General features: G+C 32.5%; 1 protein-coding gene and 3 long non-coding RNA genes across 5 annotated transcripts; all 4 read right to left on the bottom strand.

Annotated features, from left to right (window-relative positions):
- Positions 1–25,822: 25,822 nt before the first annotated feature.
- On the bottom strand, positions 25,823–32,108 carry LOC135843546 (uncharacterized). The gene is made up of 2 exons (XR_010558339.1): positions 29,528–32,108; positions 25,823–29,239 (listed from the first exon to the last, which is right to left on the bottom strand). It is a non-coding gene; the product is annotated as an uncharacterized LOC135843546 (long non-coding RNA).
- A 29,439-nt stretch (positions 32,109–61,547) lies between these two features.
- Positions 61,548–62,898, bottom strand: LOC135844867 (uncharacterized). The gene is made up of 3 exons (XR_010558655.1): positions 62,717–62,898; positions 62,548–62,632; positions 61,548–61,942 (listed from the first exon to the last, which is right to left on the bottom strand). It is a non-coding gene; the product is annotated as an uncharacterized LOC135844867 (long non-coding RNA).
- A 1,827-nt stretch (positions 62,899–64,725) lies between these two features.
- Scr (Sex combs reduced) lies at positions 64,726–131,557 on the bottom strand. Of its 2 annotated transcripts, XM_065364916.1 has the most exons (3): positions 130,039–131,557; positions 95,959–96,003; positions 69,733–69,869 (listed from the first exon to the last, which is right to left on the bottom strand). In XM_065364916.1, exons 1-2 carry the CDS (start codon positions 130,763–130,765, stop codon positions 95,981–95,983), a joined length of 750 nt encoding a protein of 249 aa, XP_065220988.1. In that variant the 5' UTR covers positions 130,766–131,557; the 3' UTR covers positions 69,733–69,869; positions 95,959–95,980. The 2 variants fall into 2 exon arrangements, with proteins under 2 accessions (XP_065220985.1, XP_065220988.1); XM_065364913.1 differs by lacking the exon at positions 95,959–96,003 and having other exon boundaries at positions 64,726–69,869; positions 130,039–131,546.
- On the bottom strand, positions 75,026–77,434 carry LOC135845999 (uncharacterized). Its single transcript, XR_010558868.1, has 3 exons — positions 76,833–77,434; positions 76,625–76,751; positions 75,026–75,938 (listed from the first exon to the last, which is right to left on the bottom strand). It is a non-coding gene; the product is annotated as an uncharacterized LOC135845999 (long non-coding RNA).
- Positions 131,558–144,179: the final 12,622 nt, after the last annotated feature.

Raw genomic sequence — 144,179 nt, 5'->3', positions numbered from 1 at the left:
TTATAAGAAAAGAATTCCAGCTTTTCTATTCTTTTTTCTCTCGCGCTGTGGATGAGTTTCTATACATAAAAGTCATTAGTAGATACTTTGCTTTGACTGCGCGTTAGAAATTTCGTACTGTTGGATGTTTTTACGAAATCTATTAGCGAGCTGTATCGTCGATCATTCGTTTCAATGGGTTTACTCTATATACTTACCTCTTTATTTATATTCGAGCAGATAGAAGCTGATTTACGTATTTTAGATATACCTAACACAGGTACTTACCTATATAAATATCTCCCATACCTGTACCAATACTTTCTCTGATTCATATTGAGAAAAAAATCTTCAAATTGGATCCTGCAAATAAGACATCTTCGAATTTATTTTTTGTACCATGTTAGAGATAAATGAACCGATGGAAAAGTTATATTGTTTTATAGAACGGCTTCGGTGCGTGAATGAAAGGGGTATCTTAATTAGAAAGTTGAAAGAAGTCGGAGAAATAACGTTTAAGGGCGGCGGAAATAGTTATCCTATTTTCTTGTTCACTGAATGATCGTAATGATGTAATTTCGTTGGATGTTCACCCTCCAGTAATGGTAAGTTTTTCTTTTCGTAAACGGCCTCGCTTCGCCTCGCGGCCGATCCCTTCGTCTTAAAGAAAAGTTAAGATAACGCCATTTTATCGTGATTAATGCCAATCTACCGAGAACTTGTTACAGGATGAATGATGTTTGCAAAACTTTTATGTAACTCGAAATTGGGTAATTGTATTATTCAATTATACACGTTACGCTGACCTAAATTTTGTGCGAAAGTTTTCGAATGATTTTAAAATCATTTTTTTGGGCTTTTTTAAATGTTTTTATGGTATCGAATTCCTTGAAGAATGGGTTTCTGTGCATTTATCAGAAGTTGAGTATTTTTATTCAAAAATAAAGAGTAAGTATAGGTAATGATTTTTCCTGTCCTTTTCAATAAACTTGAAAAAAAGATGACTGATTTATATGACTTAATCAACCCAGAGAAAAATGATGGAATATGATCAAATTTGAATGGATCAAGGTTAATCCGATAAAAACTCTATTTTCATTATATCTGGTCAGATTTAATTAGATTAGGTGTATATACGGATTTGATCTGATCAGATTTATTTCAATCTCGTCAGATCCAATCAGGTCTCCCCTATTGTATCTGATCTGATCAACCATTTTTTACTAGGAAATTACATCATTTGTCAGTTCAATAAATGTTAATGTTTTTACTGAGAGAATCCAGATTTCCTCTTCTTCCCCCGCACCAAGTTGAATTGATGGGCACCTAATCTAAAATAGGTAAGTGTACATAAGAAAGGAAAAATAGAGGAAATTTGGTTTTCTCAAAATGAATAAAAACTATCCATAAGTTGAAAATTTGACTTCTGGTTAAAATATTTTTCAAAATTATGTGTTGATATTCCGAAGAACGGCTTTGAAATTACTACAAAAATCGTAAAAAATTTATGGGCGAATATTTTAGTTTTCAACATTTTATCAATTTTCGTGATTTTTTGAACGAATTTTTAGTTCAAATTTAATGAATTTTTCGCTTCAAAATAAACTTAGGTATACCAATATCTTCCAACATGTCAATTTTTACAACAATTCAGTAAGTATGTAAATGAATTTCACAATCGAGTATTTTTAGCAATATTTTTCAGCATTTTTGTAAAGCGATTTGTACATTTTGAATTGATTTATATACTTAGTAATTTTTCTTCCATTTTTCATCGTATTTCAAATTTTTTGGTAATTTTCTGATGCTTCAAAAGGTTTTACGTTAATTTTGTAGGATAGATACCCACATTTTTTTCTAACCCCATTTTAAAAGATGTTTTATGAATTTTCATACCTTGAGAGTGATTTTTATTTTATTTTTTTATCATTTGTTTTCTTTCATTTCAAATTGGTTTAATGCAGTATTATAGGTATTTTTTGGGAATTATTTCATAGCATCTCAATTTTTTCCCATTTTGATTCGGTATTTTTCATTATTTAAATAATGCTTCATTGATTTTTATGAAAGTTGAATTATTTTATTTTACATTTTGAATGATTTTTGTCGTATTTTAAGGACTTTAAATTGCGTGTATTTTTCTCAAAATTATAATTTTTTTCAGAACCTAAACTTGAAAAAAATTGTTCAATTTCTCATGTTTTTAAAATAATTTTTACAGAAATTTGACTCATGATGCATCGAACAATTTTTATTATGCAAGTTTGATACATTTTTCTTATAAATTCCACCACTGACTTTTTTTTTTGATGTTTAATAGAACTTTTAAAACATTTCACTCAATTTTATTCATATTCTGTATTTTATTTACTTACTTTTTTTGGTATTCACTGTACGGATATTCTGAAACCCCGGGGGGGGGGGTATTTCGAAATCCAGTGGTGTCAATTTTTGATTTTTAGATATTAATAATTTTAAAAACTAAAAAAAATTCAATAAGTAGGTGTCATTTTTGGTTATTTTTCTCAGAGATGAAGGACTAGATGAAATACCAAAAGTTTCATTTTTTGGGGGGATTTTTCAAAGGCTTTTTTGCAAAACAGAATTCTCTAAATTCAGAAGGAACAAAAAATGAAAAAATTTTCATTCAATTTTATTTTAATGCGATTTAATGAAATGAAAAAAATAATACATAATAATCCTGGCAATGAATGTTCTCCACTATCACTAATTATGAAATCAATGTATCTACCTGATCTAATTTTTAATTCCTTTTTTTTTGTTGTAAATTGATAGTATATCAGCTAAAAGTTTAAAGTCAAAAGCTTGAAGCCAAAAGTTTAATAAAATATAGCTGAAAGCTATTAAATTGAAAATACATATAAGAGAAAGCCATTGGAAGCCGAAAGTTTGGCTAAAGCAAGCCGTAAAAATCGGAAGATAGTCGAAAGCTGAAGCCAAAAGTTTTAATTTTGAAATTTCAAGATGAAAGCCAAAAGCTGAAGTTTCATTTTAAAGCTTTTCATCTTGAATTTTTTGAAATTGGCAACAATGATCAAAAAATTGCCAACACTGACACCACTGAATTTCAAAACATTCCCTATAAGTTTTAAAAATTATACATATCTAATGATGTTTTTTTACGATGGTGATCTCCCCCTACAGAGGTACTTTGAGAACTCAAATTTGTTGATGGATGTCTTTCAACTTAAAATAATGATTTCTGCATATTAAGTATACTGAATCTGGTGAAAATCCTTCGATTTCTATTTCTTTTCGTAACGTGCCCTTCAAGTGCCTATCATAATTACATAATATTAAGAATAATTTATATCTAAACATTTTATTAACCTTCATTATGACAATGTTTGCAATTTTTTTAGCTTGATTTTCATTTTTCTAAACTATCAACAATTAACATACATATTTCAATTTCATTTTCATCTCATTATCAAAAACTGATTTTTTAAGGTGTTATTTTTTCGATTTTTATTTTAAAATTTTCAAACATGATTTATGATGCTATAAAATGTTGCTGAAATAATTGTATTCAATCATTCAAAAGCTTCATGATTTAAAATGGATTAAACTTGTCCAAATTTTTGCAGAATTGCGTCATCAAGATGGAAAAATCAGATTTTATTTCGCTGAAGAATTTTTTAAAACGACTTTATAATAATTGTGAGAATTTCCTATTAAGATGAGAACATTTCATTTCTGATCTCAGATAATTGAAATTTGTTCTACCTAGTCATTGAAAAATGGTCTCTAAAAAAAAGCAATAGAGATGAAAAAATCTTTATTTTTCTTCGCGTTTCATTTTTACTTGCGTATGAAAGTGTTCAGAGATGATCTTCATTAGACATCTGGGCAGGTTGAATTGAAATAATAAAACGACCTACACAATATTTATGAAGAAAGAGAGAAATTCACTTTGAAAATTTGGAAAACGAAAAATTGAAAATTTTCTATCAAATTGTTTCAACTTTTGTCAACGTTTTTTTTTGATTTCGTGCTGTTGAATGATGTTGTTACTTTTTGATATTTTTTATTTTTTTTTAAATCGTGGATTGTGAATTTATTCTGAATTTCTGAACTATTTGAACACTTCAATGTTTTCCCAATTTAAGCATCATTACACATACACAATCCTTGGCTCTTTTTTCGAGAGAGGGGCTGGAGGGAAATGGCATGACAAGTAATTAACACCAAAGATCAGTTTGAACAATGAAACGGTGATTAAAAATCTTATCTCGAGTCTCCAAGCAATTAGCAATTATCGCACCCGAGCAAAATAACTCAACACCGCGCCGTCTAAAAAACCATTACGAAATAAATTTTTATTCGCTTAGGGGCCCCTTCTACATACAGAACGAGCGGATACACCGATGGTAAATTTGTGCGCGCTGCGTAAGCGTATGAACAGTCGCGAACTTTTCTCCCTTTTTTGTGCGCGACAAAGCTTTCATCAAGTCCAGAATTTGAACGTTTTATACGTTCTCGCTCCTCCATTAAAATACACAGCTGATGCCAACTAGGGACTTTATCTAACCTCGCCTTTCGTCTGCGTCGTGCTCGCTCGCTCGTCGTCGTCGTCGTTTTCTTCCTTTTACTATACCATCCGAGTTCTCTTATTTATTTCGCAATATCCAAGCTACCCTGCCCGTGCCCCCGTTCGTCCCCCCTTTCGTATACTCAACATCCGCCGACTTCAACAACGCCGTAGTTCAGAATGTAATCAATCACTCTTTCGATGTGACACTTTTCTAACCCCCTCTCTGCATCCATTCGTTAGTTATCCCTTATTCTTTCTACACATCCCCGATGTCGTTGTCACTCTGCGCCCTCGTCTACACGCTATCACACTCTTCCCACTTTTACTTTTAACGTCAGCTTTCCAAAGGTACCCCCCTCACGAATGTCGACCGTTTTCCGGAGATCGATACTCCATTTTGATATTTCGAATTTACTTACTAGATATTTTCTCGCAATATAAATCTACCTACGTAATCGCGCCAATTTTTGATACCGTTCTGGCGGCCGGGCCGTAAAAAAGGTTATGCTTCGGCTATCGTAGCAAATACTTTGGGTCACTCTCTGGAGAGTACAAGACTTGTTGAAGAGTTTGCTAGTAGCTGAAAGCGGCTTTAAGCCAAAGCGAGCCTCTCATCGGATTTTATTCATGCGGTATAAAGCAATATTCTAGCTTATATATACGATAGAGTTTGACATTTTTCAAACTTGTATGTTTATCGCTTTGTCATCGTTTGGTTCTGGTTCTTCGTACAATGCGAGAACAAGTCGAAGAATATGTTTGGTTTCAATCGCACGCTTTTATAAGACCTACATATACCGCTCCAGTGTCTGGAGATATGGGAAATGGTTGTCGGATCTCGTACACGACAAAGTAAGATGTACAAATTTTTTGTCGACAGTTTAAACGGACATTGATATTTACCGACATAGCTTGATCTAGATACAAGTTACATGGAATACCAATATCAGACTGACTCAAACTATATACAGGTCTGCTGGGACAACTGCGGAAATCTGCACCTGATCATGAATAAACAGCCCGTCCTCATTCTCAAAATGTCTACTGGCGCGAAAGAGGCGAGAATTTGATCTAGGTAGCCCGAAAACACGAAAATACGTAGTAAAGAATTTTCTTCAGAGAGCACAAAAATTTCTATAAAAAAATTGGCGTCTTTATCAAAACTGTCGTTGTTTGCAATATTTATTCAATTTCCTCTATTTTATAAATTTTCAAAAGCTTTTGAGAGAACCAGGGGAAAAATTCGCAATTTTGGATGAATTGTGCATCTTTTTCACTATTTTAGAAACTAACTTTTGAAATTCAAAAATTGTTTGCGAATTCAACAGTTGGTAGCTAAAGTTGTAAAAAAGATGCGCAATTCGTCCAAAATTGAGAATTTTCTCCCTGGTTTCCTCAAATTTTTTACCATAACCATTCTAAAAAACACATAAAAAACTTTTTCATGTCACAAGTTTTTTCCCTCGTTTCGCTTAGGCCACTTGTTTTTTTTCTCAAATTTTCTGAAAAATGATTGTTCAAAAACAATGAGATAGTTTTACTAAATCATAAAAATAAGAAAAGAAATAAAAATTTTGCAGGTCATTGCATCGAATTATTTTTTTTTAATTCAAAGAAGTAGTCTGAAAATCACAAAAATGTCTTGACTCTGGATTTCAATGAACTGTACGAACTTTGTTAGAGGTTGCGTGAAATTTTTTAGTCAATTATCTCGTTCTTTTGAATAAAATAATGAAATGAGCAGAGAGGGCTGGGAGAAGAGGGTGAATCTTGAAATCTTATGTAGGTACCGTCATGGAGAAAAATATCAAAAAAATCTCCTATTAGAATATTTTAAAAATTTGAGGACACATGGAAGGCCTGATTTTTTCGGGGGGGGGGGAGGGGTCGACTATAGGTAGATTTAACTACATTTAACGCGGGACCCTCTTGCTCATATGGCGGAAAAACTTTTTTTTCGAGAAAAAAATCATACTTCAACATGTTTTCAACAAAAAATTTTGAATTCACTCAAAATCTAAGTATAGAGGAGACACGAGTTCAGCCACGTGAATTTTTTCAACATTTTTTGGCTCCCCAGGGTGAAGATATTGACAAAAAAAAATGTAAACCGTCATATTTCTAAACCTAATTCCAGTACACAAAATTTTTTTCTTTCAAGAATAGGTATACCTACCCGTATGAGTACAATTATTGGAATTTTTTCAAATTTTTCCTCCAGGTGAGTCATCTTTAAAAGCTCAAAAAACACTCAAAAATGCGATTTTTGTGTTGTGGTGCCATCAAGAAAAGCGATGATAGGCACAGTGATATAGTTTCAAAATTTTGCATGTGGGCCTCTAAAAACAGTAGAAAAATCAAAGAATTTCTTGAAAACTTCATTTTGAGCCTGCGGGCACCTCATTCCCCAAATTAGATTGAAAGAAAATTGACAATATAGGTATTGTTCTCATATGAATCAAACCCGCTGAACACGAATATGAAGTTAGATTTGACGTTGGACCCTCTTAAGGGCACATTGTAGGCGGGGGATTGCCCAAAAATTGAGTTTTTTGTGGAAAATGCATCATCATTAGAGCTGGGATTTTTATGCATTGTACATTTTTTTTCAAATTTTCGCGATCCCTGCCACATTGGGCATCCATCGGCGGCTTTGACTAAAATCGCCAAGTCAGGCTGAGAGCGCCCATAGACGATTCCACCGCCACTTGACTGTTCTGTTTCCTCAGATGATTCTCCTTGCTGGAAGGTTGGACAGCTTGAATCTCTTCAGCCTGCATGTATCGCTCGAATTGTTCAAAAGTTGGATGGTGCTGGGGTTGCAGTGCTTGTGAAGTCTGCTCTTGTGACGTTCGCCTTGCCCTCAGATCTCCTCCACGACATAACTCATTTTCAGGTCTTCGTGGAGATAGACATTTCGTTCAAACCAGTATGCCGCCGCCATCATTCTTATGATTATGTTCTGACATCGTTGGATTATCACCAAGTTTGTTCGATTTAACCATCAGATTCAAAAGAATCGTTTCTCCCCAAGAGCAGGTTCTAATGAATTCTTGGACAATTCTTTTTAGTGAAGTTTTTCTGTTTGTTTTTGACTAGTTTGTTGATGTGTTCATTTTTGTGCTAATTAAATTTTCATGATTTATTTTCAGCAGGACTTTTTAAAAAATCACATTGATGAACAAAACAAATTTTAAAACTCAAAACCCATTTGTATAAACACAATAATTTAGAAGCAAGAAGCGATCTGGAGAAGCGGCTATGAGGTGCTCCAAAACAGTCATAGATTTGCTCCATTTAGGACTGGTTTTTCATCGCTCAGATAGGGATTTAACCACCCGGTTAAGCGCTATCCGCCAATTGGAATCGTCGGTTAGTCGCTAACCGAGAGTTAAATCCTTATCTGAGCGATTGAAAAACCAGTCCTTAGTAGAGAATCGACCAAGAATCTGATAAAACGAACACCTGCATGTGACGTCACACGCTTCAAAACAAATGCAAAAATCACAGAATCAGATTCTTTACACAAATCTCCATAAGAAGCGAGTTAAAACGAACAAACCTACTATTATCAGTATATTTGATTTTGAGACACAACTCCAAAGAGCGATACCATAGAGCCAGATAGGTCGGATTATTGCCAGGTATAAAAGGTGTTTGTTCTCAAGACTTAGCCTCGATTTGTGCCCCATGAGCCAGTGTAATTCTCGCATTTTTTCTTTTATCTGGAGCTTTTTTGCACGAATGTGTTGACTCCAATTCAGCCTCGAATCTAAATGCATGCCAAGGTACTTTGTGCAGTTCGAGTAGGGCACACTGGCAAGTAGGAGTGAGTTTGGAGGGAGAAATCAACTTATATACAGATTTCCCACAGTTTGCAGCAGTCTTCCATGTCCGCATTCACTGAGCAATGCTGTCCACTGCTGCTTGAAGGGAAGTAATTGCCTCTTCATAGTCATCACTTACTGCAAGAACAGCCTTTTGTCATTTTTTATGGACTAAAAAAAGTGCATATTTTATAAGATGTCCACAAATCATGAAATTTCCTGACAAATGAGCCCAATTTTGCTTATTTTGCATATCAGACCAAATTGTGTATTATTTTATCATATTTTAGGGAGAAAAACTGCATATTTCTGCATATTTGAGCATTTTTTGGTAATTTTTTTTGCATATTTATGAAAATTACGCAAAAATTGGCATTTTCAAGATTTGTTTGTTCAAAAACTACGAAAAAATCACAACTCTGCTGAAATACATTATCTAGTGACTGGAGGCAGAGTTTTTTGGTGGAAAATCTCAGAATGCATTTAATATTGCATGCAATTTCTTTAGTTGAATACTTGCCAAGTTTTTTAAATGAATTTATTATTCACCTTTTTCAGCTTAAAAAAAATTTTTCAGGGTGACCTTACGTCACTCAAACTGAAATTTTTGTATTTATTTTCTTTCATTTTTTTCAGTTTTTAATTTTTTTGAAACTGAATTTTGGGATTATGGGAATGATATACTTACTTATCAGTCGAAGTCATGCATTTCAATGAAATTCGCTAAAATTTTATAGCCAGGCGTAGTTTGATGTTAGATTTGAGTGGTTATAGATAAATCACAATAAGCCTTCTTCATTTTAATTCCTGAAAAAAATCTCAGTTGTCCCTGGATTGTAAGTTTTGATTCTCACATCGCTCACATCGTTGTGAGGACCTCTTATGAAGATTCCAAACATACTCAACGAAAATCGTAAATTTTAAGAATTTTATTACGAGTCATGTAACCATTGATCATCTTTCATTTGATTTAAGAGTGACCATTCAGTATTAAGCATCTCAACAATTATGTAGTTCAAGGTTTGAAGTAGAAAAATCGTCAGTGATAAGCTGTAAATTCGCAAAACGCTGACCAGAATAGTAAAAACGAATCATTCTTGAAACAGTCGACAACATGTAAGGCACAGCATTAATTTTATCGGAAGTGCTTTTCTTTCATCCGCGTGGAGTAAATAATTTACGTGATGGGAATGTATCATTTGTTTGAACGGGCACCTGTTGTAAAATTATCGTTTTGATGTTGATTAATATTTTTGTGCGGGTATTTTCAGATTTTAGAATTTGATTTGTTTCGAAGTGATTTAGTTCCAAAATGGACAAAATATTTTTCGATGAATCACACAAGTGATATTTGACCCATTCTCTTTCGTATTTGCAAAATATAAGAAAATGTTTTCAAATCAACGTAATAATTACACATATAGGTAAATTAGGTAGGGATAGGTTAGATTAGAAAATATATTTGAGTTCTAAGTACGTATTCAACGGTAATTTCAGGTAGCCTATAGGCCTAGATATTTATTCTTTAAATTCATGCCTAATAATGTACATTGTACATAATCGTGTAGGTACATCAACAATATAGTATCATCAGCCATCAGGACGTACTTTTCGATTAAATTACAAAGACCTTGGGAGAGAATTTAAACGAAAATATACGACGACCGCGATGATTATATTGTGACATCGGATCACGCGCTTATTCATCGTTCACCATATAGCACAAACGTGGAGATTAATGTAAAATTATTTCGATCTCGAGGTAAAACCCGCGTACCTACCAAACCCAAATGCAAACGCGTTATGTATAAAAATTCACCAGCATCAGCATCACAATCGGATTATTTTCTAATATAAGAAATTTCTTGATTTGGTAAATGCTACAGGGCGAAACGCACGGTGCGCAGCGTCGTATTTTCCAAAAACCAACCCTCGACTTGTACGTAAAAAAGATTAATGAATCCAAGTGTCTCCATTTAATCGGTTTGTGAGCGATACGTCTTTGCCTTTACCTAGTAACACTTTTCGTTTGGTTCTACACTTTGAAGGGATACTCGGTGTATTTCAATACCCTTACAGATATCTTCAGCTCGTAACTAACAACGAAGAAACGATCCGCATTAACGAATTCAGGTCAAGATAAATGATTTTCAAATAACTATACCTAACTATTATACCTGTTTTGTTTCTCGACTAATACGAGTCGTGTAGGTACAAGTAGTTTTTTCCTCGTCGCGATTGGCCCATCTATAAGAGCCGAAAAAGCGTTTTTAATTTTAAAATGTAAGTAACATTTCTTTTTCTCGGACCGATGCGCTAGCCGGACTTTTAGTCGTGGAAACTTGCTAACAGGTTACTATACGATTCGATGAATTTACGTTATAAATCATTGTGTTTTCAATGAGAAACGCCCCTAGTCAACAATGTAATCTCTAATCGCCGTAAAAGTGATCTTTGTTGAGATGCTTCGACCCATATCATTGGGTTGATTTTTGACCACCATTATTTTTTTAAAGAACGGAAAGATATACATTTGGTGCAAAAAATTGAGAAAATTCGATCAACATTTCATGGAAATTATCACTATGAATGATGGGTGCATTTACTCAACAAAATCGTATTGATCCAAAAAAATTTACCTCTCTCCGTAGTTTTGGGGACATGAGAATCATCTGGGCGAAAACTAACTTGGAATTTTTCTATTTTGAATTAATGTTACTTATCACTTTATTACCCAAATCTTTTTCAAAACGAGCGATTAAAACATTTTTTCGATTCAAAAATTCAATCAAGTCTAGAAAAATACAAAAATAGACAACTTGAAATTTTTTAGCGAAATTTTTGAAAAAAATACATCCATTTTGGAAGACTATGAAATGAGGTAGTAAAGTAGGATTGTGATTGAAATGAAAGTTTCCAAAATTTATCCATTCTTTAAATTATTACTTTTTGTGGTGTTTCTTTGCTTATACATACTCGTGTCTTTCAGAAATTATTTTAAAATTTGTTTCTGTTATAGTGAGGCTATACAATTTTATTTTGTCAAGTTCTTCATTTTAATATTTTTGGAGCAATTTCCATCATTTTGAGGTATCATTCATAAAAAAACACTTCAGTCATCCAGTAATGGTGGATCGTTCTCATTTTTAAAATTTTAAAATTCATTTTTTTTTAAATTTAATGGGGCGTGACAAAAGATTATTGACAAATGGCCCCAACAAGGCGTAGAAAAAAATTTCAAATTTTCAAGACAAAGCCGATGTTTAATCTTTTTAGCGAGAGCTCAATTTTTCAAATGTTTCAATATTAGTTGTTTTTTATTTTTGGCTTCAAGTGGTCTCTTGATGACTTTAATACTTCCATATCATCATTGAAAAGAAGAAACGTTGGAATAGTTCTGAAAATTGAGGATACAAATATATCTACTAATGGCGAATTGATGATGAAAAAATCACCGAAATGTCCTCATGACCCTAGAAATTTTTTTTGAATGCCTGGTGACTCTTTGGTGAATTCTGGTGACTTCTGGTGACTGATTCACCAGAGATCACCGAGTGGGTTTATTGTATTTTTTAAGACGAATTTATGATGAAAAAATCACCGAAATGTCATCATGGCTGCAGAAATTGTTTTTGAATGCCTGGTGACTCCTTGGTGAATTCTGGTGAATTCTGGTGACTGATTCACCAGAAATCACCAAAAGGGTTTATTGTATTTTTTAAGACGAATTAATGATGAAAAAATCACCGAAATGTTCTCATGATCCTAGAATTTTTTTTTGAATGTCTGGTGAATTCTGGTGATTTCTGGTAACTGATTCACCAGAAATCAGCAAGTGGGTTTTTGCATTTTTTAGACATATTTATGATGAAAAAATCACCGAAATGTTCTGATTACCCCAGACATTTTTTTTGAATGCCTGGTGACTCCTTGTTGAATTCTGATGACTTCCGGTGACGGCGGTGACTGATTCACCAGAAATCACCAAGTGGGTTTATTGCATTTTTTTAGACGAATTTATGATGAAAAAATCACCGAAATGTTCTGATGACCCCAGACATTTTTTTTTGAATGCCTGGTGACTCCTTGGTGAATTCTGGTGAATTTTGGTGACTGATTCACCAGAAATCTCCAAGTGGGTTTATTGTATTTTTTAAGACGAATTTATGATGAAGAAATCACCGAAATGTCCTCCTGATCCTAGAATTTTTTTGAATATCATGGTGACTCCTTGGTGAAAATCACACAACAAATATTCTCCAACTGATTCAATGTAGGTAGGTACTATAATTCTCAGTGGAGGGTAATTTTTGCTAAGTACAAATATTCGAATTAGTATACATACAATAGTAAAATTCAACGCAATATATCGAAAAAGAAAAATGGATACCTTTTGAAATCAAAAACGTCAAGTTATAATATACCTACTTTTTTCAACTTGAATTTTAGAAAAACATGAACCATCATTTCATCAACTTATCCTGCTCTCGAAATAGTTTTAAAAATTGAACGTCTGCCTAACAATATGTTTTCAAAAACGATATGGCAACTTGTTGGAGATTTTGATGGTCATACATATAAATTACACCTATCATTTCGCACAATAGGCAAGCCTTCTTAAGCCCCGTCAGCATTTCTATCAAATTTCATAGGTACTTACCAGTATGAAAAAAATGGCAATTTGAGAAGATCCATTTTAGGATGGAAAATTTCGGAAAAAAAGGAAACAAACTGAAAAGTCAAATCGAATTCGTGGCTTTTATACATCTACCAGCTACCTACCTATCTTACTACATTTACTAGTACAAGAAATTATTTATACATATTTCAATATTCAAGCTCATTTTAGTCAAGTACATAGGTAATTAAGTAGGTAGGTATAGGTATAGATATGCTCAAAATGTAGGTATAGGTATAGATATGTGCTCGAAAAAGTACAAAGCTAAGCACGAGTAGATGAGAAAAAATAATATATTATATTTTCTAAAAATTGTCTGAGTATAAAGTAAAGGTGATGGTACTATAAGTATATTGTATACGAAGCACAGTTCGTTCTTCTGCTTTGCTATATAGCTGTACAAAGAGTTGGTAGAATATTGCATGGAGGCATCGCAAGCAGCACATAATACATAACACCCCCATAAATGAATTTATTCCTTGCAGCAGCAATAACCGACGTTTTTACAGAAAGAAGCAATGTTTCATTTTTTATCAAACTGTCTGTTTGTCAGTTTGAGTTTTCTCTTTATTTTCTTGGTTGCCGCGCGCGTCCGAAACAAAGCAACGACGTGGGAAAATTCCAGTTCGGCAACACATTTTGCTCGACGTATTTTTCTCTCTTTCTCTGCGTACCATACAGCGAACCATGGACGGGTCGGGTACACCGTTGCGAACTGCCTGGTGCCTTTTCCCTCATTGCTACGTCTCGTATATCCACGCCTTCGTTATGGTTCAACTCGTCATTTTACATCCTTTTTCGATAGATTTTTTTTCGCCGCATTGCTGCCGTCGAGTTTTTCATTTTGCACGTTTGGCCCAATTTTCACGATGGCGCACGAAAATAATACACGTTGAGAAAATTAAACGTCCGAACGGGTGCTAGTTTTTCTTACCGCCTCGCTTCGGCCTTTCTTCGCGTATGTGTAGCGTAATTTAGCCGAATGCTTGATGTGATGCTTGTTTCCTTGGCCATCGCATCGCGTCAGCTATCGATCATCTCGTAATTGCGATTTAATGAAAATACAACCAAAATATTTATAAATAGCCATTTCCAACGGTAGCTTATAGATTTCAACTTGTACGAAGATCGATCGAGTATAACCAAAATGTGTCCCACGAGAGCTGCACGAGACCGAGCAAAAGCCTCATCACGTTTTTATTATTGCAAGTCATTCGTCGCGCTGTGGCAAATATCTTTATAATGTAAAGATATACAATCATACATATAGAATACATACATCTTACATCAAGTTTTACGTATCGATATCTATCAGACATCTAAACAAGATAAGGTAGCGGAAAATCATCATTTTGGACACATTTTGTGGCAGTATCAACATAATTGTGCCTTACGTATTTAACCGTAGGCTGAGCAGATAGACGACTGACCAGTAGATACATTGGATCGGAGGAGTCCTCAACGTCGAAGGAGTTCAAAAATTCTGCATCAAATTTCTTGCCCAGAAATAATTGTTGGGAAAACGATTTTCTTCACAAAATGAAAAAAATTTCTAAATAGAACACAATGTAATTGTATCTACAATGATTTTCGAAGCTCAAAATTTGGTTTTCGCCAACTTTCGAAGTGCCCAATCCAAAAATTCATACATTTCAGCAAATTCTAGCAGGACATTTCGGAATGTTATTCCACGTCAATTCGACCAAGAAGTGGTAAGGAGGGTCGGGTCGGCGATTTTTTTGAAAGTTTTCCTGTGAAAAGACCTTCCGAAGGGATGATCACGAAGGGATGACCAATGGCACAAATCGCAGCCCTCTAGCCCTTTTTTAAAGACTGCTAGGGGGTCTCAAAGTTTTCAGTGAACTTAAAATATCATATCATCCATTTCAGCAGTGGAGTACTCGATAAATGCGGTACCTACCTACCAAAATGAAACTTTTTCCAATAAAAATCAGTGTTGCCACTTTTTTTAGTACGAAAAAAAGTTTTGATAGGTGAAGTTGACCCATTTGACCCTTATTTTTACGTATCCGTTATAAAAGTTGAAAACCCCCTTCCACTCGATGAAACTAACATCACAAAAAAAAAAAATCAAAATTCGAAAAAAAATCAATTTTTAATTCCAAACATCAAAAAATTTTTAAATCTCCTAAAGATTGAAAATTTAAAAATGCCAGTTGGCTGGTCGTCTATATGATGGGAGAAAAGGAGAGGGGGGAGAGAGTGCCTTGATATTGAACTTCCAATGAGATCAAAATTTAGTCACCTTCGAGACGACCAACTAATTTTACCCATCTGTTTTCGGTGCTCTGTTTTATATTTTTGGGAGAGGGATGTAAAAATGACGAATACGAGATAGCTAAAAATAATTTTCTGATTGAAAATTCAACTTTTCCTATTATATCGACCTAGAATGAAATTTTTAGATTTAAAAAAAAAATCAACGTACCTACGATATCTAATTTATCTTCAAAAAATAAGTATGAGATTAGCTGAAAATCCTATTTAATTTTTTTCGTCAAAATGGTAATTTAATTTTTGGATTTTTTGAATTTACACAATTTAAAATTGTCAAAATGAAATTTACTCCATTTTTTTCGAGGTAGAAGAGGTCAAAATCATAAAATTCATGTACAACTTCCAATTCCAATAAGAGAAAAGTTTTTCAAATTCAGGATTGAACACTCAATTGCTGAGAAAAAGTTTTAGTTGAATTGATGCTCAAACACCCAAAGATGAAAACCTACCTATTTCAAGTTTTCAAGTTCAACTATCTGCAATATGAACTTCTGTGGCATAAATTCCTAAACTGATTTTAAAAGCCCAAAAAAACACATTCTATGTACCTATTAAAATTTTGCGAGATTTATTTCAATGAGTTGGCTTTCAAAATCTATTTTTAGCAGAACTGGCATACTTTACCAAATTCATCGCAATTTGAAAAAAGTCACATTCCATCCAACATAAATTTTGAAGCATACTTTCATCATGAGTGAAAAATGTTCAAGTATTTTTAAGGGCTAAATTTCCCCCAAAAAAAAGATCTGTGAATCTCTAAAAGAGCAAATTATTGGACCGATGCAATTTCAGAAATATTCCATCTTGACCGTCAATCTTAGACAGACTACTTACTATTTTTCCATTTTATTGCTCTTCAAAAATGTATTTTTCCCCCAAAAATTTGGCCCTCCAAAACTACCTGATAGGCATACGTGAGTAACGAAGCCTGGTAGGGTGATTGTGTCCTTGGCAACCGCCTAGGGGGTATGGGTCGTGGTGGACAACCCGTCTTTTCCCCTCCCCCTCCCCCTCTTCCCACATCTTAGATCTAGGATTAGGGATAAATTGAGATAATACACTTTGTTTAGATTTAGTCTTAGATTTAAGATGTAAATAAATTTGTTTATTTGAAAAAACCCCCGGCACCTTGTGTGTCCGGGGAACCAAAAATAAAGAAAAAAAAAAAAAAAAAAAAAAAAAGTCTCATCACCGAAAAAGTTTTAAATCACGGATATGTTTTTTGGTCAAGTTGACTTAATGCTAGATTAGGCATGATCATCATCCGGCCCAGGTCTTCAGGTTGATCCATATCAAGCCTTAGCACTATGCTGAGATTTTCCGCTGCAGCCTGATGCCCGGCTCTGGTCAGATATGTCTGTATAGACGAAAGTCATCTAACCAAAATTTCATCTGATCAGGTAAATATGGTTCGATTTGGTCTGATTATTCAGATCATATTTTCAGCTTATTGACTTTTCTGTCTGTTTGCCAAGGTCGTCTGTTTGTCTATCTATCCTCTTAAGATCATTAAAACATCTGTTTGCCCTCTCAAGGTCGTCTGTCTATCTGTCGAATCTCTCAGCAATTTAGTAATTTTTTTCAAGTTTTTATAGGTCAGACTTAGTATTTAAAAGTCTACTTTAAAAGAAGTGATAATTTCGAAGATTAGTAATTTTTTCAAATTTTCAATAATTCAACATAATGTAAGGAACTTACGAATCAATTGCAATGTCTTTCAAGTCAATCTTCAAAGTCAATTAGTCAATGCTCTAAACATTATAATTAAATTGATCCATTTTTTTCAAAGTTTTCAAAGTCTGATATAAAATGGATGGCAACTAAGTCTCCTCTTCGAGGAAACTTTTTAATCATGGGTGTATTTTTGCTCAAGTTAACTTAATATTCATGAATCACAAATTACAAAAAATATCTGATAATATCAGAAAGTAATTTCTGAAAGTGCTGTTGCTGCTGGCGAATCATATCTTTCAATGAGAGAAAAAGAGGGGTAAAATTTATAATTTTTTGAAAACTATACATTTTTCCTCTACGAAAACGTTTCTTGATTTTTCCCTCAATTTTTGTTTAATTTTAAAATTCCTATCCAATTTGAAACTTGTAAGTTCTCAAAATTGATTTAGATAGGTGTAATTATGAAAACTTTTTTGATAATCACTATGAAGGATAACTTTTTAGAAATTTTAATGGATAATTTTACCGAAATTAGACCCTTCTTTATGATCCGACATCTTCTCTCAACTCGCGGTTCCATAAACATTATTTCGAACACCCTACGAAAGTACGTGTAAAATTTTATCATCGATGTTTTATCTAAAAGTTGAGTCGTTTAGGAGCGCCCGGTTACAAAGCATCGCAAATAGTAAATATCATTAATCATCTACAAGACATTCTGAATTAACTGTCAAATGCACATCGCATTTCGTGCTCATGGAATATACTCGTTTCTTCTATCCGGCGCGTATATTCACGCACATCCACGTATACACACATGCAGCATATTTCTTTTCACCCTTCCTCTGTGCTCCCTTTCATAAAAGTTATTGTTACCCAAGAAACGCTTCGGTAAATATATAAACATTGCGCAGTCGAAGTCATTTTTTCGATATACGCCGCAAACCGATGTATGGAAATGGTGTTGCATAAATTTCTACCTTTTCCGCATTCTCTTACGATACTCTGCACACTTCTCATCTCACCATCAGAGTCAGCGTCTCGAACTCTGCGGTTTTTAATTAATAACTCGACGATGCGATGAGACGATGACGGAACCAGTGATCGAGGTATTTACTTATAGGTACCTATCTAAATCCAAATAATATGCGTGTAAAGGTTGAGAAAAAAATTCAATATTGAAAAAAAAGCAGCCCGAATACTGTACGAATTCAATTATTATTTACTTTAAGGATCAGGTCGATTTTAAGTCATTAATCTTGCCTTTTCTCGCGCCGAACATACACCTTCGATATAGGTATCTTTTTTCCAATTATTTAACGGTTTATTCTCGATTGAGATACGTTTAACAAAAACAAAAGTCAATCAACTTCTATGTCGAGAGAGGTTCTAATGATGGATGAACTTTTTCCTTTAATGTATTTAGATTTGTTTTTAAATCGAAAAAATTATCCGCGAACATGGAGGATTTTTCGATGAAAAGCGTTTCGTCAAGTTGAATACAAAACAATCGTATACCTACCGACTTGGTACGGTATTGGTAGTAATAGGTAGTTTAAAAATTTGTGAAAATGTCTTGAAGATAATATGTAATTGAAATTGGATGAAAATTGAGCAAAATCGAAAATCACATAAAAAGTTATATAAAAAAGTAAAATTAACATAGAAGTGAATCACTTGAAAGTTACCTACCAAAAATTAATAGAATATCAGAGAAATTGTGCAAAATTCTGCAACAATTCCTCGAAACATGTTGGAATTAAATGGCATAAAAATACCTAAAAATCACCAAAACTTTGATAAAACATCTGGATATTTGTGTAAAATCTTGCAAAAGATGTCAAAAGAGTTGAAATCCAATGAAGTATTCTCAAAATTGCATAAAAATTTGAGAAAATTGTATGAAAAGTTGAAATTTGTTGAACTCACTTCTCAGTCTTTGAAAATTACTATAAATTGATGAAAAAATCAGCACAATTAAGCAAACATTGTGAAAATTTTTTGTTGAAATGTTAAAAACTGTTTGATGAATTATCTTACAATTTATTTGGGTAACACATTGGAAAAATGCCCAAACATTAGACAAACTGTAAAAACTGGCGAAAAATTAATCGAATGTTGTAATGAAAATTGAATGAAATTTGGAGAAAATCAGATGAAGTAGGTAGGAGGTACCTATTTATGTATAGTTAACATTTGACGTCAAAATTGCTGGCAAAAACTTTAGGCATGATAAATCATCACTTTTATAATGACTTAGTCCTTATTTTCAATTTTGGTTCTTTAAAATCCTTTTTCAGGAAGTCCTTATTTTTATGATTTCCCTAAAAAAAAAAGAAATCATTCCTGTATGTAAAAAATAGAGAAAATTGTAAAAAAAGTTGAGAAATTATGGCAATGTTTTTCATTTTTGATGGGGCTACCCTGAGTTCGTTGCATACTTCTCGAAATGTTCATAAGTATAGGTACAAATAGAAATCAGTCATTTAAAAGTCCTTTTTTTGTCCTTTTTTTTGGTGAAAAATGGTCCTTAGGTAATTTTTTTTTCCAAAATTTCATCGTTAAAATGGCATAAAAGCAATTAAAAATGGAGAAGAAATTAATATAATAAGTACAATAAAATTAATCAAATTCGTCAAAGTGCAATGAAATTTTGTAAAAATTACATAAATATCAAGAAAACTGAAAAATTGGCATAAAAATAATTGAAAATTAATGAAAGTTTGGGACAATTGAAGTGAACTGGGCATTGCTTGAATTACCATTTAAAATCGATGAAGTGTTTCAAAATTATGAGTAAAATGTTGCAAAAATCAAAAGTAAATGATCCATGGCTCATAATTTTTATGAATCAGGAATCACAAATCACTGCTAAAAAATGATTCTAATCATGGATCATGACTCATGAGTCACGTGTAGAAAAATGATTCGAATCATTAGCTTAATCACAACATTTTTGATCCAGATCATGATTCGAATCTTCCCCAATCCTCCTGAAGTTCTTTTAATTTTGTTCGCCGGCAAAATTTGTCGAGAAACACGTTTTTAGGAATTTTTTCCATTTACAGAATACCTATTGGTCAAAACAGTTAGATTTTGCCAGCCTGTTGTATTTTGAACCTAAATATTGCTGCCTCATCAAAATATGTGTGCATTTTTTAAATAAAAAAAAAAAAATTAAAACTTCCTCCTAAATACCTACATGATCCTAAATTACACCAGTTGATTGATGCTCCAGTTGACAATACTGATTGGTTCATCAAACTCCTGTCATTTTGCTGGTCATTATTGTCAATTTCAAGAAATTGTGAAAAATAGTAAAGAACTTCTGAAAGTTTTTATATTTTTTGAAGTCGGCAACAATGACCAAAAAATTGGCACCACTGCGTTTCAAAATATTTCCTCACTTGGCATTTAATTCGAAATATTTGCAAAGAAGAAATTTTCAAAACACGAATTTATCCAAATATAAGCGATTTGCACATTTATAAACGCTCAGTACATAGAACCCTAAAACGGTCTTGGATTTTGATTTGTGACTGGATCATTTTCCTCAAGCATTTTTCCGAAAACAGGGTGGGTTAGCGGCAGGAGCGAAAAAAAACCACGATTTTTTCGAAAATGTTCCCCCTTCAAGGCCTCATGTCTCCCCTCCAAAGGCTCCTTGGAAGCCGAAATGTTTTCTGGGTAACTTTCAGCTCAAAATTAAAGTTTCTGCTAAATTGGGTCATTTTTGGAGACGATATACCCCAAGCTACTAGGAACACTTTGATAAATGATCACAGTACTTAATCGTAGATATATACGTACTTGGATGAGTATTATTTATCTAATCCAAAATTAATAGGCCTGTTAAAATAAAAAAAAATGTTTCAGTTATCATTTTACTCATAAATATAATTTCTAGCTATGGTATTTATAAAACAATCAAAGTGGATCAGGTATTGAGTGTTGATAACATCCTTAAAAGGTTTTATGATTCAGACAATACACAGCATGCATATATAACTCAACGAAACCGAAAGTATAGTGAAAAAAAACGACTGAAAATGTGTAAAAAAAAAACTCAGCCAAGAACGAACGAGTTTCAATGCAAAGCGATCAAAGGGTCTGCGATGTACAGAATAAAGAATCCAGAGGCAGAAGAAATTGAGTCTCAGGGGTTTAAGCTTTCTATCGGCGACTCCTAAGGCTACTATAGCTCCCTAAAGACTTTTGCGATAGAACACGAGAGAGAAAAGGAGAAGGAGAAAAAAAGAGAAGAAGGAAACAAGCGAACGTCAAAGGAAAGAAGGCGAAGTTAGAAAAAGATAAGGCGACGATATTGTGAAGAAATCCATTAATCAAAGCGGTTGGAATACCGTTTCGCAACCCCCTGCTCAAGACACGACTACCCTTCTTGTCAGGAAATCTCTTTGCTTCGTCGTTACTTTCAGTATGTCAGAATTTTCAAAGAAAATACCAAGAACCTCCCTGCACCCTCTACGCGCTGACTTCGACCCAAGATACTGTACTATGCTGGTGCTGCTTGTCTCCTCCGTACCCTTCACCGTTGTGCCAGGGTGTACTCTTTTATACAAATTAAATCTTTCGCAAAATAACGTCTTCTTTAGATACATAGAACCCGGGCAACTGTATACAATTAGACTAATTGATTTTACTCGGTTTTACAAAAATTTTCACGCCGGATGCGTAGACGTGAGTATAACACTATTTACTAGGGTGTCATGTGATTTTTTTTTACGTAACCAGTTCCCCAAAAAGTGTGTTTCTCGAAAAACTGAGAAAGGAATTAATTAGGGTGGCATTGGTATAGTGTGAAAATACATGGAAATTAAATTTTTTGGTGCCGATGCCAATTAAAATTTGAAACGTGATGAATTCATTCGTAACAAGTGAATCGGTCAGTGCAGAAAGGGCACAAGTCCATTTTTGCGTTTTTCAGGAATAACAAAAAACTGATTCATTCAAAAATCAAAAAATTTCAGTAAACATGCTTAAGGTCATTGAAAGAGGACCCCAAGACACAACTTTTAGCGCAGTTTCCAAAAAAAAATATTCACGTGCGCCAGTGCTGTTGCTGCCTAAACAAATGGGACTTAGACCCTTTCTGCACTGAATTGACAAAATTTCTTTCGAAATTTCTCGGGCACGAATGGGGCTTGATTCTACATCTAAGTACATCATTTAGACTGCCATCCCGTTTAAATTGACCAAAAACCCCTTGAGTTCTAAGACTTTTTGTCGAAGTTGTTAATTTTTTCATCATTTTTCAGTTCAGAGATTAACTTAAATTTCAAAAAATGGTCTTCTCAAAAATGTTAGTTATTTTTCAAGGAATTTAAAAAATTTTACAAAAAAGTCATAAATGCGGATCCGCCCTTTTTCTGCGCCCAAATACCACTTTCCCGGCAGTTTTGCGGAAATCTGACATCACCAGTCGATCCGCCATACTTTGAAACCCCCATTTCCGCAAAAAAAAATTTTTTCAAAAATGTGACTTGTTACCTTTCTGCACTGACCGATTCAAGTGTATTGGTAAGAAACATATTCAGAATTACTTGCAGGTATTAGCATTCTAGACAGTATGCCTGCTGCGATTTCAAATCATATTGGCAATGACTTGGTAATTTACATGATCCTGAAATGTCTGGCTAATTCGAACAGGTGATGTTGATTGTTCATAGATATATGTACAAGTACGCGGATCCCTGTTGGCATTGTCTTGCTGCATATCGAAAACTCGAACGGTAAGAGTGGATACTTCACGCCAATCTGTGTGATATAATTAAGTGAACAGATGCATGGATGGTTTCTTTACTGATTAGTGATTAGTTCGACTTCTAGTTGTGGAGATTGCTGCGGATTTTTTCTAGATAACTCGTCAAATTGAAGATAACGCACATTCCAGTACCTATTGATAAGACATTGAATTTTCTTTTGCAGATGTCAGTTCGAGAGATATGCAATAATTTTGTGATATGAAAAGATGGCACGTGAATTTTTCGAGGATGAATTTTATAAATTCCTCTCGAGTTATCTTTTTTTTTTCTGCCGATGTATTAGGAAGTGTGACTGGTTATTTAAGCTTATGGGTTTTATAAAAAGGGTAGGTACTCCTACTCATCTTGAGGAAGGTGTGATTTTTTTAGCTCTGAGTATTTTTCCAGCAAAGTTAGAAGCCTCTTTATTTTAAATCGACTTTTATGAATGAAATTCCACACATTTTACAGTTGTTGGGGAACTTTTCGATTAATTTTTAATTACTTTTAAGGGTTTGGAATTATATTAAAAGTTGAGCTAAAGATTTGATTTTCTTTTTTCGAGGTGTTTTGTTTTATCAATTAAAAAATAAATTGGAACAGCTATTTCTATGCATTAAGCGTTCTGATGGTTTTAAACTTGCAACTGAGAGCTCAGCTTTTGTTGAAATTGGCGAACATTTGAAATTATTGTTTTATTCTTGAATAAGTAGGTATTGATGCTTTTGTGTTTCCAACTTTGATCACTTTCGTATTGTTATTTTCTTATTTTTTATGGGAATGGTATATGAAAGACATTTTGTGAGAAATACTAGAACCATTTTCATAAAAAGTTCAAAAAAAATTGTGTCCATTGGTAGGTAAATATTTAACAAGACATTTACAGAAAAAAAAAACAAAAACTTTTTCATTTCATTTTTTCTAGGGTAAGTTAAAATAATACATTCAGCCATTTATCAAAAAGTAAAAGAGTACTATTTTTCTAAGCCAGTAAATTTTTTCACTTTTGAAATTTGCCTAATGGGTAGAATATTTTGTAAAAAAGAAAGGATTTTGCCCGAGTGAAGCGAGGGCGAAAGCTTTCAAAAATGTATGATTCAAGGAGCGGAAAATACTTTAATGAGATGAAATTTGATAGGTATTGTATTTTCTCCTATGACTATACGACGCCTGTCAAATATAAGTGAGTAGGTAACTAAATTCTTTCAGATAAAACTATCAATTTTTTTCATTTTTCAGGGTGAAGTATGAAAATGTACGGGGACAAACGAGCTTCACTATATAGGTGGTCAAATCTTTGCCTCTGGATGGCTATTTTCCCACTTTTTCAGTACCTTAAAAATGGCCTGAGTGCTGATAAATGTAATGATGTTAAAAATTCAATCATTTTGAATTGTTTTGACAGTTTTTTTTGTTGTTTGCAAAAGATAAGAGTAGGTAATTAGGAATAAAGATGAATGTTTCAGAAGGCATGAAGATGCGCAAAGGTCGCTCCCACTCTCGTGCATGGTTTTGTTTCTTGTGTTCTACAGTTATATAGCCTTTGAAGCTCTCTATTGGTTCATTTTTGAACTAATCCAGATGTAGTATCTTTTTCGTCGGGTAGATGATGTATTGTGGATATTATTTTCAAATTTCTGTCAGCTTCAGTGCTGTTTATTTTATGTAGAGGTCGTTGGATTCAAATTTTGGAAGCTGGCATTTTTTAAATCCATAGGTAATAAATTTTTTCTTGAATTTTCAAATCCTTTTTAAAATGTTGACTACTTAATTTCGAAGCGATTAGTACTTAAATATGTTGATTATTGGCTTCTTCGTGATTATGTTTAGTTTTTGATGAAACTTATTTACTCGTACGTATTACGTATTACATACTTATAAGCCTACTAATGTTTACGCAACTATGTCATGCCTGCTGAATTCAGAATTTGAGAGAAAATGCGATGTTTCTCTTCGGAATTCGAGCAGCATTTTTTATCAAATCATTCGTCCTAGTTTCATTCAAGCATATTTTCATGCTCGAATTTGTTCCCATATCCTTATTTATAAAATACTTTCGGAAAAGTGAAATGAAAAAAAAAAAGTCATAATTTCACTTTGTCACTGTGACCTACCTATTCCCTCTCCGTCATGTTTCGTTGGATTTTTTTTATTGTTTTCCTTCGCGAATAAGGAAAAAAGTGCAGGTACCTACCTAATGAATTTCTTGTAATTTTCTTCTTGAAAATATTTTATATTGAAGAATTTGTTGATCGAAAATGTTTTGAAAAATGCCGGTACCAAACAATGCAACAAGCCAGGCGAGATAAGTAATTTTATAGAGAAATTTTACTCAATAACTTACCCACGTACTTTAGAAAATTAAAATTGAAAAAGTTTGAAATGAGCGTGCGTAGTGCAAAATTTGTAGCGGAAGATGATGTGATTGAAACTAAAAACTATAGAGTTGATTCTCAAAATTTGCAGTCATGGGCTTTTTCTTTGATGGCTTAAGTAGATGAGTGAACATTATAAGAATAAAAGGAAATGTAATCGTGCTTAATCTCATGTTGTGAGTACCTAACCTTTCCAGTTTCCCCAAATAAATAAAAAATAAAAATTTGAAATGACGTAGCATTGCTCTCGGTTTTCATTGGTCTGGTTCTTGTGTAATTGAAAACGAAATCTAGTGAAGCGCTAGTTACCGTTACCGATTTTTTCCAGCCTTTGCAAAGGCTAATATTTTCATTTTTTTAAAAATTCGATTCTTCTTGTTATTTCGATTGAATTGAGCCAATTTTTCACAAAAACAACTTGATTAGGTAGCGACGTGTTTAGGTACTTGAAGCAATGATACTATTGTAATGAAGTCGAATGTTTTACAGCAACGTACGTGTAAATTTTTCAAGGCGTTTTTTAATTTCTTTTCGGAATTTTTTAAAACTAGCCATAAAATTGCTCAAGTTTTGTATATCACTTGTATTCAAGTGTTCGATACTTACTTCTGAATATATTTTACTCCGTTTAAATGTGGGTTTATCAAACTCTAGAAGTCAACATAGTGTAGTAATAAGTTAAAATATGGTTTATTCAATCACAATTTGCATTAGTACAATGTTTACGAAGTCAAGTACAATGATACCTACTCTCTAAATTTGAAACAGTCAATTTCACTGCTTAGCAGTCACGACATTTTGCCTTTTTAAAGCAGTAGTTTTTTTTTTACTGCAAAACAGTGAAAAATTACTGAATTGGTCAGTCAAAATGATTTTTTACTGACCAATTCAGTATTTTTTCACTGTTTTGCAGTAAAAAAAAACTACTGCTTTAAAAAGGCAAAATGTCGTGACTGCTAAGCAGTGAAATTGACTGTTTCAAATTTAGAGAGTATGAAAATCCTCAACTGCATTACCTACATAATATGTATTTAAAAAAAAAAATTACTCAGAAAAAAATCAGTTAAAAATTCATAAAGGTGGTTAATCCAATTTTTAAACAACTGCCAACTAGTTAAATTTACTCGTACAAATTAAATTCAAAAAAAAAAAAAAAAGGAAAAAATAAACAAAGTAATAATTTTGATAATAATTTTGTTGAGAAGTAAAGTGAATAAGTGAATGATAAACTAGAAATTCTGGGATGAATTCCATGAATTTTAGTGTTGCAAGTAATTTTTGATTATCATTCCTCCACTGAAGGTGCGAAAGTTATACTTAATACAGCTAAATTAGCATTGCTCGATTTTTTTTCCTATTCAAAAAAGAATATTTTTTTAAGAGTTTTAAAGTTTGGTGCATACTTTGATAATTTCAAATGAAAATTGGCTTCAATTCCTCATTTAGCACTCACTTTTTTTTTGTGATCGTTTAATTTTCAAGTTTTTGTACTCAGTGATTTGTATTTTCTGTTTTGTTTACGTTATTAATCGTTCTTCTTTATTGAATTCTTTATCTACTGTAAACTACATACCTACATATTGCGGAATTACAAAATGTCCGCTTTTACATGTATAAATTAATATACGTCACCCAGGTTAATATTACTCGCTTTCAATCATGATTTTGGTTATGACTAGATGAAATCAATTTATCTTTAAACAATTTAAAAATTACTTAATCGCATTCAATCAATGCTTATGTGACAAATCAAATTACATAATCCTAGAATGTCGTTAAATTTATTTTCATATGGAATGCTTACATGAGAAGAGGACACCAAATTTCTTAAAATTATGATCAAGTTGATCTCAAGTGGGAAAACGATGAATTTTAATAGAAATTTTCCTAAAAAGAATCATTTTTTGTGTACAAAAATTGACCAAAATCTGCTTATGATAAGTATAAAAAATTAGTAAGCTAAATATTTAATTTTGAGTTGAAAATATTTGAAAATTCGCTTTATTTTATTTAAAAATAATTTAACTTAATTAGGTAGTACTTATGGATAATTTTCACGTAATTTTATTTCTTCATCTGGTTATTTTCTTTCCACTTATATCTGGATCCTTCATGTAATTAGGTAGGTACAGGGTGATTCGGATAAGACCTGAAAAATTAAAACCACGTATTCTACTCATAAATACGAGTAAAAAATGTTATATACACCATGGACCAAAACCTCTTCATTTCGGAGTTATTGACCTTTAAAGGGGGCCAGCTATTTTCTTAAAATTAGCCATTTTGGCGTCTTTATTGAAAATTTTTGGGGGGTAGGGGGTGGAACGAGTGAAGTGAGATCTCAAAAATGTAGAGTATCATTCTTTTCTGTTTTGGTCCATAAATTGATGTTTTGAAGTCAGAAATGTGTTTTCTTAGATGAAAAACAATCAAAACTCGAGGTTAAATTAAATTATTTCGAATTTTATTAATTAATGGGGTAGTACTTCTCATTTGACATTCATTAAACTTAAATTTCTCTTTTTTGGTCCATTGGATGCTGAATAATCAAATTTTTCAATATTGACAAACTCTCTAATTTTTTATAAACTAATGTTTTTGAAGGTTTCCTATACTCAATTTTCAATTTTCAATACCTACTTTTATGACAAAAAAAAAAAAAATGGTATTCCTCAATAAAACATGATTTATCTCAACCAATATGCTCACTTTGGCAACATCGCAAAATTTGTCACGGTAAATTACGATTTTGTTTCCTAAAAACAATAGAAATTGCTGGTTGGTGAATGATTGCACTTCAAATCCAAGTAGGAAATTGTAACTAAGGAACACTTTTTGATAACACTCTGATTTGAGCTGTGTAATAATGCAAACAATGCGTAACACATAAGCGAAATGTAAATGCGGTGTTGCCATATTTTACACAACTTTACGTAATTGCAAATATCTCATTAAGGGTGGGTTTTTCAAAATTTTTGCAAAGGAAATTTTTTCTTAATTCAACGAGTAGAATATGTGGTTTTAATTTTTCAGGTCTTATCCAAATCACCTGTATAAGTTGTTTTCGTTTCTTGCTTCTCATCAACTGAAATTCTTCAATAGTAAAGTCAGTTGAAATAATCGAAAAATTAAATACGTATTGTACCTATATAAAATACCATTATACTTCTAGGTAAAATTAATTAAAATACACGGAAGAATTTTACTTGATTAGGTAAACATCTCTTTTGTTTGCACATTTCATTACTTGACATGCATTCTTTTTTGCAATAATAATGATTTGAGATATTTTTGTAACGTTTTATCAGGATTGTTATTTTTGTAGATGTCTTTCTTGTGATTTCGGAGTAAAAATTGAATTAAATGTCCTTGTGCGAGGCTAAAATATAAAATTAGAAATTAATTCGTTTATCATTTTTGTGAAAAATTTTCATTGATTTTTACATAATTAATTTTTTTAGAAAAGAAAAATAATGATCACATTTAATGCCTCTTCAAACGATTATTTTGCAATAGATAGGAACTATATAGTTTCTTAATATTGTAAAAAAAAAAAAAAAAAAAAAAAAAAATGAACTAGGTACGTAAGTATGTATTTAGCTAGATGAAAACTGATGTTGTTTTTTTTTTACCAATTACAATATTTTTTTCATTAGTTTAAATTTAATGAATATGTTTTGGACAAATTGATTGTTATATTTAAGGTTTCTTTTTGGTATAAAAAAGTACCAAAGCCTTTTCCGGATTTGTTTGATCACCTTCTCAAAATTTTAACTACACAAGATTTAAATTAAAGTATATAACTGCGACAGCTTTTCATTTTAAAAAAAACAACAATAACAACAAAAACAAAAAACGTACAAAATCTAAAAATTATCTAAAGTTTTAGTCAACTTTGCTGTGTATTTTTCAGTAGGTTAGATGAAGAGACCGAGCTTCGACGCTATTTCCAAAACCACCAATAGTAACATATATTTCACACGAACCTCTCTAGAACCGAATTCGTAACCAATTACAAACAAATTCGGATCTACAGGGTAAATGTGAAAACATTTCTGCGCCATTTCTTGTGATCGTCGCCATCAAATCGTCTAAAAAAAATTAAAATGAAAAAAATCAATATTCACATCATCTATACAAAAAATCTAAAAACATTTCATTCGCGAATCACCGCTGCAAATACAAAGTAATACGATTTAATGCGCATAATAATCGCAGCCAATAAGACCAAGACGTGTATAAACATGCTCCATTAAGCAACGTGCTTTTAACCAAGTTGAAAAAAATCAACGAAAAAGATTCGATAACGTTAGCTTTTAATTGTCTAATCATTATTTGGATAATTGTCTCGTAATTAAACAAGTTGTGCAATTTCTTACCTGAAATAAAATATTCATTTCCGTATCAATAATTTTACTACATGTCGCACTTATCACAGAGCTCAAAATATTCCACGAATAATCTCAAAGTAGTAGCCCCGATTTCACTCCGTATTATCTCCAACACCACCATCACGAACCGTAAAAATACGACGACAAAAAAATAAATATAAATTCCAAACGTAACAAGTTTCCATCTCAATAATAAATATTTATAACGTTTTGTTGTTGCAGAAAAACGCGAAAAAATACATCGACGACGAAAGTTTGAAGGTTCGCAAAACACGCCTTTTCTGGTTAAAAGTTGCCGAGCCATAAAAAAGTTCTAGTTACATCTGCTGGTATCAGTGGACCTCGCTCTTGGAAATAGGTGACGTTCGCGACCGAATCATTTCAAGGTAGGAAAACGTGCAGTATATTTTTTTTAAATACCAAAATGTAAAAAGCACCTCTTTTTTCCTCTCCATATATGTATACTACGATATAGCTTGTAATTAGAACGTACTTCTCGTACTCCGTTCGTAGGATATTTTTTTTTGCATAGAATTTATGCGCCAGGAGTGCACAAAATTTGGTACCTACTCGTACATCGACTACCCTCCTCCGGTGCTAGCGACGCGCGATCTGTCTTATGCTGCTGCGGTGGTCGTGAGAGAAACTCTGGCAAGCGCTAATTACGTGATTTTTCCTCGCTTCGTATTGATCCTGGTGTGCTGAACACCCATAAGACGAGCGGTATACCCGAAAGTTGCAAACTTCCAGGCTGGAGTTGGAGTATCATCGTACGTGTGAAAACGCGTAAAAAATTCATTTAAAAAACCACCCCCAGTGTGTTGCTTTTGGTCTCTATAGCTCTACGTAACCGTTAGGCTCGTTTATATCGCCTTTTATGAAATTTTATACGTTTAGAGCACCTGTTCGTATAGGTATTTTTCCTTTCACCCTTTGGTCTCCATTCCGATACGGGATGCTGTGGAAACATCTTAACGATGAGTGTTTCAGTGTTTCGTTTCCTGCCTACACCTATACGTATATGTTGCGCTCAGAAGATCGCTCGCCATGTTTTGTTTTTATCGTTCGAAGCATTTAGACTCTGCGGCTGCGGATAAAACACACGTTTTGGACGATTCCTCGTCTTCCCTCCTTGGCAGATCGCAAAAACGTACAACTAACGTAATTTGCCAACGTGAAAGTAACCCTATATTAGAGAGTTTTTTTTTCTCTCGCTCACGAAACTTGAGTGGTGAAGCGGAGATGATGGTCTCGTGTTTTGACTCGTCGTCGTCTCTGTCTGTGTCTGTGCTGTCTGATGCCGCCGCCGGCGTCATGTAAAAGTAACGCCGAAAGGGTGAATTTTATTTTTCACACGTTCCCTTAATTGACTTTTGTCTCAGCCGACGAATTATTATCGAGGATTAATTTTAATTGGATTCTTATACCGGCGTTACATGGGCTGAAATTCGCCAAAATTTGAAAGAAAATATGAGATTGTAAGTTCGGAAAGGATTTTATTTTTGTTGCCTATTATTGTAAGTTATTTTTACTCAACTTTTATACGAGAATATAAAAAATAAAGTAGGTTATTTTTGAAATTTTCTAAAATTTTAATACAAAATAAAGTCCCTTGGGCCCTCAGAAGAGATTGTGAACCAATTTTCGAGATTACTTCGTTTATAGAAGAGTAAAAAAAATCTTCGCTGTATTTTCTTTCAAATTTTCAAAAGTGGATTCAACTTTTGTACTGATTTAGAAAAATTAAACTTCTACCTTGAAAGTTCAATTTTGAGCTTTTCAAATCTTATAGTTACTAATTTCAAATTCCCAATTTATTCTCTCCATTGCTTCTCAAACAGGTGTTATCCAGTTTTCAGCCATAAGTTTCCAAAGGATTCGTCCAAGTAGGTATGGGAAATTTGCAAGCCCTGGTCCCATTCTTCAGAGGTATGTAGAATGAAAACTGTGGGTTTTCAGCAATTCATCGTAAAGAACTCGAAAAAAATTAAACAGAATCTAGGAACTTGACTTCATTTTGATTCAAGTTGATGCGGAGTAGATCTCGTTGAGAACCTTGCTGTATTTACGGCAAACTGGTTATGCAAATTTATTAACATATATTTTTAACACGAATTGCGTAAAATCAGGAAATGTCATTCGAAGAGGTGCATATATTCGTGTTGGTGGATATTTTACCAATGTTGATAAAGTGAGGTGACCCCCCCCTCACCTGAGTTTCTTATAATTCCCCCTCACCCTAGAAGATTTCTTGACCAGTTGTTTGTCACAAAATATTATTAGTTAATACCTGATACGAGTATTAATAATTCATTTAAGGTATGTTTTGGTAGTGTTTGAAAAACCATGTGAGCTGGAAGGACTAGAGGATCATCATCTCTTGATGCTGTTCCATTGATATTTACGTACTCGCATCCATTTGAACTAGTTTTTAAGTAACGATGGCCATTACCTGCATGAAATTCATTGCTTTTGAGGCAGTTGATGCTTTTTTGTAATTTTTGGTAACTTACTGTCAAGATGATTTATATGCCAATTTACGTTTTTTCCAAGTTTTATATAATTTTTTCTGAATTTTATTCAATTTTGATAATATGTGAACGTTTTTTCGGGCAATTTTTTCAATTTTTTTTTCAATTTTTTACATATTTTGCAAGTTTTTTTCAACTTTTAGATATTTAACATTTTTTAAAGTCATTTCGACGAATTCTTCAGCAACTTTTTCTCGAGTTCTCTGAAAATTTATTAATTTTTGGTGATTTTTATTCTAATTCTGTAACTTGTTAGATAGTTTATTATGAAATGTAATTTCATTTTGGTTAAATTTGATATTTCAGCATAGATTTTTGCGTTCAGGAAATACATACTGATAATCTTTGGTAAATTAACAGTAAATTTTGGTAATAAATCGAAATATTTACGCAATTTTGGATAAATTTTCGGTGGACTTCGGTATATTGTTGGTAAACTTTGGTAAGTTATTATTACCAGTTCTTTTTGGTAAATTATGTATCAGTATTTTTTGGTACATTACCAGTAATTTTTGGCAGTAATTTTAATTACCAATAATTTTTGGTTGATAAATTACGAGTAATTTTTGCTAAATTACCACTAATTTTTAGTGAATCACCAGTAATTTTTGGTAAATTACCTGTAATTTTTGGTAAATTACCTGTAATTTTTGGTAAATTACCTGTAATTTTTGGTAAATTACCTGTTATTTTCAGTGAATTACCTGTAATTTTTGGTAAATTACCTGTAATTTTTGGTAAATTACCTGTTATTTTCAGTGAATTACCTACTAGTAATTTTTAGTAAATTACCAGCAATTTTTGGTAGTTACATTAGTGATAGTTCTAGTAAAATAGCTACTTACTAGTGAAACATTTGAGATATTATAAAGCTTTGCAAAAGAGTTCAACTGTTATTAAATTGCTTCATGCTTGTAATGTTTGGTTTACCTACTTTCTGGTGATATTTTGGTAAATCACCAGTAATGTCTGGTAATTTACCAGTAATTTTTAGTAAATTACTAGTAATATTATTGGTAATGTTATGTTTGATAAATTTCCTGTTTTCTTTGGTGAATTTCCGGTTCTATTTTGTAAATTACAGGTAATTTTAGGTAAAGTACAAGGTAAGAAATTTTTGATAGATTTTTCATGCATTCACTGGTAGCACTTTATGTGATTTCATCAGCATGGTAGTTTTACAAAATCTCGAAAATAACTTACTGTCACATTTTGTTCGGCTTTCGAAAACTTTGAAAAAATTATGTAGAGTTCCTATCGGTATGACTTCCATAATCAAGTTTTAAGCATAAGCAAAAAACATGATGCATGATTTAAAACTTTCTTAAAGAGGAGATACTTTATCACATTTTTAAAAAAAATAGTTTTCAACAATTCTTTTGTACCTATCATAGATATTTTTCAAAGTAGGTAGGTATAAATATTTTGCTCAAATGCGATGTCTCATTCAATTTTCACTTTTTCCCCATTTCTCTCGAATAACTATGCGGTCTGTTCTCTCATTATTAGAGGCATACTAATGTTACAATTTTGGGTGTTTTTTTTTTTTTATTAATTTCAGATTGTTTTTCAACTTTTTTTGAACATTATCAAGGTTGCCAAGTAAAATATAGGTACAAGTATCTACCTAACTCTTCTTTTGTTTTTTCTCCTTAGTTTTTTTGAATGGTTTGCAATTTGATCAAGAATTCTCTAAAACAAAAAAATCTTCTAAATTTTATTTTTGCTAATGCTCATGACATTTTCTTGAAAATTGTAAACTGCCCATTAGTTTGTTTGTTTGTTTGTTTTTTTTTCACACAACTACTAATTTGGAGTAAAATAGGTGCTTGTACGTATTAAAATCTTGTTTATTTCTGATTTCAAAAAAATTGTTATGTTCTTTCATCCCCCCAACCCTGAAAATGAGGCAAGTTCTCAGAAAAGTAAAGTTGGCGATGTTTCAGGTCTTTTACATAAACCGATTATTTTTGAACACATCATATTCGTTCATTTCTTATTCTCACCAAAACGGATAGGATTTTGAAAAATGTTTGTTCCTGCTAAAATTCAGTGTCAGTTCATTTTCTACTCATTTGATGATTGGATTATTTATTTCGAACAGTTTATTTTTATTCACTGAATAAGTAGGTCTGGGTACTGAAATATCAATGAAAAAATTAATGTGTTTGAAATATTGATCAGTTTAACATATTATTCTGGCGATAAAAATGCTGCAGTAAATATTCTTTATTTTATCCTCTTACAGAAAAAAAAAAAATGCAATGATCGGATCTCTAGTTTTGAATTTTTAAAACTTCTTTTAAACGTGTACATACAACAATTTTTTTTCTTATTTTATTTTAGAAGCCATGCACATCATGCCAACTTTTATAAGTCATCAGCCTTTCTTCCCTCCTTCCCTTCTACGAGTATCTCGACTCTACAAGATACTAAAGTTGAACATAAAAAAAAGTTGCAAAGGCGAATTAAGGGTAAAAAGCTCGTGGTTTTGTCAATCTTTGAAACCGCTAGATTTGTATAAAGGGTAAAAATAAATCCTTATCCAATACTCAATACCTTTTTTTTATCTTGAAAAAAGGATTATCACCCCCTTTTTTCAACCATTACGGTGGTTACAGTTTTTTTTATTTAAAGTCTAGAAACCAAAATTTATATAGAAAGCGGAAAGGATTATTAGTCGATATTTTCTGTTGTTTTTTTTCTTTTCTTTTTTCGATGTGGTTGGGTTGGAGGGAAGAGGGGGATTGTCACCCTTACAATTGAGTCACTTTTATGGTGAACAGAATCAAAGACATTCCTTTTTTTCTAGATTCAATTGTTCTGTTACTTGTTATTGATTTTTTGGAAAAGGATGCAGTCGTGATTTTTTTTTACGATTTGGAATTCGATTTGAATGGATTGTTTGGTATGAAAGTTTTCAATTTTTTAATTACGAGAAATCGACTTTGAAGAAAAACGATGGAGAGAGTTATTGTTTTTTTGTTTTTTAATTTTGAGAAGATATTTTTAAATTTTCAGTGTATCTTGGTTATTAAAAAAATCATGATCATCAATTCTTTGAGAAATTTACAATACATGGTCAAATTTTGGTATTTGGTCCTCGGGTTCTTTTCTCTGTAGGTATTTTTAATAAAACTGTGCTAAAAAAATTTCAAAACTCCCAAGTTTCTACGTATTATACTTTATTGTTTTATATTAAAAATATATTACTTACGTACAATATGACACAACACGAATTTTCAATTTTCTATCAAAATCACCACATGTTTTCGTGTCAATGTCACTTGAAAATATTCTATAAAAAAAAGAAAAAAAGAAAAAGAACCAAGTTAAGAAGAAACGCTAAAAAAAAGTCGAATAATTTAATTTAACCCAAGGTTGGAAAAAATTCCGTTCGCGTTTATCTTATTTTTTTCCCTCAAATTAAAAAGAAGAGTTCAACATCGTCGAGACAATAGCTCGGTAAATTTTTGGCTTCTATTCATGAACTTGTCGGGTAATTTTAAACATTAAATTTTTAATTTTTAAATTCAACTTACCACCGAGCAGCATAACTACGGGAATGAAAAGCACAGAATCCAATTGGAAAACTCGTAAAAAAAAAAGTCGACGAAGAAGCTACGTACGGTTGTAATATAAAGAAAAGCTATAGACTATACACAACGAAGAGGAGAGTAATAAAAGAGAAAAAAAAGAGAGAAAAGACCAAAAGTAAATTCATCTCGCTTTGTTGAAATATTTTAAAAGTTGGCCGTTATTTCATATCGTTTTAAAAAGTCCGCTCGCAGCAAATTACATTAAATAAAATCGCTTAATTTACGAGCCTTTATTTTCAAGTGCCGTCAATTTTCAAAGTGTTACGTCATGTTTCGGTGCGGAGCTCATAGCCAAAGGAAGTTGAACGCGAACGACGAGTTTTCTCGCGTAATTTTTCTCCATAAAAAAGAGAAGAGAGAGAAAAAACGTAAAGAAAGCAAAAAAAAAATAAAGAAAGGATTTGTCGTTGCATAATTCAAAGGTATTAAAAAAATTCAACTTTACAGTGGCGAACGATGAGAGCGAAACGCAGGAGGTTTTATAATGTAAAAATTTTCTCTAAACGTTGGCAAAACGTTAAATAATTAAGACGAGCGAGGAGAAGCTGCCTATGGAAACACGTTAACGAGAATTTATTCGTGTTAAAAAGGAGAGAAAAAAATGCGAGTCTTTTTTTTCAAAAAAGAAAAAGAGTAAAAAAAACGCGAACGCGGATTATTTAATTAAAACAAAAACATCTCTCGGATTTAAATACACGTATGTGCGGTGTAGCTAGGCTGGCATTTGGCGGGAAAATTTCTCTTCTCGTATTTTGTATCACTATCATATGTAATTTCAGCCAGGGACACGGGCAGCAGCAACCGCCGCGCCGCGCCGATTCGGTGAATTGTAAGAATCGGTTCGGAGAAAAGGAATCGCACTTGCTTTGGAAACAGCGGTCGGTTGATGATGACTGGGATTTAGGAAAGTAGTGGGGTAGCTGCTGTATCGATCGTTTTTCTGCAGCCCTTATTACGACCCTTAGCCGCGAATGTAAAGCTCCGTCATCCCTGAAAGCTTTGCAAAGCATGCAACGATTATCTTTTGAACTCCATATACTCGTACGCGAGATAGAGACAGACGCAAACGTATCGGGCCAGCCAAATTGAATACCTGCAAGGATTCACCCTCGTTCTCCCTTCCCCCTCCCTCATTCACCTTCTCTCTCCCCAGGTCTTTCACTAATTCACACCGCACCATTGACGCGAATTAGTGGCGTGAATTTTCACTCATTAGCGAAAATTTTCGCTTTGTAAATGATACCTACATATCTGTAGCGGAATAAATTGCGCGATCTTTTTCCTATAGGTGTCCATGCTATTATGTACCCTATCTGAACGAAAAGACTAGTGTAGGTACTTGTAGTACGTAGTTTTTCAAAGGTTATTCGACGTTGATATTTAAAATTGATGCCCGAGATCTAGACTTGAAAATGTCGCGACGTAACAGCTTCGATTTTACCCGTAAGCATTTTACGACTGTCAATATTTGCGCGCGTAAAAAGCTGGCCGTTATTGCAGACAGAGGTTTAACCAACCTAAAAGGGCTATTGACATTTCGATTTTTTTTCTCTATTTATACGTGTGTATAACTTTGAAGGAAGAAAAAAAATCAAATTCAAAAGTTTTGTGACATTTTAACTATTTTGACGAAAGTTGGATCACTTTTTTTTGCAATATGTACAGCGTGTGTTACTTGTTTTGCAAGTGTCTAATTATTCAAGTGTGAGATTAAATTTTCCTGGATTTTGTAGTTTTGTTTTTCAATTATTAAAATCAATATGAATGAAATGTCGAATTGTTGTGCTGAAAAAAATTGATAGAAGATCTGAAAATAAACTACCAAACAAAATTTTCAGGGTTGAATTTCAGAATTTTTCAAAATTCCAATTTGGCCAATTTTTCTTGAAAAATATTGACCAAGTTGTAGTGGAAAGCTAAAATTTGGTTAATATCCTATTTTCCACCTGTGAAATCGATTGGTGGTAGTTTTGATATATTCTGGAGCTTCCACCTGATTTTTCCGTTTTGAAGTTTTGAGAAAATTGCCATGAAAATGTCCAAAATGGAATTTAGAATCTACATATAAACCTGAAATTATAGTCTTTGTGATCATGTACAATTATTTCAATCAATGAACAAGGAAACAATTTTAAAAATTTGTTTGTGCCAGTTCAAATCCAGAATTTTTCTCTGGTTATAGGAAAAGATTACTCTAGAAAAAAAAAAAAAAAAAAAGGTAAAAAGTTCATTGTTCAATACAAATTACCAAGTAAATCGGAATTTTTTGGAGGCTAAATATTTCATTTTGGTACTTTTTATGAAAATGTTTCCAAAAGTGGAAAATCTTAGAATCTGTTGGAGGCTCCAGAATGTCTCGAAATCATCACCAATCGATTTTGGATGTCAAAAATAGGGTATGTACACCAAATCTCAACTTTTTATGTTGACTTGGCTATAAACGAGGATTTTTTTCCCCCTCAAAATGAATACTACCTATTGAAGAAAATTGTCAATTTGAATCTGTGGAACCTGATTTGAACATTTGTACGAGTATTCGAATTGATTCAAATAATGGAAAACAAGGTGAATCTGAGTCAATTTCCATTGAATTTCATTTTGGCCCTTTTTATGGCAATTTTTGAAAAACTCCTGGAAACCCCAAAAACTGGCTGAAGACTCCAGAACGACTTGAAATTACCACCAATCCATTTGAAAGGTTGAAAATAGGTTAAAAATGAAATTTTAGCTGATTACCTTAATTTGATCAATTAGCATTTTCTTCAATGGAAATGACTCAAGCTTGAATTTTTAAAAATTCTCCAAAATCAAAGTAATTAATTCAGTTTTTGAAATTTGTCTTGGTGCGATGTACAAGTATTTTTAGATGCCCATAGGGCTAAGTACATTTTTTTTTGTCCAAAGATTGTTTGCCTGGATTTGAGCACCTTAAAATGAGATGAAGACCAAAGGTTTAGTTTCTTTGATACATTCCTTGCCTCATTCTGGAAAAACTTGAAAATGAAGGGCCCAGTTCCAAGTCGGTCTAAGTCCATTTTTATCATTTTTGAGTTAGCAGCACCATCTGGTGGTACAGGTCGGTTAACACCTTTACCACCTTGTCCCAAACACCTGGCGTTACTTTTTTCGCTCAGGAGTGCTGTTTTGCCGGCTCGAAAAAAAAACGATTATTTTTTTCATTTTTTTCCTTCAGAATAGACGAAATTTGAAGGTGCTTTGAATGAAATTTTTTCAGAAATGTATTAAATTAATGATTCGTGAATTTTTTTTTTGAAAAAAACGCATTTTTCAGCTCTTTTTCGAGATTTTTAACGTCATGATAATTCCAAAGTGGCCTAAGTCCACTTTTTCTGACTCTTTGACGTGCTCTGGAGCTGAAAATACGCAAAATTAAAAAAATACCAATACGGTACTTTAAAGCAGAAAGATCAAGCTTCACAACCATATAATCACATCATTTATTATTGAAGCGGAAGGGCGAGAAAAACAGTTATTTGCGTTTTTCTCGAAATGGAAAAAATGGACTTAGGCCGACTTGGAACTGAGCCCTTCAAATGATGAATCTGCCTTGTCAAAATCTCTTTGGAAGCTCCCATTTCACGAAAAATGATGAAATTTGGTTTTGAAACGTCGATTTTGTGTAGAACAAAATATTTTCTGTCAAATTTTGGGACAAGCGGTCATTTTAACCATTTTTAAATAATTTAATTTGTAATCAGAATCAGAAATTCTGGGTGGACATTTCTGGCTGAAATTCACAGAATCCCTAATTTATTTTCACGTCTGTGAGAATGACTCATTAAATTATTATCGATTAAAATCGAATTCCCATCTAAGGCTCCAAATAGACTAGAAATTTTGAAATTTTTGAGGTGAGTAAAAAGAAACAAAAGCCAATTTATAGTAATTTTTTCACATTACCATAAAAAGCTCGGAAAAGAATTTCAACCTGTTGTAATTCTGAACCTAAAAAAGTTGTTTGTCTGCGAAATTTTTTTCACCAAAGTACATTTTCATCTTAAATTGTACTACGTAACTATTTTTCAGTATTTTTTTTTTTTGAATCTTAATCAACAGGGGGAACAATGGATAGACGTCCTTGAATGTTGAAAACTATTTAATTCAATTTTAAAAAAGTGAATTTGGGGAATTCAGCCAAAAAACGGGAATGTTTGAAGGATATTTCCGACACTCTTAGGTCGAATCTAGCCTTGGTTGTTTCAAAATAAGAGTAAAAAATTGAATAGCTAACATTGGGCACGTTTTAAACCAAAGTCATTTTTAAGGCTCTTTTTATTCAAACAGCCAAATCATAATAAATTTTTATATATCTACTAGTAGTTTGTTTGCAGTTTTTCACTATTAAAAATTCCATTTTGAAAAACCAATGGTATATGTGACCCGCTCTGACAAAACCGACCGTTTCGACAAAAAAAAGTGTCCAAAATAATGATGTTTAAAATGAGTTTTAAGGGTTGAAAGATCAGATTTTTGAGAAAAAAACATTTTTTGAAATATTGTCGAAATGGTCGGTTTTGTCAGAGCGGGTCACATATGTAGATTTGTGCTCAGGCTGTCAAAAATATATTACCCTCATTTTCAAAAATCCAATTTTCAAAAATCTTGAACCTATTTTTTAAAGAAAATAATAATAATAAGACATACCTTTTAATAATACCAACAAGTGAATTATTTTCAAGAATATAACATTTTTATTTTTTTTCATCTGATTACACTGCCTTTTTAGGGCAACGGATGCAAAGTCGTGCCTTTTGTTAAAATTTTCAAAACCTCATTTTATGCCAAAAAATAGCAAAAAGTCTTGCTCTTTGTCAAAATGCCCTCAAAATCTAGTTTCATGCCAAAAAGTTACTAAAAATTTTCACTTTTTATTTTTTTTCTAAAAATTGCTGTAGAGGTCTCACTTTTTTGCCAGAAATCGTGAAAAATTCATACTTTTTGCCAGAAAGACTCGATTTTTTGCTGAAAATTGCAAAAAGAAATTTTTTTTGGGAGGGGTGAACTAATAGGCGATTGTCAATTATAGTCCTGTCTTGGCTATAAAATTGTTGAAGTCTTGCTTTTTGCCAACAGTTCTCGTTTATTGCCAAAAAATTTTTTAAAAAGGCTTGTTTTTTATTTCGATTCAAAAAATTATCATTTTTCAAAATCAAATATCACATTTTACTAAAAATAGCGAAAACTCATAACCTTTTGTCAAAATTGTCAAAAAGTCTCATTTTTCGCCCAAAATTTTTAAAGTTTTCCACTTTTTTGTAAAAAAATTCCAAAAATACTCATTTTTTTGCCAGCTTAATAATTGTTGAAAAGTCCTGCTTTGTGGTAAAATTGTCGATGATTCAATCGAGTTTCATTTTTAGATTTTAATTGGAATGTTTTGTTTCATAATTTTCTTTTCGTGAGGTGAAAATTGAAAATGATCTGTTATTGTTGTTTTTATTAGTCATTTTTACTTTTTTGGTTACCCTTCGGTTACTTTTTGAGCTTTTTTAGTTAGCTACTAACGTTACTTTTTTATTCAAAAAATTGAGTAGGAGCCCAGTGATTATTTCGAAAACCAGCTCTAAGCTGCATCATGAGCCAAAATTTTCAATTTCAATTTGTTAGTTTAAAAATAATTGTAGTGAAGTTGTATACCTAAAATACAAAATGATGAAAATAACCTACTGAATTAAACTAAATTTTGATGATTTCATTTCACCCGAAGTCAATTCAATGTACTTACAAAGGTGTATGAAAAAGTTCCATTTTGGTTTCAGACGCCTGATGTGATACGATGAAAAAAAATACGACTTTTTATTTTCAATTTTGAACTATCATTATAGCATGACAAAGGATTCAATCGAGATAAAATTTTCACCTCATACGACAGACACGACAAAGAAAAAAATTCAGCCCGAAAATTGTGCACCTACGAAACTCGTACAAAGACTTTATAAATTCGGGTACACGAACACGAGCCAGCCAACGGGGTCGTATACGTAATACGTACTCGTATACAGTAGCAGTATTCATTATATAGCATACCGGCTGACTCTCCGGTCTACGACGTACTCCCCGGGCTGAATTGATTAGGAATGCAGAACTGGGCCTTGAATTTGGAAAAAGTTGGCTTCAGTTTCAGCCAGATACATGTTGCAGAATTCGCCGGAGCGTGAGTAATATTTACGCGGACGAAATACTTTTTGAAAATATTACCCGTTACGTGAACCTTTGCAGCACAATGGCTTCGGCCCAGCCGCGCGTTGTTTTGAAACAAAGCGAACCATTCGAATGGGAATTTTTTCCCCATTTAACACGCTTTTTAAGGCGGTTTATGCGTGAATTATGAGGTATTGGGGTATATGGTTGTAATGTTTTTAGACGTTTCGAGTGCTGTTCGCATATTCGCTGATTTTTTTTCCACCATCCTTTCGAGTAAGTACTTGAACCGAGAGCACAGCATTTTTTTCCACTACGAGAAATTTCGCTGCAACGTAGGTCTAGGTAGGTATCATTTTTCGAGCTGTGTTCTTAAAGTATAAATATATAAGCTGGAATTCGTCGCTCGAGAGAAAAATAATATCGTCGTGGTTTGTGCAAAATATTTCTCTCGTTCACTCGTCGTTCTCGGTTCAGTATTCTGTACGTATTCCATTAAAAAGAGAAAGTACCAGCGAGAAAAAGTTTATGAAATTAAAGCAACCGAACGAATCTTTATTTTCAGCTTCGTAGATACTAGGTATAGGTACCTAGATGTTTGATTTGCAATTTCTTTATTCTTTTCAAGGTTAAAGAAACGAGATTTCTTTTGCTGAGCTTTTTAAAACGCATTCCCTTTGAAATCCCATTTACTTTTTCCAATTCGCATAGAAATTAATTTCGCAAATTACTCGAACGTAGGTCGAGTTTTGTTTATGAAATTTTCATCGTCGTCTTTTTCGACGAGTATTTTTCACCTCAAAGTAAACTAATCCATTTCAGCAACCGCCTTTGTCGGAATTTCGTTAAATAAATTCTTAATTAATTTCTTTTTCTTGATTTATTTCTTAGGTTTTTAGTGTCGAATAAGTTACTCTTTTTTTCCCTGATGGAATCAAATTCGAATAATGTTTATTAGATACGAATATTTAAGGTGCTTTTGAAGAAACCTTTTTTTGTCAGTTGTGAAAAATTATTAAAAATTGGAATATGAGCGGACAAGCATTATTATTATTATTCATTGAATTGAAAAAACGTTGTTCCCAGAATGAACGTGTGGTGAGAAGAATTTTTAAATGGTAAAGTTTGTGACACTGAATCAAAAATTTGCATACTATAAAAACACTGGCTAATCAAAATGTCTCACATCAGAACTGAAGATAATAGGGAAGAATGAAAGGTAGAAATTAACAAAAAATGATTATTTTAGTGATTTACAGGTGGAGTATATTTTACAGGGTGTCCATGGAATGACTGATCAAACCGAAAATTTGTGTAACTAAATGCTATTTAAAAACACTTGAGATGAACATGTTGTCTACCTTGAAAATGGAGGAGCCAAGCAGATTGTCAGTAAAAAAATACGAATAAATTGCTATTAGTGGGGGGGGGGGGGTAGGAGATAGATTCGAGCGAAAATACGATTTTTGGGTAGAGCAGTGTCTGAAATCTTTCTAACCAAAATTTCAGCTCCTCATATTAATTTTTGGATTTTTGGCAAAAAATTTAAAAATGAAAATTGAACATTTTCAGGGATTTGTGATATGAAAAAATGTGTACCAAAAATAATTTCTCAATTTTCTGTCTTTCTGGAGCCTCCAGTGCAATTTTTGATTTCTCCAAAGTTTTAAAATTTCTCCAGAAAGCGTGTAAATTAATATGGGAAGCCAAAAATCAGTTTCTGGCTCATTCTCAACCTATTTAACGAGTTTATCTTAATTTGATTAGTCCCCAAGACACCCCCCCCCCCCCATCAAAACAGATTTTTAATTGAATCATCCAAATGAATGTGAGAAATGGTATGATTTCGAGGATGTAAAACATGAAACGGGTTTTAGTTTTTTGATCTGAGTTTATTTTGTTTGATTTGCTTTCTGTCATTTCTGATTGGATTGATTTTCTTTCTTCGAATTTTGATGCATCAAGAAAGAGATGTTTCTGAAAATGTACTATTGATCTATTCGTCACTCAATTAGGGCCTTTTATTCGAATTGTGACTCCATTTTGAAGGATATTGGTACTTCGTGGGGTACCCAATCAAGAAATGGATGGCATATGCATAATTTTATACCTACTATTTTTCATTTTAGCTTTGGGGTGTGGGGAGGGGGACGGGAGGTGTTGAAAAGTTCAACTTCCAACTTTTAAAAAATTCAATAAAAGTTCTTGAATCAAATTTTGACGCACTTTCAAACCACGAATTCATTTTTGAGTTAGGTTGCGCATTCCTGAAAAAGAGTTCTACAAGATAATTTCTAAAACATCGTTCTCTTCCCACTCTGTTCCTAAAGAGGTCGGCTGGAGACAAATTAATGGTATTTTATCAATTTTTTGGTGAATAAATAATGTGAGAAAATTTAGCAAAATCGAATGATACGAGGTCGAAACTCTGTGAAAATGGATATGAAATTACCCCTCCCCCTCCTTTCAGTTTTTAAAATATGTACAAATAGGTATACAAAATGTTCCATCTGAAGTCAGGGGTACGAGAAGTGATCAGAAATGATCTATTCATCAATTGATGTGACCTTTCCCCTTTTTTTTAGTTGATCTGAAATTTTTCAAGAGCAGAGTTAAACGGGCCACTTGATTAAAAATTTCCAAAAATTTGAAATTTACCACTAAAAGAAATAAATTTATTATTTTAATTCATATTTTTTTTTGAAAATTTGAGATTTTTTGAATTTTACTCATTTTATTTTGGAGGGTGGCCATTTTAGTGAGAAACTTTTCTTGGGTAGGTATTTAAAACCACCTTCATACTTGATGAAAAGGTAACTTCTTCGGTCTCTCACTAGTAAGTAATTGAAAAAAAAAGAGGCCCCCTAAACTACTTTTTGGATTGATATTATTTTCTGTTATTAATTGATTTTTTGCAAAGTAAAATAAATGTAAATTACCCCATTGTAAAAGCAATTCGTTCATTTTTAGATAAATCAGTTTTGTCACATAAATTCCGAAAAGTTTAACGCTGAGAGCATTTCTAAAATAATATCGTCGTATTTTTCACTCCATGAATTGAATAGGTATAAAGGCTGAATTTTAGAAAATCGATGAAAATTTTTATTCGATCTTTGATTCATTTTTCCTCTTAAAAAAATATGGAAAATATCTAGTTTTTCGATTCAAAATTTCAAAATACCATTCTAATTTATTATCAGTACCTAATCTGAAATGCCACTTGTATTGATAATACTAAAACAGACAGATAGATCAAAGAAGGAAACAAAATTCAAAAAATATATCTACAAGACACCCACAATGCACTTAAAATTTGAAACAAATACGTAATTTAAATCGTAATATTTATGTATACTTTCAACAAGAAGAACAAACAGAAAAAAAGAAAACTTACCTCTTAACGCGACGCGTGGCGAACGCAACATCAGGACTTTTGGCACAGCTGAGCTTGAATTTTGAACAGCGGGTATCATCATTGCGGGAGAATGTTATTGTTTGAAGTTGCGTGGATGAAAAGCACACAGATTAGAGCCACGGAGAGAAGAGGAATGTCGTGTAGTAAAAGGGTTCGAGTGACGTGAACTGCTGCTTGTGCTTGCAAAAGTGTGCAGGAACGTCCCGGTCCCAGACGTAAAATTATGACGACCCTGATTATTATTTAGGTTGTTTGATTGTAAATTTCGTCTTGTGTGTTTGGTAGGTCGGTCGTTTTAATATATCCTTCCAGTTTAGTATTTCTTATTGTCGAACGATTCGATCGAATAAGGCTAAATTTCCAGCCTCGTGGACCAGCCGAATATAAAGAACTAACCGAACCATCGTAATTTTTATATTTTGACGTTCGAAAGAAAAAAAGAAGGAATACCGCGATATCTTTTTTACGCTTTTGAATCCTTAAATGAATTCTTATACCTACTTCGGTTTATTTACGATTATTTGCACGTAAAAGCTCAAACAATCGACTCTTGGAATTTTTTCCACTCTAAATTTCACCGCAGATAATAAAATAGCGTAGTAAAATTTGTTACCCGGCTTAAAAACATCTCTTTAGTTTTGCAAATAAAACTAATACAGCTTTTCATCGCCGTATTTGTATTTCGGGTAATAAATCTGATATTTTAATCTAATAAAGTACCTATCTAGATTTCTTCTGAAGGGTGGCTCAAGGCTCAACCCTTTGTGAATTTTTTTTTTTACTTTACCGTCGGTGTTGAGTTTAATTAAACAACGTGTAACAGTGTTTTATACGAAACTGGTAGAAACGAGTAACAATGTTTGTTTTTCTGATTTTATAGGTTTAGGTATGTATTTTAGAGCCAAATGAAACAGTAGAAATTGGTCGACGGCCAAAAAATTTCCTAATATTTTCCTGCAGTTTTTTTCACAGTCTTGTAACTTCATTTGTAAACGAAATAAAGTGCCAAGGTTTAAACAAATGCTGCAAAATAATCGTCTGGTTGATATAATGTGCTAAGGCGTCACTAAATTTTATTATATTCTGTTATTTTTATTTATTTATTTTTTTTTGTAAGAAATTGTTATGAAAGTTTTATTGCTTCTGCGTAGGTAAAAAATATTGAGTAATTTTTATCACCCCCAAAAAATGACTTCAAAAAAAGAAAAATGAAAAAAAGAAAGACAAAAATCGAAACCTACTTGTTGGGGAATTACATATATGAGATTGATTGTAAGTATTTCTTTCCTTTTAATTTTGTAATCCTTCAAGTATTTATAAGCAGATGAATACATACTGAAATTCACATTGAAAAAAAAATTATCGCAGTCATGAGATAAAATTGATAAAATAATATATTGTAATGTGTAAACATTGTTCGTCAAGATTTTCAAAAAATGTTGTTCAGGTTCGTTGTTTAGAAACAACGCTATGTATGTGCGTTTACATATTGACTTAAGTATAGATACGTATTCTTTTGAAAAATGCACACGCATGTAGGTATATTTGTTCAAACAACAATGAAGTTGTTTCTACTCGTATGAATAAAAAAAAATTTGAAGTATAAAAAATATAATTGCTGCGAAAATTGTAGTATCTACAGACTCATGTAAAAATAATCAAATATTAGGTATTAAAATCTGATGAAAAAGAAAAAAAAATGAGTTAATAGAATTATGTTTCTGACTTTAGTCAGTTTGTAGTTTTTTTGTTCGTTTGAAGGCATCAAATTTTTATTTTTCTTTGAGAGGAAAATTGTCAAAATCTTGAATTTTTTATTTCAAAAGAATAAAACGGTTATTATTTCCTTTTGCTGATCGCTCGAGTGATCAAAATACCTACTTACAACATTTCTTCCCGCATTTAGATCCTTATTCAAGTGGTAAAATGATAAAATAAACGATTTCCAACAATCTCGAGCTATTCACTTTGTTGTTTCGCTCTGGAAATTAATTAATACAGTAGTCTGCGTCTTATTATGCAAATTTATTGTGGTTTTTTTGGGGAGGGGGGGGGTTGACGGAAAATTAAAAATATTGATGGTGATTACCTAATCTTGTGTTTCTTTCACTAATATTTTATTTAAAAAAAAAAATGCTGTGTCTTATGTCAGAGGTGATTTGTTATTTTTTTTTTCAATGATTTTTTGCTAAAATGAATGAAAATGGTTACTTTTTTTAAATTACAGCACAAAAAATGATCATAATAATAGATCAAATAGTTTTCTATTTTTGAGTTTTTAAAAAAAATGAGGTTTAGTTTGAAAGCTTATTAAATGGCACAATTGTTAATCTAATCCTCATGTTATGATGAAGCACCTATTTTTTTTTTAAAAATACGTATAGTTACACAAATAAATTCAAAGAATATTTTTTCAGCACGGTTTCCAGCCTTTTAAGCAAATTTTGTATAAAGTCATCTTGCTGGGTGGAGACTGATTTGATTTTTGCTTTTATGAAACGATATTAATTAAAAGAAAAATCAGCGCTTTTTAAGACAGTTTTGTATTTTTTTGCTGAAATTCTAAAACATATTTGTTTTTAGGTATTAACTTATAGGTATACTTACTCGTTTTAAATTATTTTTTTTCTCATTTGAACAACGTTTTAATGATGTTTTTGCAATTTTTGCTACTTTGATACAGTGCAATGAAAATTTTCATTTTTTTTTTTGTAATTTTCAAGTGATAGATTATGTTTTAAGTTATGCCCCTTTTATATCAAAAGGTCAATTTTAATGCTTTGGGTCTTTGTTTTTTGTTTTTATTTCATTAAATTGTGACAATCAGCATAAAAATAACCAAAAATTACTTTTTAAAAAAACAAAATTTAGCAGAAATATGGGTGAAAATTAGTTAAAATATCATGAAAACGATTAAAAATAAATGAAAGTTTCAGTAAACGTAATTTTGCAAACTTCGAACAAATTTCACAAAAAAAAAAAAATGCCCAAAATCTGCAAACAGTGTCGAAAGTTACGAAAAAGATGATGAATTTTAGTAGGTACGTATTAATTTGTATTACTGCTGAAATTTTCTGATTTTTAATTTTTATTATTGTTATGCTGATTTTACAAATTTTTAAGGATATTTTGTGCAATTTTTGTAAACATTTCATTCGATTTTATAGAATTTGATTAATTTTAGTAGAAAATGTCTTATAATTATGGGGCATTTTTATGTTCAATTTTTTCAGTCGTTTTTAATTGTTTAAATGCAGTTTTTACAAATTTTAACAATTTATTTTTAAGAAATTCTGACAAAGTTTTTAATCATTTCTTTCATTCTATTAAAATATCACCAATTTCTAGTAATTTTTAGTGATTTACGTAATTTTTTCAAAATTTTATTTCATTTTGACAGTAGGTACTGGCAATCAGGCATTTGGACAAATTTTAACAATGTTTTCTGCAATTTCTGCTGTATTGGCCCTATTTTGGCAACGTTTTTTCAACTTATTTAAAGTAAATAGTCTTTAGTGATCTTGGCAATTTTTTAACTCATATATGTAGTAGGTAAAGGAGTTTTCTTGTACCTGGATATTTATTTGAGATAGTTTGTGCCTTTGTAGAAAACAACGTTAGCTGAAAAGAGAGTCATATTCTTGAAAGCGGTTTTGTCGCATCGACAAGTTTTAGCAAAATAAAAGTCGAAACTTCGAGCTTCGATTCAACATCTTGCCATTTTTTGTTTTCTTCCAAAAGAAAAAAAGGTTCGATAATTTGATTCTACTTTTTTATTCCACTTCTACAGTACAGTCTACAACAGCATGACAACAGCGCACTCAAACATGTTTAAAAAGAGTTACAAACTCCAGGTTTGGTAATATTTTGTGCTGGAAATTCTCGTTTTTTTTTTTTTTTTTTTTTTTTTTTTAAGTTGAATTATATGTATGTACAATTTCAATTTTTTCCAAACAGTATTGGTACCCGCATCTCTTTTTGAAGACCAAACGTTCTATACGCAGACAGTTGCACTTTGCACTGCAATTGATATTTATTCGTATCAATTTGAGGCTTCATTTCTCAAATGTGTCTGTGATTTTTCGATTTTGTTTTTTGAAGTACATACGTACAATTTCCAAAACAGTTTATTATGTAAACTTCAACGTATAAGCTCGACATACAATAATAATGAGATGATGTGTAATTCGTGTAGGTACTTGAAAAAAAAAAACAAAGTAAAAAACATGAGCCTGCCAGTGATTATTTCATCTGACAGACCTTCATCGTGTGCATTACTGAAGAAAATTTTCTGCTTGAGAAATTCTTTAATTCAGATGAGAAAGTGTTATAAAAATGATTTAATTTGTTGGACCCGAATAGTGGAGTGGGCCTAAAGTTTGAGGTATCAATTATAGATATCAACATTTTTAAAATGAAATAAATTACACTTACGAAGCACATCAATTCGACATTCGACTCAATGCTTTGCTACAAAAAAAAAAAAAAAAAAAAAAAAAAAATGTATGCAGAAAGAAACAAAAACTGAATATTACACTTGATTATTGGAATGTTTATAAAGATTTTTTTTAATGGAACTTATTAAATTCTAATATTTGATAAAATATGAAGTGCTGGCAAAAATTTCGATTTAAATTGATTTATGATTGTATAATTCAAATTCGTTGTTATGTTGAGTTGTTTTTTCATGTTTTAAAAATTTATTAGCAAGGCAATAACTACATATTAAATCTTTCTATATATTAATACATATTATTAATTATGCTGTAGATATTTTGCATACAGTTTTAATAACAAATTCGAGTTACAGACTTTCTAAAAATGTTATTCAGTATAGGTGAATATCCAGTAGGCAATTGATTTTTTTGTTTCACTCTTATATTTATTCATTTTTATTTAATTGAAAAAAAAAACTCATTCGTATTTTGATTAACTAATCATAATCAGTTCATTATTTTTTCATAGACTTCCCATATAAAATTTGAAATTTTAGTCGAAGTATTCTACTCGCAATCAGAATCTCATGCACATACTCAGTACTTACCACGAATTTGAATAAAATGATAAAAAATGAAACATTATTTTTAGGTACAATCAATAAATTATTGAATTCATTCTAGAAAAAATTACATTTAGTTGCATTTAGTAAAAAAAAGTTTTTTCTATGTAATTATTTTCCCTTGAAAATAAGTACAGTAAAATAGCAAAATCATTAATAAAATGGTATAGTAGGTACATTTACTTCGTTCAAATACATATTATTGTGTCTTGTGTCACATCAACAATTTTTATTTTAGATACAGAATTGATTTTTTTTTTACGTTTAGTAATTCTAGAATATTGAGTATGGATCCCTACATAATCTTACGTTAGATAAGTAGATCATTTTTCAAATTCCAAATTTCGTATGCAATATTGTAGTTTTATCTGCATAATTCAAAATTGAATAGAATTTGCTAGGAGAGAAACGAGAAACTAATTCCAATGAGAATTCCAGTTGGTAACATTGAAGTAATTCGTTCGTGCTTTATTTTTCAAATAATTAATTTAGGTTGTAGAAATGTTTTTCTCAATACGTATTTCTATTTAGGTTTGTAATTATTGTATAATTAAATATTTAGTTCATTAGTCGTCACAAGTTATACATATGAGCTGATGCATAAAACGTTTTACAGTTTTACATAGGCCTATAATAATTTCCATATGTGGTGTATGAAAAGGACGTTCAAAAACTTAAAATGAAGATTAATTTCACAAATAATACATACAATACGTTTTTTTTTTTTTTTTTTTTTTTTTTTTTTTTAATGAAAATCCTTTTTGATATCCAACATGAATACAAATATTGTACGTAGCAAAAACTCCTACGCATATGAAAGTGTAACGAACTATGCATACCTATTACAAAAAAAAAACACGTTTCTATTCCATCGTTTCGAATACATACATACTTATTGCTCATCAAATCATATGCAAGTAGTGATGTTTTTGAAAAAAAAGGTTACCAATGTACATGCTTACAGTTGCATAAACATTAAGTACATAAGTACTTAAACGTATTATTTATGTATTTGAAATAAAAATCATACATAAATTCAAATGATATTTATAAAATAAAATTCCTAAAATATTTATCAGTCTATAGGTGACGATTCGAAAAAATGAATTTTATTTCTAAATAAATGCATACTGAATATAAAAATATCATTAATTAAGTAAGCAGGCGCATTAAAGCCTTTTTAGTTTTTATTTCTTCTAGGTAAATCATTTCATCAGTGTAATTGTTCTTAATGATGAATGTAATTACATATTTACATACCTACTTTAGTATTTCACTCTTAATTATTTCAATTGTGAATCATCCTGTATTAGGATTTATTCAGAGAGAATGTTTTAATTTCAAATATTTTATTTAATTTTATGCATTCATAAATTACTTGGAATTTGAATTATGAATAATGCGGTTGTAATGAATTTTCTAGCAAAAAATTTTGAGTCAGGAATTCTTAATAATACCAACTTGAATTCATTACCTAGGTACGTATAGTTTTATTCAAGTTAATGTCGTATTGTACCTAGTGATTGAAAAAAAGAAAAGAAAAACAAACACAATTTTACTTACTTAACATGTGTCTTGAAAAATAGTGATTCATATGCATTAAAGTTTTATTTTGTATTTTTTTTTTTTTTTTAAATCCTGAATTTTAACGAACTCTCTAAATTTGAAACAGGGAAATTTCACTGCTTAGCAGTCACGACATTTTGGCTTCTTAAAAGCAGTAGTTTTTTACTGCAAAACAGTGAAAAATCTACTGAATTGGTCAGTAAAAATGATTTTTAAAATCATTTTTACTGATCAATTCAGTAAATTTTTTACTGTTTTGCAGTAAAAAACTACTGCTTTTAAGAAGCCAAAATGTCGTGACTGCTAAGCAGTGAAATTTCCCTGTTTCAAATTTAAAGAGAAGGAAAAATAATTGGCATTTATATTAAATATTCTAATGTGAAATTTTACTTTCAATACATGATGCATAATTAAATTAAACTCAGAAAATATCAGAATGAAGTTGATATTTACTTAGTTACGAGTATTTTATCTAATAAAAAAATACAAATTAATATATTGGTTCATTAAAATCATAAGAGAAATGGACAAATTGAAAAGAAAGAAAGATTTGAAAAAATAACTACAACAACAATATTCATGTAGGTTTAAGTACCTGGATACCTTCGTTTATCTCGTATACTTCAGACCATTGTGTGTCAGGAGGATACAAGTGATTTTAAGTACGCATAGTATGGTTTTATAATGGTGTGTTGGTATATAAAATCGATATTCAATTTATCAAGTGTAAATCAAACACAGGTACGACGTTTGTTGATATCTACCTTGTTATGCTATTCGGATATTACTATGCTATGAAAATACCGAGTGAATTCAATCTATTCCTCGTTCTTTGTATAAAATGAAGTGTTTTATTCTATCAGTCAATTTCATATCGTTTAGAAGACTGATGATGTTTTACATGTACTTATGTTCGCTAGACACGCATAACTTCCCCAAACCCTATGCACTTCCGATAGACTAGGTAGCAGGAGGTACACCTTATTCGTCAATTTAAAATTGGCGATACCGATACCGCGCCAAAAATATTTAAACGTCCCTGTGCGCTATCGCATCGAAAATTATTTAAAGAGAAAATTACACGCATGATGAATTTGTTGCGGGTATATAGCTACTAGAACGCGTGTATACACGCGAAATTTCGACACCAAGTCCAAAATAAATAACATTATATCCGCGATTAGTTGGCGTACGATGGTCCTATGGATTATGGGTCGGTAGAGGTGGGTACTTGTACAGTACTTATCCGGTGTTGACAATAAGAGAGGCCCGTGCTTTCAGCTTTCACTTATTTCTATTCATATAGATATTATACTTACTTATACACTACTTATTCTCGGATATACCGAAATTATAAGATTAGCCCAATAACACGCTTTGTAAATTTTGATGGTGCGTTAAAGCGTAAGACAAGTCTGATGACCGCCGCGCCGAGCACCGGAAGTACCACGTTTATTTTATTATCTATGAATGAATTTTCCCGATTCGTCGGTGGTCCCGTCGTTATTTGGTGTGTGTGTTTTTTTTTCTCTCTGTACTCTTAATCGCCCCGAGATATCTGGGACAGAAGATGACATAGTTTTCATTCAGCGATCGAATACGTGATAGTAGATTTTATAGATGTACGTAGTTTTTTCTGTACGGTGTGTTGCTGCAATTGTCCCAGCGCTGTTTTGATAAAATGCTCTGTTCTTTGCTGCATCGGCCTTTTTATTTTGTGGGTGGGTAATTGATTTCTGTCGCATTGATTGAGAAACTAAAATCAGTAAAATCTGACATAAAAATTTCAATTTTCTGAAAAATGGGTATAATTGGGGGGAATCAACTTTTCCTAAATTTTGCAGGGAGCTCATAAAGATAACCATCCAATTTTCATCTCTTCTCTCAAAATAGGTCTAGGTTTTTCAAAATGAATTATTGTCTTTATTTTTCAAGAATTTTTATCGTCATTTTTTAATGTCAAATGGTGTCTAAAATTAGGAATTTTTCGATCAAATACTATTTTTCTGCTCCTATTTTGATGCCTTCATAAAATTTCAGTGGAGGTATTTTTGAAATGAACTCCCGAGAAAATTGGGTTTGGGTGCAAGACAGATGTACTTATCCCCCCTCCACTGATTATGCAAAATGGTCAACCACTGATAAACGTCAAGTCACCGAGTGAAGTCAGTCGACACTCAAAAATTTCCATAGCGTAATAAAAAATTGCATAATTTAATTTGGGAAATTCTTTTTTCCCTCAATGAATGAACAAAAATTTTTCATGGAAATGAATACAATTTGCGAAATTCTACGTCAACTTTAGGTTAACCTTATTTTGTTCCTTAAAATAGCAATTTTGAATATATGAAGAGTCCACGGAAAGAACCAGGTAAGTCACTTTTTCAAACTTCTGAGTTACGGCGTTTTGAAGTATCAGAAGGCTCCAATTTTGTAGTGAATTTGAATTTCATCAAGGTAATGACTGGAAATACATCACACACCCTCAGAAATACAAAAATTCATCTCCCTAATAAAAAACATCAACCTCACAAACCAAATCTAACCCCCCCCCCCTTACGGGTGTAATAATCTTGTAATTATAAACACCCAAAAAAAAAAAAAAAAAAAAACATCCTACTAACACAACTTGAGGCATTGTAGAAAAAAAAAATGAAGAGATGCGCCAGTCACGACTTGAAAAGTCGCTGTTTTCGTGAAAAAATCAAGCAAAAAATCGAAAAATCAGTGCTTCGCAACAACTTGAATTCGATGAAAATCTATTATTATGATGACATAATGAAAAATTTTCGTATTCTAAATATGTAGTTGACGATGCTGAAATTTTCTTCCTGTCGCCTCACATTTGGTCTCGGCTCATTTTTCTCTTCTCCTGTTTTTTTTAAAGGCCATTTTAACCACGAAAAATTGATTTTTTTCAAAATGTAAATGGACCACATTTTTCTACTCCTCAGTGTGAATTTAATTCAACCCTAAACTCATTTTTGAAAAAAAGTGACTTACCTGGTTCTTTCCGTGGACTCTTCATATGTACCTATAGTCAAGTTATAAATCTTTCACCACCACACCACCATGACCATCATGTAAACATTTTTTTTGGTTTTATTATTTATTTTTGAATTTTGGTAAATTTTTGAAAATTTTAAATTTTGTTTATCATGTTGAACAATAAACAAGTTAACTTGATTTATAAACAAAACAAATTGAGAAAGAAAACTAAAATTTTGTTTGTACTTTACCTTATTTTTGATTTTCCAAAAACATTGGCGAGGGTTTCGTGCTTTTCTGGAGCTTTCAGCGATTTTCTGAATACTTGACAAAGTCGAGTACTTGCTATAATTTTAGTCAATGGCTTGTTTCAAATGGAAAATGTTGACGCTGATACTGGCCTGTATACTGGAAAAAAAAGTATTCTATTGAAATTGTTGAGAAATCCGAAATTTTATTCTTATTGGAGATGCTAATGTGGAGAAAGACAAAGTCGAACGCACAGAAAAATTTCTGAAGTGGTGAAAACTGAAATTTTTCCACTGATCATTTTGTAGAGAATTCAACTATTCTCAATTTTTTTCTATTCATGCACAATTATTACCAAAAATTTTGGAAGAAAAGGTGAGAATGCATTTTTAAAAACATTACCTATTTGGATCATTTGGGTCTTTTGAATGAGGGGGTTGAGATTAAAAATGGGTTATTGTGTATTGTTTCTTTTTTTTTTGGAAAGGTGCATTATTAGTTGAAAAAAATTCTGAGATAATTTTTGAAAAACTTCGAAAGAAATTTCGGGCCCATCATTTTCAACTCTTAATTACGCTCAAATGGAAAGTGAAATTTCAAAACTGAAAAAAATTCTCAAAAAAATCAAAAATTGAAGATTTAAAAAAAAAAGATTGTTTTTACGTTGTCAAAAAATCTCAACCTTGGGCCCTATTCTGCTAATGAAAAGCTTCAGTTGGGTATCCAACGCCTTTTTTAAATCCTTCAATATCATCCCGAAAATGTTGTACTTGTACATATAACTTAGCTTTTCACTCACACCCTTGGTCTCATTAAAAACAAATTATGACTCTAGTGTCCTTGTCCCTTTCACTATACTCGCTCAAACCTATCACCCCCCTCCACCTAGTAGAAATTTTTTATCTGGACAAAATCGTTCAAATCTGACCCATTTGTTCGTGAAAAAATCAAAAGTTCATAAAAGTGAGAAAGAAGGCTAAAATTTGGTTGATTACTCTATTCTTGGCCTTCCAAATTGATTGGTTGTGGTTTCAAAGCGATCTGAAACCTCTAGACAATTTTTCAGTTCTTTCTCCAATTTTGCAAAAATTGTAAAAAAAAATGGCCAAAATAAAATTTAACATAATGAGGTAATGAGGCAGAGGATATAGCGTTTTCCAGTTTTTTTTTTCGAAAATTATTTAATCTTTGCAATAAAACATGGACAAATGACTTCAACAAAAGGGAGGGGAATTTTAACATACTGAAAGTCCTCTGGAGTGGGTAGGGTCAAAGTTGAAAATTACAGAAAGGTCATTTTTTGGAGGGGCATAACATGACCCCAAATGGATAAAAAGGGTCCAAAATCAAACCATCGGACAGTATTCCCATTGTGATCAACATATCCAAATTTCAGCTTCCTCGATCATCCCCACTCCTTTTAAGATGGAAAAAACCGAAAATAGAGGCAAAATAAGGGGATTTTCACCTTGATTCTGCTTTAAATGGGGTGGGGATGACCTAGGAAGTTGAAATTTGGATATGTTGATCACAATGGAGGTGCTGTCCGATGGTATGATTTTTTGGACCCTTTTCATCCATTTGGGGTCATGTTATGTGCCTCCAAAAAAATGACCTTTCTGTAATTTTCAACTTTGACCCTCCTCACTCCAGAAGTCAACTCTAGCTCCCAAAAGAATCCCATTCCTTGAGTTTGACTTCATTTTATCAATTAGAACAGGTTACAAGTCCCATGTCATAAAATGTAAAATTATTAAAATCACGTCACTTTGAGGGGTCCTAGCACCATCTCCCTTGAGGCTAGGGAGTTGGTCGATAGCTCATTTGATAGGTATTGGAGAGGAAATGAAATGATCACTGAGCAAATTTTACTCAAAATTCAATATTTCAGGAGTTTTTGACGAAAAAACTGATTTTGGCGGACTTTGATTCACAGTGGGCAGGGGGGGGGGTAGCATCTCAAGAAGATAATAAATAATTATAAACTTACCATGCTTTGAAAAAAACTTCTGTTTTGAGAACTCCTGAACTTTGCAAAAATGAACTTTGAGCTGTCCTAATGGTCTTCAAGCTATCCTTATGCAAGTTCTGAAGATATCAAGAGACGATCTGAACTGAACTGCAAAAGAAATAGATTTTTTTCCTTCAAATTTTACCCTTCAGTTATCATGAGAGAAGGCGGGAGGGGGAAAAGAGGGAGGGTTAAAAATCCACTTGAAAATTTGAATTTTTTCGTACGTCTTGTGAGGTTTGCTAGACACCATCAAAATAATCATGTATTCAATCAAATCATCAGGACCTCAAAAAGGTTGTATGTATGTGTGAAAATAACAACTTTCATAGATCTGCGTCCAACAACCCTAAAAAATTAAAATTGTGAAAAATAATTATATTTTCTGCGGAAAAGTCGTGAAGAAAATTCAGTTTGCTCGTGCCTATAGTTAATTATGCGAAGATTTGTGATGAAATTTAATGAAATACTCGTATGTGCTGTATGCAAGTAAGGAATCAATCTAGAAAATTTTGTGCATTTTTTCTTCATAAAACATACCATAATCGACAGAAAGAGGGAGCTGAATAATATTGAAATTTTTCTAATCGATATTCTTTAAAATTGTAAATGATTTCTTTCGAATAATGAGAGATTTTTGAAACATTTGCGCAGTTTTGATAATTTCTAGACTTCATTTTATTCCTCGTGTCAGTATAGGTACATATTTTTTCAGCTGATTTCCATTTTCTTCATTAAAACGTATTCCACTTTATTCCAGGATATCTCCCCCGCTGTCTTCCATTCTCGATCTAGCTACCTGAAAAAAACAAACTTCCCATAAATCTGCGTCCACCGTCCAGTCGTCATCAATTAACACAACCTATAGGCGAAGATGTTGAAAAACCAGAAGTAAAAAAACCTCCGTTAAATCAATTTATAAACAAGACGGTACATTTCGATGTAGAAGCGTGTAAAACTCCAATAGTGATATAAAACAATTCGCCAAATGTCATGGGAAAAACAAAAAGCATCAAATATAACTGCTCGGCTCTTCACTTGAGTGGCCGTCCAGTGCGCATCAAATAGATAAATTTTTTGTCAACTTTTTTTTTCCACCTTCCACTTAAACGCTCTCTGACCTTTTCGGAGGCATCTACGTGTTTACGAAGCGTATCAGCGAGGTACACGGAGGTCTTGCTTGGTGACCGCTATCGTACCTATACCTAGACCTGGAGCATTGCCGAGTGAAGTGTGACCACTTAACTAAGCGTTTCTAATAATAATCGACTAGATTAAAGGAAATAACTAATTTTCGAGTTACTTACGCACGTCTTCGCACTACCTGAATGTACACATAACCATAAATCTCAGTTCAAAGGTATGTGCGGAGCGCCTTAATAGTCGATAAATCAATTTACCTACTGCTTGGTCTTGTTCTTCGATGCGGAGTCATTTTTCTAAATTTTTTTTCCATCGGTTAGCTGTACAGGTAGCCTGGTAGACTAATCAGCATGGTCGTGTTGCCGGTCGCAACCAACCTCTTCAATGAGCTCGTTTTCTTAACCAGGTAATTACCACCTCCTCCGATACCATCTCAACTGTGGGATCTGTATGGTGTATTGAAAGATGGTCGCTAAATCAGCAATACAGATCTGGGAAAGTCGATTTATATTGCTTTCGTTCGTATAGTAGCAAGTTGAAAATATACAAGGGTGTTGTTCTCACGGAGTAGTGAAAAAAAAAACTCGTCGAACGTTTTGAAAATTCGACAAGGCAGCTTGGCAAAAGGGTTACTCGACATTCTACCAACTTTTCCAATTAAAAGCCATTAACTATTGGTGTTAAACAAAAGTATAAGGGTTGTGAAAAACTTGACGCCGCTGACGACGATGGCACGTCGAAAAATTAACCTTTTACAAAGCAACGCCAGCCACGCTGGATTTACCATCGAAACAATTTAAACTTGATACTCAACGAGTTGACTGCGCGTATTGGTAAAATGAAAAGAATTGTATTTTTTAAGTATATACCGATCGCTATTAATCATCAACCGAGGCTTTTTCCAATTGAAATTCTACAGCTTTTCAAAATTCAAAGCTGTCGTTATGCCTGCTGCCTACCTTATTCCCCTTAAATTAATCGAAACCACACCGTAGAATGGTCAAATTAACGTCTAATCGGGTGTTTTTTTTTGTTATGTGGTTATTTTTACATTCGAACGTAACCGCAAAGTACGATAAAGGTTTTCCTTTACTTAGTGCGGTGTTTCTTTTTTCTTATTGAAATCAGAAAAATTCGTTGATAGTGATGGTAGTTGATAGCGAAGTGTATGTGTATATAAGATGGTGATTAATGATGGAAAAAGTACGTTCGCAAAATCTATTTCCCTCGAGGAAATGCATTCAACAATAGAGGTATTTTTTTAAGTGGGAAATTGTTGCGTTCAGACAGATATAATACGGAAACGCGCGTTTGAAATAGGAAAAAAGATGATTTAAAGTGCAAAACCACCTTTGGCCTAAATTTTTCCAACGTCGACGTCATCGTGTCTATTTTCTGTATTGTTATTATCGCGTTGAAATTAAAACCACGATATAAGATGCGCGGCTGAATGAATTAAAAATTGGATAAGTATAATTATTTTCTGTTCATACTAGGTATTTGAACGAAGAGTGTTCATGTATCAGGCACTCGTAAGTGGGTATAGGTAGATTGATTCGATATTTCTGACAATTGTCATGGTATTTGTTTCTTATTCACTTTTTCGGAAATCAAAACTGCAAGTACATATTTATGAGTATTCAACAAAGAGGTATACTAATACGAATGTACCTATTCGAAGAAACTCGAACTGGTTCAACTGGATCAAATTTACTAGAAAGTCTCGTATAGTGCGTGGTGTTTTTCCAACTTACATTTTTAGGCATCGAGTGTCAACAGTCGACATGTCCCGAAAGTTGATATGATTGTTTTGAAAAATTTATCGAACTGCATTAAATCGTCGATTCAGAATACATACGAATTGAACAGACGTAATTCTTAGTAAAACTTATGAATTCAATGAACTGAAGGAGTATTAGTATTTTCAATTTTGCTAAAAATTGAGAATTTTTGAAAGGACTCTGACAATTTTAGCAAAAAACAGGACTGTTGGCAATTATTGGCAAAACCTCGCATTTTTTCGCAATTTTTATCAAAAAAGGCTGGTCTAAACGTATTTTAAAATTTTTTAATAAAAATAGAGACGTTTTGGCAATTTTTGACCAAAAAGCTAAACTTTCAATCGCTTAACTTCTTTGCAAGGAAATTACATTTTTTCGCAATTTTTGTTGAAAAGGCGATATTTTTTCTATTTCTGGCAATTTTTGACAATTCTTGGGAAAAAAGCGAGACTTTTGGGTATTTTTTGACTCCTTGGTGAATTATGGTGAATTCTTGCTGGTGACAGATTTACCAGAAGTCACCAAGTGGGTTTATTATTTTTTTAAAGACGAAATTGATGGTGAAAAAACTACCTGAATGTCCTCTGAGCCTTTGAAATTTTTTTAAATGTCTGGTGACTTCTTGGTGACAGGTTCGCCAGAAGTCACCAAGTGGGTTTATTTTCTTTGTTAATAGGAAAAACCACCAGAATGTTCTTATGACTCTAGAAATATTTTTCAAATGCCTGGTGACTCCTTGGTGAATGCTGGCAACTTTTTGGTGGCAGATTCACCAAAAGTTACCAAGTCAGTTTTTGATTTTTTCAGGTGAATTTATGATGAAAAAATCATCAGAATGTCATCATGACCCTAAAAAATTTTAATTTAACTTTTTGGAATTTTTTGCGAGGAACTAGGTACAAGTTTTACCAAGAAACAAGGCTTTTTGGAAACTTTGAAACAGGGGGGATTTGTTACTATTTTTGGAAAAAAGCGAGACATTAAGTATCAACTTTACATACCTTGAAACTGAAAAAGTGGTGCAGCTAGTTGAAAAAAAATGAAAAATTCTGAAAAAATTTTGAAAAATACTTACATACTCTTTTGTTATGTAGAACATGTCGAAATATTTCATCATTTTCTTGAGAGAAAAGACGAATAAAATTTCTTTCTTGCCTAAATTGAGAATAAATTTTCCAAAAATGCGTTTTTTAAAACATAGACTAATTTTTGTATAATAACTTAGGTACATTTAAAAATTTGAACCAAAAAAAAATGTATTATATTTTGTTTTGAAGAGATTAGTACTTATTTTGGGAACCTCTGAACCACCTTTTGAGTGACTCACTCCGTCAAAATTCATCTATAGATTAATATCAACTCAAAATACGTCATATAAAATGTTTATTCAACGAAATTGAAAATCTTTGATTTTCTTTTACCTGTAATGAGTGCATTTTTCCAAATGAAAAAATTTGACAAAAATGTATTAAAAAAAATCAAAAGATTTAAATTTCTCTTCTGTTTCAAGTTCCCAAAATGGCAGATTTTTTTAAAAGCAATTTCACATTTCAACTAAGCACATTAATTTGATCAAAATTATAATTTTTGTCATAGAAAATGAACCCGTAAACCGCATTTGTAATTTTATAAATTTCGCAAAAATTGTGAAAGGAATTTCAGTGGGAAGTAAATGAGAATGCTGAAATTCGATTTACATCATATTTTCCATTTTTCGGATTGTGCTACAAACAATTAATAATATACTTAGGTATATGTGATGGTAGGGTGGACTGATAACTCGCTGCGAGGCTAATCCGAAATTATGCGGGGATATCTACATGTGAACATGATCATTTATTTTTCCCTTGTTGTCGGTCTGAGCTTTTCGCTCGGTTTGTGTCTGCGGGTAAAAGAATTCTGTAAAAAAAAACCACATGAAATAACAACAATTTGTTTTCTCTGACCTATCTCATAAATATTGAAAAAGTATACCCCGCAGGTATCAGAAAAAGAAATCGGAGCTTATAACTACGTACTAACTGACGTAATATTGAGAATTAGATTCTTTCAAACTTTTTGAAAGTGTGACATGAAAGAATTCAACATTTTTTTTTACGTTTTCAAAAGTCAGCGTGACGCGGATCAGCCTTAAATAAATTTCGAAAACACTCCCGGCACAAAAAACCTAACCATGTCAAAAATCCGAGCACAGTACAAGTTCATTCATTGCAAGCCCCCCCCCACTCACCGTCACTGATACAGATTTATACTGTCTCTTGTGGCGTGATGCAACTATCACAATGATTAGGTGACGTGCAGGTGTAGCTAATACCTACGTAGAATCTTGTTAAGCAATAATTCCAATCGCAATAGTCTAAATTGTCGTACAGTTTCCCTGATTAAAACTAGAAAAACACATTCGGCTTCTTTAAAAACCCAAACAACCTGAAAAGTTCGTCGCTGTGGAGTAAGTTAGGTCTAAGTATGGAGGCATCTACGAGTTGTTCAAATGGATTCCTTACCCGCGATTTCACGAAACTCGGCATTTTCGATTTCCAGTGCTCTGATTTTCTCTTCCAAGTACTGTACGTATTCATCCTGGGATGTCTAAATATCAACCATAATGTTACATACAAATGTGAATACGGATTTTGGCCTCAATTAACTGCATAATTATGTTTTCATCCTTACCGTGCCATGTTTTCGTCCAACTACAACAGTGCTCAGAAAGAGCGCAAGAATAGAGATAGATTTGAACATTTTACAAATTTGTCGACATATGAAAATGAAAAAACCGCAGATTTTGTACTAAAATTCTTTTTTGTTTGACGTTTTTTACTTCAAGTTACTGAAGATTTTCATCGACTGCCATGTCGGGTTCATTCTTAGTCAATTTTATAGTGCAGAAAGAATTTTTCATTGCAAAACTTACTTCTTCTGATAACAGATTTGAGATTACTAGAATTGAGAACATTATTGGCTTATTTTCGACCTTTTTATTAGAGTTTATTTACATTTAATTCAATCTCCTGGCGTACAGTTCTAGTGTCTTTTTTTTACTAACATAAATTGCTCCGCAGGATGCCTGGAAATGATGAAATTTGGTTCGGAGGAATTGATATTAATTTCAGGACTAATTATTAATTTAATTTTTACTGAAGGTATCTATATTTTTGAAAAAGTATAAATTTCTGAAAATATGCATAATTGGTCAATTATTTTTGATTTTCAAAAATTCACGAAAAATCAATTTGGGTACTTACCTGAAATTTTCCTCATAGTGGTTTTTAGACAATGCTATACTTTCAAAAATCGTGGTTCCGACTATTTGAGAGATATCTATCCTTGTCAGTTCAATTTCTAGTCATCCAAAAATACCGTAAATGTAAATAATACGAATCGGAATAATTGAAACCTTGATTATTTTCATATGACCCTGGTTTCGTGAGAAAATTTCCAAAACATGTTTAGAGCCCATTTTACCCTTCCTAAACATTTTAAGACTGAAAGATCGATTCTCTGAATTGCAGTCCGTTTTTACTGACGATATGAGACAATTTGCATGTAGGTATGAGACAAGTCTCTGAAGACGTAGTAGTCTGATAAAAAAAGTGAATTTGTAAAATGAAAGTTGAATTTTCGTAACTTTGATTAGTTTCATTCTAGAAACTTGTAAACTTTTTCGAATTTTTGGCAGGCATTGTTTCGAGACCAGTTTGAAGTAATCTTTCGTGATGTAGTCGTATGTTGGCTGTCTTACCATCACTCTGGCCTCATTTTTGGAGAGTGTGACGATCTGTGATTTTTTTCTCGTCGCAATATGTATTTAGGTATTTGACCCCAATGAAGTGTTATTAGGAGCAAATAGATATTTTCAAAATTGCAGAAGATATGACTAATGATGAAGAAACTTAAGATTGGGGCATCTATTTCAATTCATTATTTTGGGGAAAAGCTCAAAATTTTTCATCATTTTTTTATCACGTTTTTCGGTGATGGATTTAGAAAAATTACTGTGTATTGATCTTTTCGTTATGATGTCTCACCTACTTGAGATGAAAATCTTACTCTCTTCTTCCTTTTCATTACCTAATTAAAAATTACAGAAAATTAGATTTCCTCATTTCAGTTTTTTTTATTTTTATTTTTTTCTCCAATTCTTATTTTTAATGCATCAAAAGATTCACTTCACGTTTGTACGTATTTTGGAAATTATCCATGAGGACCTTTTTTCTAAAAATAATATTAAAAAGCTTCATTCATCTCATTCCTACTTGAAATTTATTACGATCCAAATTTTGACCCACAAATCTTTTTAATAGGATGTGAATTTTTCAATTTCAGAGGTATGAAAGAACATATTAATTAAATCGATTCAATTTCTTGATAAACATTTTTCAGATGATTCTTTAAAATTTGAGATTGAATCATACAATTATGTTTTTTTCTCCTGAATCGTTGGCTTATCTCACAACTAAGCGATTTTATCTGCATGCTTCTACTCTTTTATCATTTACAAACCCATACGGTTTGATTTTATCTATGATAATATTCTGATATCATATTATCCATTTATATTTAATTGGAATACTTAACCTTTGACTCAATAAAATTTGTAACGATACCCTCTATTAAATCAGTCGAATTTTAAAAATGCTCGTAGGCCTATTAGTTTATTATAAGAGAAAACAAAACACGAATAATTTTTGAAGTTAAATTTTTATTCGAGAAATTTCTTAAAACAAAAAAAAAGTATAATCCTATACCCGAAATATATACAAAAAAAAATTCACCTATTTATGTACATAAAGCATAATAATTTATTTACATCGATTTTGTAGGGGAGGAAAAGAGGAAAAAAACGTTTAAAACTTACATAAATATTGCACTGAAAATTAAATTAAAATTTATCTACACGATCGTCTAATAACACTAGGCAACAATTTTTGACCTTTTTTTTGTGTTCGGGTTGAAAATGGGCTTAATCGATAGTTTAGACCCTAAAACAAAAAACAGAGTGGGGTTTTTCAATTTGAGTTGTTTTTGTAGTCAGGAGAGATGATCAAAGTTGCAAAAATGGCCGTTTTTGCCCTATTTCACGAGTTTGTGGAGACATCAGTATTATGTTTCAAAAAAAACCAAGGTCATATTCGGATTCTACGCACTTTTTTAAGTAAACAATTTCACCGGATTTTTGATTTTCGAAGTTTCAAGCGCATACGGAAGATTTTTGTTTATAACATATTTTAAAACTCGGAGCGCGCGACGCTGGCGTTACTCCACCACGTACTCGTGGCTCGGAACCGTGTTCGCGCGGGCGAGGCTCTCACTCCGAGTTTTAAGATATGTTACAAACAAAAATCTTCCGTATGCGCTTGAAACTTCGAAAATAAAAAATCCGGTGAAATTGTTTACTTAAAAAAGTGCGTAGAATCCGAATATGACCTTGGTTTTTTTTGAAACATAATACTGATGTCTCCACAAACTCGTGAAATAGGGCAAAAACGGCCATTTTTGCAACTTTGATCATCTCTCCTGACTACAAAAACAACTCAAATTGAAAAACCCCACTCTGTTTTTTGTTTTAGGGTCTAAACTATCGATTAAGCCCATTTTCAACCCGAACACAAATATGCCGTTGCCTAGTGTAATTATAAAAAAAAAAAGAAAGAAAAGAAAACACTATACTGGCTATCACATTTATACTAAAAGTATATATTTATGATAAACGATATAATCGCGTCAAGAGACAATCGTAACTATAAAATTTTTGGCCATAATTTCGTCACACTAGGTTGTGAATTAGGTTGCTCAGCTGAATTTTAGGCAATACTCAGATTGCAAATAAGCGTTTTTTGATTCTTTTTTACACATTTAAAACAAAAAAAAAGAAAAAAATTAATATGCAACAACTCAACAAGACGTTCTTTTTCACATAAATGTAGAACGAGCTCACATGGGTATTTCGATTAGAACAAAAAAATTTACAGATCATGACTTAATCGATAACAATTTGCCCCCGAGAGGCGATATTTTATTATAAGCTGTCGAAATAAAACGTTATACATTCTCGAGTAAATATATAAGAGGCATTTTCTTTATACATCATACAAAAGAAAAAAAAATCATAAACGAATAACAAAAACAAAAAAAAAAGAAAAAACAGGAGAGTGAAAAACAGACTGAAAACTTTATATGCATAATACAACAACAATCTAACAACTACATAAAATTTTTAAAATTATAACACATTAAATACGTACAAATTTGAACGTTTGTTCAGCATAAAAAAATTGACTAGCACGTTCTTTTTTTGAGCATTTTACGAGACGTGAATATACCTTGTGAAATTTCGATTACCATAAAGATCAATTGAAATTGAGAAAAATAAAATGAAAAAATTCAATATTTTCCAATCCTTAAATCGTCAAATTCTTCCATTATCCATTCAAATTTCCAATTTGATCAGTTCGAATAAGAGAAGACGAGCAGAAATAAGTACATAGGTAGGAAACATTAAACTGGATCGCAAAAAAAAAAAAATGGTCAAAGGATTTTGAGGGAATATTTCGAAATGCAGTGTTACCAATTTTTTTGACTTTTATTGTCAATTTCAAAAACTCGAAAAAATATTTTATAAGTTTTTGCCAGTCTTATTCCTCAATTTTTGGAATTTGCAAAAATCATCAAAAAATTGGTAAGTAATTAAGTACCCTTGCATTCCAGAATATGCCCTTAATTTCATAAATAATGAGTATCTTTCGATAATTTACCATGATTAGATGCAGTATAGGTGACTCTCGAGAAGAAAATATTTTCAAATTTCGAAATTAACCCAAAAAAGTGAATTGTAAATTTTTAACTGCTCCGCAGTTACCTTTAAAGTGGTCTCGAATTTTAGCAGCAATATCATTTGGAATTGAGCCACGTTTCCTAAAACAATTTGGACAGGAGCTACAGCAAAAAAAAACACATTTTTTTCGAAAATTTCCCCTCTTTAGGGGCCTATATCTGCCCTCCAGAGATGCTTTCGTGGTAGGAATTTTTTGGGTAGCTTCGGACTCAAAGTGAAGGTCTTTATTACCTGAATTTGGTTCAACTTTATAGACTTTTTTTTCGCGATCCACCCTAAGGTGCATTGGTAGGTACCTACCTACCAGCTACCTATATATTTTGGTCAAGAGATCGAATACGAAGCTTCTTTCAAAATTTAATAATTTATTGCCTTTTCATTTTTCATGAAATACTTTGATTGGCCCAGAAAAATCAATTTAAAAAAAGTTCAACCAAAAAGTATTATGAGATGGAATTTTTTTATTACTTTTCTCGTAATAAATATCTAACGTCCCACAACTGCCTAGACAAAGGAATTAAATTAGCGTTTTCTGCATAAACCTGTGCATCAAGTTGTTGGAGAATTTTTGCCAAGTAGATTTTTTTCTTGAAATGACATTTTCAATACCTAATCTTCATTTGGATCAGTTTGACATACATTCAATCATCAAGACTAAGTACTAGTTTGAGTTTTCATTCATTCATTTCATTATTTTAATGAATTATCATCCCATTTTTCAATAACGTCTGAAGACAAACTGTGAAAAAATTATCGATGAAATAGACGTGAAAATTATTCAACTAAAATTCAGTTTTTTCAACTTAAAAAACAAAACTGGTAACTGTGAAAGAGCGAATTCCTGTTCCTTTCCTGTCTCCTCTCAATCCACCCTGTAAATCCTATACGAAAGTTTCCAATTAAATTCGCTCCTTTCATTTTTTCTGCAATAAAGCCAATTTTAGTTATATACCTCCCCCCTCCCTCACTTCTTTCCTCTCAACAAAATATCCCTTCAATTCAGCTCTCAATTCAAGAATTCTTTCCAAAAAAAATTTCAAACCGGAATCATTAATTTTTTTTTACATTCAATTTGTTCCAAATTTTTCAAGCCCTGCAATCATTTTTTTTGAGAAATTTGAGTTTTTTATCGTAATTTTTTGCTTTGATTTTTGCCCTAAATAAACAAATAACGAGGTATTATGTCATGTTTGCGTGGAATTGAATTTTCGAAAAAAATTTCAAACCTGGTGCTAAACAACTGAACCTATAATTCTGTGAACTTGTGATTCAAGTAGCAATCTTGTTATTCTTACAACGAGCGTGAAAATGCGAGAATTTCTTTGATCTGTGTCAGAAAAATGACTACATAAATTTACGAGCTCAATTTTTATAAATTTTTCAACAAGATTTAAAAAAAAAAGAATTCTGCCAATGCACTCGGGACAGATTTTAAAATCAACTTGGTTGCCAATGAAATCAAGAACAGATGCATAATTCGTATAGTGGTATCGAGTTATCCTTGAAGTGATTTTTTTCATCATCATTGGTGGTTGTATTCCAGACAATAAACTGACCGCAAGTGCAAATCATCTCTTAAAGAACTAATCAGATATCGTATGGCAAATAAGGTATGAAAATCGTTCGTGCACAAAGTACATACCTCTACCTAGCATTGTCCTGCAGTCCAAGTTTAGCTATAGGTACTATAGATGGGTTACGATTTGATTATGGAAGTAGTATGAGGCTACGATAATAGAAGCGAAATCAGGTTTAATGACAGGTGTTTCATTATTACGATAGAATGGTACACTAACCCCGGATTATTTTTCTTTTTCTTCGAGGTTTTTCAATTTTTAATATGCACAGACGACTTATACCTGTTGATAATTACGGCTTTATCCTTGGAATTGTTGATTGATCCATTTTACATAAACCACGTTCAAAAAAAATTCTCATAAATATCTACGTTTGTATGCAGATATTTATAAGTATTCGTGTAGCTTTTTAAATAATAACATTGCGACATATCGTGTATATGGCACATTTTTACTGGAAAAATTCACAATTATAATGGGAAATGGCGCGAGCGAAAGATTACGTTTTGAGGTAACAATTAAAAAAACATAAAAAAAAAGAAACGACCATGCGAAGTTCGGCTCGCTAATATACGCTCACGTGGAGTAAAATGTAAATTCGAGTCGAATAAATGCGCGTAATTACGTCGGAAAAGAAGAAAAAAAATTTAAAAATAAATAATAATTAACATAATAAACGAAGCTGCACCATATTTTAAATTACAATTTCAATAGAAAAAGAAAATACACCGAGTTGGTGCGAGGGGAATGTAAGCTTACATAGGGGAGTGTATGCTTTTCCCAGCCGGTTAATCGCGAAGAACCGGTTACCTGCGGAGGTAATTATAACATTGACGATGACATTTGTCAAGCCAAATAGTCATAGACGTAGGTCTGCGTACGTATTTGTAATGTGTATATTGTCACGTCTCGCGTAAAATACTCAAAGAACCTAAAAGTCATCCGAAACGAATGCTAATAATAAGTAAAATAGAATCCTGAACTTTTTTATTAATTCAGTAACCAGGGACTAGAGGTAGGTGTTTAATGGAATTAACCGTCGCGGTTAACCGCATTAATAAACTAACCATTTAGGTTAATTATGTATCTAGCCCCTCGTTAGTGAATTAATAATACGTATCTCAGGTGGTTAGATGTGTAAATTGATAAGGATTTCCGTAAGGTTGCGACATATGGTAGTGATAAGGTAATACGTTCATACTGGCCATTTTATGCTCTTTTTTCCATTTCATTCTTCTATTTTGGAACCAAATTTTGATCTGTCTTTCGGTCAGACATAAAGCGTGGGCGATTTCGATACGTCGTCTTCTCGTCAGGTAGCGATTAAAATGAAATTCTTTTTCAAGTTCTAAGGTTTGGTAACGAGTATACGAAGTTCGTTGTCTTTTCGTTTCACCGTTGGCGTTTACGGTACCTGTGTAAAACAAACAGAAACCAGACAAAAAGGGTTAGAACTGTCATATTATGTAAATCAATTTGAAAAATACATAAATTTAAAAATAGGCTATAGAAATTAAAATATTACTATGCTTATTTTACAGGAGATGATTTGATCAAAATTGATCAGAATTTTCAAAATGAACGACTCAGCATTTATTTAGTACCTCCCCCTGCCCCACACCCAAAAAAAGTTTGAATGCCAGAACAGTAAATGGCATGTTTTGATTTTTGGTAACCTTAAATTTAAAAAATCAAATTAGGACCAAAAATAAGAAGAATTGAAATTTTATCAAATTGACCTGAAAAGTTGAAAATTGATATAGCTACACCCTATTTTTGAACTCCAAGATCAATTGGAAAGGATTTGGAACCGTTTTGAGCAGATTTTTGAAAATTGAAATTTTTATAGAATTTCATCCAATGAAGCAAGTTGGAAAACTAAAATCTACTTTATACTCCAAAATTGCACTCGCTGAGTCGATTGAAGGTGGTTTCAAGCTGTTCTGGAGCCTCCAGCCATATTTTGGCGAATCCAGATTTTCAAAAAGTGCCATAAAAATTTTTCAAATTCACTTTAGCAGCTATAAATTTGAGTAGTGCTTGTTCGTAGTAGGTAGTAACCTAATTGACTGATAATTCATCCATTTTCCAAAATCGGTTTCTTCGGTTTAAGACTCAATATTTCTCCAGCAATTTCATGATTGGAAATTTTAAAAATAAGGCATACCTACCTAAGGTTGTAGGCTGGTAGGAAAATGGATGTGTAATCAGACAAGTGGGTCACTAATACGACTGAACATGGTTTTGTGGATACTGGATTCAGAAATGTTTTTTGACAGATTTTATAATATTTTTCAAAGAAAATTCTGGAGATTCTGAAACAGGCTAAAACCATCTTCAGCTGACCCGACTTATCAAAACTAAAATAAGTCATAATCCGAATTTCAGATTTTTTGTCCAAGGGGAATGGTTTCATTCACCCCCCCCCCTCAGTAACAGAGGGATGCTTAAAAAAAGAAGAAAAAACTCCAACATAATAATTCATTATTTATAATTTAAATTCCATTTGAAAATAATAAAATTTAATACAGAAATAACATGTACTAGCTGTTTCCATCATAATGACAGGTGTAACTATACCTGTGAAAGATCTTCAATAATGACTGAAAAATAATAAATTGATTTGAAAAGCTTACAAAAGAAGATGTCCCTGTCAAATGGACAGAAACTCAACAGAAAGCTTTTGAAACATATAAGTCTGAATTTTGTAAAGATTTTAAATTGCAACAAGTTCCTAAAGAAGGTGATCTATTTCGAGATACTAAATTATCAGTAGATGCAATGAATGGAGTACTCTTCTATATGGAAGGGGAAGAGAAGCAAATTATATTATTCGTCTCTATTGCCTTCAAGGACCATCAGAAAGATTTCACGCTTTTTGATCGTGAAATGATGTGTCTGGTAAAATGTGTGCAAAAACTCCAAATTTGGTTGCATGGTCGACGCATACACGCGGAAATAATATCTGGCGATTTTTTAATATAGGAGTCCTGAGTCATAAATAAAATATGCATAATTTTTCAAAAGTTCTAGACTTCACCTGACATTCATTTAAGGAATTTTTTTAAAGCTAGAAATTGTTCGAAAAAGTTGCCTACTTTAATTTTAAAAAATTGTTAATGATGTTTGTATGCAAAAATGAGTGTTCAACCACTCCTTCACCTGAAAATTTTTCTTGACATAAGCTGAACATTTTTCATAGTCATAAAAAGAAGAATCCCGTACTCTCTTTCATTCGACTTCACCCCTGAAAGCTTCATTCCTTTTTTGATGAATTATTTTATAGATTTTTAGTTGTTTTTAGTGATGTTTTCTTGTCATGTTTTTGACGATTTTTTCTTGAAACTTGATGCAGTTTTCTCTTGGTTGGCACTTTATGGAGACTTTTGATGACTAAAACAATTTTTATAGTACTTACTTCATGTGATTTAAAGATTTTTTTTCAATTTTCGTATTTGATTAATTTTTGCCCATTTTTAGTAGTCTTGGCAATTTTTGAAAAAATTTTACTCTTTCATTATTGATGTGCCTAGTTGTACACAATTTTAGTAAGCTAGAGGAAAATTATGAGATCTGATTTGGTCTAAATAGATCTTATGCGATCGAAATTCTCCTGGAAATTTCCGGATGTGATTCAGTCTGATTAATTAGCACTGACCAAATCCAATCAGACCTCCTCCATTGAACCTGATCAGGTCTGAACAAATCTAAATTTAAATTTAAAAGTTTGATCTGACCACATCTGATTCGATTTGCTCGGATTAAATTGAACCATAGAATGTCTGGGTCTGCTCAGATATGATTAGATCCAATTCCATTGGGTAAATAAAAGAGCGTTGTTTTGCCGAATTTCAATGAAAAAAATCTCATTAATTTTGGTTAATTTTAGTGATTTTGGAGATTTTCTGATACTTTAATAATAATTTTTGCCAATTTTTGGCATCCCAGAAGAAAACGATTGAATCTAATCAGATCTGCGTTCAGACGTAAGTAATCAGATCCAAAAGGGAATACCTCGTTGAATTTTGACCAGATCTGAATAGATTTGATCGGATTCAAACCTGACTCACCAGAACAGAGTGGACCTGGTTCAGATTGATATAAGTATTTTGATCGGATTAGAGATCTATGTATTCAGACCTGATGAGATCCAATCATTTCCTCCGAGGATGTACTTGATGTTCAAGGGTTATGGCAACTTTTTCAAAATTTTTTCTCGAATTCTGAGACATTTTACTTAATTTTAGTCGTTTTCAATCAATTTGATTTCATTTTAACAAATTTCAATGATTTTTTTTCACTGCAAAATGTTTTTCAATTTTACTGAAATTTCTTAGTTTTCAATAATCCAAGCTAATAAAATGCGGTAGGTATTGTAAATATTTTGGAAAATGTTCTTGTTTTGAAATTAAAGTGAATTATGTAAATGTACTAAAATGGGATGAGGGAAGGGCTCTCCCAAGTAATGCTAGGCTAAATTTTCGTGGAATTCGTTCATAAAATCAAAAATTCGAGAGAAATATCATCAAAACAAATTTTACTATAGTATAAATAAGAATCATTCTAGCATATAGTAGGTAGGTATAGTGTAAGTAAATGTAAAATACATGTATTTAATACTACGGACATTCACGCGACCGCGTGAGCACCACCATCGGTCTTAAGCATTATAATAAACGTGCCAACTTATTCGTTCAAGAATTTCTTAAATGATGCAAATAGAAGACGTTTTAATTAAACGATATTTTTGAAGTTCACGGTTCCGTTTTTCTATGATTCTCTCATTCGAATATCGTTTAACTTTTAAAGACCATAGGACTGTACTCTATTATGATGACGAAAGCACACGTCTTCTATAGTGTGTGGAATCACATCTCAATTAAAAAAGACCGCGTATTTCTTATGTACTACTCGTACGCCCATTTACGTACTTAAACTTCGTTATAATGGTACTTAATTCTCAAGTTTTTCTTTCGACTGCATCGCATTCGCATCTGTGCATCGATTCGTAGAAAATATTTAAAAATGGGACCTTTGTCAAAGGAATCGTTTCGATAGACCGTGAGACGTTTTGCTCCAATTGAAAAAAACACTATTATAATTAATTGGCGGCTGTACCAGAGAGTGTATCGACGCATCCGCGTCAACGTCCAGGTTTAGCCCTTTGTTATATCGGAGACCGGAGAGTTTTGGCAAGATGTGCTTTACACTCTATGAGCTTTGTGCAAGTCGTTAAAAATTCTAGGGATTTTACGAGCTGTTGGTAAATTAGCAGCTATTACGGTTTTATTGGATGTAAATGTCTCGAGTAGGCATAAGTATCGTGATTTATGTGTTTTTCGTTTGCTAAATTGAAACGTAAGTTCTAATTAGTCGCTTCCAAGGTGAAGAACGAGCAGATTTTGTCTATCGTGGAGTCACCTATGAGATGTCTTGTATAGAAATGTGCGTAATATTTAATTCAAAATTTTGCTTTAGAATAGCAAAAGTGCTGAGATATTGGCATTTTATTAATTAATCTGGAAATACTGATTCAGTTACCAAATCAGTGACGTATAGTGACTGAAAATTTTTAGATTTCGATGTCAAAAGAGACGTTTTATTATGCCTTTTCCCACATGCTGAGAAAATTATTTTACTTGTTACCAACTCAGGCCTTCTTACAAAAAAAAAAAAAAAAAACATTGCATTTTTGGCCGAGTGAAGCGACAGTGCATTTTGGAAAAATTTGATATTTCAATATCAATACCAACATTTTCAATTCAAGGTTTTCAACTTGCAGATAAGTTCTTTTCAATAGAATCCTTTTTTTTTTTAAATTAGGTATCTATAAAATGGAAAGACAACTTCTCAGATTTTACCCTCAAACTTTCAATAAGTATATTTCAAGAAAGTTAAAAAATTCAAAATTTTTCCAAAAAAACTCCTGTAACCATAAGTAAGAAATTGGCACCTGTCCTGCTGTCCACTTTCGCTCCTTCATATCAAGCATACAATTTTTGATCCTTTATTGAAAATTCTGATGTGATATTTTCTAAAGATGAAATTCTAAAATATGCTCTTCATGCCAAAAATTGGCAAAATTGAATCCATAGCTCTTCCAAAATATTTCCAACTTGAGTGAAATTCAGCTTAAATTGCAAATTCATAATTCAAATGTATATAGGCTTATAAAATTCAGAATGGAAAAAAAACGATAGTTTACCTTTTGTTTTTATTTTATTGTCTTTGTACAATTTTAGTTATATTTACTCCTATTTAAAAGATTGTAATATACATGCATTGCCTATTCGCTTATATGTATTTAGAATAAATAAGATAATGTTTTCTTAATCTATCTATATCTATTTTTAATAAACATTTTTTACAAATATTTCTATGCTCTTTGGCCTTTTTTTTGTAGATTCAAAAAAGAGATGAGGCTGTGTGTATAATTATAAAAATTTCAAGAAAGAAGGAGAAAAATTGGTTAAAAATGTTTATTAGAAATAAGTAAATACAGAAATCCTCAGGTATCTTGATTATTCTAAATGCATTTAGAATAATTAAGATACCTACCTAATGTTTTCTTTATCTACCTATTTCTAATAAACATTTTTTTTTACAAATTTTTCTCCTTCTTTCTCAAAAATTTTTATAATATGCACAGCCTCCTCTCTTTTTTCGACCTACAAAAAAATACCTACGAGCATAGTGGAATAAAACGCGATTTGGCCCTAAGTATTTCTCGAATTTTCAAACTAACCAGCGTAGGTTGGTTTTTGTATGGTCCAAAACACCTGTGATAAAATTTTTAGATTGCCAAATCTCCTTTAACTTCTTCAAAATGAAGTGAAATTGCAATTTCAGTTAAAAATTTCCTATACTTTGACAGTTTTTATCAGATTTTTTTCAAACTTGCAGGGATGTTAGACATTGCCAAAAGTTATTCATGGAAATTGTTTGAAATTTTTTTCAAGCATATCTTTTGGGCAAAACGCGCAGCTTTAGCTTTTGAACGGCACTTTTGGTCACTTCTTTTAAAGGTACTATATGAACAAAGTACATAATTGTGTACCTCACATAGATGAATAGATAACATTACACGTACAATCTATTTTTTTCATAATTTTTCATATGGGTGGAGGCAATCAAAAATGTGAAAAACTGATTTTTTTTTCATGGCTGATTTTTTAAAAAATTTATTTTTGTCAGGTTTTGTTTCTATTTGGAAAAATGCAATAGGTACGGGTAAAAAAATTCAAAGATTTTCAATTTCTTTGAAATTAACATTTATGAAGTATTTTGAGTTAATATTATAGTCTGTAGATGAATTTATTAGCTGGGTGGGTCACTCGGAAGGTGGTTTAGGAGTTTTCAAAATGGGGGGAACCTTTTTGCAGCACAGAAAACAAACGGGATCATTTATTTTTTTCTCATATTTGGTGTGGGCTTTTCGCTCGGCTGGTGTCTGACTATTAGTCAATTATTGTTAAACCGTCGTCTGTACAGAAAACACATAAAATAATAACAATTTGTTTTCTCTCATAAATATTGAAAAAGTACCGTGCAGGTGCCTCAACCTATTAGAGAAAAAACGCTGAGCTTATAACAACAAATTTTCCTATGAACTCTCCTTGTAAAAATCTACAGGAAACGATCACATAATAGAAAAATAACAATTCAAAATGTAAAGGGGGAGGTTTGTGGATCTGTTTTTTTTTTGCATACATAAGTTAATAACTCAATGCTTGGAATTCCGAATGAAAAGAAAAATCAGACATTCCAATTTCTTGAAAGTTGAACCTGAGAAAGTTTACCTGCTGCTTCAATTTGAATAAAAATGTTGAAAATTAGTGATTTTTTAAAAGTTTTCAATAGTGTGACTTAATGTTGAGAATTCGTCACAATTTTCATAAAAAGTTTCTGAAAGTCAAACAAAATATTACAAATTCGAAAATTACTCGTTTGCAAGTTTTTAAAAGTGTGACATTAAAAAATTCCACAATTTTTTCCAAGTTTTTGAAAGTCAGTGTGACAATTTGTCGTGCAGTTTCCCTGCCTAAAACTAGAAAAACTCACCCCATTTCTATAAAAACCCCGACAACCTGAAAAATTTGTCGCTGCGAAGTAAGTTAGATTTATGTATAGGGAGGCACCTATTACGAGCAGTTCAAATTGATCGCTTACCACCTAATAATACGCATAACTCGGCATTTAGCTTCTTCTGTACTTCGACTTCCCGAGTCAACGCTTCGAATTTTTTCTTCAATAATGCGATTTCCCTTAATTGCATTGTGCGTTTATCATCGGATGTCTAAATATCAATCATAATGTTACATAAAAATGCGAATACCGATTTTGGCCTCAATTAACTGCATAATGTTTTCATCCTTACCTTTACCTTTTTTCGTCCATCTACAACAATGCTCAAAAAGAGCGCGAGAATAAAGATGGATTTGAACATTTTACAAATTTGTTAAGTGGCCTAAGTATACGGAAATCGAAAAACGCAGAAACACGTGCCTTTAGTTGTATTTTTAAAACTCGTTTTTGTTTAAAATTATTTAGGTATAGGTAAGTACTTTAAGTTACTGTAGATTATCACCGACTGCCATGTCCGGTTCATTCTCAGTAAATTTTATAGTGCAGAAAGAATTTTTTATTTCAAAACTTATCTTTTCTGATAAGGTATTTGGATGGAAATCTCTTCAGATCAGAGTTGCAATTTTTTGGAAGAGAGGGGGTACTTTTTATCGAGTGTGTAGGGTAAAGTCGCCAGTAGTTGAACAGATTTTTGATACTTTTTGATAAAAAACAATCTACAGCTCAAGTTGATATTTTTTTGAAAACTTTCGTAAGTACATCTAAAAGAACACAGTTTTCCTTACATTTTGATTTGTGTTTCACATTGATAAGTGCATTTTTGAGATTTTTACGATCATTTCAAAAAGTGTCCAAAAAACCCCAGTAATTGACACCCGGCTTATCGAGCATGAAAATGTGATTATGAATCAATCAAAAGTAGTTAGAAAGAAAGTGTATCTCATTAGCTTTCAAATGGTGTAATAACCATCTCAAAATGTTCAAAATTGTTTGATGGAAAAATAATTGTAAAACACTTTGCAAAATTTTCATGGTGAAAATAAAAGTTTATAAAACGCAAAAAGTATGACTGATAATCATCACCTAACTCACGGCCAATAATAAGCGAGGTATGAATTAATTTTTAGTGCAATCAGTGTTTTCAATAATCACACTGGGACACCGAAATTGCGATTTTTGTGACGTAGGTGTCAACTACTGGATCATGTCAACTACTGGTGACTTTACCCTACCTATGTTAATTAGAGTAAACAGAAATAATTTTCTTATTTCAAAACCCATTTCTACTGATAACTTATTCGGATGAAAATCTCATCAAATTAGAATTGAGCACATTTTTTTTTAGAAATTTTTATCGACAGGAGTATTGAGGCTTTTCAAGTTATTAGAATTGGAATTAGGGTCATTCCACGTCAATTCGACCAAAAAGTGGTAAGGGAGGTCGCCAATTTTTTTAAAATTCTTCCTGTGGAAAGACCTTCCAAAGGGATGACCAATGGCGCAAATCGCAGCCCTTTAGCCCTTTTTTAATGGCTGCTAGGGGATGTCAAAGTTTTCAGTGAACTTGAAATATCATCAATTTTAGTAGTGGATTACTCGATAACCGCGATACCTACCAAAATGGAACTTTTTGGGGTTTTAAAAGGCTTTTTGGTGATATTTAGGTGATATCATAAAAATCAGTGTTGCCACTTTTTTTCGTACGAAAAATTAGCTCGAAAAGTTTCAAAACGTATCGTTCTGACTCCCAAAAATTCTGAAAAAAATACATTTCATGCTGAACAACATATTACAAAATTAGGATGGTATTATTTCGTAAAGTCGATTTAAAAAAATTGAAAGTTTGCGAAAAAAATACGATTTTTTGATTTAAAACATGAAAAAAAGTTTTGATTGGTTAAGTTGGCTCATTTGACCCCTATTTTTACGTACCCGTTGAAAAAGTTGGAAAAACCCCTTTCACTCGATGAAATGAACTCATCACAAAAAAATCAAAATTCGAAAAAATTTAATTTTTAATTCCAAACATCAAAAAAAGTTTAAATTTATTCAGTCGTCTTATTTTGACTTTTTTCTGACGTATTTCATGAAAAAGTATAAAAATTACACTCATAGCAAAAAAATTAAAATTCGTTAATTTTTTCAATTCACTTAGAATTTTGATTTAAGTTCACTGAAAACTTTGACACCCCCTAGCAGCCTTTAAAAAAGGTTAGAGGGCTGCATTTGCGCCATTGGTCATCCCTTCAAAAGGTCTTTCCACAGGAAAAATTTCAAAAAAAATTCGGCGACCCCCCCCCCCCTTACCACTTCTTGGCCGAATTGGCGTGGAATGACTCATTACCTGATGGTACAAATTTCGATCATCAATCAAAATAAATTCCGATTGCTGACATCGTTACAAAGTTGCAGAATATCGTTCATCCATTTCCAACTCTTGATTTTAAAACATTTAACGACGCTTCAAATTCATACCTTCAAACACTGCCCCAGCCAATGCTGGCCAAGACCGCAGTATATGCACCATGAAGACGTGTAATAGAGCTGTAAATTTGACGAGGCTGAAAAATATTCGCATTCGAAATCGTTAAAGTCACGAATCGTTCCGAAAACCAACCCAGCCATGCTCGTCTCGCGTTCTTTGAAATTTCGCTCGATTTAAAATGGGTATAAAAATCGAATCAAATCATGTTGAAATTCGATTCAAATATTACTCATCGAGCAATGAAATTATGCAAGCAGCAGCATACTATTCGAATAAGTAGACTGTTATGAAAATGAAAGAAAAGGTCATAGACGGCCTCGACTCGCGTCTTAGACGATTACCAAAATAAACAACGCGCATAAACTGTCAATCGTAAAGTAGTCGAGACTTTCAACAAAAAATTAGCCAGTTAAATTGTCTCTGGCGGATTATAAGTGTTTTAAATATTGCCTGAATTATTTCCAAATGTTGTAAAATTGCGGAGCGCGCGTGTGGCATTTACTCATATTATGATACAGGGTGTTATTATTATGAATGTGGTGAAATATTTAATGCTCCGCAATTACGAGCGTGTTCATCGCTGGATCGGAGGCTCGTGTACACGTCATTGTTGTTGCTTGTTTGGCGGTCCGAAGGCGGAGGTTGGAGGTATTGAAATTTCTTCGATGTTGGTAAATTATTTTTATTTAGTTTTGAGTGAATTGCGTGTACAATTTTTTTAACGAGATGATGATTTGTGTGGATGGTTTTGATTTTTTTTCTAGCAAGGAACATGAATTTTTTACAAAGTGTACATGGATTCCAGTGAGATTAAAAAATATCTTCAACAGGCCATTATTCCCCCCCCCCTCCCCCTCAAAAATATCTAATGACCTGAAAAAAGATCCTGAAGGAATTCTACTTCTTGATTTTGAGATCCTGTTAAACCTGAATCGAATAGAAGGGAGGGAGAAGATCCTCAAAGCTCAAAAAATCCTGTTTTCGAAATCGGACTTGCTCCAGCGATGGAAATTTCCCTCAGGAAACAAAAATTCGACTGAAAAAATCCGTTACACAAAATACGAGTAACGTCGCTTCGTCAACTCGAACTGACTAAAATTATTAAACGGAAGGAAATTGATGAACCGGTTCGACCGAGTACATAAGTTGTTCAAGATTAAACCATTGTTTGCCATTTGAGTGGTAAAAAAATCCATGCTCAATGTAATATGAGTTCGGTTTGGTTTACTCGAGAGAAGCGAAAATAAACCACCACGAGGTTAAAGTCGCACTGGTGGAAAATTAATGCCTCGCGGGAGGCTTATTAAATCACGCAGTATTTGTTCGAGATAGAGAAACGCGCTGTGCTGCGAGTATATTTGTTTTGTTTGATATAATAACGAACCTGTTGGCGGCTATGAACGAGATGTGTTTTTACCTTAATTACCGGATTGTGTATGTGACAAGTGTGGCATAGCGTGGCGCTGTTTCGATGTAAAAAAAGGAGACGTTTTCGCTGCTCGTATAAGGTTACGACGACGAAAAAAAAAAAAAACTTTCAACGTTTCGCTGACATTAGCTGACAGAGTGGCGTAAATTTATCGCTGTGCTCAAATTTTACCGGCGATGTGTCAATTTCATGTATTTATCGTCACTCGTCGAGTATTTAATTTCGTCGTCGAATCGTCGATAATATCGCTTCGCACCCTGTACATTAATTATGTGCATTATAAGTATGAAAACTAGAGCTACTTACGCAGAAGTGCAATATTATTATGCATAAAGAGTTGACTTATTTATTGAATAAAACTGCGTTAAAGGTAATAAAATACGTTCATTAAACGGCTGGAGATGAATAATGCGAACGAATTGAATTTTAATTTCATTTTTTAAAATTTGAATGTAACAGCAGGGTTTTGCAGGGAGATCGGATTTGACCTCAAAATAATTCTGTAAAATTTTTGGAGATAGATTTTATGTTTTTCAAATCTGTCTGATATTTTTTAAATGACTTAGGTACAATAGAATATTTCAAAATTTGTGGAATTTCAGGGTGTCTTACGATCATGAAAGTCGTGAAATTCATTAAAAAATCATGAGTTTTGCTCAAAACACAGTTGAAAATTTTTCAAAAAGCATATAAAATGAATAAAAAAATAAAAAAATTGGTTCAAAAAAAGTATTTATTTTCATTGAGGTGGGGGGAGGGGGGTTATGTGGTAAAAATGTGAAAAATAGGTCATGATTTTTTGTCTGGAAGCTTTGTTAGACCTCCTGAATTTGCAGAAAATTGACCAAAAAAGTGGACAGCAACTTTTCTTGTATGGAACTGAAATTTGAAAAATTATTAGGACTCAGAGGTAGGTAATTATTTGTTTGAAAATCTGAAATTTTAAAAAATTTCCAAAATCATCAATTTACCTATTTGCAACAATTTAATTAAAACTTCTTCTACTCTCTAATAGGACCGCCGAGAACCAATGCGAGCGTGGCGCAAAATATAATTTGGCTCCATTTCTAACGACGAAACTATATACTTAGAGATTTTTTGAAAGGGGGAAGGGGGAGGGAGTTTGACAGAAGATTTGTCGACTGATATAGAGAAAAAATACCAATTTTTCCGGTTGATATCATATTCATATGACTTGAAAAAAATTTAATTTTCTGTTTTGGATTTTTAGAGGTCCAGATGTGATTTTTTCTATTTTTGAACTTTGAAAATTTTATTTCGAGAGGCCTGGAAACGGTGTTTTATAGGAAGTTGATTTTGAAGAAAAAAGAGGACAGGTCCGAGCAAAATGAGGGTGAAAACTTTTGAAAATTTGTAGATATTTTAAGAGAATAGGAAACAATGTTCTTTTTTATGCAAGGAGTTTATTTTTTGACTTTTAAAATTTTAGAATCTGATTTTTTTTAGAATGTTAATTTTGAAAAAGAAAGGAGAGCAGGCCCAAGTAAGAGCGAAATACTCTTGAAAATTTGTGTTTCGAGATGTATAAAAAGATACTTTCCATACAAGAAGTTTTTTTTCAACTTTGACTTTTTTTTAGAAATTTCAATTTTGAAAAAGAATAGAAAACAGCCTGAGCGAAGCAAGTGCAATAGCTTTCGAAAATTTGTGTTTTGAGGTGCAGAAAATCAGGTTTTACATTCATCACAGGCTCTTCTTTTGTCGGGCTTTTCTGAAAGCGCGGGCTCGGGGCAAACTGTCCCTTTTCCCTTTCTTGATGGCCTTGTCCCCAAAGTTGACCTGCCGAATTAATTGTCACCATTTTCAAGCCGAGCTTAAGCCTTTAGCTAGAATTGACTTCTATTCAGCAATGTCAAATCGCACCTTAAGACATTGTAATCAACTTTGGTGGCAGAAAATTTAATGATGTCATAAGTTCGACATTCCGAATCAATTAGAACGCTTCAAATTGGCTCAATAATAGTTGCAAACGTTGGGGAGGAGGTTAACCAGAGGGAGGGCCAAGTATGTAGCAAAAATTTCGAGAGGTCAGTTGCAAAAATTAACAATTTTGGAATTCTAATGAAATTTTGGATTTTTAATTTGTAAAAAATAATGTAATTTTCAACACAGGCGTGGACTAGGAAAGTTGGGGCTTCTGGCGGATGCACCAAATGAGGCCCTCAAAATTTTGTCCTCATATCTTCAGAATCTTCCTCCTTCAGTTTTTCTCAGGTTTGGATACTTGAATTCTAAATGTGCAAGTTATTTTTGTTTTTGCTTTTTTATTCAATTTTGAAAAAAAATAAGCTGAAAGGAACAAAACTGGAGGTTTTTTTTGGGGTGGAAGGCGAGGGTACTAAAAATTGATTGATTGGTAAGTATGAGAAGAAAATAAAAATTTTGCCGAATAAAATGACGAGTTTCTAAAATGAAACAGGAGATGAAATGACAATTTCATAAACTGATTGCATATAACACATTGACGCTTATTTAAAAAAATATTAGGTAGTTCTCTTTTTGAAGTTATGGAAGTTTTGAATATGAATTTTTTCAGAAAGAAATGAAAATTGGCCCGAGTGAAGCGAGGTGTTCAAAAATTCGTATTTCAATAGGTGAAAAACAATATTTTTAAAAATTTTTTTTAATTTTTTGTCTCCTTAATTTTGAAATTTGAATGCTGAGTTTTCAAAAATTTCAATTTTGAAAATGAAAAGCAAACAGACCTGAGTGAAGCGAGGGCAAAATCTAGTTTCGAAAAGTAAAAAAACAATATTTTTTCAGGTGAAAAATGTATTTTGTTTGATTTAAACATTTTTGAAAATTTGGATGATACTTTTATTTTTTTTAAAGTTCAATTCGGAAAAAAACATCAGAGGCCCAAGCCAAGCTAGGGCAAAAGCTTTTAATTTGTATTTCGAGAAGTAAAATCTTTTTTTGTGATGAATAGGTAGTAATTTTTTGACTCTACAATTTTAGAATTTAAATATCCAATGGATAATTGAAAATTTCAAATTTTGAATAAAAAAAAATCAGACATGCACGAGCGAAACGAAGACAAAAGCTTGAAAAAATTTATGTTTAGAAAAATAAAAATATAATAATGGTATTTTTTTGGTTAAACATGAGGCCTTGGGAGCCTCTTGGTGTCTCGAGGGCCCTGGTATCATGTAATGATTTGAAATATCGATGGTTCTCCATCTTCTTGAATGAAAATTCAGTTTTTAAGCTCATTACGAAGCGAGTTCTATTCAGATAACATGGTCGTCTGTAATGCACAGATCACAGGTGTTTGCACAAAATGCTACGTGATCTCCAAAAGCATCTAGAAAATCTCAAATTCAGTGGAACTGAACTGAAACTGACCCAGTTCTGAGTTCATCGTATACCTACTGCATTATGATAGTTTGAAAACCATCTCTCATTTTTCATAATACTCGTTGTAATAATAAAAAAAAAAAATGCAAAGTACTCGGTTCGCGAATTCCAGTAAGGTAATTTTTCACCGACCAAAATACTCGTTACGTCTGCATTTCCTAACACTATTGACAAGTTCGCTGCTTTTTCCCCCAGCTTTCGTCGGTAGCTCGTGGCTGATATAAAGGCGTTTTTTTGTACTTGTAGATACTTACACGTCGTCAAAAGAAGAATTCGTCCGCATACAAACGATTAAAATATAACATTCGTCCCCAACCTGTATATTCGTTTTCCCCGCACGTATTTTATTTTGCGAAAAAAAAAACACACCCGAAATACTATAGCTTTGCGAGAGAAACTGTCGACAGTTTTTAAGTAAATGTAAACCGTAAAGGGGGTTGTCAGCCCTAAGGCAACGGTATACACACAGTGGCAATTCTTAAACACGCACAAACTTGTATATTGTAAAGTGCCTCTCCCTGGTTCTCGCGTTTTCAATAAACACAATTTTGAGGTTCTTCTTCTTCTCTTTTCCATTTATAACTGTCTCAACTTTTCTACCCCGTTCTACACCTCTACGTCTGAGTCAATTTACTCTTTTTTTTGCGCCAGCCTCCGCTCGTCGTTGCTTTATTTCACTTATTTCGCTGTCCTGTCATTCAAACTTCGTTTTCTTTGCTTACCAAACTATTCGACGAGCTTGTCTTGCTTGCTTGCTTGCTCGCTTGCTCTCTCCAGCTCCACGCCGAACTCGAAAACGTGCGACTCGGGACCCGAGCGCGTAAATGGTTGTTTCGTTTATGGAATTTATATAAGCGAAAAACTTATACTACACCGAGTCATACCGATACACACCAAATGGAATTCCGAAGATTTCTCGCCAGTCAACCTGACGTGGGCCCGTGATTAATTTTTTGCAGCTATGTTTCACGCTAATTATGGAAGTGCAAGGTTTTGGCCTACGGAAGCTGTGCCAAGAGTAATATACAGGTTAACCTAAGCAAGAAACCAGATTTCGCCCTGCCCGGTATCTTGATTTTTTCCCACCTCATTTAAGATGATTGGCGAGTTGAAATTAACCAGCTTTGAATTTGTTTCTAGAATTTTTCTCCTTTGGCGTTTCGCGTAATCGTTTGAATTGAAAATAAGAGTAAAAAACACGGCGAACGTTTAAAAAAAATAACCATAAATTACGCACGTAATTAATTACAATCCTCTTTCATCAAAAAGTTTTCCTTATTAATTTCACGCTGAGATTTTTATTCATTTCTAAAATTTTTCTTTAATAAATTAATTCGAAAAATTTTACGAATTTTTTTTTTTTATTAATAAGCTTACTTACAGGTACAACAATAATACCTCGAGCATGTTTTACACGTTTGATGTTTCTCGTCGATTCTGATTTTTTTTTGTCTTTAGGGCGACGTGTATGTGTAATTACTCGTACGTATTTGAAACGAATGTTGTTTAATTAGAATATAAAAATAATATATCGTACGAAGAAGTAAAGTAAACTGTAATTACGTACATACATTCTTTGTTGGAAAATTGCAATCTAATACCTTGTTGCAAAGAAAAACTGATAGCTGGATTAAGCACGAGGAAAAAGAGTATAGGACTGGGTGATTGACGGTGATTATCTCTTGAACTTTTTGACCTAAGCGGATGAGATTCAAAACGTTGTAACTTGGGTGTATTATTTTTCTCGTGATTTTTTTTCTTGATTTTTTTATTTTTAAATTGCTCGTGTTTGTTTGCTGCAGGAAATCAACACGTAGTCTAGGAAAATAATATGAGGTTTTATTATGATATGTGTGCATTGTGGATGACTGAAATTAAAAGTTTCAAGTTCGTTTTTTTTTTCTTTGACTGAATTATTTTTTTTTAAATGTACAATATTTGAAAAAATTCGATTTCCTGAAAATTTTTCCAAGTTTTGGATGCTCCTTCATTTTTCATTGTAAAGATATTACATTTTTCTGCCGTTTCAGCGAACGCAGCTTCTTTCTGAGAGTCAATGTATCTTTATTTATTTTTTTCAATTTTCCTAAAAAATTATTTTAAAGCTCAAAGTATCCCTTGTACTTATGAACATTGAACATTTTTTCAATTTTTTTCAATTTAATTCTTCTCGAAATTTGCTGATTCTCTAGAATAGGTATATTTTTATAGTGGTCAGAAAAACACAAGCAAAATTGACAGTATCTAGATGTGCAAATTAATCGACACCTTTTGAAAAAATGAAATTTTTAATGTTCCAATTTTTTTTTTTTTTTTTTTTTTTTTGGTAACTTCGACATTTCACAAGGAAACATTTTTTCATCACAAAAACATTGAAATAAAATGGAGTCACGATTTCAAAAAAAAAACATTTTAGAATTTTGAGATTCAGAAAAAAATTGGTGAAAAACAGACATTTGAAAATTGTTGACAATAAAAAACAAAATTTTCATTTTTCTGAATTAGGAAAAATTCTCATTTTGAATAAAATAAAAATTTGTGTGGAGAAGGAAAACGTGAGAATTCGACATATCTTGAAATTTGATGGAAAAAAACACAAGCTTTTCTCGTCCATTTTGGCAAATAGGCTTTTTAGAGGAAGGAAGAGGGAGAAGAGTCGTCGATTTTTTGAGAATTTTTTATTCGTGTTTATTATTTCGAAAAATGGCAATTCAAGATTTTATCATTCGTAAAAGTACATTCGGGGGAATTTTCAGGAACCCGAGTCGACTAGGAATGATTGAAGCTAATTTGAACCCTCCACAATTTTTTTTTTTGGAAATTCCAGTTCTCCAACAAATTTTATTACGAATCGTTCAAATAAACTTTGTTACTTATTTTTTCAAATTATCAATCAACTGGATTTTCCATTTTTTTTATTTTTCAGTGTAAAATTGCTGAAAATCACAACTTTTTGACTATACTTTCACTACCTGTAGACACCCTGAACTTTCATTCAATTTGTTGATTTTTAAAGAAAATTTCGTTATCAAATTCCATAGTTTTTTTGATCTTTTTCCAATCAAATTTTGAAAGTTTAACAAATATCATTTTTGTCGAATAGCTTTAAAATATCTTTTTTACTATAATTTGGCATTTTTTAGTGATTTTTTACTCATTTATTTTTTTAATCACTTTATTCTTGAAACACTACAACTCATTGTTCAGAAAATAAATAAAATTCTGATACTTACAATTTTTACCTCAGTAGCCAAAAATTACCAAAAATTGATTCATTTCATAAAAATTGAATGAAATGTGAAAAAAATTTCATAATGCATCATGAAAACTGCAAAATTGGCATAAAAATGTTGAAACAAATAAAAAAATTATTTTTCAAAAACAACCTACCCCAAATAAATATGAATACCTACTAAAAAAAAAAAAAACATCTATGTAACCAACATTGTTTTTCAAAGCGATCTTAATAACTTGATTCATGTTTAAAAAACCCTCTTGAGAGTACATTTCGAACATTTTTTCCCAATATGACACTAAATTATGAGTCAGATGAATTTTTTAAAAGAATTTTGGTCGGTTTCTTGTTGAAAAAGTAACTAGCTTTTGATTGAAAAAAGTAACCAATAGTAACTTTTGATGGTAGGTACATAAATACTATAACAAAAAGTAACTTTGGTCGAAAAAAGTGATATTTTATGATCAAAAACACGTATTTGTATGCTCAATTTTGAAGCCTCTTCACAATTTATGTATAAGTAGGTAGTTAGGTACTTCAAATTTGGAAAAAATTTTTAAAAAGTAAAATAATTTAATTTTTCAATTTTTAAGATGAAAAGATAAGGAAAGACCCAGGACCCAGGATCAAGTCCATCATTTTATGATCAGTGAGTTTAATTCCACAAGTCCCTTCCCTTTCCTTCCCTTCCCTGCCCTTCTTTTCCAACACTCAAAATTCACCAGATTATTCTTGTAACCTCATTCGAATGACGTAACACCGATTTATTAAAATCAGAAAACTTCTTGACAAACGAACTCAAATTAAACCATCGAAAAAAGAAAAATTCGTCATCACCCACATACTATTCTCATCAACTTCAATCACACGTCATCGCATCGCATCAAATTCACGAAACATTTTAACATGTAGAAAAAACCACACATTTTCACACCCATTTCGCAATGACATCCGTCAAATTTTTCATCACACTGCCAAAACTACATACGTGAAAAAGTACTTTTTAATTAGAGCTGCGAGAGTAAATTTGTACATATCTTACTCGAACATATACGAAAATCACGCTGAAAATTTGCTTTCAGCATCGATGTAGGTCGACAATGTATAATGAATGTTTTGAAAAAAGGAAATGAATGTAGGAACATGTAATATGATGTTTGTATAAAAGATTTAATCTTAAATTTTAATAAACGAGTCGTTATTAATCCGTACGGCCGCACGAATGTAATTCCTTTTTTTTTTGTGATATTTTGTTATTAAAAGAAGACGAAAAAAGTACCCAAATATATCACTCGTGGTATAATTCCGCAGCTGCTTGTACCGGTCTCTATAAAAAAAATCTCGTTCGCGGTAATTACAGTATACATATCATCTAGTACGAATAATAATAATTAAAAATATAACCGTCATTATCGTGAAAGACAACCGAAAAACGAGAATTTATTTGAAAGGTTAAGATTTTGGAGACTTGTTATAATTTCGGACAACCGGCGATGATAACGATGTGACAGTAATTACAGATATATTCCCAAAATTCATAATATGGCGCAGAGTAAGGCATTCTGAAGTGAGTCACTATCTCATAGGATGGTAAGAGGGGGAGGGGTTCTCAATTATTATGAAATTCTGGTTCGAAATGATCAATTCGAGATATCATACGTAATTGATATTTTATTATAGGTACTTTAGATCGGTTTCGATTAAAAACTACCTATACGAGTAGGTAGTTTTTCAACGACAATTGGCTCGTACTCTCTGAAAAATGTGAATGAACGAAAACGAAAAGAGACGACAGTTTGGAAATTTTATTTTTTTAATTAATACTACAAATAGCGATATCGTCGCAAGTTTATGGGTTTAATAAAGAGAGTGAAATTAATGCGCGAATAAACGACTCGAAATTAAACACGTATTCTTTAGCACCACCAACCAAAGTAATTAAAACTTTTCCTCAAAGAAATCAGTAAAAATGTAGGTATCGTTGGCTAAAAGAAATTCACTTTTTTGTGGAATAACAAAATATCGGTATTTAGGTATAGCTAAGTTATATTATAGCAAAGGGTATAAAGCTAGCAACACGGAGGTTGAATAATTGCTAAGAAGGGTTGTCATTTCGGTTTCGCAATTGGTACTTTGAAAAGACGCAGCGGAACAGAAGTATACGGAGGCAGGACAGCACAAACGTCAGAACTTGTCAAGTCATCTCCAATTACGAACCATTTGTTAGGGATTGTATGTGAAAGGAAATATGGCCATTTTCACGAACTCCAAGCTATATTTGAAATTGTTTACTCCATTTTTTTCGCATTTATCACACTGTGTGCGAGTGTGTCTTGGTGCAAAGCACAATTTTGTTACCTACCTAACAGTTTAGTAGCTACCTTTGCTGGACGTTAATTAGATTTCATCATTGGAATATCATTGTTTGGGTACCTTTGTAGTCATAAGTATTTAATATCTATAGAGCACCCAAGATACTTCTACCAACACATAAATAGGTACATAATTTCACAATATGGCGTCACTTAAAAAGTTGTTGACCTAATTTAAATTACCTCGACTGTAATTTAAATAATTACTGAATTTACGGAAATGAAATTTTTCACATTAATTATCCGTAATTAATTTTTTAATTCGAAATAAAAATTCCTAGAAAATACGAATTATTCCCACCAAGTGTTTGAATTGAAAGGATTTAGGCAAGGAGAATGAATTTCTGAAAAATTCTTTGTCGTGTAACGAATAGAAAGCGAATTTAAATTAAGATAAAATACAGTTCACATGATTTGAAAAAAAAATGAAAATGGTTTATTTTTTGGCGACAAAGAAGAACAAACTTGAGTGTTTTGCAGCTTCACGAAATTTTTTGGGTGGAAGGGGGAGGTGACTTCCTATACCTAACACTATGGATATTTTTCGATTTTCTCAAATTTTTGAAATTATGATCATTTGGGGTAGAAAGGAATTGAATAGAAAAACAAAATAATCTATTTTCAGGTGTAGCACCCTCCAAAAAGTAGGTTGACACATGGAACAAAAATTGACATTGCACTATTTTTCCACTCTACACCGAAAGAACGTCATTTATGATTTTGAAAAATGAATTATTCCGGGCGAAAACTCCAGCTCACTAAAATCCCTGCCAAAGAGACATCACCTTCCATCTAGAAAAATGGAGTTCGTTATTCAATTTCTAAAAAATCGAGCCACAATTACCCCTTCTTCGCACATCCTTTTGAAAATGAATCAACTCGTCACTCGATTCAACTCGTTTTGAAAAGAGAGTTGAAATGAGCCAACTCGAATGAACTCTCTTAAAACTCTTTTTAAAAAGGAATCAAACTCTGAATCGATGATTCTTTATTTTCAAATTTTTTTCGTTTCTTTTGTACCTATGTACTTCTGAAGCACCGACAAAAAAATGATCGAATTCGAAAATAAATTTTGTGGTGTAGGCAGAAGCACTACTCGACCTTATAACTTTTATCATTCAATGAAAAATTCGGACGAATCTAAACCAGACAAAACATAAATATAAATCGATGAAGTGTGCAAAAATTTATCACCAGGCTCAATTTTAAATGCTTAAGTACATTTTCCGATTTTTAGTGAATTTTAAAAATCAAATTCGGCCTAAAAATGCAAAAAAAATCAAAAATTTCACGAAATTGATCTAGAAAGCAGAAATTTGATATGCTTCATATTGTTGACGAATTGAATCGTTTGATGGTAGTTTTGAACAGTTTTTGAGCACTACTGGAGCCCCTTATCAGATTTTTGGAAGTTGAAATTTTCTCAAAATTTTATCCAATGTATGTTGAAAAGATGAAATTCACTTGATACTCAAATTTCAACATTCTGAATCGATTGGAAGATAGTTTAAAATCTTTTGGAGCCTACAGCTATAATTTAGAAAATTCCAGATTATTTCAAAAGTTCGACCAATCACTCTCCAATATCCCAAAATCGGTTTCTAACGACTCGAAAAACTGCATTTTTGATAATATGGAGTTTTCGAAATATTTCTGGAGGCTCCAGATCGGCTTGAAGCCATATTTTAATCGACTCTGTCGTTGAAATTAGGGGTATAAAATGAATTTTATTTATTCAACTCGATCGAATAAAATTTTGAGAAATTTCAACTTCCAAAAATCTGCTGGAGGCTCCAGAATTACTCAAAACAGTTTTAAATAGTTTCCATTCGATTTTTTTCAGGCTCCCTCTCTATATTTTTAAAATTCCTCAAAAGTTCGAATCGGTTTCTAACGACTCGAAGAACAGCAATTTTGATAATAAATGGAGTTTCCAAAATATTTCAGGAGGCTTCAGAAAGGCTTGAAACCATCTTCTAGTCGACTTGGTACGTTGAAATTGGGGTACAAAATGAATTTCATCTATTCAACTCGATCGAATAAAATTTTGAGAAATTTCAACTTCCAAAAATCTGCTGGAGGCTCCAGAAATGCTCAAAACAGTTTTGAATAATTTCCATTCGATTTTTCTTTAGCCTCCACGCCTATATATTTGAAAGTTCGAATCGGTTTCTAACGACTCGAAAAACTACATTTTTGAAAATATGGAGTTTCCAAAATATTTCTGGAGGCTCCAGAACGGCTTTAAACCAACAGAGCACTTAATTTTTTTGATAACTTCGACAGCTCATAAGGAAATATTTTCACTTTACAACAAAATTAAAACTAAGTCAATTTTTTTCAATTAGGTGTACCTACTATTTTTGGAATGTAGGTCTAGGTATATATATAGTGGTTTGAAATTTTGTCATGGATATGTTTTTTTGCGGGGGAGGGGGAGTCTTTCAGAAGTTTGCGTCACGCTGACTTTCGAAAACTTATAGAAAAAACATTCAATCGATTTTCTGACATTATGCCAGACTTTGAAAAACATGGAAGAAAATCAATCGAATTCTATAAGAGCCGCTGACTTTGGAAAACCTGGAAAAGATTCTATTGCAGTCCTGTCAGATATTAAAAAATGTTGACCCACGTAAACTAAAAAAAATAGGTACTTCTGACTTTCCAACATGATGCTAGACTTCAATAACTTGGAAGAAAATTGATCAATCAATGTCAGAGTCAGATTGACTTTTAAAAACTTCGAAAAAACCTGCTGACTTCTTAACATTATGTCAGACTTTTAAAAACTTTTTGGGAAAATTTTTTGTTGATTTTCTGGCCTTATGACAGACGTATAAAAATCTTGGGTAAAAATTTTGTTAATTTTTTGACAATATGACAGAAGGAGGGGAGGGGGATGGGATCAATTTATTACCAAAATTATTCCGATCAAAATTTCAAAAAAGACTTTTTGATATTTTCTCAGACTTCTTTAAAACTTTGAATTCTAAACATCGATGAGTAACTTTTTTAAAGCAAAAAACATACCCGTGACTTGAAACTTTCCCTGGAGAGCAGACTTTACATCTATTTTTTCGGAAGGTTGTACTATGTACTATTCAGCAATTATAAAATGAAAACAAAAGTTCAATGAAGTCGTCAAGGGGTTTCCAATCTCCTCATACTGCATCTCATCAATCATTAAATCATTATATCTCATTCTCTTATGCATTATATCCATCTGAAGGACAATCCTCGATCTCAACTGGAAATAGATTCCCATTTCCCATATACGTAAACAGCAATCGATTTTCAAAATCCTTCGATATTTACTCAATCGAGATCGATGAAAAAGTAATCACGAAAACCCGTTCGCTATATAACAACCCGAATGGCAATGCCCTCTTTAAAAACTCGATGAAAATTTTTCGCTGTCTGGCGCCGCACCGCCGGTCGTGTACCGGAAAAGTTGACGTAAATCAATCATCGTTGTAAATTTACAAATCAATACCATATTATTGAAATCATATACACTTATTATATTTTCATCACGAAAATTCCAATGATTGACCAAGCGAGTAGAATAATCACGGTTCTGTCTATCTACATAGGTAAATATCTACTCAACAATCAACTCGTATGGGCGTTCGCTGTGTACTCTATGCTGAAGAGATATGGCGGTTATTTCTTCTTGATTACCATTCTTTGTTCCGATGTTGCAGCGGTGCAAAATACGTTGAAAAAAAAAATTCATCAGGTATACACGTTTTATTAACATATACCCAGGCGATGAAGAATGCGAATAGTACAAGTACATACGTACACAGTTCAGTGGCCAGATTAATGACGTCGTTTAAATACGAACTGCTGCTTGTTTTAACTCAAATATGAAAAAAAATCGAATAGGTAGAGGTAGGTAAAATAAAAAAGAAAAGAAAATCAAACAAGTGACTACCGATGTTGATATAAATAATGCTATTTAAATGAAGAAAAATCTAGATACCAGATAACAGAATATTAATGACATAAAAATGTAATTTTCACTAATGAAGGGGCTGCAGCTAGACACTGAGACATGGACACGATGGTGTAGACTACCTATAATGTGGACTGTGGAGTATGAGACATCCCTATGGATTTGTTTTATGGTCTCCGATTCGTTTCGTACATATATCTGTATATCGATGAATAGGTTGCCATTCTAGATAGACGAAAAATTATACCAGTTTATGGCGGGCGGATCTTGTCTTCAAGATGAAGAAAAAAGGTGAAAAATTTTCCTCTGTGAGAGGCGGCGTTGAAGACGATGAGGAAAGAATGTGTGAGTTTGTTATTTCGTACCTCGTCTACCTGTACGAAAAAGACTCTCTGATGGCCAAACTCGTTTGACTTTTGCCGTTCATAGAAGACTACCGAAGAATTGAGAGAATTATCTGAGAAAAATCTCGGTATACCTACACTCGTATAAGGAAAATGAGAGTAATTTTTTAACGTAAGATGGTACTACCGAGATTAGACAAAGGGGTTATTTCGATCAAGGACTTTAAAATTCGTTTGTAGCCTGTTGGTTGGCTCTCTCGGCCTTTTATGTTTCATAGTACGCCAAAGTTGCGGGTAAAAACAAGTTGAAATTTTATTAATGTTTGTTTTTAACTCAAACAAGTATAATGGGCAATAAATAAAAATTTATAGCATTCGCTTATAATTAATCGTTTACCGGAGGAACGTTAATTTTTAGGTAAATGTATAAATCGTCGGCGTCCACCTTTAAATCACTTAAATGTAGACAAATGGTTTTTTATGAAGTGTAATGTGGGATGCTTTATGTAAGCGCATCCAGGTCGGTCACAGCTATCTCCAATTGGGGTTTGTCGCGCCTCACACAGCACCACATTCAACCGGGTTCGCATAAAACGACAAACCAGATCTTCTAAGCTTTCTCATCGAGAGCTCCGTTATTTATCAGCTATAATCAATTATCGCGCCCCGAATGCGAATTGTTATCGTAATTAGACAACATTTATGCGGCATTTTTCATCGTTCGATTATACCGCTCTGGGTGCGCGAATTATGCGAGATGTGACGATAAAATGTCGCGTCCCCCAAGTTGAAATGTTATATAAGTTTACGAGCATAAGGTAGTAGGTATGTGACTAGAAATAACTTACGGACTGCGACCGGCGCTCTTTGAATTTTGCTTTTATCTTTTCCAAATGATCATTTTACATTCATGTAAATTACTTGTAAGTAAAATAGTGTAAACGCGGATATGGCTGATAACAAATATTTATTTCAAACTGGTTTTATTTATTTATACGTTTGTTTATTTATTTCGTCCTTTGGCCATATTCATCATTTGTGAGAATATTTTCCGAAAAAATCCCTATTTTTATGGGTGATAAGATCTCACAGGTTCCCAGTTCCATTTCGTATTCGGATAGTTCGAGTATCTCGTATAGTAAGAAATTTGACATTTTGGTCTTCAAATTGAGAAATTTGAGAGCTCAAAGCTAATCATTTTTCTGATAAAAATTTTAGGTATTTTTAATTAGAAAATTTTTACTTTCTTCAGTCCTCTTAATATGGATTTACCCACTTGTTTCACTTGAAAGATACAGAATTGAAGCCATTTCAAATCTTGTACGAAGCACCACGAACTAAAATATCAAACCGATCATCCACCATGAAAACATTGCTTCTCAAGTGTTACTTCTGTAATAAGGAAGGCGTTACAGAATCTAAATTTTTCCTATCATAAAGAGCATACCGACCTTATGTAATAAATTGCTCTCGAAGTAAAACATTTTCAAAATACTTAAATGCCTTCACACTCGTTTAAGAACCGAAAACATCAGTGTATCTAAATCGTGCTAATTACGACGAGGCTAATCATTCTTTGTGACTCCAACCGGAACCTCGTAACAAGATTTAAAAATGGAGGAGTTGAAGCATACACTAGAGACTAATTTGAACCTATTATAGATGAAGATGAACATAGCGTGGGCCAAATCGTATTTAAACTTTTTTTTTCGCCCGGAATAATTACCATATATATTTCTCATTATATTTGATTCCCCTCGTCTGGTCTTTCATACCCTTATAGTTTTTTAAATTAAAATTTCGGGTTAATGATGCGAAACAAGTGAATCGATTGACAAAATTGAAAACTTGTTGAATTACTTAATGTGAAAAATAACTCGATCAAAGCATAAGCTATCAAATGACGATAAAAATAACACCTCTATGAAAACATTGTTGAAAATGTTGGAAAATGCATTTTACTTAGATTTTTATAATGAGAGGAAAAAGTTGAAAAAACAAGTCACACATAGGTACTAGGTAGTTATAATTTGCAGTAAATTATGAGTAGGGTTTTAGATGAAATTTACAGGGAGTTGGAGCATTATTGCAGGCTGGAAAGGTGAAGGGTATATGGAAGTCCAGATAAATTGTATTTCGATAATTATTCATGAATCAAGTGATACACCTGATTTAAATTTGTGCAAATCACAAACAATAAAATTAGATCTAACTTACTTATTATCACGTTCTCTTATTCTTATGGCAGAAAATCGTACTCACCTGCAACAAAAAACAAAATCAATGGTCAATTAGTGGATTAATCACTCCTTACTGGTGTGAAAAAATTGTATTCAATGTAAATATATGTAGTACATTTAAATTTGTACCTAAAAATGATTGAAATCAACAATAATCTTCCCAGAAAGAAAAATGATTGGATCTGATCAAGGGATCACTGATAAAATTAGGTAAAATCAAATTGTGTTCAGAAAATACGCAGATTCGATCTGATCTGGTCTAATCTCGTTTAATTAGTTTTGATTAGGTACTTTTCCCTGAGTGGATGATTTGTTCTGTTCAGATCAGCGAAAGTCACATCAGATCTGCTCAGGTATGGCGAATTTCTACTGACTTATCAACATCGAACTTAGAACTGATGTGATTCAATGGGGAAGAATCTGATTATAGTCTAATTGATCTGATCAGACCTGATTAATCAGAAGAATAGATCGGATCTGATCTCATCCGGAACTTTACTTGATCCAATCAGATTAAAGTTTTGATAGGATTGGATTTGTTTATTTCTGATCAGATCCGATTGGTGTGATTTAATTGGATCCGAATAGATCTGCCCAAACCTGATTGATCAAACGAAATCAGATCCGGACAGTCCTCGGATCCAGATCTGATCCGATCCGATCCGATCCAATCATTTCCCCTGGTAAATTTTATCTCGCTTAACTATCTATTAATTCTTAATAGATTTGTTATTGAAAATGATGTTCTTCTCATCATTCAAAATTATTTTCCAAATTTTTCTTTGGTAGCATGAGGCACTGTGGCGTTCTCCCTCAGTGCGTCTTCCTTCCCTTCAAAAAAAAAAAGAGCGAAGTACATGAAAAATAGTAATAAGTATGTAATGAAAAAGATCAGGGATGGGAAATATTCAGTATTGTAATGGATGTATCTGTTGAAGGTTGAGGCACCAGTATTCTTGTTTTTCGGTTTGAGAATTTTTTTTGTAAATTTAGAGTAAATTTTTCATGATTTAAATTCACTGGATAAAATTATGCAATTATTTATGAAGTTTCATCATATCAAATTGCTTTGATGTCCCAAAAAACGGAGTTTTTGTAATTTTTCCCCTTTTTGTAATGAATGAAGCCACTCAAATTGTTCTGAACAGATCTTTTTTTCTTCTTTTTACATTGAATTTGATTTGCAAATTGGATCTGAAAAAAATATTTCCAAACTTGGTTTTCCAAAAATTAACATTTTGTGAAATAGTGTTTGTTTGAGGGGAATAGAGTAGAGTTTGTTTGTATAAATAAAAAGTTAGTTGTAAGAAAAACGTTTTGGGTTCAAATTAATTTTTTAGTTTCGAATGCATGTTTATTCAATTGGATGAGTCTGATCTATACAGTATTGAATCCAAGTACCTATCTAGATCTAATTCGATTTTAATTTAATAATGGAGCGATCCAAACAGATCTGGAAGATATTCAATTATTTTATTTCTTTTGATCTGACCCAATTCAACCATATCAAAATAGAATTGGATCCATTCAGATCTTTTTAAATTGTGTCATTTTTTTTGTGAAATTTGTAAATCTCGAATTATGAGTATTTTTCAATCAAGTTGACTTAGAAACTCCTTTCACGATTCTTATGAGAAAATCTCTCTTTTTTCAGTGATCTAGGTTTCTTTTTTAGTAATTAACCCATTTTATGTCAGATTAAGCATCATTCGAAAACATTTCGCATTGATATTTTCTATTTGAAGTATCCACGTGGTTAGTTGAAAATTCAGTTTCAATTCACTATTCGTGAAATTCTTTTCAGTGATTCCCAACGTCGTCAAAAAGTGCAGAATGCTTGGTTTCAAATTCAATTTTTTTTTACTTTGTAGGAACTTCATTGATCATTGGCCCATTGGCTATTAAGTAATGAAATTTGGAAAAAAAATTGCCAAGTTGAGAAATGATTAGATCTCGTCTGATCTAATCGGATCCAGGGAATGTCCGAATCTCATCTGGATCTATTCAGATCTGGTCTCAGATCCAATCTGGTATCTTCTGTTATAAATCTGATCAAGTCTGCACAGACCTAATCCGATCAAAATTTTAATCTGATCAGACCTGTTCAGATAAAATTAAATTCATGAAATGTTTAGATCCAATCTGATCAGATCCCATCACCTATTTTTTATGAAAACCCCAATTTTCAAAAAAAGAAATTATTCAATTTTTTTAAACTCAAATACTTATTACCAAATAGAATTTTAGCACTGATTATTTATTTTGGTAGATTTTTAAAATGGCCATACTGATAGGTAGGTAGTAGGTACCATTAAATCAAGAACTTCATGACTTGAGAGTGCGTCATCTCAAATTTTTTGGTCACTTTTTCCCACAGTCCGGGCACAGTTATCGAAAGGTACTTATTCCATGCAAACAAATTGAGTAATAACACTAGCTAATGATTCTTGAAAAAAAAAACTCGTCGACTTGACAGAAATTATCATACACAAACTACTTAATAATCGTGTCTAGCTTCTTTCGAGAGAAGTATTTCCGCTATGAAGTAATAATTAATAATTAAACGACACATTTCCCCAACACCTTTCGAATGTACGAGTAATAATTACTCTACGTTATTATTAACGTTATTATTGCTGCAGCTCGTCGTTTTACACATCGCACCGTTTGGTAGTACATACATACACATAGAATACGTAAGATGCATCTTACACGCAGACGTCTCCCTTCTCCCTCCGTCCCTCGTGCTCATTTACTCGAAAATCATTTGAATGGTAATCGGCTCGAATGTGCCAAAAAATAAGCGCTTAACGTCAAACAGCAAATTAAAACAATGGAACGATACAATAAATAATGTCCCCGTATATGCGACCATTTTGGCAGTTAATGAAAGAAGAACTATTTTTAATATTAACTTTTTGAACTGAAATGATGCGGACTAACCGTAACCGAAGCGCTTGGCTATTAAAAAGATTTACAGGTTTGTTATACAACATAGCACAACACTGTAGCTTCGCTCTGTGACACACTGCCTTCGTTGATTTATAACCTTTCTTGTGAAACGTTTAAACACAACCGAAATTATAAGTTTGTGTTATGTTTTTTAGATATACTCGAAATATTTATCTGCCATACGTTTACCTACAACCTACGAAGAGCTGGATTGCATACGTACATACACTTCATTGTTTATATGAATTCTTAAAGCCAGAAGTTCAAATATTTCCTACGGTGTCGATGCACACTTGATAGCATAGCCTAGGCTTATACACTTACACGTCTATCTATTCCCCATTTATAATTAAATCGCATCGAGCAAATTACCACTCCTCTTCGAAACATCAACGAAAAAGTGGTAAAAAAAACACCATCACCTATTCTTTCATTGTTGTATTACATGGAAGAGTTTTGTGTATAAGTGTGTGCGTTGTTTATAGCGCAGGTAAAAGTCAATAAATAACTTTAACTTGGATTCTTGAAAGGGGAAGCCACCGAGATATTCTTGATATATGAGAGTTTAATAGTTTTGAACTTGAACATATATATAGTGGGGTTATACGAACGTTAATGGAAACATTTAACATTTCAACGTGCATTAACTGCTTGTAAAATGCTTTATGTATATTTTCTTTCTACTATCCTACATAATTTACTTTTTATTGGTTCAGATCAGTTTTGATTTATTTGTAATTTTACGTGATTTTTATATACAATCCTTCTCTTTTCCTCTAACTCACTTTACGATAAGCTTTTTAGCAACACTGCCGCAGGAGTTTCGCAAGTCTGTATAAATACGATTTGTGTGTATAAATTTTTTCCTATGTTATTTATTATTTTGTACCTGTGTAAGAAAATGAAATCGTCGGATGACATCACAGTGTTTCAAGGTGATGATGGAAGAATCGTTTGACGATATTTTGCACCATCGAAAAGCCGATGATTACGATAAGGTTTTCCACTATCTTATGTCTGGGTCTGCTACTCCGATGTCTGGAGTCTGTCTGCTTTTAAACGTGTCACGGATTATATAATTATACGAAATTTACCTCATTAAAGTTTACAAACGTCAACTCACTAAATCCCGTCGGTTTGGGCGGAATTTTCATAAGTCGTTGATGTATAGATATTACTCCACTGCGCCGAGATGAGCTAATATGAAAGAATATAGGGGGATGGAGGGGAAATGTAAGATTTTTTGGGCATCAAAAGTCTGCATGAATTTAAAAACTATTTGTACATTACCTATAAGCAGACTTTTTAAATCACTTTTTGGAGGGGGGGGGACACTAATTCTCAAAAGTTGTAAGTCCGTATTTTTTTGTGCCCTCTCTCCACCCTAAAACATCCATAAAGAATTGATTTTCGTCTATCTGTTTAAAAAGTCCTGCTCTCGTTCCAAAATTGCCAAACTAGCTTACAAAAGTTAGTTTTTTTTTTTTTTTTTTACTAAATTTGCTCAAGTCAAAAAGTGTCAATTTTTGAAGGGAAAATGTCAAAAAACATCAATTTTGGCAGAATAAGAAATGTACATTTTTGGCACAATTACTAAGTATCTCAAAAAGGGCCTTTTTTTCCAAAATTCTCACAGTCCTGTTCTTGCCAAGATTGCCACAAAAAATGCTGTTTTAGCCAAAATTGTCTAAAAATTCTCGTTTTTGTCAAAATTGTCGGACAGTTCCAATTTTTGGTGAGTTGACGAAGAGTTGTAATGTTTTTTATCAAAATTCTCAGAAAGTAGTTTTTTGATGAGATAGTTGGATAGTCGTAATTTTTTGACAAAATTGCTAAGAAATTTGTGCTTTTCTGCCCCAAAATGTTCAAAAAGCTTTGATTTTTGCCTCATCTGCCTAAAAAGTCCTCTGTTTCGAAGTTTGCCGAACAAAAGTCCTGTTTTTTACAAAATTGCTTCAAAGGTTCTTTTTTTTTGTCGAAGTGAAAAATACTCAATCAGTGCAAATGCACGAGACGTGATTTCTCATGTCTTCGTTGAAAATTTTTACTCTTGAAAAAACCAGTAAAACAGCGATTTTCAGTTTTTCAGTTTTCTGCTTCAATTTGATCAAATTTTGATTTTTTTAAAAATAAAAAATAAGTCGAAGTTGACGTTTTGAAAATTTGCCAAAAATAGAAAAATGAAATTTAGCGTCTGAAATTTGGACATCTGGTGTATTTTTGAATGTTCTTTTCTTTCAATTTTGCTTCGTCCAAATTAAAAATTTTCCATTTGCATGGATCTCTCGTCATTTTTTTTTTCAAAAGAAAAAGAGCCTGTATGAAAAATTTATGGAAACAAAATTCATGAAAGAGAAAATTTCAGCGGAATTTGGAAGATTTGTCACCTTTTGGGAGGCCTTATTTTTGAGATACGTATTTTGCCTCTAGAGAAAAAATTTAGAAATTCATGATTTTTTGTTGACAGTTTAGTCAGAAAAAAAACTTTCAATTTTTTCTAATGAAAACTCATGACTGAATAAATAAACTTTGAAGTTTACCTGAATGACTGCTTTACAACAAAAATTTTCAAAAGTCATAAAATTTCAAAATCATAATTGGAAAATAAAAAAAAAATTTCAACCCCAAAAACAAAAATTTTGAAAAAATCCACCCCAATAAATCGTACACCTAATTGAATATAATCATTTTGTTAATCGACGATTATTTGTACGTATACTTAATCAACAGTTATCAGTGATTAACGATGTGATCAATTTAATGATTTTAATCGATAAATCTGTCATCTTTCATTGAGAATTTAAAAATAATAAGTACCTATCGAAAAAATCAATTTTTGAACCAATTTATCCATTTTTTACTCTCCCCCCCCCCTCCTCAATGCCAGAATACTGCATAAACAAGTGACAATTTCTGAATGTGTTGCATTCGTGTTTTTCTCCATTGCTGATTGCTCGCCGTTTTCGTGGAATTATTATATTGTTTTTAAAGAAAACAACAGCAACAACAACAATTTTTTCATTTATGTAATTACGTATTCTCGTTTGCAAAAACTTTCAAATACGAGTAGATTGGAAAATTATGCGATAATTTTAATTCGACGTCGTTATATACTTGGAAATTTTTCAAAATTTCATGCACGATTGTTTATACTTACTCAAGTAGATGGTAAACAATTGCGATGAAAATTTTATAGACGTTGAACGAACTAACTTAATTTATTATTTCCTCCAAAAAGCAGAGAAAGTTGTCGGTTTCAAGGACTTTACTTTCTCGAGTTTTTAGGAAACTCAAATCCTCAAGAGATTCACATATACCCAACCACTTCGTAAATTAAAAATTTAATATAAAATTCTATACCAAAACTTTCATAATGTTTTCATTTTTAAAAAATCAAACTTTGAAAAAAAATTCAACTCTGTTTCTTTTAAATACCTACCCACCTCAATGAATAAATTTATTCATTCACCTTAACTCGTAAGATAGGTAGATGTCGTTTTAGGACAATTAATTAGTAAAATATTCATATTCGTTTATTTTGAAAAGAAAACATAAGCACTTTTTTACTTCTGTTGAACTGACATTAAATCGTATTTATACGCGAGTGGAGTACGATTAATTATGATTTTGATTATGAAAAATTAAATGACTTTGCGAAGAAAATGTTAACCTTGGTAAGAAAAGAAAAAAACGAGAATATTTGGTATAGGTTACGTCTCTCCCACCTTTACTCCTTCTTCATGTGTAAAACTACCGATTAAAATACTCGGTCGTGCAATTGCCACGTTGAATAGTTTCTCTAAATTGTTCGTCGTCGATGAAGAAAATCAAATCTTGGAGAAAAATTATTTTAAGTACGTATTGATGGATACATTTCAATTAATCTCGTCACTGTGTATAAGAATGAAGTAGGTAGGAAGAATATTGGTGGGTTTGTTTATCCAAAACATGACCCGAAGCTCGTCAGTAAGTAAGTATAATACGGTGCTGGCAATTCATATTAAGAATGAGTAAAAAAAACACGCGTTGGCCCTATACGTGTATACTTACTCATAATACACGCGGTTACACTATGTAAACACTTTGAACCTTATTGTTTATTAATCAGTTGGCGGTTATATCAAAAACGATACGAGCTCGTTTTATAACGTGTAAAAATTACTCGTAATAAGGATATTAGCATTAATTAATTTACATCGAGTCGCATATGATTTTTTTCTGCGTACCCCTCGTATCTCCTCATCATCCTCATCGTCGCCGGTCGCTCGAGCGAGAAACCATTTTTTTTTCGCTCGACGTAAGCACGATGGTTGAATCGTGATCGTATATACTCGTATATGAGGCAGAGGCATGGAAGTAAATGTAGTTGTAGTTCTCCATTTGATATAATAACGACCTCCATTTCTTCGATAGGACATTCCATTTTTATCACGCGGACTATCTATCTTATTGGTATAAGCGACCTCCAGATCTATGACTTGGGATACCTCGTCGTGGCAACTTTTTGACGACAGTTCAACAGACTTTCGAATTTCTTGCGAGAGATTCGACTTCGAGCTGTACCATCTGCGAGTTGACGAATGAATTTAATTGTAATTTAATACCATGTATGTCTTCGTCTGTATACAGGGTGTCCTATCTATGATTAATGAAACAAAAATTCTAATGATGGAAAAAGCTCACCTACCCCTTCAACATCACAGTTGAGCAATACCTTAGGATGTTTAATTGTTCAGTAGATTGTGATGAAAGAGTAACAATTTCAAGATAATTACGTTCTCATGAAAGTATAACACAATCAAAAAATCTATTTTGACCTGAAAAAATTACTTTTGTTTTTTTGTATATCAATTTTTTTTAGTGAGAATTGAAGTTTTTTTATTGCTTTGGTTTTTCCATGAATAAAACATCAAATTTCAGTCGCATATTTCAATTTTTCGTACAATTGATAGGATTACATTAAACATTTGAAGCTGTTTAGGGTGTTAAGGTTGAAAAGGAGAGGACCTGGGTAAAAAATATTTATGCTTTAAATCTGGACCAAAACTCACACGTTGTCGAGATTCTATTTAATTCGTTGAAACAGCTCATAGAAAAGTAAACTATAACAATAATTAAATTGAATGCATTAGGTAGTAGGTACCTACTTCTTGATCAATTTGTGAATTAAAGAGCCTACGAATTCTATCGCGACATCTTCCCTTATAAGGCTGAAATTCAAAAGGCTGTTAGTGCCTGAAGTTGATTTTAAAAAATTAAAAATGGAGGAAAGTCCTTCTCTACAAGGAAAGTTTTAAATCATAAATACGTTTTTTGCTTCTAATTTCATAATAGAAAGTCATTGATAGGAACTGAACAGGTTTTTTTCCAAGTTTTCAAAAATCATGAAAATATATTTTTGAAAGTTTAATAATGCAATTTATTGATTTTTCAAACGTGATCAGTAATTTACCAAATTAAGTACCTACTTAATCACAATCGATTTCCCAAAACAGCAATCACCAGTAATTTATCAGAAAATTACGAGCAATTTACCAGAATATTACCAACAATTTATCAGGAAATCACCAGTTATTTACCAGAAAATTACCAGCAATTTACCAGAAAATTACCAGTAATTTACCAAAAATTACCAGTAATTTACCAGAAATTACCAGTAATTTACCAGGAATTACCAGTAATTTACCAGAAATTACCAGTAATTTACCAGGAATTACCAGTAATTTACCAGAAATTACCAGTAATTTACCAGAAATTACCAGTAATTTACCAGAAATTACCAGTAATTTACCAGAAATTACCAGTAATTTACAAAAATTTACCTGTAATTTTCCAAAAATGACTGGTAAATTACCGAAAAATATTATTGGCTTATATTATTGGCTTACTAAAATTGGCCAATATGCCTGTAATTTACTAAAAATTATCAATAATTTACCGAAAATTACCAGGACTCATTTGAAGAGTGATATTCCAAGACTCGCTTTGTCCATTTTCACAACTTTTCAGGAAAGAGGAAAAACAGATTCCCTTTAAAAGGGTAAATTGACTTTTTAGGCGAGTTTAGCACTTTATTTGGGTGGATTTATGAAGTAGGAGTGTAGGTAATAGGTATATACTTCATCCACTAAATACTGCTGAAAAAATTTTCAATAAAAATGAATAAAGCGCGTTTTGGAACATTATTTTTTTAAAAATATTTAGTGAATTGGCTATTTAGGTGAGTTTAACACCTCATTTTGGTAGGTTGACGATGTAGGAATGTGAGTTACTACTTCATCTGCCAGGTACCACTGAAAAACGCACTTCGATAAAAATGGACAAAGCGAGTTTTGGAATATCACTCTTCATTTATTAAAAATTTCGAGTGAATTACCAAAAAGTCCAGTACTTCACCGAGAAATAATCAGTAATTTACCAAAAATTACTAAAAAATTACCAGTAATTTACAAAAAAAAATCAGTAGATTTTAAAAATTATGGGCGTCTTTCAAAAATGCAATTTGCAATTTCGAAAAAAAACACCAATCAGTTTTGAACTTTCAGAAATAAGTTTCTGAAATTTTTAAATGATTTTCAAAATTTTAGAAGAATAATGCTGTTGAGTTTCTAAAATTATGCTATGAGTTGATATTTCGAGAGCATTCTATATTTTTGAATTGTGCTCTCCTGCTCCTTCATTTGTCAAGATAGGCAACATGTTCATCTTAAGTCTTAGTAGAGATCCTTGCTCTAATTCAATCCTTATTGAATTTCATTCAGTTAACATTATCTAAATTAATTTCCTATAAAATCTATTTCGATCAAAATGAAAATTGAAAAAAAAAACATCTAATTGAATAAAAACATTTTTGAGGGAAAACGGTGGGAAGGAAAATGGGGATACTCGGAAAAGATAATATGAAAAATGTCGGAAAGTACGTGTTCACGAATTGCTTCTTCAGAAAATGTTACCAGTTAGGTAATACGAGTACAACATAGGTGATCTGCATTTTTTTCTCGAACTACTGTCCAATTCCAAACACCCTGTATAAAACCCATCGAAGTGTGCCTGTATCTTCTTGGATGCATAATCATATACGTATCTACGTGTATTTCGATTGAGAGAACATAATCTCGTAGGCAGGGAGCCGCCTATAACGTCACTACTATATAAATAAACGTGTCAAAAAAAATATAGAAAAATAAAAAAGAGTTGACTGGATGACTATAGGCAGGGGCACCGTTAAGTCGATATCACTGTTTACCTGTAAGGCATCTCCTTTTGCTTCAGTTGTACAGTAGGTAAGGTACTAGTACGTGTATTTTATAATACGAATATGTAAAACGGCAATTAGACAGGTTTATTACGTGAATTTTTGATTTATGAATATTATTTATTAATACTGTATTAAGGACGTTGCAACCGGTTTTCCTCTCTTTAAACGTTACCATATCAAATTTTGGTAGGTAGCTGATTGGTAAAAAATAATTTTAATTACACGTCGTTAAAGATTATAAACGCGAACAGGTACCTACATTTATACCTATTCGACATTATGTCCTTATAATAATAAAATACATATTTCGCTCGCGCCACTCTGTATGGTACCTACGAGTATACCGCACCCCCCGCACACTTTAGTTTTTTATCGAACGCGAGTCCGAGAAACACTACTCCTCGCGTGATATTCTGCCACCAGCGGTGGATGGCGTACGCTTGTGTATCACCTTATTGCCTTATATACTTATTCCGAGGTATATACAATAAAGAACTCTGTAGAGGGTCATTCGCGCCACATCAAAGGGTCGTTACCAAACTTTGAAAGATTTACGACCGTCATACACGGCCAAAATAAAGACGAATGATGGTGTACTTTCTGTATACCCAGTATATCCGTCTCTATATAAGCTTATGTTGAATACTGATGTAACTTTTAACAATTTCATAGAAACGCGAGGGGATTAAAAAACTGATTCTTGAGGATTTATAATTCAGACGTATTCAACGGTAACGGTAGGTAGGTATCCCTCGGCTCGGTGCTCGGTGCATGCTCGACTCACTGACTCTCTGAGTTGTAGTGTGCCAGACTCCTCGAGGTGTAATTTTATCGAGCTTCAAGATCTGCCAGTATATTAAATATTTAACAACATTGAGTTATAAATATCGTTTATGTTGTGGCTGACGCTGACCACGTATATTATACCTAAATGTTATGCTGATGGATGGAATACGCATGAGGCTGTATGACGTCATTATTTGTAAACTCTTCTTCGACTGGTCAAACGTTAAGTATGAATGGGTGCCATGTATATGTAGATATGTAGGTGTCCCTAAGTGCCATATTGAGAAATACAGAAGCAGAGGTTGAAATGTAGATACAGGTTTTTTGTGCGGTGTATTCTGCAAATTGGTAGATGACTGTTCAGCACGAAGATTAGGATGTGTAGCTGTTTGCTGGTAGGTACGTACTTGATACTTTTACCCCTGAGGGGTGATCTTAGATGAAGATGTTGCATATTTGTCAAAGTGAAGGTGCAAAATGCCATTGCAAATGAATTTGGAATTACCTAATACATATATACGAAATTCGACCTTGTCTGGCCTCCCTCGAATTTTCGTTCATAATTTGGGGCAAAATGGAGGAAAACTGGGGGAACGATTTTCATCTTAGAAGAACACTTGGAGATCATTCGAAATTTTTTATATTCTTAATCAAAAAAAGGAAAATTTTGTAGTGGTTTCAGAAAAAAAAATTCTGAAATGAAAAAATTACAATTTTATAATTCCCATTCATTAAATGAAAATTTCCACAAAAAAAACTTCAAAAATTTCTTAAAATTTTAAAATAAATTTTTATTGTGTCGAAACTTTGATAGAGTTAGATCTGTTCAGATCATGATCAGATCCAATAGGGAGAACCTGGTTGGATCTGATCAGATTCGAACCGATCTGATCAAGTCTAACTGATCACACCATGATCAGATCAGATCCAATCAAATTCAATATTTTTCTCATGAGATTTTATTTTTTCTAACAAATTTTGATAACACTTCTAAGAATCTTAAATTGGTGATTTTCTGTTCAATTAATCGAAAGCCTTATTGTATTCATTTTAATTCTTTCAAGTAATTAAAATTTTAGGAAATTAAAAAAAAAAAATGTTGGTGAAAGAAATTTAATTTTTTCACTAGCTCTATTTTTTCATTAAAGATATTTTTTCCATGCAATTTGCAACAAATTTAACTCAGAAATCGACATATTTTTGAGCTAATTCTATTTTTAGTGTGCCATCTCAATTTTCAATTATCCTATAGATGTTATTTTACCTGGTAACAAAAAAACGAAAAAACATCTATTCTCAGCTTCAATAATTTGTTGCTTCGTTGAATTCTTTGCTGAACAAAAATGTAATAATATCAAAATTCATCAATTTTTTAAAGTACCAAGAAGTTATATCACCTAAGTATTATTGCAACATGGCTATTTGTTCCCTTAGCTTTTGGGATAGGCAACAGTTCTCACTGTATTTTTCAAAAGTGCTTGGTTGTTGGTTTGAAGATGTATTTCGTTAGCCCTACCTTTCTTAGAAGGGGAGAAATGACCTTGAGAGGATGTAGCATAGTTAGAGCAAGTTAGAGAACCCTTCCTCCCCTCCTCTCCTCTTCTCCTCCTCTCTTAGAAATAGCCTCGCTAATTAGATTATTCTTTCTGCTATAAATTTTCAAAAACTATCGTAGGTATACGTAGATTATAGAATTACTGTTCTAAGGCTCAAATGTAACTTTGAGGCCCAGGTGGCTTCCCCCGCTACCTTGCCCTTGACGTAAGGTCGAATTTTATTCCACAAAAGTCGTTCCATTAATATCAAATTGTATTATTTTCTTATGTTCCAGAATCCAAGAAAGCTGTATTTTGATGAGACAGTTTTAGTTATGGAAAGTGAACTTGTGGTAAGTGAGTTAAATGGTTTAAAATAATGAATTTATTTTTTGTTTTTCTTGATCATTCCAGTCTTAAATGACAAGGTACCCTTCTTTGGTAGAAAAATACGGAATTCAGTCAAAATTTCAAGAGGAAGTATACTTACTTTTAGTAAAAAAAAATATATTTTTTAAAAATTAAATTACAAAAACAACATTTAAAAAAAAGGGTTATTGTACATTTTTTGTATCAGATTTCCTTTCAATTCAAAATTTTTTCTGTATAAAATTTGATCAAGTTGAGAGGTATCTGAAAAAATTTGTGAAAAATTAGGCTAATAATTTTTCAACCAAAAAAAAATCTGTTTTAGATTTCCTAAATAAGGAAACTATGGGTTCCTGTAATCAAGTCCACTTTTCAATATTTTTAATGCTTTCTTAGACATTAAAAACGTTCATCTCATGGCATTTTAAATCAAGATTTCGGAAAGAAGCAAAAATTTGAAATCGTGGATAATTTTTCAAAACTTTTATCGCTGGTAAAAATGATAAAATGCCCCATTCTCAAATTCAGAATTTTTTTTTTTTTTTTTTGGTGTTTATAATTACAAGATTATTACACCCGTAGAGGGGGAGGGGTTAGATTTGGTTTGTAAGGTTGAAAATGATCATAGATTATTTATATTTACGAACCACTGAAAAAAAAACTTTTTTCTTCAATATGCTGTATTTTCATGTGTAATTTCTTTGATATTCCAACATAATTTTCATAATTTTCCAAAAAACTTCTAAAAATATGAGAATTTCCGAGTAAAAATACAATTTTCTATTTCAAAATGAAAAGCTCCTATAATTATTCAACGCAGATGTTTCATTTTCTAACCATGGAGAGTTATCCTATCCAAGCCCTCTATTCTGCAATTAGAATTATAAGTAATTAAAAAATTCTGGGAAATTTAATAATTTTAATATCAGTGTAATTAAGTAGCTTCTTACATGTTTTTGGAAGGTTACGAATTGATTAAATTTCCAAGCTCTCGATTGGTAAAAACAAAATATCAAACAAATAAAAAAGACTATAGCATGCTGTAAAATTTATGCTTTTCATTTTTTCCTAAATCGTGTTCAACATCCTTCATTTTGAATACTTCGAATTCAGCCTAACCGGTTCTTTTTTCAAGCCAATCCGATCCAAATCCCTATATCAATTTGCCTACTTATTCGGAAAACAACAAGAACAAATTAGGTACGTGTGTACGTAGAAATTAGTGGGAGGCTTTTCTGAAAATTTCTCTCAGTCAAGGCCAGTTTTCAGAGCAAGATTCCAAACAGGTTCAATTCTCGATTAGGCCTTAACAATGACAACACAATCGAATTAAAAACCAAAAACCAAAAGCTTCTAATTGTTTATCCAATCATAAAGGTGTTTTCGGTCCAGCAAACACGTACCTACCTACCTACTCAACTGTCTACGGTTTCTCGGTACCTATAGAGAATTTATTTTTTTCATTCACAATATTCATAAAAGAGAACATTAAACTCTCTTACTCATCCCATAGTCTTTGTTACTTTTTTTTTTTTTTTTTTTTTTTTTTAGAATTTGGTAAAAACGTAACTAAAGAGACACAGTATTCATCCAATGATACAGTTGTGTGTGTATGTTCATTATTAATAACATATGTTAAAATACCACATTGTGGTTTTCCTCTGATGAGATGAGAGAAGCGCATTCGGGCTTATTATGCTTCAAGAATGAAGACATTTAAACTAGGTGGGGGAAAAATCCCAAGGCCATGTCATACATACGTTCGAGACAGAGCCAATATAAGACCAAATGTTGAACCGCCCATTACCGAGGATCCTATTTGGGGTTAAATATAATCGACGATTTCTCGTATAATTTAATCATCTGATATGAAATTATACTCGATCGTTGATCTCGTATTCTCGATCAAATAGGTTAAACAATGTGCACCAGGTTCAGATGTACTATACAGAATACTTGGTTCTGTATACAGAATGGAAAAGCAACCGTTGAAAGTTGGCTTGATATGCGCCGGTAACTACATAACACATAAATGTACGCCGCTCATTATAGCTCCCCTCGACTAAAAAATCTCTACCATTTTGATTTATGGCCAGACACATGCGTTTATAAAACAAAATCTCCTTGCAAATTCAGACTATTAACTGCTCCCATTTATTTGATTTAATTTCTGTAAAAACCTCCTCTCCACTGTCTCTTGCCTCCTCGCGCTTCTTCATCATCATAAATGTGTGTGGAGTATTCACATATGTTTCGAAGAGCCATATAGCATGAGATTCGTCGTCGGCGGTGGCGGCGGCGGTATGTTGTTGTAATCTTAGCAGCTCGAACTGCGTCAACGCCGAAAACATTTTCGAGCATATTTTCACAAAATAACTTGTTGCAAAACGATATATAAAATGTCTGACATTATTAGGCGATAAAAAGAAGAAGTTATAATTTATTGGCGCTTAGGAAAACTTTTTTCCCTCTACTCCCTTTTGTAAAGTTAAGCCCGATAATATCCGTAGCAATTTCCGTTATAATACTGTTTAATTATACGTCTCGGTATTAAAAAATATTATATACGCGCGCGAAGTTTTCAAGGTTGCATATTTTTCTCATACACAATATATGTATACTGAAAACGAATTTTTTTTAATGAAGTGTATGAAACTAATTAAAAATAAATGTCTAAATACGAACATTGTTGTTATCTCGGACTTTTTTCCTCTTCCTCTTCTTCATAGTAACTATGTATGTGCATGAACGCGCCATATGAGCGAGATTATCGAATCGAAAAGGTCTCTCGAGTCGTGAACCGTAAATTCTTCGAAAACGATACGATCGATAGAGATTCAATTTTAACACGATTAGATACGTAGCATTTTTTTTCTATGATGTAATATTTGAACTCGAATTTAAAAATCTGGCTGAAATAACGGACCCATACCTGTGGCATTTCAGACATACTTCTGAACGAAATTTGAGCCAATGGCCCGTCCTCCACCACACTTTCCTGAAAGCACATTTTGAGGGGGGGGGGTCGATATTTAATCTGCAGCATTCGAGGAGAAATTTAGGTACCACACAAAATATCCAAAGAAATTATGGACTATTTGACACGTTTTTTTCAGAATTTTTTATACCATTGATGGTGACAAAATTTGTCCAAGGAAAAAATTAACTGCAACATACTCGTTTCTTGAAAATATGTCAATTTTTTTTCAATTTTGGACTAAGAAAATACTGCATAAAAACACTATTTTTGGTCAAGAATGACGACTTGTCTCTGAATGAAGATTTTAATATCAACTAGAGGAAGTTGGTTTTTCTAAAACCCTCGAGGTCAACTTTTTAGATCACTATCTTACTTCTACCCCCACCAGAGGGGATGAGATTGCAATTTTTGTTTAAAATTGCCATTTTTGGTAATTTTATCAAAGTTGATGAGAAGAGATGGGCAAAATAAATTTCGGCTGTGTAATCGATAAATTTACAAGAACTTCAATTTTGGAGCACAGGTGATCAATTTTTTCAATGCGTCAAATGTTCATTTTTTTTAAAAAAAGTAGAAGTTTCCTCTTTTCTGATCATATTTTAAGTCTTGGTTCCTGCGAAGAAAAATCACTGCCAGATGGCCTGATGAGGAATTGATTAATTTTTTCGATGCTTGAAATATCCATAATTAAAAAAAAAAAAATGTAGAAGTTTCCTCCGTTTTCTGAGCAGAGTTTTTCACCCTTCAAGTCTTGATCCCTGCGAAGAAAAATCACTGCCTGATGACGTGATGAGGAATTGATCAATTTTTTCGATGCTTCAAATATCCATATTAAAAAAAAAATAAATAGAAGTTTCCTCCATTTTCTGAGTAGAATTTTTCACTCTTCAAGTCTTGTTTCCTGCGAAGAAAAATCACTGCCTGATGACCCGATGAGGAATGTAGACCTGGAGAGAGGCACGCATTTTTCTAATTTCACCAGCTCATAATTTTTTTCTGGGATATTTCAAGAAGTAGGTATTAATTCTTACGAGAGAACAAGCTTGAACTTATGATTTTAATAGTTCAGATTGGAACGAGACCAAGGCAGGTTGAAAGAGCACATTTGAAATCCTATTTATTATTTTATGAAAACCTTTCAATACAAAAACCAGCTTTTTCAGACCATACTGGAGCCTCCGACAAGGTTCCAACTTTCTCCATGGAATTTCAAATTGCTCTGAAAGGGCTGAAAGTAAAGTTTGACAGTATTTTTGTTTTTGTGGGCATGGGTCGTTTTATTGGGGGGGGGGGGGGTTATTGATTGAGTCTAGCAAAAAATTAGGCGTTGAATGTTCTAACACTCGTAAAAAAAATCTATTTTCAAAAAGTTTTAAAATTTGGGAATTTTTTTAATAATTTAAAATAAATGTTTCAAAATTGAAAAATTTTCTACTTAAATGCTTCAAAGTTGGAAAAATGTTCAAATTTTTCAACCCATGAGCTCTCACTTGTAGGGAGAGGAGAAGAGTTTAAATATTGACTAAAAAATTTGAAATTTTTCCTACGTCTTGTTAAGATTATTTGAGCATGATTTTTTGCAAGGCTCTATCAACTTATTTTAAAAGAAGAAAAAAAATGAAAAACGACTCACTCGGTTTTGCACTCTTTCTTTCAATCATATTAAAAACGATTACTATACCACAAAGTTTTGAGAGTGTTACTCTTGACCCTTCAGCGCACTGAAAACTCGCTGAAAGCTCCCAAATGACCCAGAAGTGATTATAAACAAAAAATCAAACCTTAAACATTCGAGCATTTTCAAAAATTCATCAACAAAAAAAAAACAACTAAGAACCATTTCAAGAGCTTGAAATTTGGTTACAGAATTCGAGACATTCCATTTTCCCAACGAAGATAGAGCTTTGGGCGTCTCCATCTGTTTCCAAAATTTGATCCAAGAACAAGATTCTTTCTATAATACAATGTTTATAGTAATATACATGCAAATGCATCGCGACATTGTTGACAAGTTGAAAACAGCCTCCTCGGTGACGTGATTATTTTTATATGAAATTCGTCGCAGAATGAGAAATGTTACATGTCTTGATTTTTTTTCTACAAAAATAATTTATAAGTGTTTCGAAATATCGCGTGCTGTACGAATGAGCAATGGAGTGGAGAAGAGAACGGAGTGTATGCTATCGAGAGTGGGAATTTTAAGGAAGAAATTTTTACTTTATCTGCCCGCGTTTATCAAATTCAAAACATTAGGTAGCACGAGTAAGTGTAATGAAAGTTTATGTATATTGAGTGGGCATTTTTTAAAGGAAAACTATGTGTGTGTGTGTAGTTGGAAGGATGTGGTTGTGTGATTTGTGACGTGTGACGTCATTAGCTTGACGAATCCGCCCAGATGACTGGTCAGTGGGTAGAGTGAAGTAAAAATGGATTAAAAATGGATTACGTATGTAGTACTACGTAGCTAAGTCTGGCAGTCTACTGGTACTTACCTACTTGAGTAATGTTTTTTTTTTTTTTTTAATAATCAATTTATCTTGAAAGTCTGTGTGAAATTTTTGGTGGTGGGAAATGGAAAATCACTGGTCAATGTTTTCTAATTTGATGTTTTGGTTTCAGTTCTCATTTCAAACGTTATGGTCCTTGATTTTTCGGATTTTTTCTTCAAACTAGATAGGCAGGCATGTGAAATTAAAATGCTGATTTCCCTCATTTTTTCAGTAGAATCCAGATGCAAAGGTCTGATTTCTGTGATTCTTTCCATTACAATATTGAAATATAGTCAGAAATAGTTTTTGAAAGTATTTTTAAAACCTTTGAAAATAACTTCCAATAATAATCTAGCCTCAAGAACTCAGCTTCAAAATTCAATTCTCAAAAATGACCCCCCCCCCACGTTGATTTTCAAAAATATTAAATTTTATTTTATGTAGGTATCATATTTTTTGTGACTTGATTTTAAAAAATTTACAAAAATTCAATTCTTGAACGAGCATAAAAATAACCCTAGACCACAAGACTGGACCTCTTTCATACCCTTGTCGCTTTAATTTTTATTCTATACGCCTTCATAATTTATACATGTATCAAGAAGATTATCCACGTCTCATGTGAATGAAATCCACCATACTTTTGAAATGCTTGCTATAGTAAAAAGGAACTCCTCGTTTTTATGCATGCGAAAAATTGCTATACTTTTGGCAAAAGTTTATTAATTTGCGCTCGAAACATAGAACACATGTACACACGATAGGTTAATGCGCATAACAGCATAACATTCCCCTACTTGCTATGGCTTACCTGAGATTACACCACGAAGTTAAATAAGTACTGCCTATTAATTTTATCTATGACTCAGTATATTCTTACGTGTAATGAAAATGACGCTCGAAAACGTGTATTATGATAAACTTAGCTGAATGACATACCCAGCCTCGAATGAATTCATCCAATGACATAATTTTTTTTCAATTTTAATCATTAATTCTGGTTTTAAAAAGATGCTCTCGATAATGAGAGGAAAAAACTCAGATAAAATTACTAATTCGTAATTAAGAGTATTTGCGTTGTTAATTGATGCGATAAAAACTATGTATTTTAACGATTTAGACCATTAATTAAGCAATAAATTGAACAAATTTGTACCTAACGTACAGAACATGGGTATGTACTGAATACCGATTCGATAATCCATTCGTGTAACAATAATTTGATCGTGTTGTAGTGCATTTTCATTAAATACCAGTCATTTCGCAAGTCAGGCGTTGTAATAAGATAAGCCTTTTGCTTTTCATTTGTATACAATTTAGTGCACAACTTGCTTTCGATAATTTTATCATACTGAAATACTCGTATGATATCGGTATAGAAAAATTTAATAATAAATTTAACTAATTGAAATTATTAATCTGTTGAAATTTAAGGTTATCTGAATAGGTGCCTTTTGAATTGAAATATTCGATAAGTAGGTACCTATATTTATACGAATAGTAGGTATGTGTACCATTTTTTTTTTTAGATTGAGAAAAAAAAATCGTTCTTAAAACTGGGTGACTGTTTGAAATTACATAATTGAAACACTAATTTGAGGTAAAAGATATCTATGGTGGTGGGAGGAAAATGTGGAGAAAGGTGAGGAGTGAGAGGGTATTTTCATTTATCAAAATTATTCAAATTTTCTTCGAGTTTTTTTTTTCACCAACAGATTTCAAATGTAACTATTTGTTTAATGAAATCGCATATTAAAAATTTTTTCAAATAGGTACCTACCTGAACAGATTTTTCAAATCGTTAAAAAAATATTACCAATTCTCCCTCCCTCCACTCATTAACCTTTCTCAGCTCGTCACTGCTGTTTTCAACGGCTAAATATTTTTTAAATAAGTATAATAAGAGTAAACACTTGATTTTTTTTTTATATTTCCGTTTCAAACGAATTTACCCAGACACACTGATTCGGTACAGGGAGCTATATTTGGATGTTTAAATGTTATTTATCTGATTGGCAGATTTTTAAAAATGTCATGTGTTTGAGGATTCAGTACGCGCAGCACAAGACGACCGTTCAGTGTAGATTATTTATAACGTGACGAGTTGAAGATCTTGTGGTATGATATTCGAAGAGAATAACTTGAAAAGGGGTGATGTTTAGGGGTAAGTGTGGTTTGTATTGGTGGGTGCATTTGACTTTTTGAAGAAAAACGAGGGAGTGTCGAATTTGAACTTAACCTGTTATCTAGTTTGGCATTATAGCATGAAGATGTTTAGTGTATTTTGTAGTAGGTACAGTAAATCTTTGGATGAATGTATTTCATGCGGATGTTTTGATCAGTAAAAAGATAAATACGAGCACGTCATTTTATTGCTTAATGTTTTAAATACTACTGAAAAGTTAACGCACATAAATGAATCGTTTGTCGGGATCGTATGAGATGATTTATGAATGAGTTCCTAACATCGCAGTCGAGTTGCAAATTTGGAATTTAGTTCAGTTAAATTTTAATATCTCGGTTGTTCTCTCGAATCAATTTTTTGTTTCGCGAATATTTGGGAACCCCTTGCAACTTTTATTTGTAGAAATGAAGCTTTAGACTACGAGAAATTCATCCATAAAAGGGGGAAAATGTGTTCGTCGTTTTTGGAACTTAAATTTTTTCTCCGAAAAATTTACAGAAGAGAGGGAAGCGAGAATACCATTTGTCCATTTGAGTGAAGTGTGATTATAGATCTTTGAAAAAATTAGATTTACGATGATTCGAAATGATAGTGATTATCATGCTGTTTTCTCCCTAGTTTTTGAAAAAAAAAATGAATTTCCCCTCTCACCCTTATTCCAACGATACCTCTGCTGATTAATCATGATGGATCATTCAACTCTTCCTCCCTTTCAAATTAATTATTTTTGGGCAATTTGATTTTTTTTCAATTTTAATTTCCTGCTGAACCTGCATTTTCATTTTAAGCATTTCATATTGAATTTATTATCTTGATATTCAGTTTACTTCATGTACAGATTTTGGCTCAATTTGATTGAAGTTTTCCTTAAAGTATACGTTTCCTAAATCCTACTTTTTCATTTTCAGTTTCATTTGATTTGAATTCAACTAAAATCCTGCACTTTGAAACAAAAATGTTAATCCAACGATGCATAAGACATAATGAAGGAGAAATCTCGAAATGAAAAATTTCGTCAGCGATTTTCTGAGTCCTACTTGCGTTTTCCTACTTAGAAATTGCCGATCTGAAATTAAAAGGCTGTGCTGTTCTTCAATGTTGATTTGATTTATACTCACAAGGGAGATATCTCACAACTGGATGAAGAAAATTGAAAGAATGTCCCCAAAAATACCCAACCAGGCAATATTTTGAGCGCTTAATTTGTTTTTTGAACTTTTGAGGAGATTCTGGAAATTCAGATTTCCGTCATTTCCAATGATAGAATCAAAGCTAAAATTTGATTAATACCTTATTTTTGATTTTTTAAATCGATCGGTGGTGGTTTCAAAATGTTTTGAAGCCTCGAACATCTTTTTGGATTTTTTTTTTGTTTTCGAAGGAGCAAAGACAATTTTGGAAAATTGTATTAGAAGGGTCACGAGAGCAGGTAATCCGAATTAGCAAGCGATGAATTTAATTTGGGTCTTTTTGAGAATTTTTTTTCATCAGAGAATTCCAAACAATTTCTCGGACGGGGGGGGGTGCATAACGGCTTTTGAAACAGTTTTCAATCAATTTGAAATTTCTTAAAAGGGGTAAGTAACTTATGAAACAATTTTCAGCCTCTTAACTTAATTTTATCAAATTATCATATTTAAAAAATGGCAAAAACGGATTTTGAAAAATTGTCCTGATACCAATCAATCGAAAGGGTCACGAAACGAGTTGATCTGAATATGCAAGTAACGAATTTATGAATTGTATCTGGAATTTTTTGAAAATCGAGGTACCAAAAAATGTTGTCAATCGATTTGAAGGGTCTGGAAAGGACTACCAATGGATTTAATTTCAGTCTTCTAAAATCGTTCATTTCATTTTCAAAAAAAAAAATTTCTTTTAAAATGGGAAACGAGCAAAATTTGAATTTTTTAGTCTTCTAAAATCGTTAATTTCATTTTTTTTTCAATGGGAAATGAACAGAATTTGAATTTTTCAAAGATTCCAAAAATCAAAAAACACAATTCAGCTCCTAAAATTTTTCTGCTCAGTATTTTTGGATGTCGTTTCAATTTCTTCCATGCCCACAAAATTGTCAGTTTCCTCACTTCAGTTCTACATATTTGCTCTCTTCAACTCATCGATAAGGTCAATGTCAACTTCTCAACTGCCAAACTCTGATTCGTTGCAGTATAAAATTATTCTCCTTTTAAATGAATCGCTTCGAAGTGTATCATCGATCAAATTATTTTAAACGATTTCAATTCCAAGTAAAAAATCGATTCTTATCGCTCGATATACAGGTTCAAGTTCATCGACATCGACGCTGCCAAAAAAAACTCGTCATTTCGACTTCTAAAATTGTGATATGTACTACGCAAACGTATGTGATCATTTCCTCGTCATGTAAGGTACTATAAGGTAGATGAATTCACGAGCACCTATCGTGTCTGATTCTAGATGAAAAGATTACCTAAAGTGAAAATTATCAGTTCAAATACTCAACGATGCTGAGTTCAGATTAAGCTTTAAGGGTCGTTATTTTGGGTTATCATTGTAGTGCCATGCCAGAGCTGATAATGCCTAAAAGTAGATCTTATACATCGTCATGGCAAAAACATCGGCGTGTATATCGAACACGATTTCATTTTATAGAGGTTAAAAGTACGTAAGGTACTCGCGTACAACTTTTTGACTATGTATTTGGTTTACTTTTTAGACTGCCGGATGTGTACCATACTTACCTACCGTGTAGGTAACCTTAAAGTTTGAAATTTTCGGTAACACGTCTATGATTTTACCAAAAAATTCATACGAGCATTAAATTCACAAATTGTATAAAAACGTATTGATAACGTTATCAGCTGCCACGGTGGTGTGATAAAATTTAACGAAAAAATACCTACATATTATTTCGCATCGCGTTTTATAAATATTCGCATAATTATTAGGTATACGGTTTAATTATTATAATATTATTATTTAAAAAAATTTTTCGTACATGTACGACTACGTTGAAGAAAATATTATTATTATACGATGTGAAAATGTCACCATATGTTCGCATTTCGGAACGTGGAGTGTTTTTTCCTTGCTCGTTATCAAAAGGAAGTTATAGAAGATATTCGCTTATTTTAAATCTTAATTATTTTAATTATTCCGCAAAAATACCAATTATGGTAATTATCTAAGGTGTTGGTAAATTAGCTAATTAAGTCGCTTATAGTACGTATTATTTTTTTTCACGTCTACTCGACCAAACGAACGTATAGGAAGAGACGAACGCGCGCACACCTATATGTAATGTACTTGCAGTCGTATACTACTCTCATTACACATTCTACTAAATGGAAAATATTCATCGTGTGTCGTTTTGTTTTGTATAATTTAAACAAAAGAATCTCTCGAAAGTCTTGTTCGAGTTAAAGACTTAATTTATTTGGCTCAATAGCAGCGTGTGTGTAGGTGTTTCGGAGGATTGGTTTTAATTATTTATGGACATAGGTAGTGCCTACCTAATATTTGTCTGAACAGTGTTTCAAATGGTATTCTCGAGCTTTAGATACATCTTTGAGAATTTGAGCTATTTTACGAGTAGTTTTTTTTCCTTTATCAATTATGAAATCAGTCAGAGAGAACCTCGATTTTTTCGGAGAATTTTGGCGGGAAAAGAGGGAAGAGGGGTAACCCTTTGCCTTTGAATGCCATCACAATTTTTTCTGCCAGTTTTTGCTTAGAGGTTTAGGTTAGGTTAGGTTATTGGAAATAAAAAAAGGGAAATAACAATTTTACTGTATAAGTTCAAACCTCGAACTCAAAAAAAGCAGCTAAAATTTTGATACTGTAAAAGCTAGGGCGCAGGCGTAGGTCATATATCAACTTCGAAACACTTATTTATGAATTGATTTCCTTATAGGTAACGATATATCCGTATTATATAACGAATTACCTACTTACCCTAATATAGTTCACCCCCTTTTTAAATGAGCCTATTGTTGAATGCTCGAAAGGAGGGTTAAATCGAAAACCCAAGTAAGCTTATCCTTCTTCTAAAACAGTAACGTTAAACGTCGCCATCATCACAGGCGCTAAACAGGTGGCAAAAAAAAAATCATCTCGAGAATTTAAGCAGTGAAATATTGACTTCACTATATACGTACTTAATCGATGTTGATAAATTATATCATCGCGATTAATACACCTAACTTACGCTACTTACTCGTATAAGTACACGTAACTTAACTTATATTGTTTTTTTATTTTCGTCTGGGTCGTTTAGTTAATTTCAAATCATTATTAACGACTCGTGCAATTATTTTACGAGCTAAAATATCTCTAGGCGTGTAATATATAAGCTGAGATAAAGTTACATCCACCGATACATATAGCTATTGAGTTACATATAATTTTTCACCATCATTGATTTTTACTACCTATTTAATTAATTTACTGATTGAGTAATTATGCGATGACCACTGACGAAAAATCTAATTCAAGATGAGGTTTTGTTTCCTTTCTCTCTATGAAAAAAACCGCGATCGTAATATTTTACTGATTGGAATCGCACGTGAAATGGGTAATATAATAAGCTGGTAATGATGTACGTATACTTAGAAGATTGTTTCACTCTTCTACAATCTATATAAGCTTACACGATTTGCTCGAAATCACGAATTAGTTCAATGTGGAATGTTGTATTCCATTTTGGGGATTAGAAAAGACTTCCTCGAAGACTCCAAGTCTCGTTTGCTGTGCCAATGTATGGATAGAATTATGGGTTTGTTCTTTGAAAGGATTTGTGAGATTACGAATATCTGCGTAGCAGATGCATAGATAAGGATGAGCAATGAAGCTATTTTCGATACTCGCCTAATTTATATGTAATTATTGCTGGTATGTTTAAGTGATTTCAATAAATACACTGAGACTGTTTTGGTAGGATGCTTTTTCAAAATAAATAAAAATGGAAACCATCCCGAAATTATAGGACAATTTTTTTTTAGAATAAATGACATGATGACAAAAATATGAATTTTGGAAACTGCAATTAAGGTCATTCTTTAGAATTTATTTATGAAGTGTTCTCCAGCTCCCTCCACCTCCCCCCAATTAATCATCTTAGGGAATTCTATCTATAGTCCCATGTATCTCTCTACCATGTTTGATGTTTCTGTGCCCAATAATGCGATATTTTGAAATCTAAAATTTTTCCAATTCTGAAAAAATTAGCCACTTGCCTCTTACTCCATTTTTTTGGATAAAAATCGAAACGAGTTGGTCTTGGTGTCATATAATTATCAACATATGTGACTCTACCTACTCTGAGATGTATCCTGTTTAGCAGAACAAAACCTTTACAATAATGCACAGCATGTATTGTACTCGTATTATTATGCTCACACACTTCATGCTCAGGGGTCTAATCTTTTTTTCTTGTTGTAAGAAAAAACAATTGTTACAATGCCCCTAGTCCTTCTGAGAAAGTCAACATTAGGTCCATATAAAATAAAGATTCTTGAATAGCGAATTTTTAAACTCGAAATGCAAGGAAAATACTTGATAATTATTGAGTATTTCTCATAAGCAATAATGACTAAATTTTAGGCATGTTTAAGAAGTACCTACTACCTACATAACTGATGTTGAAATAGGCTAAACAGCAGAATTGAAAGTGACCTCGAATCTACATGCCATACCAATATACGCGCTGTATTTAAACAAAGATGTTGATTTTCTGACTGACATGAGCTCTACTGTGATTGTTTTCTAGGAATACCTAAAATTGTTTCTTTTCAAGAAAATTTTAAATTACATTGTAAAAAAATACTAAGAAGTGAATACCTATGAAATTCACGCTCAATTAGTGAAATTTTTTCGATGAAATTAAATATCTAGGTACTCATGTTAGATATTTATATTCTAAGGTTTTTTTCCTTTATTTTTTGTTTCTCTAAATAGGACATTTCACTGATAGTAGGTAAATATAGGAAAAGAGATTTAAAATCGAATAACAGCCACCTGATGTTAATGTTGAACAACAGATTATCAATATTGAAAAAAAAAACAATTTATTTATATCGTGAATTCTCAAAATAAAGGAGTGCCCAAAGTAAAATCTGATCCAACTTTTCAAAGATCAAACTACTTTTTTTTCGAAGAAAAGTCTTTCTTTCTTTATTTCGTTGAAAACTTATACAATATTATATTTCTTCAAAAATTTTGTTTGGCTTGATTAATTTACCCATACTTAATACTTCATTTTGCTGATTTCAAAATATTACAGCTGTTTTAAATGTATAATGTAGTATAATGCAAATCAAATGCAATTTAAAACGTTAGTTTTTTTTTTGAAAAAATCGCAGTAATAAAGGCCTTTTTTTTTACAAAACTTTCCAAGAAGCCTTTTTTTGCCAAAATTGCAAAAAATACTTCTTTTTCAAATCAAAAATTGAAACTGTCTAGAAAAACCTGTGTGTATAAAAATTATCAAAATATTACTTTTTTTTGTTTCAAAATCAAAATTGTCAAAAAGCCTTGTTTTTTTTCAAAATTGCAGAAAACGCTTTTTTTCTGGTAAAAATTTTCAGAAAGTCTGCTTTTTGTTGACAGAAATTTCTTTTGTCAAAATTGCAAAAAAAATACCTACGTTTTTATCAAAATTATCGAAAAATTCTGGGTTGTTTTGCAAAAATTGCAAAAAATAAAAAAGACGTGTTATGTCAAAATTTTCAAAGAACCTGTTTTTTTTTTTTAAAATAAAAATCGACAAAGTTTTTGTTTTTTGCCAAAATTGCAGAAAAAACAGATTTTTTCGGATAAAAATTTCCAAAACATTTTGCGAATTTGAAAAAATTTGTTCTTTATTAAAATTGCAAAAGTCCTATTCTTCAAAAAAGGGCCATTTTTTTGTAAAAATTGCCATGATTTTTTTTTTTTGATTTAAATTTCCAGAAAATTCATTTTTTTGCCAGTAGCCGAAAAATCCTTTCTCTCTATTCAAACGGCAGGGTAAAGACTCGGATTTTTTGCCAAAATTTCCTAAAAAATTTTTTAGCTTGACCTGCCAAAATTCCAAGAAATGCTTACGTTTGGAAATCAAAGTTTTTTTGGGGAAAAATTGATTCGGGGGTTATTAATTCAAGAAATCTGTTTTCGAAAATTCAGTAAGTAGTGAAGTAAAAAGAAACACGTTTTGGAAAAATTGATTCGGGGAAATGGTCATTCGAAGCGACGATGATAGTTAGTCTAGATATCATCGAGTTGAGGGATTGTCCCAGATTCTCGATTAAAAATGAAATCGAATTGTTGGTAGGTACTCGAGAAAGCTCAAAAATTATTAAAAGATCAGAAATTATTTCAAAATAGATACCTAATACTTATTTGAAAAGCATGCTTTGTATAGGTTCCATGTTTTTGAATTTTTCAAACTTAAAATTGCATAGGTACCTACTCAATTAAATGAGTGAGTAACTAAATCATAAATTTTTAGCTACGAGTATGTCCATAAAAATGTAACTCCCTCCCCAACCCATGTTGTAGTTGATATATTTCAAAAATCTGGATAGTAAAAAAAAAAGTCCCTAACAACCTCAAAAAATCAGTAAAATGTGAAAATCATTCCTCTAAGAGAATGGATGCTCTCACTCAATTTTTATTCAACGCAGAAGACAATTTTCCAAAAGCTAGAAAACAAAAAAAAAGTATTCACCTGCCTCCATATTGAAAATAAACATTAAAAAAAATCAAACAATTCTTTCAAGTAGGCACCCACTCTGAAAAAGACACGGCTAATTCCTGGCAAGGGAAAGGAAGAGCGGAGGGAAAGTTATAGATTATCATTATCTTATCCCAAAAAAGTTTGCCAAATTGATCTTCAGACTCGATAAACTGCATTCTAATTGTAAATTTACGTAGTCTATTCGAGCACAATCACTCAATCAGTCTCCTCGTTGTCGTTATCTATACCAATACTGATACGTAGTATTTCTTTTCTCGGGTTTTATTGTTTGTTTATATCCCATCTATGGCATTCCTATACTCAAAAATAATCTCACGAAACGTGTTAATCTTCTAATTACATACTCATATCTCACTCTCGTAGAATTAATGCCTTTTTCCCAATTTCCCCATCTTTATCACGTTCAATTAGCTGCACATTATCACGCCAGTACCTCATCATATTTATTTTTACTCACATTCGTAAACCTATATCTATACTATACTATACTATACTATACTATACTATACGAGCAGTTACTCAGCATCGTGTGCACGATTATCAATCTCTATCTAAACTTTCGAACCTTCCTTATAACTTAAATTTGTCTGGCATGAATGAGCGAGCTCGGATTATTTCCTATTTTTAGTGGGTAATTCGTCATTTTATCAGTAAATTATCTGTCTAGATTAGGTATACGTTTGAAATGCGGTCGATTGTAACGAAAACACATCTGAGTGCATGATTTTCAACCTTTCATTGCCTATATGAAAATTATTAGACGTAATTTGTGGTTTGATTAAGTTCAATGTATACGATCAAGTTTAAGGTAAAAATCCACAAGTGTATCAAAAACTCGATCCATGCCAAGGTACGAGTACATATAATTTTATTTGAAAATTATGTAACGTTGGTAAAAAAAAAACACGTCCATATTCAATAAAAAAATGGCAAAAAAATTAAGACTATACCTATACCTAGATAGGTAGGTATTCCTCTGGAAAACATTTTGCCAATTTTAATTATCAACGCGAACTTGGCTAGGAAGTAAAATAATTTGTAATTTAAATAATGGCCGATTATACATAATAAGGTGTACTTATTTATACTCATAATGCAAAAATTATGTTCGATTTTTTTTCAACTGGGCTTGTTAAATGTCCAACGTGTTCACGCTCTATTAATGGCTTACAAATGATTTTAAACTCGTATACAGAATAATCCTGTTTCTATAGAGGTACTTTGAATACAACAACGAATCGCCTAAAGCCTTAAACCCGATCTTGTCACCTGGCTGGTCAGCGTAATCGACGATCGCCAATCAAACTGCATTAAAGCTCGCACCGGCACACCCAGATCTGGTCATCGTGAGATACCTGCACCTATCTATACGACTACCATGTCTTCGCGAATGACTCGACAATTTTTTTTATTCTTTTTCAAAGAAATTGAAGCGTATGCTTCTCCATCCCACGTATATAACTCTTCGATTCGAATATCTATGTTTCGAAAATGAAGTTATTTGGCAACGGATGCGATTAATTGTGTATACGCTGGGGTCGTTGAGGAGCGTATAAGAAGATAATTTACGAGACTTTATAAAGTCCTATGGTCACAATATCTTAAGGTAAACATTCGAATAAAGTATACGACCTAGAAAGAAAAATTAAAATCGTATTTCCGAAATATACGACACACAGTCGCGATGTTAACACGACAAAAATTAGACTCTCGCGTCTTCGTATAAATATCACGATCTGATTTATTAGCGTACACGAAGCCTTTTTTCCCCGATGTGTGTCTGTGTGTGTGTGTTGGGTAGACCTAAAAGCGCGAGCTGCAGGGTACAATGTGTGTATGAAAAGAGGTAGCATAATACGGTTGCCTTTTCATAATACCTTGGACTTGTGGTATTGATTGTGCGAGGGCTTACATGGTTACGTGTCGTTTATAATTACAAATAAAAAAGGACGAATATACGCGATAAAAATATACTCGTAATATGGAGAAGTACTTCTAATTGTTGTGAGCTGCATTGGTCAAAAATTTCAATATTCTGGGGCATCGCCATCGTACCAAAAAACCGGAAAAATGAATGTAACATAACAAAAGGACATTGTAATCCAAGTTGCGCCGATTAATCTTAAAATAAAAATTTTCACAGGCAGGGTAAAAAGTATACACGCCGATGGTGAATTGGGCTGCGGCCAACCACTAAATTATTTGAAGAATTTACAAAGTGAGTCTGTTTACTCGTAATTCTTTTTCTATGCTAAGGCTCGTGGATATGATTTGCGATCCGGCAATGTTACAAAGACTCTCGAATCACCTCACATACTTATTATAGTCTACTATTCGATGCAACATTTTTTCCAAATGCATTTTATAATGAGACAAATGCTGGTCTGTGTGCTAGCAAAGAATGAACTGTAGGTATGCGACCAATAGACTAAGTAACTAAAAGCGTAGGATCAAAGCAGGAAGCTATGATAACTGCTTTATATATACGTAGTATACCAAATCGTCGTTTACTGTACACAGATGAGGATTGAGGAAGCTATATATGCTATGCAGCTTGTTAAACAATGTATGATGCAGTCGAATGGCATCACGATCAACGACCCTTCTCTCGTATAGTCGTAGCCTAACATGTATGAGGGTAGAACGAAAGATAAACCCTGCTGCGATTGTAATTACCTGAGAAGAATGATTTAATGGTTTACCATCGCAAAGAGAAGCAAAGGTTTTGTTTTGAAATGTTTTTAAATTAGAAACGATTTGTAGTATAAATAGGGTGCTTTGATGATGATAAGTCCCATATTCGTCTCGCAGACTATAATTCATAGTGTTGAGCAACTTTATAACCTTACACAATGCGAAAAAAATTGATCAATTTGTCGAAGCAGTGTTTGGTTTGTGAATCAAGTATTCGAGATATTTCATTCAGAATCTTATTTATCGTATTGACGAGATAGATAGCTTCGAGGGTCTTTGATTTTAAATTTTGTGTATAGGAAGAGATTATTCCGTAACATTTGTTAATTATGGACTATCTATGGTTTTAGGAATGATGAAATTGGTGAAAAAATTCATTGAAGATAAGTCCCTTTTACACCTTTTCATCAGTGGATTAATCATATGATTTTATTTAAAAAAATAAAATTTCAGAAAGAGAAATATTGTTCTTGTAAGAACTTCTCAACTTTTGGAAAATTAATTCGAGTAAAATTTTATTTTTGTAATGTTTTAAATTGGCAAAAATTCATTTGAAAAAAAATTACGATTTCATAAATTTAATGTAGGTAGGTATTCAAAATATTTTTTTCATTTTTTTATTATTCATTAACAATTGTAAAACTTTCTAAGAACTGGGCAAAATTTTTGATTTTGATCAGAGGAGGCATTTTTGGATTTTACAGATAACTACTTATCTTAAGAAAGTATTTCAACCCATCTCGTTAAAAGCATTTTAATTGGATTGAGGCAGATTTGAAAAACGACTCGACCAGGTCTCAAAAAAAGTTAATTTAAATTAGGTGAAAAATAAGATTTGATCAAATTCATTCCAAAAATATTGGACACATTCACTTGTATGTACTTCATGAGAATTTTATGGAGTGATTTTTTCAAATTGAATCATATAGGTATTCATTTATAAATATTCAGCTGTTGAAATTCAAATGAACTTTGATGGAATTTAATTTTGATTTTTTTGATAAGGGTATTGAATGTTGGAAAAAATAATATTATAGGCTACTTAAACATCGAAGATAGATACTCGTAGCAATATTGAGAAAATTTTTTGAGCCAAAGTTGATATCTCAATGCTAAATTTCGAGAAAAAATATCAATTTTTGGCTCAATTTTTTAAAAAAATGGAAAAATTTTGATTGGTGCAGAATTTTAAAACAGAAGGGGTGAGTATTCAAACATCAGGAATGCTGCTTCAAATTTTAAAAGATCAAAATAGTCAGCACTTTTTGGTGAATTTTTAGAATTTATGTTTTGGACGAATAATTGCCATCCTGATTCCTGATGTTAAATTTGAAACAAATTATCAATTTTTATAGTGAATTAAAAAAAAATTAATAGCCTAGAATTTTTGACCAATTGTGAAATTTTTTAACAAAATAAGTAAATTAAACGATTTTTAAACATCAGAAATGCTATTTTTTGAAAATACCTGAGAATGAGACCATCAAAAGATCAAATGATTATACCAATTTTGGAGGAAATTAGAGAAAAAAAATTCTCGATTCATGTGTATTTGAATAAAATAGTGTAGTTGAACATTTTTCGAACATCAGAAAAGTTTTGTCTCAAAAGTCTTCATTTTTACAGTCAAAATTACCTACAATGAAATGAGATTTTCAAACTTTTAATAATGGTTTTAAATTTTATTCAAGAGAAACTTTGAATTTTGCCAATTTATTCACAACAATGGCAGTGTTTTGAATTTTGCTCAATTTTGAAAAAAAAATTTCACACAGAATGAAAAATTATTCGAAAATTGACACTCATTTGTAGAAAGCTTTCATTACTTTTGAATCCAAAATCACCTTAGGTACCTAAAATACATTTTTTATTAAATCAAAATTTTGGGTTTAGATTTTTGAAAAAAATCACAATTTTTTGTCATAGGTATGTATCTATTTGAAAATATTTTCAATTTTTAGTGAATTTTAGACACAACGTGTGCCTTTCCTCAAATTTGTTGATGCAGCATTTGACTTTTACAAGACCATCAAATTGTCAATTTACGAAAGCTGAAAAATTCGTCAAATCCATCTTTGAGGTGAAAATTTCTTTGGAAAAAATTACGTTTTCATGTAGCCATAAAAAATTAATAGTTTTTCATTTTTTTAGAATTTCATCTTTCTGATGTAATTCTTGCCCCCCCCCCTCCAAAAATACACAAAAGTCTATGTTTTGATCAAATTTTGCATTAAAAATCCTCGTTTTTTCCCCAAATTTTGGGAATTTTAAGAAACGGTTTTCAATCTTTACGTAGACTTGCATTGGTTATTGAATAGAATTTTCGTTCTTAGACTTGCTAAATTTTCAATTTTCTGAAATAAAACATTGTCTAAATTCAACCAATTTGTTCAAATTTTGGTCAAAAATACCTATTTTTGACAAATTTTGAGGAAAGTTTACAAATTTTTTTATTTTAAAAGAAATTATGCTTATCTTGAGTAAGTTTGGTTGCAAGATGGAATTTCAATTATCAGAATTTCGATTACAATTCTGTCTTTCTAGAAGAACTGAATGAAATTTTGGTCAAAAATTTCAATTTTTTTTTCAACTTCTCGAAAACATTTGCAAATTTTGCGAATTTTTCAAAAAAATGTTGTATTTTGAGTTAGTTTAGTCGTTGAGTACAATTTCCAATTTTTTCTAGATTTCAAATAAAATTTCAGTTTGTTGGTGATGAATGAAATCATGAATATTGGCCGAATTTTGGTCAATTTTGTCCAATTTCATCAATTTTTAGCAAAAAATCCAAATTTTTAGTTGAATTTTTAATTGGTAAATTGTCAACATCTCTCCATAGTTCGCATAAAATCGTCAATTTTCGCCAAATTTCGACAATGATCTTTGAAATTTTTTCAAAATTTGGGCAAAATTGTCGATATTTGCCAAATATTTAAAAAATCCATGCAACCAGTGCAGAATATCAATCATACATAGTTTTGGTATTTTTCTATACTGTCGTGACCAATACCATCAAGTGATTCACTCAAAAATAAGTAAAATACTTTAAACGTAATTCAAGAGTAGGTAAGTATATGAAATCTAAGACTTACTCTGTCCAAGATGCACCCTTTTCATCCACGGATATATCTGGGGCGGATTACCGGAGCTGCCGGATTTCCCGCCAACAGACGATGAATTATTGCCTCCCGGCGATGACGACGACGTCGACGAAGCCGGTGACGAGGAACTTTGCGAAGCTGGACCGGAGCTTTGAGCTGCCGAAGGCGATGCACCGGACCCACCCGGAGTCCTGCTCGGCGTCACTGATTTAATCTGGCCTGTGGACAGTGGAGGTGTTCTGTTCGGTTGCGCCGATGTGGTCAAATCTTGAGGAGATCCTATACCATTTGTGGTAGCCGCTGATACAGCATTATTTTGACTATTCACTTCGTACTTGCAACTAGCCGATCCTAAATTGGTAACAGTGGTGTTGTTATTGTTATTCAGTATGGGTGACATGGCCCCAGGCGAGGCCAGCGTCTGATGGTGATGGTGCAACTGCTGGAGATGGACGCCGGTCAAACGTTGGTGTTGTTGAGCCGTATGCAGCTGGGTATAGTCCATCATACCGGTAGGAGACTGTTGCATGTATTGTCCGGCATATTGTTGAGGCGAATAGCATCCGGTTGTTGCACTGTACGAAGGCACCACTCCGGCATTTGGAGCATAATAGTCGGATGTTGGGCTACCGGTGTCTAGGGGTGATCCTCCAGGTCTGGGCGGCTGGCCTTGTTGGTAGCACGATGCTAGCGAATTCACAAACTGATACGAACTCATTGTTACGTATTATAAGCTTTTATACTCGTCGAACAATTCAATCGCGAAACGAAACGAATTGCTGGTGCTCAGTACGAGACGACACTTTGATCGGGCATTTTACCAGTATTTAAAATAGGGGTTTTTTCTTTTTAAAACTATCAGAACATTTACGCATAATACACAGCAGCACCGATGTGGCGAATACAAAAGGCCCCGAAAAAAAAAATACCAGCAAGGTAGAATGGACAAAAAGATACCTGCGTAGATTACGTCCCAATACAATAATAACAAGAAAGTAAAAACACCATCACAATTAACTACGTACAAATTCGAAATTAAAATCGCGATCTAGATGACAAAAAAATCCACAATTCACCGTAACACTTCTCAAACGATCGAATTTGATTAAATTTTTTTTACAATCGATACCTCGACACAACAAATTCGAAAACCGATTGAAATTTTTCTCACGATGACCGAAAGTTGAACGCAGCACGAATCACGCAATTCGACGAGATACTCGTATATTTTCGGGTGAAAAATTCACGTTTAATTTTTCCACCAGATTAATCGAATTATCGAAAAGAAATAATTGAAATTCGACAAGTTCGCCTTGTATCTTATCTGCAGCAAAGGTTTACGTCGAATAAAAAAACGTATAATAATAAATAAGCAAGTAGTCGTGAATACCACGTGATATCAAATATTGGTAGCATTAGCGCATTTTGCTCGACACTAGCAATGTTTCTCTTGAAAAACTCGGCAACTCGACAACTCGCCGAGACCACCAATCAAAACCTTAGCAAGGCGTTTGATTGGCTACGAAACGGCGTAGGTTTACCTCTTCTACTGGTACCCCGACTCGACTCCTATCTACGTTTCTCTGTCGGTCTCTAATGGACTTTCGGCGGCGCTCTTTGTCCGTTCTACGTAAGCGTTACGTTTGAATGAAAGGATACGTGGGGTGGAACCAAAACCAAACATAGTGGGGGTTCCCAGCTGTTAAACCATGTGCTTTGTAGTTCCCGCCTTGTATTTCGGTTTTCGGAAGCGACTATACACTATGTGAGCTGTGAGCATTTACAAAATTGTTGCGTTTCTCTTCCGTTCACTACGTGGAGGACAACTCTCCAGCGTTACTATTGATGCATGCAATTTTCTTCACAAAAATGCAATTTTTTCGATTGTTCGCGAGTTCGGGTTAATTTTGATGTGGTCTCACATTAAAGACAATGAAATTCCCTATCGATTGATGTTAAATTTTTATCATTTCGCGTGAAAATAACGATTTTATAATATGAATACTTCCATTTACCGATTTCTGCATACTACATATGTCAACTTCAAACTCAAAATACTCAAAATTTTCAGTGAACGCATAGGTATTTTAATAAAGCAAAATGTTCGTAATTTTATCCTCTTTAAAATGGGGGTCTCCCGAAATCTCTACATTTAACCGTTGAATAGTTTTCGAAGCTAAAAGTTGCGAAAACAATGCAAAAACCAGCTGCGAACGGTAGTGTTGAACTTTGAACTAAAATTACTCAAAATTTTGAGTGGACACATAGGTATTTGAGTAATACAAAATGTTCGCAATTGTATCCTCTTTAAAGTACTTTTTTACCCAAAGCTCTACCTCTGACCATTTAAAAGTTTTCGAAGTTTAAAGTTGCGAAAACCAAATAAAAACCCAGCTGCGAGTAGTAAATATTGAAATTTGAACTAAAATTACTCAAAATTTTGAGTGGACACATTCTTTGAGTAATGCAAAATGTTCGTAATTTTATCCTCTTTAAAATACTTTTTTACCCAAAGCTCTGCTTCTCACCATTCAAAAGTTCCTGAAGGTCAAATTTGCGAAAAGTGATAAAATAATTGTATTATTATGTTCTCACAAGGGAAACTCTTGAGGTGTCCGCTTCCGATTTGAACGGGACCGCGATTTCTGGAAAGAGCATGTTCTAAAACCCCCAAATCCAAATTTTCAGCTGCCCAAGTTCGTTTTTCGATTTTTGGCGAATTTTAGAAAATCCAAAATTGACTATTTTGGTGATTCATGTTTTTTTTAAAACTTAAAAGTACGTACTTGATCAGTAAAAATGTTCAAAATAAGTCCTAAAACTGATATTAACCCCCCAAATCCAAATTTCGCCATTTCCAGCCATTCTGGAGCCTCCAGCGCGATTTTTCAATTTTTTGAATTTTATTCCTCGCACCTAAACACGAGTCAAAAAACACTCGAATTTCACCGCCTTCGGAAATCGGCCAAAATGTGGATTACCTTTTTGAACAAATGGAAAATAAACCACAGCTCTATTTTTAGCCACCGAAATCAATTCCGATCATTCTGGAGATACCTATTCAAAAATCTTGGAGAATTAAAAATTGCGCTGGAGGGTCCAAAACATCTTGAAACGAAGAAATCTGACTCGGAGGAGAAATTAAATTTCAAAACTAATTTTCATCACTTTTACTGAATAAATAAATAATATTTTTTAAGAACATAAATCGCCAAAAATTACCAATTTTGGAAATTCAAAATCAGGGATTTAAGTTATACTTATAAATAATCAACAATATTTCTGAAACACTCGAACGAACGCGATCGAATTCGAACATTAATAATATTCGACAGTCGACAGACGTATTTGGTACAGGTCGAATATTTGTCTTAATTTTTTTCAATTTATACCTTCCAGAAGGTGTCTAGATACTACCTACTAACAAGTTTGGGAACTCCTGATATAAAAGTGCAAACGATTTACGAAAAGCGCAAACACCTAATCAGCCCTACCCCTACTTGAGCTCTTGTTATTGTGTATTTTGGAAACTGGCAGGGATAGGCCTGCACCGGCTCGAAAAATACCTAATCATAAGCCTAATACGTGGCTATTTTCGATATCGATTCACAACTCTAAATTAATGAGCGGTCAATTACGCCAGAGTACGAAATTCTACTATAATAACACCTTTCTTTCCTACAACAACATGCCCCGTGAAAATTTAAATGACTTTGTTCAACGCGCGCTTTCGTGTTAGAGTTCTGGTCTTGTTTATCGAGCCAGAGGTATGTGTACCTACTCGTATATAAAGGGCCTTAGCTGCGTAGATTTAGGTCTAGGTACGACGACTCTTGTATATGTATAGCCTACGAGTATAAGTATTAGGCTTATGTACGAGTACTACAATTCCAGTCAACGGTGTAGTTTCATGATTGCATATTTGGTCGAGAAAAAAATACCAACTATGTCGAAGGATTGCTATACGGAAATTATACTGTGCTTAAATGGGTTTTTTATATTCACACAGAGTTTTGATATTTTTTTCTTAACTACATTATAAATACGTCTTATATAGAAGCGGGATACTTTGAACGAAGTTACAATTTGTGTAATCCCTCCTCCCATATACCTCCCTTCAATCTGACTGTTTTTTTGTTTTGAATTGAACGAGGTTCCATTGACTCGAAGATCACCTTATGGACACGATGAACTGGTGGGAATTTTATAAAAGTAAAAACATGAGTTATGTAGGTATACCTATTACCTACCTATACCTATCTATCTGGCTATCTTTATTGAATCATCCAATGATTTGAAAAATACGTATAATGTTGTCACCAGGCTCGTCGAATGTAATCAGCCAACTTCTGAAGGGGATGCTCATTGTTTTTTTTTTTGGGGGGGGGCTGGCTAATGAAAAATGAAATAGACTGTACAAGTGATCAATGTTGAGACGTTCTGAGATTTTTAAAATGCTGGACCTAACCAAAAAACCTAAAAAATGCTGCCTACTCGCCCTCCCCCCTCCCCACCCCTCCAAATCCCAAATAAAACATGATTTTAAAAGTGTTTGTAATTCTGTGACCTTTCAATCCAAGCCATAAAAACCAGTCAAGGTCACTGCAAAAGGGATGAAAATAAAAAATTATGCTTTAGGACTTGAGCATAATTAGTTTTTTTCAGTTTTTATGAGTGCTGAAGAATGAAAATAGAAAATCTGCTACATTTTTAAAATGAAACAAAATACCGAATTTATATTTTTGAATTTTTTTGGTACCTACTCATTTTTGATTTTCTTACGATTAAATTTTTCTGGAGACTTCTTCATTCAGATTTTAATCTTAATGGTACCTTAGCATTTTATGATATCAAGTGTACCCTACCTATTTGTTTAGCATCAGGTGTGTAGTGCTTTTTTTCAATGCTGCAGGCAAGGTTTGGATAAACCCTATTCGTTTGTTTTCCATTCTGTGCGTCAATTAATCCTCATAGTGAATGAAAAATAATTAAATTAGGGTACTCTAAAGTGGTTCAGGTTCCTAAATGTAGGTACATCTCTTATTTACCTACCCATGTTGAAAAAAAACAATCACATTGTGTTGAAATACGGATTTAAGGAGATTCTATTTTATTTTTATTCATGGTATCTGATTTGAAAATCGAGGTAGGTAATTGTACGATTAATTTTTCTGTAGATTTAAAAATTGTGTAGAAATTTCACTCCCCCTATCTTCTATTACTTCTATGCAATATTCTATTTTTCTTTCGAATATTTCAGGTTCGTCTTAGTCTACGAGTGCATTTTGATACAAGACGTGGTCTCCGCTTGTAATTGGAACAAAGCAATAAAATTAAAACGAAAAACTCCAGCATCGTCCAAAGAAAAGAACCAAAAGACAAGCAGCTTCCGCATGCAGTGTGAAGGTCAGTGCCACCTTTTTTTTTTGCCCATTCTGTCCTTATTCAGATCTCGTAATCTACAGTGTATCTAGTTCATCCCCAACATACTTATACATAGAAAAGACATAGAAAAAAAAATGTTCCACATGTTGGACCTCCGTCTGTGCGGCATTTTTGTCCTGTAAAGATGCAATCGACCTCCTTACACACAGGCGATCCTTTGTATTCGAAACACATCACACAAGCCTAGACTTTTTTTTGTGTATCTTCTCCTTGTGATCGTGAACATGCTGATGCACTGCATACTGCATATTGCATACAACATGTATATTCGAATTCCAAATATGGGTACCTACGTAATTTTCAAGGCATTGAAAATCGAAAAGAAAGGCTTGTTTTCAGTAATGTGGGTGATGGGGTGCGTTATATGTAGTAAGAGAAAAGTGTAAAAGTCGAAGTCGAACTCGAATAACAATATGTTGTGATGTGCGCCTGCCTTGGTCCTTTTTGTGGAACATTTGTGCGCGTCTGACTCTGATTACCGCGAGCTCGTAAATTATTCGACGAACGACTAGATTACCTACACACGAATTGTATGGTACTCTCTCTATAGGGTTAAAAAGTACTTTTTTTTTCTTGGCTATATAGTCTAAAGTGGTAACACTACATTCCAGTTGAAGACCGCGGCACGTTTACATTTTCAAAACAGGACTTTCTTATTCGATGCTATATTTCCACTAATTTCACATTAAATAGAACTAAATTTACGTGTGGTGAGTTGTTTTGCATTCTTGCTATCATGTAAATGAAATATTTGTTAAAACTATGAAATAAAGTGAAATAATCGCCGAAGTTCTTGAGTGATAAGAAAAGTCCTGTTTTGAGATGTAAACACCTAAGAGCACAGAAGTGTTACCACTTTTGGAATGTAGTGTTACCATTTTAGACCATATAGCCAAGAAAAAAAAAGTACTTTTTAACCCTATTACAAATGTAATCTTAAACGCCCCTTGATTTTTATGGGTACCCGTTGCAAATTAGTTAACGTGTACGGATTACTCTATGGCTGCGATCGTAATTCAAAACCGATTTTAAATATTAATGTTTCGAAAATGCGTAAGTGCACGTATATACCGGGTGTCCTAGGTTTTGATCAGTAATTCAGCTACATGTACTTATAGGTGATGATGAAACTCGACAAGAGCGTTACAAATGTGAAAAAAATTGACGACGGTGTTTCTTGGTGTTTCTATTTGAAGTTCCCAAAAATAATTGAGGGCATGGAAAGGGAATAGATCAAAAAAATAAAGTCATATTCGTATTTAGCACCTCTGAAAACGATGGACGTGTGATTTTGATCAAGCTGAAATTCAGCTCATTGAAAGAGTATATCACCCATATCTTATATCCAAATTTTGAATTATCAATAGGTAGTGATTTTTTGATTTTTGGCAAATTTTTGAAAATGAAAATATAGTCCATCGGTGGATATATCTATCAATTTTTTACGGATGAATTTTGAAATAAAAATCCAAAAATCATAGTGTATTGCAACCCCCATGCAAATCCGTCGCCACCAGCTTTGAATAGATCTGAAGCCTCTAGTGAAAGTTGAATTTTCTCCAGATTCTTGAAATTAGGCTCATACTATGAGGGAATCTGTTGTGATTTTCAATGTAATTTTGAAAATTTCTGAATTTTTAAATTAGTCGTACCTACCCCTTGAATTTTGAAAACGGACAACTTGTCACAATGACAATTTTTGTTTTTTCTTTCTAGTTTTATCTACCAGTGCCATAATTTGAATAAAGCAGTTTCATAGTTAGATATACCTACTTACATACCTACATATAGACTTCCAAAAGAGGAGTCCTAAGCTCAGAAAAATTTTTGGATTACACGAAGAAAAATTGCAGGTGGATTTTGGATTTTTAAAAATCCTAATTTGGATCATTTTAGGTGGGGAAAAAATCAAAATTTTATCTAATTGAGTCAGAAAGCTGAAATTTCAAACAGTGCTGGTAAGATGAATAAAATTTTTTCAAAACTAAAGATCAAAAAAAATTGTCTGTTTAATTTTCATTTAAAAAAATTTTTTTTTTTGACATTTTTTTATACTGGGCGTGTATAATTGCCAGGATTTTTACGCCCAGTTTCGAGGGGTTTGTCTAGATTTGGTTTGAAAGATTGATTTCTTTGATGTATTTAAGAATGTTTTCCATCTGCTTGATGTTGTCAGGAATTGTAAGGTTGAGGTCTGAAATGTTTAAGGATTGACGTTTTGTTTTGAGGGAGGGACAGTAGAATAGAAGGTGCTGAGTGGAGATTATTTCAGAATTACAGAGTTGACAGGTGGGTTTAGGAGCTTTGGTGAAAGAAATTTATTATTCGATTTCTATTTTTTTTTAATTATTCAATTATTTTTACTAGGTAAAAAAAAATCATTTTTCATAAAAAAAATTATTCAGTTTTTATTTTTTTTAAATATGTACCTACATTCAATGCTTACCTACCTGAGTGAATACAGGGTGCCCAGAAATATTGAGTACCCCAAAGAAAGTTTTTCATTAAAAATATAGGTTGGAAACGTGAAATAGATGCATATGATTGGTGGAATGTTATCTCTCCAGTCCAACAACCAATCATGTGCTATCATTATTATCATTCACTGTGACCAACCAAAGTATTTTAGTAGAAAACTTTTTTAGGGGAACTCGATATTTCTGGGCACCCTGTACTTGTTAACAAAAAAAGGAAACAAAAAGATTTATATTAACCTTAGATTTTCATTTTGAAAGATGAAAAAACGAAAAACACAAAAATTAAAATTTCAATCATTGCATGATCATTTTGAGATTTCAAAAAATTGTTTGACTTGTGATTTTTTTATAAATTTAAATTCAATTCAAAAAATAATTTTTCAAGTGCATTTCATCGGAGTTTTTTTTTTTTTTTGATTGAAAAATTGAAACATTCACTGAATGCTCCAAATGGATCAAAAGAACCATCAATTGGTTTTGGAGGACAAGCAGTCTACCTATATACATTAGGGTGGACAGTTTTTCTACTTTTTTAAAAATTTGATGGAACCAGCCTAACAAAAAAATAGCCAATAATCTTACTAGCAAGATGTAAGTAGAAAATTTTTTGAATTTTCAAGTCAAGTATAACCTCCCAGGCATGAGCTCAAATTTTGATTTGTTTGAAATTTTTAAAAAAATGGTTTAAATTAGTATTTTGACGTCTTTGGCGCTCCCACGTCACGTTTAATTTTTTGAAAAACCTCAGAGATAAATTCTTGTCAGATTCAGGTAATTCCAAAATGGGATATCGAGAAATCATATGATTTTCCAAACTTTGAATTCTTGAAGAGGAAAGGGGCCCAACATTAGAAAATCTAGGAATCTTCCGGAAGCTTCAGAACGAGTTGAACCCACTACCGATGAACCCTAGAGATTAAAAATGGTGTATAATCAAATTTTAGCACTCTACTTCAATTTTGATTACATTTTTTCATTGAAAATGGGAAATAAATTTAAATCAGAAATTCGTCAAAAATTGAGAAATGGAATTCATTATACAAAATTCGGTCTGATGATGCTCTTTATCAGTTCCAAAAATTTTTCTACCAATAGTTGTTCTACCTCAGTCTTGTTAATAGATTTCAATTCCCTTCAGCTCTTAAGATAGGCAACCAATCATAAAGATATTTTTTGCTCATATTTTTGATTGTTATCTGTGATTGAATTTCTGCAGACGATTCTTGAAACATCTATTCTGCAGTCAGTTCATATTTCCATATCTGCACTTGTCTCTTATTGTGGGACAAAATTGGGACACCAGGTATATATGTACCTGTAGTGCAGATAGGTAGTAGGTATAAAGGCAGAGGCACGCGATGAGAGCATATATAGCCTGGCACTTAACTCGCGAAACGCCGAGTTAAAAATTGATATATCATTTATACATATGACGATGAGGATTAGCATTATATTGAAATATATGTACAGGTATGGTTAGGTAAGGCAATATACATCACGTAAGTGTATTGAAAAATATTTTTCGTTATCTTTTAGCGTGTTTTTCGAGGTGTTTAACGTCTTATTTTCGTTTATGATAAATACGTCTGTTACGGTACAACCATCATTTATTAAACACAAGGGGAGAAAGGGAAATTTTTCGCGAAATATTACACTTAAAATATAGACTCGTCGCCACTCCACGCCATCAGCCATTCTTTAGGTAGCCTCATCATCGTCATCGTCGCCGCGACAATTAGTCCAAAGCAGCGACTTTTTTCCTAACTGAAATCGAGTTAAGGTTAAAATTTATGGTTATTTGCGCGCCTAATGATACGCTCGTATACTCGTAAATGGCTACGAGGTTAAATTGTTTGGGTGTGTAGCTCAATGTTGTACTAAAGTACCTGTATGTAAGTATACGTGCGTACTATACTCGTTTATATGTTTTATTAAAATAGTAAGCGCAGCGGCGACCATCGCACATCGTCTGTAGTATTACAAGAAACTCGAAAATGACGAACGATTATGTAAACAGCCCTTAATAGGGTATTATACGCTTGTTCATTAAATAAACGTAAATATTATAAGTTGAATAACGTATCTACTTGAATCGGTATACGTTAAAAAAGTTGTCGACAATGAAACTAGATGTTGAATTTTTGAGGGATGCGCTACCGAAGGAAGCGCACTCGCACATAAATCTGTCAATTTTTTCTTTCTTTCTTTCTTTTTTTTGTACACGATACGAGGTGTGAAATGTTTTATATAATAAACGTTTTAAAAGCAGCGTTTTTATACTCCTTAATAGCGGCGATGATAGATAAAAGCCTGCGCAATATTTATCTATTCGCTGACCAGGGGACACAACGAGCGTCTAATCGCCAGGGTTGAACGGCTATAATTCATTTTGGCGAAGAAGAAAAAACTCGGATTGAATTGTTGCTCGAGTATAGTACGTATGCGGAGTCGCGGACGCTTGATTAAACAATGCTGCTGAGTTGAATGCGACTAAACACGCGAAACCGGTAGCATATGCTGTGTGGTGTTTGTTTTTGTGCCTTTGGCTGGTAGGCCTACGTATACATTAAGAGATAGTGGACCTTTGAAAGTTTTTTGCTTTGTGGGTTGGGATGGTCAATTATAGAGAGGTGCGGGGGAATGGATTCCGGTTACGTAAGAGTTCCCTGCTGGTGAGTGGTGATGTTGATGGAGTTATTGGTTGAGTTGTGGGTGCCTTTTGAAGTGGGTGAGTTGACCATTGCGGAGTTCGGAGTTGGAGACGATTTTAATCATGATTCGATTCTACAGTCGTGATTCGGATCAAAAATGCCGTGATTTGATTCGTGATTGGAATCATTTTTTTAAACGTGATTCATGATCCGTGACTCGAATCATTTTTTTTCTCAACTATGATTCATGAATCAAAACATAAGCCGATGAATCATTGTTTTTATTGAATTTTGACAAACATCAATTTTTGCATGATAATTTTTAATGAATTTCATTTTTTTTTGTTTTGTTTTCTGCCAATTTTGCTCAATTATTCACAAATTTTTCTAAAATTTCACCAGTTTTTGGTAATTTTGGATAATTTACTCAAAGGTTTTTTCAAGTATTTATCTGGCATTTAAATAGATTTTATGTTTTTGCACAATTTATGGTAAATGTTGACAAATTCTGCTTGAATTTGATCAAATTGGCGAGTTTTAATAATTTCGATTCGTTTTTACGTTTTTTTGTCTTTTAAGACAAATTTTGATCAATTTTATGCAATTTTGTTGAATTTTTCCACATTTTGTCAGTTTTTTTTATAATTTTGATGTTTTATTTCATTCACGTCATTTTTTGCTTATTTTCACAATGTTTTATGCAAATGTCATTTTTGAGAAGCTTCAATTACGTTGTACGTAATCCTCACGAGAGGGATATTTTCAAAAAATCGTAATCGTTTCGCTCTAGCTCCTCCTACCCAACCGGTTTTGTTCTATAAAATATACAATTTGAGGTTCTTCGTCGACTTGGACGATTGTCATTAAAATCAAAGATTCCATTCAGAGTTCTACCGAGTGGTTAAAAATTTGAAAATTGTTTATTTCAGGACAAATTTGTGTTTTAAAAATACTTTCTCCTCAAATACTTTGCATTTATATGATGTAAAAACATCGAAAAAAACCTTTTTCAATTCTGAAACCGATGAAATATTTTGGAATATCTACAGTAGTGCAATTTCTTTAGCCATTATTGCCTAAAAAAAAAAGGAAAAATTCATAAGTTTTCAGATATTTTTCTAGATTTTTTCAAAATCAACAATAATGACCAAAAAATTGGAACCACTGTATTCCAAAATATTTCCCCAGTTTCAGACCGCTATCTTTCGATGTTTCAGCCAACAAGGGACGCAGAAGTAAATTTTTTGAACATGTCGCAAAATTCAACAAAAAAAAAGTCACTCCAGGATTCTTATTCCATTTTTTTTGAAAAAAGTACCCAACTTCAGTACCTAACCAAAAAAGTTCGAAAGAGTAATCAAAAAGCAAAAAAAAAAAAAAATACACATTAAGTATGAGCAAATCATTTTCACCCATGCAGAAAAAAATCTCAAAAACAAAACAAAACTTGTAATAAAATTTTATGTAAAAAAATTGCAAAGCAAGAAATTTTTATTTTGAAATTAAATCTTTGGCAACTTCAGAAAAAGCAGACCTTTTTGACGACATTTTTTAGAAATTTTTTAGAATTTTTTGTAAGAAAAAAAAACAGCAATCTCTAGCAAATTTTTAGCCAAATATGAGACTTTATGGCACTTTGAACAAATAATGACGAGACTTCTTGCTATTTTTGGCCAAAAGTGAGACTATGAGAATTTTATCAAAATAACACAAGGCTTTTTAGAAATTTTTGGCAAAATAACGAACATTTCAGAAATTTTTAGCAAAAAAGTAAACTTTGGCAATTTATGAAAGAAAGTGAAAATTTCAGGGTGCTGTTTTAAGCCCAACTTTGTTCATTGTAGGAATTAATGACCTCACTTTAGGTAAGAAAATCGAGACTTTTTAGCATCTTTGGTCAAAAATAGCAAAAATTGGTCTAATTTTTCGCAATAAGCTGGACTTTTTGGAAATTATTGGCAAAGAAGTTATGTTTTTTCGCAATTACTTTTGAAAAAGAGTGACTTTTTCACAACATTTTATGTATTTACAAAAAACAAAAAAAAAACAGATTTTTAGCAGTTTTTGGCAAAACTGTGAGAATTTTTGGATTTTTTAGCAAAAAAATTACAATTTCTATCAATTTTTCGTAAGAAATGAGACTTGGCAAATTTGGTAAAAGGCGAGACTTTTTGCAATTTTTTGCAAAACCTTAGAATTGAACATGCAGTTTGAATTTTTTTTAAAGTATGGAACCTAAATTTTGAAAAAGTAACCGAGGACGACCCCTGTGACGCCATCTCATGTATGCAGGTTTTTTTTAAACTGTGAATTTCGAGAAAAATTCAAAATTTATTCTGAAAATCGCCAAAAAAAATCCAAATTAAATCGCCAGCGAGAAATTTATTTTCAATCATCTCGAATAAATTTACCTATTGTACGAGAAATTCTAAGTTAAATTTAAAAAAAATGAAATTATAAATCACTAGGGGAATATTTACTCTAAAAATCACCAAAAAAATGTACCAAAAATTACTGCAAAAAAATTAATTTGAAATAAAAAAAATTTCAAACTAGGTAAATCATCACCGAACAATTTATCTGTTCTAAAATCAACGCGAAAAATGCACCTAAAATCATCACGATAAAATTCGTTTGTAAAGAGGTAAGTAGTTTAACGACCTTTTTTAACCAGCTATATACTCTTTCAACTCAAGGTTTCTTGATAGATATTTTTGTTTTCATTTTTTTTGATATTTGGAAGATGAAGGGATTTCTCAGTCTTTTTTATCTTCCCCTAAAATACCATCCTATTGAAACCTCTCAAAAGTTAATTTTTTCGATTTAAATTCTCGAGAATGAAATCTTGGAGCGCAATACCCGAGGGCTTGAAAAAAAAGGGAAATATATAATGGCACGACAGAAAAATATATTGAACGACAGCAAAGTTCAACGACGAAATAGGGTGTTTGCACGACAGCTTTAAATGCACGACGGCATAAGTGATTTGAACGACGAATTTAATAGGTTTTTGAACGACGACCGATGTAACGACAGAGATATTCACTTTGCACGCCGAAAAAAAAGAATTCCCGACAACAGTAAAACAACCTGTGAATTTTACGAGACAAGGTTGTTTTGACTAAATTCACTACTTTTCCACTACTTTTTCTACTTTCACTACCTGTTAGATATAGATACCTTGTTTTAGAGATTTTGAAATCATGAATTTCTTCGAGTTCAAACAAAAATTTGCCAGTTTTATTTTTCAAAAAAATAAAAAAATAAATAATTTTAGAGAATTGTTTGTCTACATAAAATTGAAGGGAGTCGAGATATTTATGCCTATACAGAAGTTGAAGCTACTAGGTATAGATTCGGTTGGATTGCAAAAAAAAAAGCTCATGGACTTTGACTAAATTCAATTAAGAACTTTCATTTTGGGGTGATCTACTTAATATACTTAATTATGCGCGAATTTAGAAAAAAAAATATCATAAATTGAAAAATTAAGTGGATTTGTACAGATAAATGTTCTATAGCAGTTACCTAAGGTAGGTGCACAATTAAGTATGTAGTT

This window comes from Planococcus citri, chromosome 4 (genome assembly GCF_950023065.1).
Source record: "Planococcus citri chromosome 4, ihPlaCitr1.1, whole genome shotgun sequence".
Lineage (NCBI taxonomy): Eukaryota > Metazoa > Arthropoda > Insecta > Hemiptera > Pseudococcidae > Planococcus > Planococcus citri.
The sequence above is the reverse complement of the archived record's forward strand: the minus strand, read 5'-3'. Positions and strand labels throughout refer to the sequence as shown.

Bases quoted from the DNA above. Each gene is read 5' to 3' on its own strand.
- Scr (XM_065364913.1), bottom strand. From the start codon at position 130,765: ATGAGTTCGTATCAGTTTGTGAATTCGCTAGCATCGTGCTACCAACAA. The intron at 69,870-130,038 runs GTAAGTCTTAGA...TGTTTTACACAG, and splicing joins AAGGGTGCATCTTGGACAGA to GTACCGTAAACGCCAACGGT.